Source organism: Peromyscus eremicus, chromosome 14 (assembly GCF_949786415.1).
Source record: "Peromyscus eremicus chromosome 14, PerEre_H2_v1, whole genome shotgun sequence".
Lineage (NCBI taxonomy): Eukaryota > Metazoa > Chordata > Mammalia > Rodentia > Cricetidae > Peromyscus > Peromyscus eremicus.
The window spans coordinates 16373929-16518107 of NC_081430.1; the positions used below are offsets into that span (position 1 = coordinate 16373929).

The 144179-nt window shown below is 38.9% G+C and overlaps 2 long non-coding RNA genes across 2 annotated transcripts; one reads left to right on the forward strand and one right to left on the reverse strand.

Moving 5' to 3' along the window:
• Positions 1-5844: 5844 nt before the first annotated feature.
• On the reverse strand, positions 5845-7170 carry LOC131924453 (uncharacterized). Its single transcript, XR_009382909.1, has 2 exons — positions 6566-7170; positions 5845-5990 (listed from the first exon to the last, which is right to left on the reverse strand). It is a non-coding gene; the product is annotated as an uncharacterized LOC131924453 (long non-coding RNA).
• Positions 7171-7230: 60 nt separating this feature from the next.
• LOC131924151 (uncharacterized) lies at positions 7231-60577 on the forward strand. The gene is made up of 3 exons (XR_009382801.1): positions 7231-7341; positions 59664-59776; positions 60216-60577. It is a non-coding gene; the product is annotated as an uncharacterized LOC131924151 (long non-coding RNA).
• The last annotated feature ends 83602 nt before the right edge of the window (positions 60578-144179 follow it).

Consider the following 144179-nt stretch of genomic DNA (forward strand, 5'->3'; position numbering starts at 1 on the left):
ATATTCCTGTGAGCAACCCCTCACTTACACTCTGTAAGGAAATCCAATGAAGTTATTGGTTTGCAGAATGAATAGTGGCAGAACTGTGCCTCCATTTATCATTGGAACCTTAGGAGAAGAAATAGATATTACTTGTCTTCCCTCAGGAAGGAATTTTAGCAATATGCTATCATAAGGATATCAATGCTTTCTAAGAAGAATTATATTCCATCCTACATGCATGTTGAGCCATCTTTTCTGTTGAAGCAACTTCATTTTTTTTTCCTTGGGAAGTTTCTCCGTTCTGAAGAAATGAGCACAGACCAGACATCTTCCCCAGTCCTCCTCTCTAACCTGAGATTTCATTCATTGGCTCTGATCTGTGGTTGGGCACACTTAATAAGCTAAGGTTAATTAGAGTGAAGTTTTTGAGCATCTTCCCCAAAGATCTTTAAATCTTCCCACTGTAGTAGAAATAAGTGATTAATTTCTGTTTTCTCTAGCTCACCATCTGGATGGCTTGCAACTTTTGGCTTGAATGTGAGTTTTAAAAAGAACATATGTGAGTGTCATCTTTTCCTTTTGTATGGTTTTGTTTTCGCTTATTTCCACTATAGATATTTCCAGTTTCTTTTATTGTCCCTGCCCTGTCTCTTCCTAATGTAGCAAATGATGAAAACTCTTACTAGGGTAATGCAGTTGGGATCATAGCTGGCCTGTCTTCTGCTATTAGAGACTGAATTTGGAATTGGTCAGTCCATATTCTTAGCTATATATGACACTTTGTAGGCAAAGCAAGTTAATGCAAGTGAGAAGGAGATTTTTTGAAGACCCCACTGTGCTAAGCCTTGTGAATCCATTTTATATGTGGCATTGTGCTTAGCTTTTGTAGAAACTCTTTGAATTGGCCGGGCGGTGGTGGCGCATGCCTTTAATCCCAGCACTCGGGAGGCAGAGCCAGGTGGATCTCCGTGAGTTCGAGGCCAGCCTGGGCTACCAAGTGAGTTCCAGGAAAGGCGCAAAGCTACACAGAGAAACCCTGTCTCGAAAAACCAAAAAAAAAAAAAAAAAAAAAAGAAAAAAGAAAAAAGAAACTCTTTGAATTAAGTAATCCTCACATATAAGTGCTGAGATTCATTCAAGATTATACTAATCAGTGTGATACCAAAGTCTGCAGCCTAGAACCATTATTGCATGTACTTAAAGGGGTTGTTACAAAAGTAATGGTCATATCCTCCCCAAACCCAAGTTACATCTTGAAGCCCTGACTCCTGGTGTGATAGAATTTGGAGAGACGTCAATAAAGTTAGATGTCTCCATGAAGATAGGAGCCTCATGCTAGAGTTAACTTCCTTATAGAATGTCCTAGTTACATTTTTATTGCTGTGAAGATAGACCATGAACAAGCCTGGCTTAAAGTTTCAGAGAGTTAGTCCATTATCATCCTGGTGGGGAAAACAATGCAGGCAGGCAGGCAGGCAAGAGTGGAACTGGAGCAGTAGCTGAGAGTTATATCTGATCCATACATTGAAGGCATAGAAAGAGAGACTGGGCATGGCATGAGCTTTTGAAACCTCAAAGCCCACCCCCAGTGACATACCTCTTCTAGCAAGGCCACAACGCCAACCCTTCCAAAATAGTCTACCATTTGGGAACCAGACATTCAAATCTATGACCTTGGGGGGTGGTGGTTATTCTCATTCAAACCATTATATAGGAATGCCAGAAATAATAATCTTAATATCTCTCTCTCTCTCTCTCTCTCTCTCTCTCTCTCTCTCTCTCTCTCTCTCTCTCTCTCTCTTTCTCTCTCTCTCTCCCCCTCCCTCCCTCCCTCCCTCTCTCTCTCCTCCCCTCTCTCCTCCCTCTCTCTCTCCCTCCTCCAACCCTACCACCCAACCCCAATGTCCAGAGTCATTTGAGGACAAAGTAAGAAGCCAGTTGTTTGCAACCTTAGGGCAGAACCTTCACTTGAAGTATATGCTATTGGCCTCCTAAACTGCCAACCTCCAGAATATGAGAAAGCATGTTTCTATTAAGTACCAAACTTTGTTACAGTGACCCACATAATCTAAGGCTGGGGCTTTCCCTGGAACTCTGCTGGAGTGAATCTGTAAGGCTGCAAATATAGATCTGAACATGTGGAGGCCAGTAGGACTTCTCTATAATTGTGGAGGAAGTCAATAGGACTTATCTGGAAATGTGAGGAATTACTTTATGTAATGCTTCTATATTCATTTGATGTCAAGAAATTAATAAAAATTCGCAGAGACCAGAAATCTATAAGGAAGAATATGCCAAGAAGTCAGTACACTGATCTGTCTTGGTCCACAGCATCTCCTGATCCTGAGATCGTTTCAGAGAAATAAAAATGCCCTGGTGTAAACTAGACTCTTCCGAAGAAGAAGGGCCAGAGACTAGAGACTCAGACTTTAAGGACTCAAAATCCTTTAGACATTGGATGGGATAATAGCTCAATCAGTAAAGTACTTGCTCCACAAGCATAAAGACCAGAGTTCAATCCTCAGCAGGTAGAAAAGTCTGGCAGAGTGGGGGTGCTTATAGTCCTAATACAAGGGGGTCATGGACTAGGTGGGACTTGCTGGACACACAGCAGCCTAGCCTACTTGTGATGTACATACATGCATGCACCACACAAAATCAATTTTAATTCCCACCTATACCACACACACACACACACACACACACACACACACACACACACACACACACAGTTGTATTTGTGAAGATCGTGAGGATGACTGTCTTTGTCTTCTCTCTGATTAAAGTGAGGAAAAACTTTTCTAAGAGTTCCTAAGCACAAACCTACCCTTGAATATAAGGAGTCCAAAAGTCTCATTACCTGTCTAGTCTTCACTTTCTGCTCCTAAAATTACACAACGAGAGACTAACTTTGAAAAATACAAGGGCACAAAGCTTTCTGGGAAGCAAGAGGAGGAAGAGGTGGAACAGAAGGAAAAGTTATTGATCTCAGCCATGGACCAGATGCAGCATATCCGCTGGTCCTCTTAATTCTCATTCCCAGCCATAAGATAGGGAATACCTCATCCGTTGTAAAGATTCAGAGAGTTAGCTAGTTAAAATACACACACCAAGGACATGATGGAGGAATAATCATAGTCTAGAAAGAAAGTCCATGAGAGCATCTATCCATTGAACTAACACTGAAGGAAGTATGTATATTTTGCATGGATAGCATTAAAATCTGAGTGGGCTTCTGTGTTTATTTGTTTATTTTACTTGCATAGTATGCCTTGGCAACACTAGAAGGATCTTTTAAAACTCTAGGTCCTCAGGAGGTCATTTTAGTGGTCCTGGACATTATAAAACTAATTATTGGAAATGGAGATTTAAAATTGTTTCTTGGCAGGAATCAAACAATCAAGTACAATGAATTTAATTGGTTACAAAAGAATGGTCCTTTGAGCTGGGACAGTGTCTGGTATTGGTCTATCAGTGGCTGAAGCTCTGAACTGATGTGTGGGCTTCTACCCATGTTAGGTCTTGCAGCTGGAAAAAGCTTCAGCAGAAAAAGCTGGAAAGCCTTTAAGCAATTGGAACTGTTTTTAAGGTGGCCTTCCCATTTACAGCAGTGAGGGTCCCCATAACCTCCCTACTTAGGCCTCCCTTTGCTCCATTTTCTTGATCCTTCACAATTTGATTCTCTTAGCAGGGGCCTGGTTATGATTATGGAGTACCCATCACTGTCACCCCCACCACTAATTCCATGAGCTTACTCAAGTATAACCCTCCTGTTTCACTGTCCTCCTTTCCAAACTTAATATCTTGTGAAACACATCCAGAAAAAAGACAGCTGATCAGTAAATATTAGCTCACACTACTGGAAGTTATAACAGGTCCCCAAACATTAGTAGGTTAGCACAAGTGATGCCATGATGGATGTGCCATTCAGGCCCTGAAACCCAGCCAGGAGGCAACAACATCTGCCAAAACAGCAATAAAGACCTAGTCCATCAAAGTCCATAGTTCTGGGAAAGTCCCTAAATGTACTAACCATGGTTTTTTGTTTTTGTTTTTTTTTTGTTTGTTTGTTTTGGTTTTTTTTTTTTTTTTTTTTTTTGCTTCTGTAGTTCTACTTCTGGCTAACTTATTCTTGCTAGCTTGCCAACCCAGGATGTGTGTGATTTTGTGGTTTTTGTTTCGGCTTTGGTGTGTGTGTGTGTGTGTGTGTGTGTGTGTGTGTGTGTGTGTGTGTTTGTGTGTGTGTATGTATACTTAAAAGCTCATCATAATAATGGCTCAGGGCTACCCTGGTGTCCCAAACAGCCAAAGTAGTCACTGACTGGCTAATAAAGACTTCCTATTGCCTTGAACCTTTGCCTACGTGACCTTCTCTGGTGGATAACTCACAACAAAGTAAAAACGTTAAAACTTCCAGGCTGTCACTGGAGAGATAAGACTTAACACTAATAACTGTTTGTGGACATCAGTATTGGACTTTGAGATTTATAGATGGTGAGAGGAATTACCAAAACTGAAGATGATTTAAAAAACAACAACAGAAATCAGAAAATGGATACTGGCCTGGAGGTGTGCATTTAGTCAAAGGCGAATAGTCATAGGAACTCAACACTTCTAGGCTCTTTTCATCTCATGCTCCAGACTGACCATGTTGAGACCTGGCTTTCTCTGGCAGTCTCCTATGATTACTTCCATAAACTATGTAGTTTAAGAGGAGAGTGAATTAATTGCCTTGTAGTTCTGAAGACTACAAGTCTGAAAAGTCAGGCCATGGAGGGGGTTAGTTCCCTTGCAGGGCTCCGAGAAGGATATCCTCTAGGCTTTTCTCATCAGATAGTACATGCCTGCCTTTATGTTGTAGCATCCAAGCTCAGGTGGCAAAAAAGCTTCACAGGAGGCCAGGAAGCTGAAGAAAATTTCAGGAGCCACTGGCAGATATGATGTGCTTCGTTCACTCTGAGCTAAGGCCATTAGGCGTTACTGGCAGAAACCCAGCGTACACAGGCCACACACAGGAGAGAGCACAGGCCCACACATAGACCACCAAACAGGCCTGCAGACAGACAGGCACAGGCATGCTGGTGAAATCAAAGGTTTGGGCCTCTGATCTCAATGTCATATTTACACAGAATCACACAAAAGTGTCACTCTGTGAAAAATAATTACATAACAAATTACATCACTGTTTACTTCTGGGGTCCTCAGACATCTGGTACTAACCATTTGGGGCTGACTCCTAACCCTCCAGGGTCCTGTATTAGCTATCTTGGCCCGTGCCAGATATCCAATATCAGCACCATGTTATCTAAACATAAACCTGTCCTTCTAGCCCTCTGTTCCCAGCACATGTCCACATGCTGTTCTCTATGTATCTCTAAATGCTCTTCTCACTGTGTGTGGTTATGTATCAAAATCCTTTCTTGTCATTAAAAAAAACCCTGCCATATTCAATCAGAACCAATTCTAATAACCTATTTTTTTTTGCTTTATTATTTCTGTTAAGATTACTTCCAAATAAGTTCAGAGTCTGAAGTCCTTAGGATGAAGAGTTCCACACATTAATTTGGAAGAGATGCAATTCATATGTTGTTCTCTATTTCCTGCCCATCCTAACATTCTCCAAAATTTAACTCACTGGAGCATCACCACTAAACCCAAAACCTCCGTATCATCAAACTCAGGTGTGAGCACTACTGGAGTGGAGATTCACCCTCTAGGAAAACCTCTCCAGCTGTGAGCCTGTGAGTGTAGACCACAGTCAGTGAGTGCTGTGTATTTAAAGATGTGTAGCAACAGCATCACTCATAGGGAAGTCATGCACTTTAATTTTCAGGTTATATTTTGAAGATAGTAATAAATATCTTGACTGCATACATATACATTTATTATAAAAAATTATAGATGCTGGAGACTGGGAAAATCATATTCTGAAAAGTCTGCTGTGGGTTTCTAAAGGGAACAAAATCATCCCTCAGTGTAGATCTTCAAGGAGAAATGAGTCATTGAATCTGGAAGATGAAATTCTAAAGGTTATTGGTGCACGGTATGTTTTTGCTTTAAGTAGAAAGAATGACAGTTTAGTTGTGAAACCCAAAAAAAAACCTCAAAATCAAACTCAGCAGTTCGGTCTGCACAACAAAATTTCTTACAAACAGCCCCGAACTACCTAATGCACAGTCTTGCCCATATAATCACCTGAATGCATTTATGTAATCAAAAGCAAACTCTGGGGATGGAAACTGGAACGTGGAGGCGAGATTCAAGAAAGATTTCATCGCTACACAAACAATTTCAAATTAAGCACTAATCAGAAGGGAAAATTAGGTTTATTCACAGGGGCCCCTCAAAATAACCCTCTTAATAATGTAGAAATTGGCTGTAGCTAAAGTCCCACAAGTCTAGACACAAATACATTTAACATCCAGCAAAACCAGTCAATATAAAATGTAGCAAATACACGAAGTCAATGTAAAATAGATTTCCCAAATATGAGGAACATGGTTCTAGGCCCATAAGAAAGTGGGTCAGGAAAAACAGAAATCTGTGATTTAGCAGACTACAGGTCTAGAGAAAACATACTTACTTTTACTGGTATGTTGGCCTTGAGATGTCTTTTCACATCTCCCTTAGGCTAATAGGAACAAATTCTGAGTCAAAAGTGGATGAACACTAGACTCAGAGGCTGTACTCTCTACTGAGAAAAGAAACATGGGCAGAAGGGCTCAAAAAAGCACCCGGTCTACTCCAGGGCTGCTTTAAACTCATGTGTAGTGGAAGTCAGACTTCCTTGAGGAAACCTAGAACTAAGCCCCGCCCCTTCCCTCACCTCCAGAACCTCGCACAAGCCTGAGAAACAAGCATCTGTAGCTGATTAAAAATTTGGTTAAGAGAGTGGTTGCCTGGACATTCAAAACCAGACAGAGGCAAAGCCGTGACAAAGATGTCACTCTCGAGTGTATTGTGACTCATTCTTCCTCCTGTTTTTTGTCCCTGCTGCTTCTTTTCATTCTTCCTGTCCCTCTTCTCTCCGTGTTTCTCCTGGATCAAGACCCCTGTACCAACGTTGTTTATTTCTGCAGATAGCCCAGGAGATTGCTGACCTCTGCCTTTGCGCATGTAATTTTCAAAGACACCTACACACAGGCCTTAGGAATGAGCCCCAGTCTGAACCACCCACCAGGGTGTCCTGAAATCTCTGGCGAAAGAATATCTAGTCTCCAGGCAACCAGGCAGGAACATTCTATCTTCAACAGCACTAAGTTCTCTCTTGCTCCTACCCTGAAAGCCCTGTTAAGTTGAGGGAAAGAATTAAGTAAAGGTTTAAGCCAAAGTTGTGGGCTGGATTAAGAATCCCTGCAGGTAAAGGCTATGGAACAGGGAGGGAGAGAAGGGAGGTGTCTGGGAGTGAAAATTACTAAAATTTATAAAGCTGTCAAACAGTAAAAATACAGAAAAAAAGGAGCTCCAGGAGTCCAATCGACTAGAGAGAGGAGGGATTATATGAGCAAGAGATATCGAGACCATGACTGGAAAAAGTACAGAGACAACTAGCCAAACTAGTGGAAACACATAAACTGTGGACCAATAGCTGAGGAGCCCCCGTGGTACTGGACTAGGCCCTCTGGATAAATGAAACAGTGTTTAGCTTGAACTGTTTAGGTGGCCCCCAGGCAGTGGGACCAGGACCTGTCCCTAGTGCATGAGCCGGGTTTTTGGAACCTAGTGCCTATGGTGGGACACTTTGCTCAGCCTTGGTGCAGGGAGGGGGGGCTTGGCCTGCCTCAACTGAATGTACCAGGCTCTGCTGACTCCCCAGGGGAGACCTTGCCTTGGAGGAGGTGGAAATGGGGGGGGGTGATGGGGGGGAAGGCTGGAGGGTGGGAGGAGGGAGAACAGGGGAATCTGTGGTTGATATGTGAAATGAATAGAAAATCTCTTAATTAAAAAAAGGAGAAAAATACAGAAAAAATAGGAAGCTTTGATACAAGGAGGACTTCAACTTTTAGTCATAAACATGTGAGTAATCGGTAATATTTGATATTAGAGATAGATAATTGATTTAAAGCTGTACTGATCAATTTGATACTTATTCACTATATATGGCCATTCAAATACATTTCCCCTGTACTTGTACTAGCCATATTTCCAGGTCTCAGGAGCCATTGGACAGTTCAAATATAGACAATTTGAAATTTCACAGCATTGGAACCTTCCCCTAGGTAGCTTTTTTGTCAACTCTAACACAAGTTAGATTTATCTAGGAAGAGGAACTCCAACTAAGAAAAATGCCCCCATTAGACTGCCTGTGGGAAATTTTAAGGACATTTTTTGTTGTTGTTTGTTTGTTTTTTTAGAGACAGGGTTTCTGTCTGTAGCTTTGGAGTCTTTCCTGGATCTTACTCTGTAGACCAGGCTGGCCTCAAACTCACAGACATCCGCCTGTCCCTGCCTCCCAAGTCCTGGGATTAAAAGCATGTGTAACCATAGCCAGCTAGAACATTTTCCTGATTAATGATTGATGTAGGAGGAACCAGGTCACTAGGAGTGGTGACAACCCTTGGCATGTGGCCCTGGGCACTATTAAAAAAAAAAAAAAGCAGGCTGTGCAGATTTGTAAGTAGTGGTCCTCTGTGGTCTGTGCTTTTAGTGCCCACCTCTAGGTTGCTGCTTTGGCTTCTCTTCATGAGAGACTATCAGCTATAAGCTGAAACAAATCCCTTTCTCCCCAAGTTGCTTTTTGTTAATCATAGTAATAGAAGGCAGGGGAGGGGAGGGAAAAAACAAGATAAAGTAAGAGACAGACAGGGGAAAGAGAGAAAGGAAGAGAAGCAGAAAAAGACAAAGAAATAAGAATAATTGAGAGAATATAAGAAAAGTCAGGATTTTTCCTGACTCGTTCTTCGCAGAGTCATAGGGTTAGCATTTTAAGAGACACGTTCTTCTCTAAGTACAAGACTAGAATAGGCCTCGAGTGCACATGAGGACAAGTTGTTAGAGTTTACGTGTGGGGGTGTGGGAGTGTGTGTGGATGTGTTTATACCAGGCTTTTTCCTTTGGGCCACCAACCAGCTCTCAAATCATGACACGGAGACTTACTAGTTTTGAATGCTCAGACTAGCTTAGGGTTGTTTCTGATTAGCTCTTTTACCTTAAATTAACCTGTCTATCCACCCTTGGCCTTGGGGCTTCTACTTCTCTTTACCCCTGCGTGTCTTACTTTCACTGCTTCTCGTGGCTGGCTGGCTGGCCACTGCCTGGCTTCTGGCCCCAGGCATGTCCCTCATTCTCTCCTCTCTTCTTTTCCTCTCATTCTTCCTCTCCTGAGCCTAGATTTCTCCTCCTCTTTATTCTCTCAGACTGTCAGCCCCACCTATCCTTTTTCCTAGTGATGGGCCGTTCAGCTCTTTATTAAACCAATCAAGTAACTCAGGAAGGCAAGATGAAACAAATGCAACACATTCTTACATAATTAAACACACATGCTTACATCATTAAACAAATGCAGCATAAACAAATGTAACACACCTTTACACAGTTAAAGTAATATTCAGCAGCATAAACAATTGTACCACATCTTTGCCTAGTTACAATAATATTCTATATCGTATGTGTGTATGTGTGTGTGTCTGTATCTGAGTGTTTGTGTGGGTGTATGTGTTTATGGTATTTTGCTTGTATATGTGTCTGTGCGCTGTGTGCTTGGTACTCAGGAAGGCCAGAAGAGGATATTTGATCTGCTGGGATTGGAGTTATAGATGACTGTGAGCTGCCGTGGGGTGTTGGGAACTGAACTGTGATCCTCTGGAAGTGCAGCCGATGTTCTTACCCACTGAGCTATCTCTCCACTGTCTGTCAGTTGTTCTGATTTGAATCTGTTCATTTTTATTTCTGTCTTTCCTTTACTGTTCTTTTTGCCCCCCCCCCTTATGCACCCCATGTAGCACCGAACCTCTGGGTTTGTTCTCTTTCCTTCTCACTCCTACTCTGAGTATCAGGAATGATGGTGACAGAGAGGCTGGAACAGTGTCACGCATGTTAGCAGCAAAGAACACTGTTGAGAATATAGGAGCTGTGCCTGCTTTGTAAGAACCCAAGAGACCTCAAGGAAAGTAATCAGAGTGAGTAGGGAAGGATACATAATGTGAAGTGTTCCCTCCAGGAACTTGACTTCAACAAGAACAGAAGTGTTTCCCTGAAGGACATAAGTAATGTCAAATATAACTCCTCACTATGCTTCTCCAAGGCACCAAATGGGCTTTTAAGCCATATATTCCTGGGGGCTTATTCATTGACTGAAAATAGAAACAGTAAATCCATTCCTTGTCTAAGTTTGCAATAAAATGCAGACATTGTTGAGTTGCTGTACAGCCTGACTGGTGCATATACTTATAATTCAATGATGGAGCTGGCATGTTGAAAAATAACAACAAAAGTTTAGTTACACCTCAGTTCAGGGGTTTGAGAATGTTGGCTTAACTTATGTGGGACCTTAAGGACTCAGTGAATACTCTGGAAAAATTTGCAGAAGATAGTGTGAAATAAGAGTAGACTTCATACAAAATCAACAAAACTAAAGACACAATTTTCATTTATAATCTCTTAGATTTGATGAGCCTGAGCAATAGCCATTTCCTTGTTGTAGGTCAGAGTATACACACCCAGTGAAGAAGAGACTACCCTACTGATTATGCTTATATGATGTTAAGAAAGATAACCTCAAACTCTTCTGCCCTCCACCTCTTCTTCCAAAACTTTCTGCATCAATCTCCCCTTTTCCATAATTTCTTGAAGAGGAGTCCCAAGAGTCACCAATAACCAAAGGAGCCTCTTGATATGGAAATGTTGCCTCCTACTATTACTTGTCAAATAATTTGACTATTTTCAGAAAATCCTAACAGGGCAGGTATCATCATGGAGAGATTATTTAGAATTTGGTCTATGCAGCTTTACTGTCTTGGTGTTGTTCCTTATATGGGTGACATTGAGGGAGTCATTTTATATCTCTGAACTTCAGGTTCTCTGTAAACTAAAGTTGTTAGAAGAGTCAATGAATTAATATATCTAAAACTTTAGAATAGTCACAAAGGTAGTATGTGGTTAGATAGATGAATGGTATGTAGGTAGAAAGTTGGGTGCATATGGATGGGTGGATGATAGCTGGATGGATAGATAGGTATTGAGGAGTAGAGTCAAAGTCTTGCATTTATCCTTCATTCATTTATCTCTTACATGAAAGATATTAAGGAATACAGATGGATAAGATATGTTTTAGGAAATTCAAAGCTTAATAGGAAACCAATATTTATAGTATGCCACAATACCTGTGATAAAATAAGATACTTAATTACTTTACTATTGCAGAGGAAGAAGTGAGTCATTCTCTTTAGAGGCTTAAGGAAAGATTCATGAATTAACTTCTGCTACCGTGCATTTTTATTACGCATTTAGAACCACCAGAATAAGATCAGGAGAAAGAATAATAAAGGCAAGAGAGGCCACGGCCATGACTGAAGTTCTTGTATAGTCCCCTCCTGGGTTATCCACACTCACATACCTTCTTAACTCAACAAATACTTAGATGTTTTTGCCAGAAACACTTAAAGATTTAAACCTGTCCTCCATATCCTTTGCTTTCAAAGCATCTTTCATTCCTGTGTTGAACAAAATGTAGTCATTAATATCACAAGGAAACATTTAGGCACCTGTGTTTACACGCCGGTACACATATACCAACATATGTATTAAATATAATTTGCATAGACTTCTTTTGTTTTAGTTTTTAAGGCATGATCTCAATCTGTACCATAGACTGGTTTTGAGCTGGTAGTATGGCTCTAATATCTGTGTGCTGAGTTCTGGGTTTACTCATGTGGTCTAATGCATATATGTAGGTATAATAACATTAATTAAATATGTATACTTATGTATTGAGCACCTATGTGGGTGGCTGTTTTATTAGGTTCAGGTGATAAAAATAATCAAGAGGCACTTACCTGTGGTTTATAATGTTGTGAAAGACACCACCTGACATAAATAGAATAGACTTCTGTTCAAAGGGTATGGGGAAGTTAGCTCTGTTATATTTTTAGCTCAAGCCATTGTCAAGAAAGTTGAGGAATATAGTATGACATCTTCCCACTATTCCCAAATATTAGCCCTCTTACCATCATGAAGCAAAGTGAGGTGTAAGTAGAAGGATAGCTGTCAGATACACCTCCTCAGATTATCAATTTCGATTTTATTTTTTAGTAAAAGGCAATTACTCCTGGATTTAGCACCACATCACACAGTCCTTTCTTCCCACTGTATCTATGGATATAGGGAAAAGTTTTCTCGTGAGAGATCATGAACACAAGAGAAGAGTCCTTGTTTGATGAATAAGAAATACACTCTATTTCAAGCATGGCTGGTACCTTTGGTCTGTCTCATGCCTGTCATGGTTGCATAAGCTCAGAGTGTGTTAGGAGCAATGATTCCCACTTAGGAAGAGTTAGAAATGGTGATGCCTACCGAGAGGGTCATTCAGTGTATGCCCCTAGGAGGGATTAGTGTAGCAATCAGAGTAGTTATCTGGTTTCTAGTTTTGCCATATGATCTCTTGTCTCACATATACTGCTATCATTGCGATGTGATCTACCATGGGGTACTTGCCAGTGCTTGTTCAGTACCTTTACATCTACAAAACTTTGAGCTAAGTAAACCACTTTTCTGTGTAACTTATCCAGGCCTAGGCATTGCATTTCCTTATGGCAAAAACAACAACAAAAATTTTAAAAAAACAAAAACCGACTAATATAATACCTTTTACTATATCTAAAAACAAATGGTTTTGAAGCAATAAAATGATTATCATTATTGATGCTATTTTTAAAGAATAAGGCAGTCATTCCTGGGTTTGGTACCCTATCACACAGCTTTTGCTTCTGTACTGTCCTTTTCCCAGAGGTGCCACTCATTTTTGTGACTTAGTAATTAAAACTATATAACCCCTTGGCAAGTCATCTTGGACTTCTAAATTTTGGCCAATTTAAAGCATTTCTCTTCCTACTTTTTAAAAAAATATTCTGGCAAGGAAATCACAAAAAGCAAAGCGCTTCTTCCATCAAGTCTTGGCAATATGTGGACAACATGAATTTTAGTTAAAGGGAATACAAAATAATGTCTATGCGACTGGTACATTACTGGGATAATTATAATACTCCACTGTGCAACTCCAGACTGTACATCTCAACTATCATTTACTCGTGTTTCCCTGTGCTGGGTAGACTAGATAAGTAGACAGCGTTTTTTTATTTTTAATATAGTATGAGGTTTTCTATAGGAATTTGTCCTTCCAGTAATATTAAATTCAACCTACAGGAGGTCTTTAATCTCTCTTGCACTATATTCAGTGCAGAGTTCCAGTAGGCAGCATGCTTGGAGTGATTGTTTTCGGGATCTTTGCATTATATCATCTCTCACCTCAAATCACCTATTAAAAATAAGTTTGACTCAGTTAGTACCCAATAGCTCTTTACACATTAAGTGATAGGAATAAAACAGTAGGTTTGGCTTATGTTAGTTTCTTTCTGTTAACCACAAAAAGTAACATCTAGAGTTTCATTCTTCAACTTGGCTCATGTCCATGCACTTCATCCCCAGAGAGAGAACTGTCTGGGTATATTCCTCAGGACATCCCTGGCATGACACCAGCCCTGATGGTGCTTTTGTAACCATTGGTTCTTTCTATGCTGTACTATACTAAATGATGAACTCATTATTAGCCAAAGCATTCTTTTTTCTTACCATCTAACAACACTGATCAGAATGTGTCAACCAATGGGCATTTTATCTATTTTAAACTAAGCTTTCAATGGCAGCAATCATGAACAAGGACTGCAATTGCTTTGATTCTCTGAGTACCTAGGGTGCTCTAGGGCTGGGCTTACTTGCTCTTCAAATACAATTTACTAAAAGATGAGTGACATTTTTTCTCATCTTGACCAAATTTTAGGTAGGCTTCTTCCTGCCTCTGAGTCCCTGACCTCCTTTTCCTTAGTGTAGTTACTTTAAACAGTTGGAAACTGTCAGTCCTTTCCCTATTCCTTTAAGATGCAAATATTTTTAAAGATTTCTTGCCAGCTTTATCACCAAGGAATGTCTTTCTCAAGTTCCTGTGGGGCAGTTTTTGAAATGTAAACCTCTGGGAAGACAGACTTTTTCAACCTCTTTCTGTAGGATGCTAGGGACCTAACTTTGATTGGTGCCTTTCTCCATATTGTCAAGTTATCACCAGTCTTGAAGACAAAATAAAGCTTAATTATTTCTTGGCTAAAGTAGCTAGCAGAGCTGACAGATGATATACCCTGACCCTAGCATTCCAATCTCTCCAGCTGTTGTCTTAGCAGAGTTTGATTGAGGTCTGTCTCATGTGTGGCAAGTTATGAATAATTTTGTTTAACATTGGACATGCAGTTTTTGTTTAATAGGATCTTTAATCTTTAAAATGTTATTGGTAGGCCATGTTATTATCTAGGAAACTAAGATTCACTGAGCCAACTAACTTTCCCAGGATCCTGTGAGTCATAAGTTCCAATCCAAGTTGGTGTAACTCTGTAGTTTATTTGCCATTTTGTCTCACCTACTTGGGCATGGAATCTATATTCTTGTGATGCTTTTGGCACTAAACTTGTGTCTTTCCAGTATTAAAATGATGGCTCTCATGAATGAAGGAAGCTGTCACTGTGGTACCTACATTATCATGTTTATCATAGAGACTGGTTCATGCTCTCAGAAATGCAAATTCTTTTAACCTAATGAGTGCTCCTATACTCTATTAGCCCTTGTGTTTCCCTAAATTTTCCAAATCATCATTTTAAAATCATATATTTTCTAAAAGAGAATTAGAACATCAAAACTCCAGTGCTGATCTTCCCTACCAAGTATCTTCTTATCATTTTATAATTATGTCCAATGCATCCATCAATTTGGACCAAGTCAGTTACCTCTGACTTGTCTGTACCTCACCTCCCACGTCTAATCTGGCCTTAGCCAATTCTGTTGTTTAATCTTCAAACATGTTTAGAAAACAGCTGTTCCTCCCCATCTGCATTGATTTGATTTTATTCTGAGCCACTAATTCTTTCACAGGGACTATTGCAGTAGTCCCATCCCTATAATCTCAACACATCAACCCAGACCAAAGGTGTTTTGAGATAGTTCAGGTGGGTCTACTCTCATTGTCTTCCTGCCCTGCTTGAGGCATAAGCTGAGGGTTTTACAAGCAGCAATGCCATACTGAATCTGACCCTGTGCTAATGTCCAAGTGATCTTATTTTCTTCTGCTCTCTTGATCACTCTGCTTTGACTACACAGGCCTCTTGGTGTTTTCTAAAACAGGCTAATACTCTCTCACTTTATAACACTTGTATAATTTACTATACCTCCTCCTTTTCCCCCTCTTGGCAGACTCCCTCTCTCTCTCTTGAGCAGTTATTCAGTGGTCACCTTCTAACATTATGTAACTTTGTGTTTGGGAAACAGAGTTCTGGGGCCTTATCCATGCTAGACGAATATGCTACCACTGAGCTACGTTTCCAGACACAACATGCAAGTCACAAGTCAAAGCTATGTTCATACTACAATTCCCTTTGTTAACATGTAAGATCCACATTGGTAGCGATTTTTGCCTGATTTGTTTACGATCCCAAACAATTAGAACAGTGCCTCATTCATAGGATGTGCATTGGGTTGAACTGTGTCCTCTCCTTACACAGAATCTTTAAAGAAGTGATTATGTTAAAATCACGTTATTAGGGTGAGCTCTAATCCAAAGAAACTGATGTCTTTCTCAAAAAATTAAAACGTCAGAGACCCTTGGGAGTGTTTGCACAGACCTGCAGCCTCTCAAAGAGGAACAAAGATGGCAGAAAACTCCAAGCCATCTTGGACCCAGAGTACAACCAGACCTATCCAAACTTGTACACTCCTAGCCTCCAGAACTTCCAGAAAAAAAAATCAATTAATTGCTATTGTTTAAGCTCTCCAATCCCATGGTGTCTTGTTATGACAGTTCTAGCAAACTGAGACAGCACATTCAGTGAATAAAAATAAATTAATATTTTCTGAACCACAGATTATTCAAGCAGCACAATTTAGTGTATTTTAAAATGTGATAAATTACCAAGAAGCTCAGGAGAAAAATAGTCAAATAAACGATTTCGGAATACGGAATGTTCTACCCACCCACTATTTGTATTTGAAATTATTTCCTTGTCTTTATATACATAAACACTACATCATCAACTCTAATGATCACTTTTGAGGAACCAAAAATATCTGAATTATGCCACCTCCATAGACACCTCCCAATAGTGTGAATTTTCTGTGATATGGAGACTGTTTGTTCTTTTAAGTTACTTTGAACTAAAGAAAAAATAGTATGTCAGAGGATGACCTGATGTAGGGCATTCTGAAATCGCCTAATGAGTATCATCTTCCAGGAGTACGTTTGGATCTGGTAAGCTTGGTTTAAGCAAGTTTCATACAGTTTTGACTTGATTGGTACTTCTGAGAGAAAAAGACTGCAAAGCTTCCTTCACATAGATTAGTCTTCCAGATGCCTGGAACCCCACCGCAAATACACAGCACACTACAGCTGGCATGGGGAGAGGGTTGTATTAATGGTATGGGGTACGGTTATCTCCTCCTATCTTGCACAATCTGTATGCCAAAATACAGGAGACTTATCACTGGCCCTTTCTTACACCTTATTCCCAATCAGAGTTCATGATTGATTTTGAATAACCTTGAATCAGCGTATCTGTATTTTCCCCCATAGAGGAAGCATTCATTTGCTTTCTCACAAATATGAGTTCACACTTGTCCATCACCATGTCTAGCTGTAAATCTGGACAGAACTTGCCTGTAGGCCTAAACAGTAGTTCATGCCAGAACTAATGTGCTAGCCAATTTGCTCATTGGTGAGGTGTGAACTCACCAGACTCTTCTCTAGGTCTCTCATTCACATGAATAAATAAGCAAACTGCTAAGGACAAATGGAGCTGTGTCTTATTCAAAATGTTTTCTGCATTTGCTAATGAAGAATTCTGGCAAAACCAGTCCTATTGGGGTTGTTGTTCTCTGATGTTAAAAATGGCAGAGCACTATGCCTGAGATGATGCAGCGTGGGACCTGCAGACTCTGAGCCCAAGGGATCAAATATAAAGTCAATGATGGCAAGCTCTTGAGTGTTAGCTGGGAGCCAGGTCTACAAGCATATGAGCATGGAGATTTTTAATTAATGTCAACAATTACTGAATCTAAATGTAGGGAGGAAATAAAGGTGAATTAAGTGATCTGTTCTCTGAAAGAAACCAAGTCCTGCAGCTGGTCTACGAGTGGCATGGGATTGTCAATAATCAAAGATGGAAATGCTTTCAGTGCAAAATCTCAGAATAAACAAGAACAGAGAGGATGGATAAAAGAAAACAAGCAGAAAAATAGATTAGTTCTATCTCCAAATGATTCATAAATGCAGCCTTACCTCTGAGGACTGACTACCCATGCCAACAAGAAAAAAGGAGGAATACAAAAAAAAATAACAATAACAACAAAACATCAAAGATTCTTTTGATTACATTTTCTAAAACATACTGCTCTTCTATAGTGTTCTCTTTGAAGTACCGGTGTTGAAGTGGGTCTGAGCAGATACCTGCAATCTGCTACATGCTTTTTAGTTATTCTGTGTTTTATTTCTGCTGCACTTGGCTGCACTGTTATCCCTCCCGGTTAATACCTCACTGTCAAGGATAGTGCCTCATAGGGAAGTTCAGCCACTTCTTTAGAAGCTCTTTCCCATCCTACCACTCACTGTCAAAAATTCTGGCATCTTCTATTGGTTTTTCATTCCCTTTTATGTATCGTCTTTTATTGTTTTTTTCTTCTTTCTTGGTTTTCCCTCTCTCCTCCTGCTGTTCTTATTATCTTTAGTCCCACAGGTTCTCAGCTGCAGTCTTCTTTGTCTTCTCTGTTTGACTGGCAGCTTCTTTGACTCCCTTTTGGTATCTCTAGGATTCTCTCTTTGCATTTGCTGTTCCTCTAATCAATGTCATTTTGATTTAAAGCTACAGTGCTCTTTGGTTTGTCCTGTCCGCTGTTTGCCTCCTTTGGGCTGGAAGGTTGAACTATCTTTTGCTTTAACACAGACCTAGGGTGCAGCCATCTATCTACTTGCTGATGATTTCATGTACTTAGGATGTCAGGGGACAGAAAGACACTAAGTTAACGATATTTATCTTAAAAGTCCAAATGAGATTGCTATCATTCTTTACAGATTGTCTATCGTCGCTGGTAATATCTGACAAGGGGGAAACTGAGATTAAATAAATCTTACTGTCATTGAAGTAAACTTTAAAGAATTCACAGGAAAAGTAGGTCTGCCATTTTTCCCAAAGTTCTAAAAAATAAAATATGTGTGCAAATAAATATACTTGTTACTTCCATAAACTAAGTGAGTTTCCACCCATATGTCTGTATGTAATTGGTATGACTGAGAATTCTGTACAAATGCACGAGTAGCATAAAAAAGTGACTTAATTCTCAAAACTATAAAACAGCACTATTTTGTTCTTTCATACTCAAATTGTTGAGATATTTTATTAATTTGGTCTTTCATTTAATTCTTTAGTGTTTTGATTTTTATGCTGTAATTTATTTCAGAATATCTGGGTTTTTTTTTTTTTTTTCAGTTGGTATTCACTCAAACTATAATTACTTACTTGTCATTAACCTATCTCTTACTCTTAACTTTTTAAATTCCCCCTCTGGCCCTGAAATGCTCAGGAGGCATTTCTTACTCACAGACCACAAAAGTAAGAGCAAACAGAATGGGAGACTTCCTGTGTGACTAGCCTTGGTGGTGAGGAAGGATCTCAATCTTGATCCAATTTAGGTCCTTCACTTCACTTGACTCCTCATAGTGGTCCTGGTCCATTTTCTTTTTTCTTTCTTTTTTTTTTTTTTTGGCATATGTCTGATAACCTAAAAAAAACTCTTATAAGCCAGAAGTATGGCTCCTCCATCTACTTCATCCCTACAAATTCGGAATGTCAAGAGTCAACCAAGATTCTCCTTTCTTCACTCTCTGAGCACAATACTCAGCACTCCTGCTGACCTCTTTGCAGGAGACCACAAGTAAACCTCTAGGTTTGAGACAAGAAACCCTGGTATCTATGTTTAAGTATCAAAGAGCCTCATGACACTGCCAGGACAAAATCAAAATGCAGGACTCAACTGATGAAAACCCATTCAGAAACCAGGAGGTGGTGGCGCACGCCTTTAATCCCAGCACTCAGGAGGCAGAGGCAGGCGAATCTCTATGAGTTCAGGGTTAGCCTGGGCTACAGAGTGAGTTATAGGACAAGCTCCAAAGCTACACTGAGAAACCCTGTCTGAAAAAACAACAACAAAAAAAAAAAAAGAAAAAAAAAAAAGAAAAAGAAAACTCATTCAGCACTTTATGACAACTACCACAAAGTGTTAAGCAACAATCAGGTATGCAGGGACCTGAATGGCTGCACAGGTCACACAAAGTGTTAAGCAACACTTACTAATGCAGAGCTCAACCTGGCCCCACCCACCTGGCCACACAGGTGATCATCCAATGCAGGTGGCATTGTTAGTTTTTTGGTTGGTGCGAGCCAGGTGTCTGCACATTCCAAAGGGTTAAAACAGTGGTCACTATTATGTTGATTTCCACAGAGAAAGGGGGTATAAAGAAGGCTTAAAATGGTTCAAGATAATTTGTCTCTGTACTTGCAGCATTCAAAACTTTCCCTAGCCATTCAAGTTCTTTTTTTTGTGTTTTTTTTTTTGTTTTGTTTTTGTTTTTGTTTTGGTTTTTGTTTTGGTTTTGGTTTTGGTTTTTTCGAGACAGGGTTTCTCTGTGTAGCTTTGCGCCTTTTCCTGGAACTCACTTGGTAGCCCAGGCTGGCCTCGAACTCACAGAGATCCGCCTGGCTCTGCCTCCCGAGTGCTGGGATTAAAGGCGTGCGCCTCCACCGCCCGGCGCCATTCAAGTTCTAATGAGGCCAGCCTTTCAGAAGCTTTACCAAAAGGTCTGCTCTCCCCAGGAACTTTCATCCAGTGTACCTGTATCAAATGTGACTCCTAGCTGAATAAATTTTAAAGTGGACCAAAAAGAACCGTCTATGTGTCCATTATAATTGTTGTATAGAAAAATCCTTAAGACAATCCTTGGTAGCGGGTGCTAGATTTCCAGGATAAGAGACACAAAAGGGGGACTAGAGAGATCACTTGGCAGTTAATAGCTCTCTCTGCTCTTCCAGAGGACCTGATTTGAATTCTCAGCACCTGTATCTGTTGACTCAGAGATTCTTGCAACTCCCATTGTAAGGAATCTGATAGTCTCTTCTGGCCTCATATGCATGGCATACATTCACATACACATAAATACACCTTTCAAAGAAAAAGGTAAAAGTGTATGAGTGGCCATAAAAGCATAGGAAAGTTTTCATCAGTGTGATGACCCTGACCAAGACAAGACCAAGAGTTATTCACCCTTAGATGTAGGGGAGGATGGCAGCAGTAATGTAGCACATATTATTAGGGCTTCCCTCTCAAAGTTGCATAAACCAATGCTTCATTTAAGGACCAGCACCAGATCAAGGACCTGACCTTTCCTAATTCTGCAACATTTTACAGGCTTCTTTCCACGAATTGAGAGTCTGCCATAAGGGAGAAAGGAATGACTATATCTCAGATACTTGTAAAGATTTTTTTTTCTGTTTTCCAAAAGCAGCACCTTGAAGTAGCCCTGCAAGTTAAATTTTAAATGAGATAAATATTTAAATGAGTAGAAAAATATTTAAATGAGCATAGAAGGATATATTTCCTAAGTACAGGTGTATTTGACTAAAAAACTCAGCATGTTTGGGTACCAAGATATGAGTGTTATAGCAGCAATAAATACCCATTAATAAAAAAAAATGGTCAAGAATATCTGGATGGAGATTCAACAGGTAACCAAGATCCATGATTTGACTATGGAACCACTTCTCAGGAAGGCAGTTTTACCTTAAAGCATTGTGCTGGTTAGTTTTGTTTGTTTGTTTGTTTGTTTTCCTGTCAATTTGACAAAAGCTAGAGTCTTCTGTGAAGAAAGAATATTAACTAGGAAAATGGTTCTACAAGCTTGGCCTACAGGCAAGTCTGTGGGGCGTTTTCTTATTTAACGATTGATGGGAGAGTGCCTAGCGCACTGTGCTTGGTACCTCCCTTGGGCAGGTGGTTCTGGGTGGTATAGGAAAGCAGGCTGAGCAGGCCATAGGGAGCAAGCCTTAAATGGCATTCCTCCACAGTCTCTGCATTACTTCCTGTCTCGAGTTCCTGCCCTGACTTCCTTTCATGGACTGTAATTTGTAAACTAAAATAATCCCTTTCTTCTCCAAGGTGCTTTTGGTCATAGTCTTTTTTTTTTTTTTATCACAGCAATAGTAAACAAACTAGAACAGTCATAATAAAGGAAGAATTAAGTAAAATAATTAGTCCTTAAATGAGATACTGCATTTTTCCTTCCCAGACTTCCCAACATCTAGTAATCACTAGATGCCAAGACACTATGAGGTCTGGCTTGGATGACTAATGATTTTTTCTTGCTGTTTGTTTGGTTTTCCCCTGGAGTGTTCATTCTGATGTGGGCAGGAACTTAAGTATGCTTTTTCTGGTACTTAGGTCTTCCTTATTCTCTCTTGGGGCTTCCTCCCTGTTGTGGGGCTGCCTGCTGCCATGTGACAGACTTTCACGCCAGTGACTCAAGAAGTGCATCTTTTTTCTTCCTTTGTTAGTCTTTTTGGGTATTCATCCATCCTGCTGAGAGTTACAACTTCATCTCCCCCATCCCTTTTTGTTTGTTTGTTATTTTAAACTTTAAAAAATTATCCTTAAGCTTCCATTTAAACCTGTTCTAAAATTATTTAATTTGCAAAATATTTTTATCAGAATACTTGTGAAAGGGATATCCCAAAGAGAGAAGAGCAAGTTCTAGGAGCCCTAAGATTGAAGAAATGACTGAAAGATAGTAAACATAAAATTAGATAAATCCAATAGGATCATAGACCATATGACAACATTGGATTTAATTCAAGTAAGAATGCAGAAAAGAGAGTATTCAGTCCATGTGGTGATGCAGGTTGACCTTAAATACTAGAGAATAAGCAAGTGAAGAAGCTGAGGAATTGTTTAGGGAAATACTGAGAAAATCCAAATGAGAGATTGTGGCAACCTGCACCAGTGGAGTCATGATGGAGGAACAAGAATTGTCACTTGAAACTTTTAAACTCAAGATCATACATTGAAGTAACCACAAATACAAAAGTCTGGAAACATCAGCTTACAGGTGGTCTTCAAAACTGTCAGAGTGCATGAATGCATCAAGGAAGTAAGTATAAAGAGAAAAAGAAAGCTCAGATTTGAGCCCTTGAAGAATTTTCCAGCAAAAGGCTTGGGATATAAAGAGAAAACAGAGAAGACATGAGCAAAGAGTCCGCGAAAGTGGGAAGCAAGTCAAGTGCTAGACAATGTCTTAGAAATCAGATTAAAATGAAGAGAACTCTATCAGAAGAGACCCTGTGGTGCTGAGAGATATTTAAAATAAACGACACTCTTGGTAAACTTATCAAGAATGGCTGGAGTTTTTAAGGCAAATGCCCAGGCTCCAGGGGATCCAAATGGTGGGGCTTTGGTCACTGATCCCCAATATGCCAATTAAAAAGAGAAGCAATGGTGAAAAGTAAAAACGAGGTGCATTCATTATGGCTATATTGGGAAGAGAAACACATAAAAGGTTCTAGTGATCTCAGGTCCACCTTCTGGTTACTAAATTGAGGTTTAGATTTAAATACAGGGCAAGGTGTGCCTAATTACAAATCCTGGCCAATGTGCATTGTTTGAACTCCACAGCAAATTACGATGTCCTGCTAATGTGATGATTTGATAAATTATTGGTCACTCGGGGGTTAGAGGACAGCCTTGCTCTCAGTGAGGGTCCTTATCTGAATGGTATTAAGCACTCAAAGGTGCTAAAATTCCTGGAATTTAAGGTGACCCAGGGAAAAAGGTTAAGGGCAATAAGTTAGTTACCTTATTGCTTCATCAATGTACAGATCCAAAATGAAGGCAGCGATGCCAGGCTTTCATCCTGCTTTCAGACCTTGTGTGTCTAAGTGAGAAGTCAATGCTTTTAGCAAAAGTGGCTTTCTAAGTGTCTGTTTCAAGATCAGTAGCACTGCAATGATGGGGGAGCCTGATTAGAGGGAATTCAGGAGGAATGCAGGAGGAGAGTTGGAAATGATGAGTATAAACTAGTGAAGATATTTTGTTACAAAGTACACAAAATATTCTACAGAAAATACAGAAATGAAGCAACGGTTAGATATCTGGAATTGAGAAAGATATTTATCTTCAAGATCAGAGAAATGGTAATATTAAGGATAATGAGATGGAAGATTTTATGAAATAATATTGTCTTCATTATGATTTCTATTACAGTGGTGAAACACTGTAACCAAAAGCAACTTGGGGAGGGAAGGGTTTACTTTAGTTTTAGTTACAAAATTCAAGTCACAGTCCAGTACTGAAGGAAGGCAGAAACTGAAGCAGATAGGGACACAAGAGACCCAAAAACCACATGTCTGTTTTCTGGGATGCAGTTTAAATGCTCTGTGGGAGTGGTCTTGAGCATCTCTGGGGGAGGAGCTGTATTTGGCCGGACTTTCTGAGGGGCAGGGTCTGAGCAGAGGAGGTGGGGCTTCCACCAGAACAGACAGAGCTAGTCAATGGTTGTTTGACCATTTCATGTTTAAGTCAGTGAGAAGTCAAGTTCTGACATGGCCAGTTTCCAATACTCCTGAGGTATAACAGAGATTGCATATGCCATCATTTTAGTCATCTTGTGAATAATCTTACATAGTGATTTGCAAAGGCCAAAGAGGATATTTAACGTAGCAGCTAAGAATACTGGAGTCAAAAATATGGGCTCAGTTCTCCCACAAGAAGCATAAGTTTTTTGATCTTCAAAAACTGATCGTTATAATTAAAAGAGAGATCAGTCTGTTAGAGCATCTAGCTAGCATCCTATGATGAATACTATCCGCAGGCTTCCATGTGTCACCTAGGTATGGTTGCAAATAAGAAGAATCTGTGAATGGATGTGCCCATACAGAGATGAGCAGATCTAAGGTCTAGTCTGCTTTGAATACAAGTCAGTTTCTTCGCTTCTTCCTTTTCATTCTTCCTCCTTCCAGGAGTGCACTGGAGTTTGAAGTCATGGAAGATGGCAGGCCCACCAGTTAGAAGGATGAATGCCTTTTAACTTAACCTGAGCCAGAAATAAGCTCTTATTACCTTCACCCACTAAAATTCTTGGCTTGTTCATTAGAGGCTGAAGAATTAATTCCCCCTAACTAATCCAGGATGCTTTTAATAAACGTTAAATATTACCATTAACGCACTTAGTGCCAGACAGCAAGTGAATTGAAGATGGAGTTCTGCAGACACACAGGTCTCTTCAGCCTTAGTTTAGTGGTTGTAGGAATGTTAGACTCTAGTTGCTGCACAGGCCACAGGAACTGTAGCAGCTTCTCCCATTTCAGAGGTACCAGTAGGCACCCTACTGAGATGTTGTCTGTGTGAGTCCCTAGCTGTCAGAAATTCCTGAGACAGGATCTCACACCTGGGAAGTGAGTTTAGATCAAAGCCACACACCCTGCTCCTAACCCACTTCCCTGCCTCCTGCCTGGGAATCATTGAGCTTGGTAGTAGACTTGCAATGTGAAACCTCCCCTATCCTCAGAAAGGTAGAATGAAAGGCTCCCAATTCTGCCATGTGCGTTCTGACTTCTCTCTTAGGAAACTCGGCTGTGCTGTCTCTGCTGCTGGACACTAGCCTCCCTTGCCATGCTGTCATCCATGTGTCTGTCTGTCCATGACATTCTATGAATCTTGTGGTCTCCAGGAGCAGTCTCTGTCTTAGTGTCTTCTATTTAGCCCAGACTTTTGGATGTTCTAACACAGCTGTTCATTTAGTCTCCGGCATAAGAAACCATCATCCCTTTCAGAACATAAAACCTACTGAGACAGAAAATGGAGAGTGGGGATAGATCTTGTCAGAAACTCAATCTATAAGCCATCTTAAACAGCCAACGATGTTGCTTTGACTCCTCTCTAAGTTTAAATGCAACTGCAAATAAATAATTGAGGATATGTATCACTGAATAAATCAGGTTATGAATATCTAATTTATTGATGCAGAGTATCTGCTACTCTGAGGTTTATATTGCAAGTAGGTCACAAATGAAAACAATCCCAGTTTCCACCTCTGTGTGGACAGACAGGGGTTGACATTTTTTTTCAATTAGCAATATTATAATTGCCATCCTAGAATTTGCTTAATTTCTCCAATTCAAAAGGAATCCAATTTTCTTTCTTAAACCTTTCTGCTTATTTAATTGGAGCTTAACATTAGGAAGAACTCTTTAATATTCAGGAAGCCTGTCTCAGATAGAATCATGTCATGAATATTCCCCACTGTAAAGTCATACTTCTTCTTTGACCTTGTTGTCATTGTTTTGTTACATAAATTATTCACCCCGGTATGTCTTATAGATTAAACACCCTGGAAACAAATTAAAAGCATCCCAGTGGCTTAAAAATGTCAAGTAAGTCTTCTTTTCTCCAAATACCTCCTGCAAAATGGGATGCTGAAAAATAGCCCCACAAAATAAGGCAAGATGATGTGTAGAGAGGCAATTGCCATGTGAAATAAGCACCTCTGCACTTCAAAAATTTCATATGACTCAGCTCTCATTGTTGAATTGAGACCAGCATATGCATTTTGCACATTGATATGTAAAGGAGAGAAATCAATACTCCTTCCCTTGCCCTTTGCTTGGGGCAGACTGTGCCAAGCTTCCTTCACCCAAGAACGGAGCGTCCAGGCCATAGTGCGCCTGTGCAGTTCAACAATGGAATGGGCCAACGTGCCCTGGCTACTACAATGGCTCCAGGTCATTCTCACCTAGAAGTTGGATGAACGCTCATTCTCAAAGTATAAAAGGATTCCACAAAGGAACAGGAGGCTCATTGGCTCATTCCTTCTCACTAACAAAAGGAAAAGAACAAACAAACTTCTATTAAGCAAGTAACCTGAGATGCTCTCTGAGAAGGCAATGATTTTTAAAATCCTTTGAAACTACTGACACTCTCATAATATTTTCTATACCTAGAGTTACTTTATATTTATAGATATTAATTCATTTCATTAAAAATAACCCATGAAGCTATTTTATCACATTTGAATTGCAAAAGACGAAACTGAAGCTCAGCGAGAAGAAACTTGGACATTATACACAGACAGCAAATGAGAAGGGTTTGAATGAAGGAGGTGTGACTCTGCTTTACACATTGCTGCCTCTGCCCTTAAAGCTCTGTGTCTCAGAGTCTGTCTGACCAAGGCATGATTATCATTTGATTTGGGCAAACTTATACCTCAGATTTGAATGTTTTTGTCGCATCTCAAGGACAGACTGTCTCTAACAAGGGGAGCACAAAGAGAATTGATTTTCAACATAGGCAATTTGTTCCAGATTTACAACATACTATTGTTAGATGAAATGGAGCCCAAAAAAGGCTGTCTACATGAACAAAGGATATCCAGCCTCCTCACCTCCTCATCAGGTATACTGATGTGCAAAGGTTGCTATGAACATTGACTAGTGCCAGTTAAGTAGGGTGTTTCCACGAAGTGCCAGGACCTTAGGATCAAAATAAAATAAGAACAACAACAACAAGCAATAGTAACAGATCATTGAAACTTTAAAAACTACCGTAACGATACAGTGCATTGACTTCAAAACCATTGTGGTGATATTGTTCAAATGTCTCCTCAGGTGCCCTATCAAACTGATTTTTCTAAAATCTAGTTGATTCTGAGGTTATCTACAGCATTATCTGTCTTCAGAAGGCAAAACTTCCAATTGGCCCAGCTCCTGTCTCTATCCATGGTATATTGTGTTCCACTGTGTCCACACACATGCCCACTAGTGACTCAGACGAAGACAGCTTTGCAGGATTAAATTCTTCAAAGAGTTGGCTCCTCCTTAAACATGGCTGCGTGTGGTTCTGGGGTAGAGACACAAACAATAGGTTTATTGGGCTTCTTGCTTCACCAATAACCTCTCCATTTAAGACTAATAATTACCATGGTAACCCTAGCAGCTTAGGAATCATTCAAGCATGCTGACTCTAGGGAGGAAAGAAAGAAAAACAACAACAACAACAAAAAAAAACCACAAGAATTTCAGAAATTTGTTTAACCCCTTCAAGATCTTGTGTATTTTTCTACAGCAGAGTCAATGTTTTACTGAGTTTTTGTCAAAAATGTGAAAAAAAAAGAACCTTTCATCGGAGTCAGGAAGGAGATAGGAATGAATAAATGAGAAATATCTCATTTAAAGAAGTACACACCACATGTCTTTGAAACTCCCTTTGCCTCAGACTCAGACAGGATTCCTTTGACACCTCTGCTCTCTGGAGAATTAGCGGAGTAATGAAAATACTGCCATGACAGTCGGTGGCATCTGTACCCCGAGATGCTCTTTTTCCTCGTGTAGCATAAAACCTAGATGATGTGGGACATAAGCAGTCTGGATAGCATAATTTGGCTGTGTCTGTACCCTAAAAGCAGAAGTCTGAGGGGGTACTTGTTATTTATTTGAGGCACTATTTACCGGGCGAGAGAGAACATGAGGTACAACGAAACCCACTACAAAAGTTTTATTAGGGGGTGGTGGTGGGGAAAGAGGGACTGTGCAATAGGCCTACTAGAAACAAGCAGTGGGGAAGAGAGGGCAGGAAATGTGTGGAATTTGCTTTTACATGCGTATGTGGGTTTACGTAGCTCTGCCACGCAAGCGCATGGATTACATAGGCCACAAGTCCCTGGGGTGGTTAAGCATGCTGCCTGACTGCTGGACAGTGCATGCGTGGTCATGTAGCTAGGGAGTGTCTACAAATCATAACAGTACTAGTTCCCATGACTGAGTTGTCTGCGTTCCTACTATGGTTTGCACATTGATATTTGCCCTTCAACACCAGATTTGAGAGCCAAATTAAAGGCTGAAGTATGCGCTGCACAAACAGTCCACTGAAAGCAAATACTCCTAGAAAAGACTTCGTAATGAATGAATATGGAATTGGGTTTGAACTGCCATATTAAAATAATGAAGTCTGAGGTTATAGACTCACACAAAATATTTAAAAATACCTGACATTACTAGCACCAATTATTACTGAGTAGAGAAGGAATTCTCTACTGTGTAGAGAAGGAATTCTCTACTGTGTAGAGAAGGAATTCTTATTTTGCATTCCTCTGATAACTGCATTCTGCTCATGCATTTAAAAAGTTTGTTAGAGCAATAACAAAAAGGAAATGGAAAACTATACCATTCATATACAGGTGTATTATTAATCTTGCCTCCAAAGAATCTAAGCTTGATTCGTGAGATTCCTAGACATTGCCTCAGAAAAAAAAAAAGTTGAATATTCATTTGTTTTATTCCATTGTCTACATCTTCATTAGATAATTTAAATTGCATTGTCTATGAACTATATAGCTCATCTGGTTAATTTATGCTTTCCATGAGATTACATTTTACTGTGTGTCTGTTAAATTTTGAATTAAAAGTTTCACCACTGAGTAAGAGTAAGACAGCATTATTTTTAGAGAATTATGTATTCCATATTTGTCGTAACAATACTCTAACAAAGACTTGGTATGGTGATTAATGTGATTACTAATATTACTTTCTGAGCACTTCCTTCCTATACTTATTCTCTTTAGAAGCAACAAAAAGAGGAAATATATCAAGGAGAGGGTCAGACAATTTTCACCCCACACCCCTTTATCTTCCCATCAAATCTTGATGCTCATACAGAGCAATGAGCCTTTGAAAATAATGGTTTGTGGCCTTGGTAACTGAAGGCAATAAGCAATATAGCCATGGCCAGATCTCATGATGGGAATGAAATAAACTCTGTCACTACTTTTTATCTTTTTTCCCAATTCTTTCACACCTTTGAATCATTCTTCATTTTCTAGCCGTTAGCATCGGTCTTCATTTTTTTTTTCAAAAGTGTTGCACTAAGGTCCACAGCCAGAGGAAGGGCTTTCAGGAGAATAAACACAATCCTTTTTCAAAATTGCTGGAGATGAGTGTTTTGAATTCTATTGGTTTGGATCTAGGACTTTAAATGAAGTTTTATTCATGACACAAAGCCCAGTTTTAATTTCCACAATGACATGAAATAACACCTCCTCCACGTGGCTCCAAAGCCTCTTTGCTTGGCACTCAGCCTTCCTCCTTGCAACCCTGTAGTTCTCCTCATCCCTTTTTGTCATGAACATAGTATGTCAAGAACATAGCAAACTAGTTCGTTTCTTCAACAATGTCAGAATTTATTGCATAATACTAAGTTCACAAGCTACATTGATTTCATTGGCAACAATTGGCTGAGGAGTCCTGATTTCCTGTGGTACTTGGTCAAGACAAACAAAGGTATCTGTTTGGTTTGTTTGTTTTTTGTTTGTTTGTGTTTTCTTTTTAATATTAGTATTTCAGGGTTGAATAACTTTCAAATCATACATTACACATTGCATAGTAAATCTCTGTACATGTATGTGCATATGCCTGTGCGTGCGTGCGTGCGTGCCTCTGTGCGTGTGTGTGTGTGTGTGTGTGTGTGTGTGTGTGTGTGTGTGTATAGGTTACTGAAAGTCTACAAAGGTTTAAAGAGGCCACAGAAGTCTGCTACAATTACAGCTGAGCTGAGCTATAGGCTCCACTTGAGCTACAGGATTGAGGGGAAGGACCTCAGATGTTATAGAGGATGGGACTGGGTCTAGATGGACAGTGGTCAGACTGACAGACTCCAGTAAGCCACATTAGCAGTGAGGACAGAGCCAAACTGGAGCCTCTGGAACAATAGAGAGTTCCTTCTATCTGGAGAAGTTGGACACATTTTTTTTGTGTTACCAGCAGATCTTCGAGAAGAGTGAACTCTCTCGGATCTCCTTACCTTCCCCCTGCCATAGCAACTATACCTCCAGTGTCCAAGGTCCAGCCTTAGGCAGGAGAATCTTTTTCATGAAAGTTTCCTCTCTTAAATGTAAGTTTTCTAGAGAAAAGGAATTAAGTGAGAGTCCACAAGAATTGCTGTATCTTAACTCATTTTCTTCCCCTGATGTTCTGCTTAAACAATATTGAGCAAATGGAATTTTAATATTGGAATAATTAGGAAGGCTGCTTTGGCTAGTTCACAGCATTGAACAATTCCAAGTGCAAGCATGGGTAGGTGAAAAATCTCCCTGATAACTAGAGGAGTTTGGAAAACAATGTCCATAAGCAAATAAGAAATGAAGACTAGAAAGTAGAAGCAGTTAGAAGAAAAGAATCTGACTTCCTTATCCTATTACCTGGGGACAGGCAGTGCTTGACATTCCACCCAGGGCTCAAGGAACATAACTGTGGTATGGGTTTGGTCCTGTGCCTTTCAAATTCTCTCACCTGGTCATCACATCTTTGCAGTGATTCCCAAACTATTAGAACCAAAGACTTCTTGCTAGTTCCCAGAGCCAATGCTTGATATAATAACTGCATCATCACACTACATACACTAGGTATATGTAATAACTGTACCACTGCACTGAACTTGTAGATATATGTAATAAATAATAACTGCATCATCATACTGCACATACTAGGTATATATAATAAGGAATAACTGCACCACCACAACGCACATGTAGGTACATCTAATAACTGGATCGTTGTATTGCACTTGTAGATACATGTAACAACTGTACTGCCACACTGCTATGTAATAACTATACCATTGAACTGTACATGTAGTTATATGTAATAACTGAACCATTGCCCTGCATTAGACATATGTAATAAGTAATAACTGTACCACCATACTGCACGTGTAGATATATGGGATAACTGTAAATGTAGATGTATGTAGTAACTGCACCATCATACTAAACACACTAGATATATTTAAAAACTGTACCATTGCACTGCACACACTAGATAACTAATTACTAGTAACTCTGAACGTGCTAGATTATGTAACAACTGCACCATAACTGTGACTTTACCTACATAACTGTGGCCTCTATGTTTAATCTAGTGGCTTGTTCTGTTCTCTGATCTTCAGGTGAACTTTATTGGGGTACACAATCTATCACCACATTTTCTACTTTTTGATTTGCTTCCACCAGTCTGGATTCCTTGAAGTTAGTCAATATTAGGTTATTCCAGAGCTTTCTGCAACCAAGAACCAAGTCAGGAGTCACATTCAGCCTCAGGAATGATAATTTCCAGGTCTGCGATAACATATCACTTTCATCAATGATGTATTGAAGGAATGACAATGGGACAGTTGAATAGTGAGACAACATTCCACTAAAACACACTTCCTTTTTCAAAATGGCTGCAGATGAGAATTCTCACAAAACAAATGGAGAAAAACACATTTAAAAGGAAAAATGTGGGCAACTGTTGAAGGACATGGGAAAATTCCTGTGCTGGCTTCACAATTTTTCTACAAATCTAAATACAGTCCAAATGAAAGGTTACATGAAACGTTAGAAAAATTGAAAAAGAAAACGGACCATGATATTAAGGGTAAAAATAAAAAAAGCCTTGGTAGTTAATAAGCTCCCCTTCTGGCTAGCACTGTACTAGGCCTCATAGCACTTGATTTGCTTATTAATTCTGAGAGCACTCTCAGAAAGTAGTTATCATTCCTACCTGAAGATGAAGAAGATTAAGAACATAGAGGATAAAAATGTGACAACATTGCAGTGATAGGAATCAACCGAGATAGAACTAACTCGGGTTTAGATTTCAAATTCTCTAGTATTTCCCTCTGCTACACTTTCACACGTTCTCCCTCCCTGTAGATTTCTGTCTGTCACACAATTCAACAGATACCTATCCCATCAAATCTCCATCGCATGCATTTGATCTAGGATTTTATGTTTTGGCACAAAATATGCTGCCCGTGTGAAGCATCCCTTTCAGTGTTTAACTTTGTAAGGCAATGAGTTCAAGGAAAACCCAGCAGAGGAATCTGGCCCTCAGTGCTGTGATAGTTGCATTTTATATCAAATAGTCCTTTAATATTCCCTTTGACAAGTAGAATCCACACTCCCTCATGTTAAATTCTTAATGGCTTCCCTGGTGGTTGGCTTTTCTGATTTCATCATAATTTAGGCTGCTCATTTCATGTCAGTAAAATTGTCTGGAAAAGTATCACAGCCCTTGGCTAGAGTGATGTGCCCAGGAAACAAAGGAGTGTGCTCCCTTAAGTAAATAACTCACTTTCTTCCTCTTTCTCTTTCTTAGGAACTGACCAAACCTTCTGCTTGTGATGTTTCCACCAGTCCTCAGTACACACTCCCAGTATGTCAATAACCAACCTTCTCATGCTCTTTATTCTTAGACATTCCAAAGGATACATCTATTCTCAAAATCCCCAGTTGTGGTTGAGTGACATACCTCATGACATGTTGGGGTCCCTGCAAGTGCCATCCAATTGAGGTGAAGAAGGAAACTCAAGTCAGCACCACTTTAGCAGATGCTGGGTCAAAAAATTCCAGAGTCTGACCCCCAAGTTTATTTTTCTCACACGTTTGAGCACAGCAAAACTTTGAGGGGAAAGTCTCCATGTGACCGTTATCACAACAAAGCTTCAAGGGTGACTCTATCTAAATTCCCTCATGGAAACACACCTCACCTCTAGAGCAAAGCAGCAGTGACAATCCCCATAAGAATGAGTTCTGTTGACTGACAAACAGTACTCAGGGTAAGGGTGCAGGGAGGAAGGATTTGTAAACATAAAGATGGGTTCTATTGATGGAGGATACGAAATGCATGGAACCTCTTTAACAAGAGTGAATTCTACTCACTTAGAGACAAAGCCCAGAATTATGGACTAAATACTGCTCAGGATGTTGGGCGATTCAGGTCAGGGTTGGCTCCATAGACAACAAAAGATCACCAGGTTGCCAGACAGCATCCACTCCAGTCTTCCAGGGGAACAGGCATCAATCATTTTCTTCCCTTGGGGGGGAAAAAGTCTGTGTGTTTAACAATTCTGTTTTTTCCAATGCTTTCTGTAAGCTGTGCCTCCTACAATGACAGCTTTGTGTGTCCTTGTCCTGAAACTGTGTCTAGATCTTTGGTTACAGGGAGAGAATGTTAATACAACACCTTTTGCTTCCGGCATTCGAAGCAGTTTGTATTTTAGTTTGCATATTGTTCAGATGATGGCCTTACTTCAATTTAAAATCATGAACTCCTCAATTTGTATAGCAAGCGTTCACCCTATCAAGTGAACTTCTCTAAAATCTAACACAAAGGTATGCACTTAAACACTGGATGGAAATATTTAAAAGGAATGATTTGATTATTCAACTGTCTTAGCTACTAAGACATTTAGCATTTAGATGCAGAAAACAAAAGCTCTTCCTCCAAATCAGTGGCTTAAAACCTGTGGGTCATGACCCCTTCAGGGTGTGGAATGACCCTTTCACAGGGGTCACCTAGCACTATAGAAAAAGCACATATTTACATTATGATTCTTAACAATAGCAAAATTACAGTTATGGAGTAGCAAAGAAAGTAATTTTATGGCTGGAGGTCACCACAACATGAGGAACTGTATTAAAGGGTTGCAGCATTAGGAAGGTTGAGAATCACTGCTCTAAGTCATAGACTAGCAATGCTTTTAACAGATCCAAATGGACACACCCTTAATACTGCCCAGAGACAACAGCAAAGTGGCACAGATGCACAAGGAAAGGAAAGGGAACATGCCCTTGCTTTTTCTAGCTATTGCTGGTGGTCAAACATACCTGGCCTGCAATTTCCCTCTTATCTGTGTCCCCACAGAAGCCCGTGCTCTGCAATGCTGTTTGATGGCAAGTCATGAAGAACATGGGACAAGGCACCAGTAGTCAATGCTGGAGGAAAGGAGACTGTGAGATAATCCTCCAAACCAGACATGGTGATAGTGAGACGAGTGGCTAGTTCCAATAGCTGCTAGGAAAATTAGTGCGTAGTAGAAGACCAAGTATCAATGTGGACAAGCGTCTCGGCAAGCTGAGCTATGCAGTCACAGTGCTGTCTTATATAGTGCATGTTTGTGTGTGATGGGGCCTCCCAACATAGCCTAGACTAGGCTCAAGCTTGTGATCCTCCTGTCTTAGCCTCCCTAGAGCTGGATATGGGTATTATATACAAATACGAGTTATTATGCCCAACTATCATAGTTATCAGTGTTCCCCCCTTTCACTCTCAAAGTGTACTCATGTAGAATAAGTGATTCTATTTTTATTTCTTAATCTTTTTCCACTTTACTGTAGTTGTTTTTTTTCTCTTAGGCTCTTCCTACTCTTCGTACTTTTGGCTCTTTGCTCTTTTGGGGGGCCTGCTACCCAGCTCTCAAATAAATCACATGGAGTCTTATTCTGTCTTATGAATGCCCAGTCTTAGCTTGTCTTATTTCTAGCCAGTTTTTCTTAAATTATCCCATCTACATTTTGCCTCTGAACTTTTACTTTTCTCTATTTCTGTATATCTTTTCTTTCCTTCTTATTCCATGTCTGGCTGTGTGGCTGGGTGGCTGGCCCTTTCTTTTCTCATTCCTCAATTCTGTTTTCCCAGATTTCTTCTCCTATTTATTCCCTCTGCCTGCCAGCCCCACCTATCTTTTCTCCTACCTTGGCCAGTCAGCTCTTTATTAGGCCAATCAGGTGTTTTAGACAGACAAAATAATACAGTTTCACAGAGTTAAGCAAATGCAATGTAAAGAATGCAACACATCTTTACATCATTAAACAAATGTTTCACAGCAGAAACAAGTGTAACACATCTTCAACTAATATTCCACAACACTTTACTCTTAAAAATTAACATAATCCAAAATATATTTTGTTTATGTGATTCATATCTATCAATATTTATATAAATTAAAGCTAAGACAATCATGTTGGTAGGACTTCAGCTGTGTAGCTTGTGCCATTCCTGGGAGGCACAATCTCACAGCGAACTTCCTATTACTCTGGCTCTTGAAATCTTTCTGTCTCCTCTTCAATGATCCCCCAGCCTTTGGTTCAAGGGTCCTGTACTCAGTGCACGAGTTGGCTGTTGAAACCAGGGGCTTATACCGGGACACTTGGCTCAGCCTGAGAGGAGGGGACTAGACCTGCCTGGACTGAATCTACCAGGTTGAACTCAATCCTCAGGGGAGTCTTTGCCCTGGAGAAGATGGGAATGGGGGGTTGGGTGAGGGGAAAGGGGGGTGAGAGGGGGGAGAACAAGGGAATCTGTGGCTAATATGTAAAATTAAATTAAATTATAAAATAATAAAAAAAGATTTACAACTGAAAAAAAAGTTGTACTGTAGGTGTATCCTTTGGAACTGGGGTCCACAACTCTGCATTTTGTATAGTTGTGGTTTACCTTAATAATCTTTATCTGTTGCAAAGAAGTTTCCTTGTAAGCTAAACAAGGAAAATACCAACTACTGAGAAATTTAAATTAATGATATGTCACACAAATTATTTTATAAATCCTGTTTTTAAACACCACTCAGTAAGAAGGGTGACATTGTTCCACACTTTTTGAGAAGACTGCTGAATTTTTGAGTGTACGTTAGGATTAAATGTCCAATGTCTTACCCGTTATGTATCTTCTGGAAAATTCTCATAAAAGTCAGTGAAAGAGAAGCAAATGCTATCTTGGTATGACTATGGAAGGATGTTTTTACTTTATTGACAATTTTATGGTGGCTCAAAAATAACAGGATTTTCAGCTCTCCTTCTTAGGGGTAGAAGGGTTTTTCAGCCATCCTAAACTGAAAATACCCTACATGCCTTTAAGAAATTATTTACTTTATTTTTCATAAAGATTCATTTATTGTATGTTTCGTATATGAGTGTCTTGCCTGCATGCATGCATATGCACCATGTGTATGAAGCACCCATGGAGGCCGAAAGAGTGGGTCGAATTCCCTGGAACTGAGGTTGCAGATAGTTGGGAGTGGCCACATGGATGCTGGGAATCAAACCTGGGTCCTCTGGAAGAATGGCCAGTGCTCTTAACTGCTGAGCACTGCCCCCCACTTGCCTTTTGTTGCTATTCTCTTCTTCTCCCCTTGGCCACTTTCTTTATATTTCTGTTTCTATGCTTGAGTGCACGTCTTTCTGTTTGGGAAGAACACTGTTTTCTTTATCTTAGCAGTCTAATGATGGCACTGACAGAAACATCTATCCTCCTCAAAGGCTGAATGGCTCATGCAGGTGATAACTGCATTTACCCTACTCCATACTGTACTCTCAGCAGTATACTGCTTGACTTAGAATAACTGATTAGCGAGTGTAAGATGCTCAGGTTACTTGATGAATAACAACTCACTGAATATGCCTACCCTACACATACTTAAAGCCAGAGCCAGAAAAGACACTTGTCTGTGACAGTGAAGCTAAAAGCCTGACATAAATCTCACAATTTTAGTCTAAGTTGCACTAAGCAATGAAGAAACAGATTTAACAATGAGAACAAGGTAAAGGCAGACAAACACTGGAAAGGTTACTTCTTGGGGGTATGCCTGAAACTTCCATCAGCAAAAAGCAGGATGATTATAGTATGCACATACTACTTACCTTTTTTTGAACAGTGAAGATCTCATCCTCAGTGAGCTTCTTCCATTTCTGAACTCCTGAACTGATGAGCATTTAGAAATATAGGGTGCTTTGCAGCACTGGTCACATATTATGTGTTCATCCTGCTTCATAAACTGCCATGCCCTTTACTACTGGATAGATTACAAAACTTGTGTTTTGCAGCTTATGACATCTCCTTTCCCCGTAAACCCTTCCTTTAACACAGCAGGTCCTGACAGGTGAGCATGTAACACAGAGATATGCATTGCTAGAATGTTACATTGTATCAAGTGTTTTAAAGCAACAATAGCAACAACAAAAGAAGCACACTAAAGTCTACACACACACACACACACACACACACACACACACTCTCTCTCTCTCTCTCTCTCTCCCTCTTTCTTCCTCTCTCCCTCTCTGGAACACAGCCATGTGTCCTTACTGAGACCTTTTGTGATGAATATCTAACCTAAAGCAACTTGGATGCCCAAGGGTATCTGTGAGGGAACAGAGCTCCAACTCCAAAGTCTATGCTCAGCCTCAGGGTTCAGCCCCATCTCATCCCCTTTGAGTTATGGGTCTCTGTTCTTTCACTCAGATTTATGAGTTCAGACAGTGTCATAGGAGGCAGGTACGGCACATAAATCAAATAACACAGGCACGCGGGACAAGCTGCTAAATTATCAGTGTCCCTTTTCACACCTCACAATGTCAAGTGAGGATATACACAATGGTCCAGAAGCCTGGAACAGTGAGTATAACTAAATGTCCAACATATTATGTAGCTTTCTTTTAGGCACAAACACAAAATCAAGATTCATCATTTCCTTTGCTCAGTGATTGATTTATAGTATAATTACATTATAAAAAATATGCTATTTCCTTTGTTAGAAAATGGTGCTGGAATAAATATTTTGGGGTTTATTTTGTGCTGACGTTTAATCAGATAATATTGTTTGTTTTTTTTTAAATACATAAAACTATGCAGTTATCATACACAATGTGCTATTTTGAAGCATATGTTCACTGGAGAATGACTAAATTCAGCTTAACATTTCCATTACTTCACATTTGTCATGTTGTAGGGAGAACACTTATTCAAAACTCTGCATTTTCCAAAAGTACACATGCTGATATTAACCATAGTCATAGCTGTATAATAGATCTACAAGATAATATTTAAAATGTTAATAATGTTAATAATGACCCGGATAATTATGGTAATGTTTTTAATGAGTGCATTAAAAATAATTTTCCCATCAAAAATAGCTTTGAATATTTCTCAATTACTTTCCCAAATATCAGCTGATCTCCACTATCCAGGATATAAACAGTGATAAGTGTTAGCAAATAAGCCATCCCCCTTATGCACATTTTGAAAGGCCTATGTCAAAACTGTTCTCATAAGGATAGCACAGATAAATGGCTTTTTACCACAAACTTCTGTTCTTCTCCATTGTTATAATTTCCCAGTGTTTAAATCCAAGTTTCTTTAGTATCTTGTGGGATCAGTAGCAATTAGGCATGGAAGCTACATACCACTTACAGAAGTTGCCCATATAAAACTTGTACATAACCTCTCTTTCTTGACTCTCAGAGCATCCTTCAAGCTTTTCAGTAACAGCAAGGTCTCCACCAGCCTGAATAACACATAGAGCACAGCTTCTGTCCTGCCTATCCTGTAAACAATTCATCCCGTCTGCATCACTAATGGCCAGAATTCAGAGGAGCAAGAAATATGCTACTTTATAAACCACAGACAGTTGAATTTATTTTCTGTGTAGAAGCTATTACTAATAAAGCCAGTACACTTGTAGTTATGCTGTTATTGTTTTACAAAGGAAACTGCAAAAGAAGCCATTATTTGATTTAGAATTTTATGTAGTTTTTTTTCTTTCCATAAATCTTGATATAGGTGAACACTTATAAAAAACAAAAGAATATTTTTGGCTTAAAATGTTTTATTTAATACACACATACAAACATATATATATAATATATATGATATGTTTTTTACCAAGCTGAAAATTTAATATTGACAAAGAATAAAACTATGTAGGAAGATGTTTTCTATAGTGTCTCTGATGATTCAGAGAGAGAGAGAGAGAGAGAGAGAGAGAGAGAGAGAGAGAGAGAGAGAGGAAATGCCCTAGCAGGTTCAAACACAGTAAGTCAGTATCATGTGCTTTGAAGTTCATATTTTGCCCCACGATAGTTCTGTAACTTCAATTAAAGCAACTGATTTTTAACATGATGATAAAAATGAAATGTGGGCTGAGAGCAGTGACATCCACCTTTAATCCCAGTACTGGGGGAGGCACATACAGGAAAATATGCATCTGAAGGGGTAATGGTCTATATAGGAAGTACTAGGATATCCAGGGCTGCGTAATGAGAGCCTCTTTCTAGAGGTTGGGAGTGAGAGAGGGAAAGAGAAAACTATCCATCTAGAGTAATATGTCTATTGTTATTTGTTTTCTCAGTAATGACCAATATTTATAATGTTTCATTTTTAGCTAAACTAAAAATTCCTACATATCAACAGATAAACATTGGCATCCCCACTTACCATGTGACCACTTGCATTAGGACCCTCTAGGTTTTCTTCTCTTCTACTAGCTAGTCTTCGACATATTTAATAACTCCATCAGTAGTTGGTGTGCAGACTGTCTGCTGTGTGTTACTTCCTGGGGAGATTTGAACAAATGTCTGTAGTTAGAAATTTTTCTGTGTCCCGCCTGTCCCAGAGCCGCTTGGACAAGTAAACACAGGGAGGCTTATATTACTTGCCTAATGGCTCAGGCTTCTTGCTAGCTAGCTCCTATACATTATCCTATTCCTACTAATCTCTAAATTGTCAGATGGCCGTGGCTTACAGGTACTTTCACATCTTGCTTCTCCTAGCAGTGACTGGCATCTCTTCTCTGCCTCTCCTTTCTTTTTCCTCTGTCTATCTCCTTGAATTTCCTGTCTGCCTCTAAGCTTCCTTGCTATAGGCCAATACAGCTTTATTTATCAACCAATTAGAGCAACACATATTCACAGCATACAGAAAGACATCCCACAGTAAATGCCTATTCATACCAAATTGGGCACCCATTACAGTTCAAAAAATGATTCTAACCATGTCTAGCTTAATGAAGAGCGAATTTGTTGAGTTTACTTACAGGAACATGAGTAACCCAAAGGCAGCTACTAACTGGTAAGCCTTCCCCAGCAAGAGTGACATTCATGAATACTGCCTGGAACTGTCAGGAAGCTTTGTCAATTGAGAGTCTCTTCTCCTTAGGAATTGTTCCTTTGTTATTTTGAGACAGGGTCTCATGTTCCCCAGGCCCACTTCAGACTCACTATCTCATCAATATTGTGCCTGAACTTCTGGTCCTAATGCATTGATCTCCAGAATACTAGGATTAAAGGCATATTTACTTATTTTATAACCTTGGGGAGGGAGCTTTCTAGACTTCTTCAATTTCATTAATTTCCTGGGCTCTTTAAGTTTCATTGGCTTCCTGAATCTCAAGATCCTCCCTCCTCTTTCCTTTCCCTAGAAGGGGACATGTTAATTTAGTTAATTCAGAGGAAGCAGCTAGGAAATACTGCCTGGTATTTTCACTCATATTTTTCTCAGCTATGACTCAGCTTCAGATTGGTAAAATTTCTAAAGGAAACTTTCTGAACACATAAGTGCTTCTCTCAGTATTCAACAACTCTAAATCATTGATATTTAATCCTTGAAGTTTAGTAGCTCTCTAACTGGATTGTTTACTATAGAATGGAATCAAGTATTGATCTTTCATCTGTGGTCATAAAAATGAACAGTCAACAGGCCATTGGGTGTTTTAGCCAAGTGGACATTATTCTGATGGCTTAGACTTCTTTGTCTGTATGTTTGTGCCCCTGGCTATATGTAGTTTTTAATCTCAGTTGTTCATATAATTTTAAACTTTCTGTTCATGTAAAAACTTTTGACAATCACTGCAATTCATTGATGGAATATTTTGAAGCCTGGGAATCAAATGGAAAAGAAATTCAAGTGATAGAGTTATGTTTAGAATGCAAAAAGGAGAGATCTTTTCAAACCACTCTCCTGCCCCTTGGTAGGGCTTTGCTAGCATGGTACTCTGAAGTGATCTTCCTCCAATATCTGTGGTCACATGGTGAACACATTATGTGTGCTCATTCCCACAGCTGTGCACACTTGGGCTTCTAGGGGCAAAGGTCAGAGATCCTCAGCTGCAGTGGTCTGCCGGCATTTCGTTTTTCTTGCTTTCATTCAGTTTTCACCAAATTTTTCTACTTCATATAGTTTACCCCAGTTCAGATAAGAACATTGTGAGAGGATGATGTTGTAAAATTTAATACATAGTATATAAGGAGAATTTAATGTCTTTCAGTTTGATGCCTTTCAAAGATTTTCCTGGGATCTCGACTTTCCCTTCATTGTGAAAGCTGTGTACTAAACAGAGACTTTTCAATGTTATGGCTTTCCGTTCTATTAGAACTGTATTATTCTCAAAGGCACGTTTTGATTCTGGCTTTGGTTTTACATTTCTCTTGGAGTCACTCTTCTCTACTAGACTATACACACTGAAAGCTTTTTTAGAATGTCAGGTAAAAGCTGAAACCCTCTCAGACTTTTGTAAAAAAAAAAAATTAATTCATAAAGGAAAAGGAACTCTGGAGCCTGTAGACACCATGGCTACAAGAAAAGTTTTACTTGTAGCTCCAGGCCATCATAAACACCTTTGGCCTTTGTGAGCTTAGTAATTTCAGATTTCATTACACCCTACTGGTGCTTACACACCTATTCTCACTTCTGTTGCCATCCTGCTCAAAAATAACAAAAGTACACATTGCTTTTCTCATTCTGCTCAGTATGTCAGATGGAAGAAGCTCTATTACAACAATCCACATTGAAACAAGAAGGAATTTTTCACATTCCTGTGTGAACAGGGTCTTAAAGAGTTTTAAGCACAGCAGTAATTTATTCGGTGATTTTATATTAGCTGTGAAGACAATATTAAAAATTTCTTTTCATTTCCCAAAACCAGACTGCTTCTGGGCCAGTGACGTATCTTAATTGAACACTGATAGAATTGATGGCTATAAAACCAAAAAAAGCAGTTCATTCAGTTCTAAAAAAATGGATGCAAGCCCCAATAGTTATGGGGTTAGATAGGAAATATAAGTGAGTAAAGTGGAAATGGTGGATCAGCTGTCAGCTGGGGCCTGATTCTCTGGCTGAGGAACTGCTGTGAGCTAGCCAGATGATGGAGCTCCTCAAAAGGCTGAGGAACTGCCATGAGCTAGCCAGATGATGGAGCTCCTCAAAACTTAGGTTTCTGATTCTGGCTCTTTCTTTTCTAAACACATACTAAAAATCTGAGATTCTATGTGAAACATTGTGTTTTTTGAATGTTGCCATGCAACTAAAAAATACATTAAAACATTAATAACACAAAAGAATTAAAAAGGAAAAGAAACACACTTCAGGATAGGTTGTACCTGGACATCATCATTTTTCTATCTCTGTACTGGGAAAATGGGTGTTTCTTTGGATGGGAATGTTCTTTAGATTTTTTTGTTGTTACCTATTTTCTTCTTCTTTTTTGTGTGCTTTCTAATGATGGTTGATATGCTGATATTAAAAGGAAAATTTATAAGTAAAGTTACTGAACTACATGTACATAAGGTCAGAGGGTTTGAGTGGAGGGGAAATGGGTCAAGCATTTCCTTGCTGAAATTTTCTGGAGGAAAAAAATTACCTAAATTTCTAAACAGTACTTACATGCAGGAGACAAATGGATGTGAAATTCAGCACACTCTATCATGTCATTAGCCAAGTTAGTTTCATTGGTACTTACTAGTTAACCCTTAGATACTGTTTTCCATAAACATTTTGTACAGTATAAACACAACTTTATATATCTAGTCAGCAGGTAATAAATTCATCATTAAATAAAGCATGAATACTGTTTCCCTATATTTTAAGTATTCACCTTGGCTAAACTTATAAAAATAATTACCTTCTAATACATACTCATGTTTCTATGTTTTAATTCTATCAGGTTTTGACCTTGGGCCTTTCTCTGTCATTTTCTCATGTGTTTGTGTGTATCCATGTTTGAATATGTGGGTGTACATGTGAAAGCCCTAAGTTGTCATTGAATATCTTTCTTAATTGACCATCACTTGTATATTGAGACAGCTTCTCTCAACTGAACCAAGAGCTTATCTCTACTGCTTACTCAGGAATCCCCTATCTCTCTACCTTTCCAGAACTAGAATTACAGGTGAGCCACCATGCCCATCCAGCATTATGTGATTCTAGGCATCCAAATTCTGGTCCTTGGGTTTGCACAGCAAGTGTTTTCACCACTGAACCATCTCTGAGACACTTTTTTCCTTAGTCTTTAGAATCATACTACTGATGAGTATTATAATTACTTTCTACTCTATTGCAGAATAATATGTATTAGCCATATACCAACTCTATACTGTCACTTGATTCAAATTGTATTTGTTCAATGATCAACACTTAAAGAAAACAAATATTTCTTTCCCTAAATTGGAATAGATTTGCAAGGAAAGCATTTCCAAATCATATACACTATAAAGGACCTGAATCCACAATGTGACACTATATTACACCACATAAAAAGCTCCCAAACTACGTTTGTGTGTGAAAGAGAGAGAGAGAGAGAGAGAGAGAGAGAGAGAGAGAGAGAGAGAGAGAGAGAGAGAATAAAAATGGCTAAAGATCTGAAGGGGACATTTGTCCAAACAGAATACTCAGATGCCCAATAATTGCATAGTGGAATGCCCAGTACCATTGGCCATTAATGAAATGTGAACAAAAGTTTACTGTGACTCCATTCCCCGCCCATTAATATAGTTATAATTTAAAAAGATACTGTGATGGCTATCCTTGGTTTGTCAACTTGACTTCATCTTGAATTAACTAAAATCCAAAACTTAAGAGCACACCTGTGAGGGATTGTAGCTTAATTGGAAGTAGGTAGATTCACTTCTAATCCAGATTTTTGAGGTACAAAGATACTCACTTTTAGGCCAGATCTTGAGGTGGGAAGATACACCTTTAATCTGGTCCACAACTTCTGCTGGAAGTCTATGTAAGGACATGGAAGAAAGAAGCTTTTGCTTTGCCTGCTTGCCCTAGCCTTGCTAGGAAGTTCATTCCTTCACTGGCATTAAAGCCAACTTCTACTCTTTGGGATTCCAGTGTATACTGTAGTCGAGACATCCGGTCTTGCAGATTGAGGAGCAACTGGATTCTTGGACTTCCCATTTCAGTCCGCCGTTGTTGGATTATCTGGACTGCAGCCTATTATAAGTCATTCTAATAAGGCCCTTTAATATGTATAAATGCATAAATTAAAAAATAGAAAGATTCATTCTAGAAATTTTGTTACTCTAGAGAACTCTGACTAATACAGATACTAACAGTGTTGTCAAACATGTAGAATGAATGGAAGTCTTATATATTAAAGGTGTGGGTACTTGAAAAAATGTATAGTATTGAAGAAACAATGCTAGTATCTCTAAGAATTCAAAACATATTTTCTATCCTACCCAACAATTCAACTGTTCACTAAAACCCAAGAAGAGTAAAAAATGTTCCAAAGTGTTAGGCAAAAAGCAATGCTTGAGAAGTATAAACAATCCAATGTTCCATCAGTTGATGAATAGGTAAATAAGATATGGTATCTATTCATACTGAACAAGAATTTGGTTTGTTTGGAGTTTTGTTGTGTTTCCCAGACTACTATGGTTTTGTTTTGTTTTTTTTTTTTTTGCTCAATCAATGTTCATGTTCCAATGTCCCTTTTGAGAAGCTCTGACTACAATTTTGTGTCAGCACATCCAGCATTGGATGTACAATTTAGATAGACTTGGTAAATCAAGCAGCCTATCATTTCCCGGTCACAGGTTAGTTATGGGTTAAGAATGTTATTAAATATTAAGTTTTCATATATGTTCTTTATTGAGTTAGAAAGTTTCTTTTACTCATAGTTTGTTGATCATTTTATCATTCAAAAGTATTTTCTGCTTTTATTAAAATATATGGTTTTGACCTTTGTAACTTAATATGGTGAACTACATTGATGAATTTCCAGGTATTAAGCAAACTTTGCCTTCCTGGGATAAATTCCATTTGGGTGTGGTGTATTTATCTTTCTGTAATATTGCTGAACTCATATTGTTAATAATTTGTTGGGAATTTTTTTCTATACTCCTACAAAAATTATTGTCTGTAATTTTTTCACTAAAGTCCTAGGTCTGGCTTGGTATTATGGAAATACTAAATTAAAACACTGAATGAGACAATGTTTCTCATATGTTTTAAAAGAGTTTGAAAAGTCTAGTAATAATTAGTTTTTGAATATTTGGTATAATTTATTAATAAAGCTCTCTGGGCCTGAGATTTTTCTTCTGAGATGTTTGAAATTTAATAATGCAATCTTTTCACATATTATACATCTTTCTAGGATTTCTATTCATTTTTCCATCAATTTCAATAAAAAACTTTATGCCTTTTTAGTATTTTGTTGATTCTCTTCAGATCACTGGAATACAGCTGTCTTTTCTGTTAGATAATTTTTATCTGTATGGTAATTCCTATTGAATTTACAAAAAGAACAAGGATTAACAATAGATTTTAGCAAGATTTGAGAATATAAGCACTGTACATGAAAATCAATAATAAATTAGAAACTTAAATGTTTTAAGCATTATTTACAACACCTCAAAATACTAACTAGCCAAGAAAAAAAAATAATGAAGGATTTGTCAGTCCTATACAATAACAATGACAAAACCCTGATTAAAAAAAAAAAAAAAAAACAGGAAAAGAGTTTCACAAATCAAGAATATCCATGCAAGTTACTAGAAAACTCACATTACTAAGTTAATCTTCCCCTGTTTAATAAAATGTAGATGCTGCTGTTTCTTGTTGTTGTTTTGCATTGGCCCAGCTATGTTGCTCAGGTTTGTCTCAAAACCCTGACTTCATATGCTTTTTCTACCTCAGCCTCCAAGTAGCTGGAACTACAGAGGTATGTCTCACACTTACCTAACTATCTCCTATTTGGCCAATAGACCTAACAGTCTTTTTTTTAGATATTTAGGAAACTATCTTGAAATTTACATATAAAAGAAAGGGACATAGAAAGGCCAAAACAACTATGAAAAGTTGATCAAGTGAGAGAATTTGTATTGACTCCATTAGGATGCAACCACAGTAGCTAAGACAGAGTAATATTGACATCAGTAAAGCAGGCAAAGGAACAAAGTCCAACAACAGATGACAATGTATATACTTAATTTTTAAAATCATATTTATTCAGTGTATATCTGTTTGTGTTTGTGTATGTACATAATATGTGTAAGTGCAGGTACTCCCATGCCACAATGCTGTGGAGGGAGAGCACACCTTTTAGGAGTCAGTTTTCTCCTTCCACTGTGAGAGATGGGAATGGAATTCAGGATGTCAGGCCTCAGTGGCAAGTGCCTTTGCATGCTGAGATATCTCAGTAGCCTAAGCAGTATATTTTAATTGAGTATTTTTCTTTGTTCTCAATATTTTTAGTAAGTCTTTAAAACTTCCATAAAATGCACTTTGATAATATTCAGTCCCCACTCTTCCCCCTAAATCTGTCCTCACTGCCCCTCAACTTTATGTCCTCTTTTATTTTTTGATTAATCCATTGACTCCAATTTGTGCATCTGGGGTATAGTTAACCCACCAGGGGCCATATTTTTAAAGAAAGCTAGCTGACTATCCCTCTGAAGCATCAATTGTCAACAGTTCCTCAGGGTAGGGACCTGTGATTCATTTCCCATCTGTGCTCAGATATTAACTGATGTCATGTTTTATAGGCCTTAATGCAGACAACCACAGCTACTGAGTTCATGAGTTCAGGGTTCCTGTCAGGAAGAGAAGACCCTCACCAACCTCTCCCTTTAATAATCTCTCTCTTCTCCTGTCCCATGATGGTCCGTGAGTCTTGGGGATCATGTGGAGAATGACGTAGGTGCCTGTTTGTGGTTGAGCACTCCACTGATACTGTCTGAACATTGACCAGTTGTGAGTTTCTGGCTTAGCCACCATCCATTGCACACAGAAACTTCTCTGATGCAGTCTAAGAGTCACACTAATCTCTAGGTAGAGAGATGAGAATTGAGAGTTTAGTTTGTTGCTGGATCTGTTGACAGAAAGAGAGTATTAAGTTCTCATCTGGCATTTGTGAACTCTCTAACCAGGGACTCTTGGTATGTTTACCTTTATAGGGTGGGCCTTAAATCCAACCAGGCAGTGGTTGCTTGCTCCCAATAGTGGTTTGAATGATAAATGCCCCACATAGTTTCAAGCAGTTGAACAACCAGTCGCCAGTTGTTGGTATTGTTTGTGGAGGTTTAGGAGGTGTGGACATGCTGTAGGAAATATGTCACCGGGAGGCAGGCTTTGAGATTCAAAACCTTGAGCCACTTTCAGTTGGCTCTCCCTATTTTGTGCTTTTCTTCAAGATGTGAGCTCTTAGGTGTAGCTGGAGTTTTCTCTCTGGGTCCCGCCGAGCCCCGGCAGTCTGACAGCCCACTTATAAAATAAACACACAGACACTTATATTATTTACAAACTGTGTGGCCGTGGCAGGCTTCTTGCTAACTGTCTGTTCTTATATCTTAAATTAACCCATTTCTATAAATCTATACCTTGCCATGTGGCTCGTGGCTTACCGGCATCTTCACATGCTGCTTGTCCTGGCAGCGGCTGGCAGAGTCTCCCTCTGCCTTCCTGTTCCCTCAATTCTCCAATCTGTTATTCCCGCCTATACTTCCTGTCTGGCTACTGGCCAATCAGTGTTTATTTATACAGAGCAATATCCACAGCACTTAGGTTCCTGCTCCTGAAGCCATGCCTGCTGCCTAGTACCATGCTGTCGCCGTCATTATGAATCTTACCCTCTAGAGCCTTAAGCCAAAATAAACTTTTTTTTTTTTCCTGTAAGTTGCTTTGGCCATATTGTTTATCACACCAACAGAAAAGTAACTAATACACCCCATTAGCATCCATGCCACTATGGCACCAGTGGGCATATCTTGCCATCCTGGTCATTATTGCAGCTCACAAAGTGATAAGACTGCTGGTGAATTTTAGTACCTACCAGTACTGTGAAAGCTAGCCAGTGGGAAGGGAGCTTTCTGTTCAGCACTTGATTCCTCAAAAGTCTTGTATCCAATGTGTGTATTCTCTTCAGTAACAGGAACATACCTTAAAGCTCTAGTGAAGAGCCAAAAGCAATGGGAATAGCTCTACTATTGCTGAGGGTCTCTGGGATACCCTTGACCAACCACTTGAGCGGACATATCCTACACCTGGTACTTAGTTTAGTTTTTTGTTTGAGAAGCATTCTCCCTTGTGTACAGTAACTCTATTCAAACTCATTTGTTTGTTATTACTTTTTTTTTTTTTTTTGAAAGAGAGAGGGTCTCACTGTGTGGATCTGCTGGCCTGGAACTTATATGAAGATCAGGCTAGGCTCAAACTCTCAGACATTCTCATGCTCTGCCTCAACAAATGCTGGGAATAAAGGTGTACTCCACCTCACCTGGTTAGTATGAATATGAATCCCCTTCTTATCAAACGGGGTTTTTAGAAAGCTCCAGAGGCACCCCAGTGAAGAGGGAGGAGGAATGACTATGAGCAGTTTCTGTGGCCTCTTTGCATGTCTTTTACTACTTTTCCTCTCTTTATATACTTTTCCCTAATTTTGTTGCTTACTTGCTTCAGACAGAGGTATGAAGATATCCAGGAGTGTTTTTCACTTATGTAAGTTCTTTTCTCAGTATTCGGTCTGGAAATATTTTTCCCAGTATAAGAATTCTTTCATTTTTTTTTTTCCGAAGTGTCTTTTGAAAGCGGAAATCCTTACTTTTGATGAAGTTTATTTTACTTGCTTTCCCTTTCTTGATGTTCAAAAGAATCTTTCCTCAACACAAGGTCACAAAATTTTGTTTCAATGTTTTATTTTAGAAATTTTACTTAGGTCTCACATGTATGGCTACAATCTGTTTTGAATTCAATGTTACATGTAGCCTGAAGAATTAGCCACGGTTTAGTCTTATATGAGGTCATACAAATATTGTAATGGCTATAAAAATTGTATTTACTTGTTGTGTGTACATTTGTGTGAGTGTATGCACACATGTGAGCACACACGCATTTGCTACAGCACAAATGTGGAAATCAGAAGACAGTTTGTGGAAATTGGTTCTCTCCCTCAGTCTCATGTGTCCTAGGGAGAGATCAGTTGTACTTGGGTTATCAAACTTTGCAAGATGCACCTTTACCCACAACTGTACATTATTTGATAAAAGACTATCTCTTCTTTTACACCTGACAATTGTGCTGCTTGGGTATTTTTGATCACGTATTTAGAATAGGTTTTTTTGTTTCCAAATGGCACTGGCTAATGTGCCCAGCCACTCAAACTTGGTATTGCAAAATATTTTATAGAAAGGACACAGGCACCTTATTCCAGGCAACGCTGGTATGGGTGTGGTTGTGTAACTCTCATCCATGGCACTGTGCCTTCAGGCACATGCTGTCACTGACATTCATCCTCATCCTAGGAGTAACCTTTACTCTACTGCAGCTTGGTAGCTGGAAAAAAAAATCAGTCTTTTGAACCTACTTTCCAGTAATCAAGTTCAAGATTTCTATTCTACAGCAGTAGATGTACTTTGTGCACATAATTTCTAATTTTACTCTCAGGATGGTGCATATCCCAGGGTGACATCTCATGATTATTTATAATCTGCACAGGCAAGAAGACTTGCTTTGCCTCAGGACCAAGACAACTATACAACCTTCTTCGATTACTTTTTTCTCTCTGAATTTAAGATGTTATGAAATTGATAAGTTTTTACTCTGTTAGGAATTTGTTGCAAAAGCTATTTATCATTCTGCAAAATATATGCTTTTGGTGAATCTCTGAACTTGTTGCTATCTAAGAAGTGCAAACAGAAAATTAAATAGCCTAGTTCCTACCCACTAAGAGATTACAATCAGCTACCAAGATGAGCACAGACACTAAACTCCAGCAGATTTGCAGTACCAAGGTGTACAGTATAGGTTATAAAGCTTCATCTGCCTTTTTTCTGGAAATAAAGTTCTAAAGTAATATTGGTAAGATATTGGTAGATGTTGGTACAAAGCCACCAATGATGTAGAAATAAAATGGGTTACTGCTTTTTTTCCTAGAATAGTTAAGAGACATTCGCTATTTAAAATAAAGCATGGAAGAAAATATGGTGTAAAAGCCAAAGACTCATGCAGGAAGATGTTTCAAAAGAGCTAGAATGATACTGCTTTTGCAATTAGCTACTTTTGAAGAACTAGGTATAGAGATTTGTTGAATCTTGAATTCTACACAATGATAATTAATATGGCAGAGAATGTTTTCATTCCTGCTCATATGTGAATTCCCAGCAAAACCTTTATTGTTTCGGAGCAGTGGCACTGATCATACTTTCAAATGAGCTGCATCGAAAGAGAGAAAAAAAACAAACAATGTTAACTGATTATGAATTATTAAAGCACATGCATAGCTCCGGTTAAACCACTTGTGTACTAACAATTTCAACTATGGGGTAAATCAGTTAGCAACATTTTGCATAGCTCCTCTCATATGTTACAGAAAATAGTTGTCAAGATGTCTAAGCTGTTAGAATAAACAGATTTGTAGTTCAAGGAGCCAGATTGAGAAGAGACGGATGGAGAGCCGATTACCATAGAGACCACTCTCCATGGGCAAATCCCCCAAGTTCAAAAACCTGGAGCTGGTTAGTCTTGTGGTGAGAAAATATAATGTTTCACCAAGCAGCTAGAAGCAGTGCATTTGGCTCCGAAAGTGAGAGACAAAGACCCACTTGCTGAACTTTGAAAAAAAAAATAGAAATTCATTTTCAAAGAGAGACAGACTTGAAGGGGTTTAAACTACTGAGTGAGAAAGAGGAAGAGAAAAAGCTGTGAGAGCAGAGAGACTTGGCAAGTGGAGGCGCAGTTGGCTGGGCTTTCTGAGCTCCTGCCTCCTGACTGAGCATCAGGAAGGCTTAAGGTTCAAGTGCAATTAATAGAAGGTGAGAAGGGAAAAGGAGAGCGGGTTCTCACACTCAGCTGAGAATTAGATTAAATTCCCAAGTTTATCAAGGAGAGTTGACAAAGTATATTTAAAATTTGCTAAACTCTTGAGAAGGTAAAAATCCTTTAAAATATTTTTTTTAAAAATTGGAAAGGTTCATCCCCTCTTCTTTCTCTCCTAAGAACAAGTTAAGTGTGGTTTCTAACCCTGAATTTGTTAAGGCTTCCTTCCCTTAATTCATATGGCAATAACTTGGCTTATAATTATGAACATGTTAGCATCAAGTTATAGACTGTATCAATCTTCAATACACTGGATGCCTTTGGACAGAGATTTACAACCTGAAAAATGTTTTTTTTTTCACAACAGTTTTTCATTTTCCTTTGAGACTAAGAACAGGAATTGGCAAAGTAAAGTATGGTAAAGTAAGGCTTTTCCATATATTCCATTCTGGCCTTGAATTCGAGAAACCCTTGCGTCAACCTTCCAAGTGCTAAAACTATCGGAATGAGTCACTTGGCAAGTGCTTCTGCTTTTAAAGTGTGTACATACATACATACATATATACATACATATGTACATTCCCATTTTATAGGATATTTTCATGCCTTTAATGTAGAGTAGTTAAAATAGAAATTACATCACTGGAAAAGACTGAAATATTTATTCTCTGTCTCTTTGAAGCAAAGGTTAACTGAGCCCACCTGTTCATTGGCTTTGTGCTGGAACTCCCTTTAAGTCAATTTTATTACTGGCATTTATTTTCAAATGGTATTTATAATTACATAAATTTTTAGATAATGTGGAGACAAGAGTTATGTTTGATTGTTTTTTTTTACTCAATGGAAAGTATTAAATATCAACAGACTAAATTATCTCACTTGATTCTCTATTTAAGAGAGGTCCTGTAAGAGTGTCATCCTCCTTCTTCAGCTCTGGAAATGAAGCAACATGAGGTCTGGGTTTCCTTATTCTAAAACAATACCTATGTTCAAAACGCTGTTCAAATACATTTTAAGGCAAACCACTTTACAGTTTTCAGATTTTATTGAATACAGTGTGTTCTTTATGGTAAGACAATTTGTTGATAATGTTGTACCTTGCATTTGCAACCAGAGCTTACAAAAATCAATGTGTAGTCAATATTTCATTACCTAGTATGGAAGTGGATAAGGTTTCTTAAGCTTATAGCTGCAATAATTGCTTCAGGTTTTCTCTGATTTAATCTACAACTGCACTGGTTAGGCTCCTTAGAATAAGCTTCTGGCATGGACAACCATAACTAACAAGGGTAGGCTGTACAAGTACCAACACAGAAGGCCTGAGCTACCAGTGAAGCTAATCTTCACACCTAGACTCCACTGTAAATAGGCTTTACACACAAGTCTCACTCTTGTCTCCGCTTCACATCTCACAGCTCTGCAGGCTCAGAACGAAGCACAACTATCAGAAAATTGCAAAAAAGACCAAGAACAATTCTGCATAATTCTTTTTTTCAGAAAATAAGAATAAGAATGCTTTTATCTTGTCACCTTAACAAAAACTCAGAAAATACATCATTAGAAAGGAAAATTATAATCTACTATTTCCCCTAGGCATGAATACTAATCTTCCCAAGGAAATGCTGCCTCAAACACCAAAATGAATAAAAATAAGGATATACTGCAACCAAATAAGATTTAATAGTGAAGCATAAATCTAGTTCAATATCTAAAAAATATATTACTGTTGTTTCACATGTCAATTGCTCAACAAAGAAAAATTAATTCTTTTTAAATTTAAAATATTAAAAAGGTTTCATATTAAAAAAGACAAAATTCAGCATACATAATAAATGATTTCAGAAAAATTAGGAGTTAAAGGAAATACATCAACATGAATAAACATATAGAAGAGCTAAAGACATTAAACTGAGTTGTGATAAATTAGATGATTTAGCAAAGAATAGGAAGAAGACAAGGATATTCTTTCTCGCTTCTCCATTTACCGTCACATTTAAGGGTCTACCTGCTATAGTAGGGGAAGAAAACAGTAAACACGTTATATCAAGGAAAAAGCATTTGTTCTTTGTTTATAGAAGATATGGCTGTCTATGTAGAAATGTGAAAAGAAATGGACAGAATCATGACATTAATAAGTCATTCTACCAAGGTAACAAGGTACAATGTCAAAAGTGGAAAACCAGATTTCTTTCCTATCTGCCATTAGTAAATGTTTAGAATTTAAATAAAAACCAAAAAATTATTTATAATAACATCTCCAAAATTAAAATGCACAGGTTTAAATTTTACAATATATACATATAGTTTATGTAAGGAAAAGCTTCAAATTTTATTTTATTTTTAAAGGACCAAATAAATAATTATGTTCACGGACAAAAAAAAATATATTGGATTCAATGGAAGCAAAATGTCTAACAAAATTCCAGAAAGTTATTTTTAGGTAGCAACATACAGACTTAAACATTTATATAAAAACCTTAAGACTCAGAGTTGTCTGTATGATACCTGAGAGGAGCATCAGAGACTGGTAGCAATCACCCTTGTCACTTAATATGAATTTATAATAAATAAGACAGGGTCATACTAGTGAAAACTTAGCAGATACATCCATTAAATAGCATAGAAAACCCAGGGACGAACTGCATAAATATCAAATCAATGTTCTTTGATTTTTGAAAATGATCAAAGGGAATTCAATGGAGAAGAATAGTCATTTTTCAATAGATGGTACTGAAGTAACTAGCCATGTACATGAAAAGACAGGAAAAAGTAATCTGCACAAAGATTTCAAAGCATTATTCCATCTTCTATGTGGATTATATAGTCAATAAACATAGAATTCAAAAATATGAAATTTCTGTAATGTAGTATATGGAAAAGCCTAGGTGGCTTGAAATTGGTGATGACTCTTTAGATGGATGCAATGCTATAAAATATAAACTTAATAAATTATATTTCACTAAATTCAAAACTATTGCTTTGTGAAAGGCATTGAATGAAAAGTCTTGGCCTGGGAGAAAATATGTGCAGTACACATATTTGGTGAATGCACAGCATCCAAACAATGCAAAAAACTCAACTATTAGAAAACAGATTGAAACAGAAGACAGGCAAAACACGCGAATGGATACTTCACCTGAGAAAAATATATACATATCTATCAAACTTAGGAAAATGTTTTTAACATCCCATGTTTTTAGAGAATTACATGCTATAGCAAAAATGTCTACTGTACACCTATTGACATGACCTAAAGCCACTGACTGAAAACATCAAGTGCTCATGAAAATTTAAAACAGTAGGAGTTCATTCATTAATGGCAGGAATGTAAGCTTGTGTAGTCACATTAGAAGATAGTTGTCAACTTTTACAATGTTGAACATAACTGTATCATAAAGGCAAGTCATCATACTTTTGACTATTCAAATAAGATGAAGAATTGCATTCACATAAAAGGCACATACATTATTTCGATCAGCTTTATGTGTAACAGCCAAAAGTTAAAAACCACCAAAGTGTTTTCAATAGGCAAAGAGACAAACTGTGATATACCTTTACAATGAAATGTTATTCAGAAATAAAATGAAATGAGCTATCAAGCTATAAAAAGTGCAAATCCATATTTCAAAGTGAAAGAAACCAACTTGAAGAAGCTACATATTTATGACTATATTTACAGATTTCTGCAAAACAAAGCCACAGAAACAGTAAACGATCTAAAAGATTGATGACTGCCAAGTGATGTTGGGAAACAGGTGAGATAAACAGGTCAGTAGAAACATTTATAGGACAGTGAACGAGAGCAGTGATACTGTATATAGAGGATACATGGCACTATGCACTTCTCAAACAGCATTTGCAAACAAAGAGTAAACTCTAACGTGGGCAATAGCCTTCAGTTCATAATATCAGTGAAGTGGCTAGTTATGGGCTTCCATAGCTATAATTACAGCACTTACCAAGTGGAGGCATGAGGACCACAAGTTCAAAACTAACTTGGGCTACTCAGTGAACACTGAGCCAGTGTGGGATACATGGTAAGATCCTCTTTCAAAACAACAACAAAAAATAATACAAATATTTGTTCATTATTTGTTTGTTTCATGTTAATAAAAGATGAATGATACTAATAGGAGAAAGAGTGATGAGGTTAGATATGACAAGTTTTTATATTTTCTTTGTAGTTTTCCTATAAACTTGATAAATATTTAAAAAAATAAAATTTATGTGAAAAGTAAGTTTCTTTCCTAAGTCCAAGGTGACTTGTACCAATAGATTTAGCCTCTGGATCTGACTTCCCCAGTTCTGCCTTTGACAACTTTGACCTTTTTTTTCTACATTGACTTCTACAGAAATAGATATTTTCCTTGATTGCCTTGAGGACTTTATAGCCCTTTCTTACCTGGCCAGGCATAAATCTTAGCTAAGGCTTTCCTTTTCAAACTAATCTTGTTGATGAATAGTCATGAACATCATGCTAGATTTCAAACTGATGACAAGGAAGTGACCTCTGCTTTTTGACCACAGATCAGGGGGCACCCAGATGTCCCTGTACTTGAGTAGTCAATGGCTACCGTGCAGGTGCTTGACCCACAAATAGCTAAGTCTATTTTTTTTCCTGCCTCTGGCTATAAGCAGGTTTCCTTTGGTTCTAGCAAATCTTGAGATTATTCTTAGCTTGCCTTGACCAAGTCATTCAGGAAGAATTGCCATGAATTATTTAAAGTAGTCAAGAGAAAGAATTCCCATGCTGGTTCTCAAAAAAACACCTCTCCACTTTCAACCACTTTACCTGGGCTTTCTTGAGTAAGCCATAACCTCTTATTATTTGAATCTACTGTCTTTTTCAACTATCATTCCCTTTCATCAAACAGCACTTAGGAATGGTATGTGTTTGCTCCTACACGTCCCCTTATTCTAGCTGGTTTTAGCATACTTTCTTTAATCACACTTGTCAACCAGCCTTTACACTGTCCATCCCAGGGGAAACCAGGCAAATGAGAGTCACACAGGGCTGATGTATGTCCCAGCACTGTCTTCTTGAAGAGCTTGCCTGAATACCAAGTGCTAAGTACGACTTTACTTTCTTTCTTTTTTTTTATAACTTTACTTTCAAAGCACATATATACTACATCCACTCAGAAGATGAAAATAGCTGATAAAACACAAAGGAAAGAATACAGAAACCTATCTAAAAAGAGAAACAAAAATGCCAGCAAGGAAGCTGTTGAGATCAGTTTTCCATGTCATATGAAACAGTGGCTTTTCAGGTTGTGCATGCTCCAATAGACTCCATTTTATGAAAGTAACTTCATTGTGGAGAGGGGATGAGTACAGCTCCTGGGTAGACCCAGAAACAGCTCCATCTGTCAGACATCATTCGTCCAGCACAGATTGGTAAATGACTTATTATTTGGGATAGAAAGGGAGGCACCTTATAAGTCTACTGGGGTGAATTGAAACTGTGGAAGTCCTTGAGAGTGTTAAAATCATATCAAGAAAACATCACCTGGCCTCCTTAAAGTAATGGACTCCACAAGTAGCATTGTCCCACACATGCTGCATGCATGAAGGACTGACACAGAGAGGGTGTGTTTCTGACATGGATTGGTATGCGGCCTATCTGTCTTTTTGTTCAGAGAATTATGTACAATAGCCAGAGAATATTGAACATAATATTTCTTGGGGAAACCAAAGGCTTTCTAGTCCCTAAATCTGAAAGTACTGTGTCATGTTGGGGTGCTGAATAGATGTAATGGAATATAGGTCATTTATAACACTCTCCATGCAGCTTCAAAGTAAATCCGAAAGTTATACCACTGTTTGTTTGTCCTTATATGTTAAAAGCTTAAAAGTACAGCTGTTTGTCATAGGGACATAGTTCAACAGATAAAAAACACTAGACATGCAGGCCTGATAATGCAAGTTTGATATCTGGAACCCATGAATACCAGACATTTTCACTTGCACATCAGGTCAACTTTCCCTGGAGAGATATGAACAAATGCCTATTCATCCCAGATCAGACCAAAGTACAATTATACCAAAGTCCAACTTGGTGAACCAATGCATCTATTGGACTTACGGTATACAACTGAGGTTTGAAGGGAGCATGGATGACCCTGTACCACAAATCCCACTATATTATAAATGATATTCTCATGGAGTCTGTGCCATAGTGTTCCACTTTCAATTAATCTTCCACTTCCTGTGTTGACTAGCACCTCCCAAGATCACTTAGAGCTGTGAGATGTAGTAATAGCTGAAATCTCCAGTGAGGGTCTATAACCCTCTCTTTCATCTACTAAGGAGTGTCTATGGCTCCATTATTGTGGTGATATTGTGTTCCTCAAAATATTGTGTACCCTAATAAACTTATCTGGGGTCAGAGAACAGAAAAGCCACTAGATACTTAGGATAGGCAGTGGTAGCACACGCCTTTAATCCTAGCATTCCAGAGGCAGAAATCTACCTGTTCAAGGATACATGGTGACTCACGCCTTTAATTCCAGAAAGCGAGCCTTTAATGCCAGGGAGTGGTGGTAGAAAGCAGAAAGGAATACAAGGTGTGAAGACCAGAAACTAGAAGCATTTGGCTGGTTAAGCTTTTAGGTTTTGAACAGCACAATTCAGCTGAGAGCCATTCGGATATGAGGACACAGAGGCTTCCAGTCTGAGGAAACAAGATTAGCTGAGAAGTTGGCCAGGTGAGGTTAGCTGTGGCTTGTTCTGGTTCTCTGATCTTCCAGTTCACCCCAATACCTGGTACAGATTTGATTTTATTAATAAGACCTTCTAAGATTCCTGCTACTTCTGGTGCTCAACGTTCGTGGTACAAATTCATGAAAAAGCTGCTTGCCTGTGGCCTTGTGGGCCTCAGCTCAGGCCCGAGCTACACTCGGCTGGTTGTGGTGGTGCACGCCAGTAGGATTTACTGAAGGAGGGAGAGGCTGGAGGATCCCGAGTTTGAGGCCAGCCTTCTAAGATTCCTGCTACACATTATCTTTACCAGGGACTTGGATACCAGTCTATGGTCTGTTCTAGTTGCTATGGCTACCAGGAACAAAGTCCAAGATGGCAATCACCTTCTCATGCCTAAGGAAAAATACTCCTGTACAATACCATCTATGTAATAGCAGCACTCCTACAGACAGATGGGAGACAGAAACAGGAACATTTTCCAGATGCTTTGAGCCAACTAGCTTGGAGCACACAGTGAAACAGAATAGACAAGAAAGACTGTATCTCAGTAAGAGAGACAGTGATAACTTTCAGAAATGCTGCCCACTAACCCACTCTTTCTAGGAATCCCCACCATAACTTTTTAAATCAATATCAGTCACTTTTACATTATGCAGAAGAGACTTCTGCAAGGAAACACACAATAAGATAGGTAAGTCTCCTTATAGAATCAGATTTATTTGTGATCAGCTATATAACTCAGTAATTTCTTAGACATTAATTTTTAGAATGTCTCCTGATTTCTTAGTGGACTGAAGATGACAACTTATAAGAAAAGAGAACAAAAGAGTCAGTCAAAGGACTATGCGTTTCAGCTAGATGTGTGAGGCTAGGGGGATCTTGACCTAGCCATGTCAGTGGCGGGATACACTAAGGAGAGAAAAACAGGCACTGGGAAATAATTTCTAAATCTGATGAAACTCCAGCACCATCTACTCCAGAAGCACTCAAATTTCTTCATTTGTATTGAGATAGAGACACCAATCACCTAGGTCCTATCAATTTCTAGTCTCTGCAAACCATGATGGGTCAATATTTGTAATCCCTTCCTTGTCCCTTAATACATCCTGAAAAAAGATGATAGGGGTGAGTAAGATGAAGGAGCTAATTTTTTAAATACAGAATGGTCTTCTTCCATAACCTGATAGCTTCCTTCCAACCATGTTTTCCTCCTACAGCAAAAGTCAAGGTGCTATGTGAAGAGCAGAGTAACACACACCCTGAGTTATGATTAACTTTTCCTTTAGCCCATAAGAGAAAAGTGAGCTCAGCTTGGTAAAAGGCCTTAACTCCTTTGTTATACATCAAGTAGCTACTGATGAATGTTCTAGTTTATGACCTTCAAGGGCAGTCATAAGTTCAAACGCTCTTCTAGACATGAACTTAGGCAATTCTGTAAAAGGCACAGAGTTTAGGGGGAATTTTTAGAATCCAATTCTCTACATCTGGAAATAACTACTTAAAACAAAAATATTAAAAGTTGAATGTGTTTCAAAATGCATAATAAGTATATCTCCCTGCTTTTCATTCTGAGCTACATTAGAAAAACCCAGCAAACTGGATAGAAGATTTTACAGCACAGATATGTGGAAATCTTCTTCCAAGGCAGGTTTGCAAAGGGCTGAGTCTAGTCTAGGAAGCTTACCAGTAAATGGCAGTGGTCAGAATGATGTTAGATGATTCATTCTAGCCTTGCAGACCTGACTTGCATCTTGGCTCTGATATACACTAACTGTGTGATCTTACACGCTTGTGATTGTGTTTGAGTCACAGGTGCCATAATCCCAGGATCTTAGAAATATTTTCAGTATTTATAAAGTATCTTGGATGCTTCTATCTCTTCTACGTTAAAAGATGAAATGCTCAGTCCTTTATTAGTTTCACAAATCCACCTCTGCTGTGGTGCACTTTTTCCTTCAGTAAAGCATAAAGGTCCTGGTTGTAGCAGCTGAGATGAGGTGACTGTATTTTGTCTTCCAGTAGGAACAATGTGGTTCTGGAATTTTCAACATTGGTAGACAAATAAATGAACAGACTGTGGAGGAGTCCCTACTATTAAATCTACACTGTGGGATTACTGATGTGTTAAACAGGTGAGCACAGAAGCGTTTACGGATGAAAGTGTGTGATTATTAGAATTGACTTTAAAGTAATCCTTGAAGAGAGATGTATCCAGAGCAAATAGGACTTGCCAGATTTTGACAAGAATTGATGGTTTTAGGGGGCCACATAGAAATACTACTTACTATTCTGTCTAGTTTTATTTGTTTTAAATTATTCGTAATAAAAAGATTTTTTAACTGTATCTTATGGATCTCACATCCACATCCTGGCTTTTTAAAATATATATATATATATATATATATATATATATATATATATATAAATAGATAGATATAGATATATATAGTTAACATTCAGATGTTAAGTCTTCAAATTTACTGCATGTTCCCATAATAGGTTTCAGTTCAAGGTGCTTAAGCGCTTATGCTGAGCCACACCAATCATGTTTGCTCTTTCGGTTTGTTCTAGGTGGAGAACACCTTCTAACAGCCCTGGACATACCACCCATTCGGAAATATGGTTTGTTAGTTAAAGACACTGGTTACTCTAACAGGCCGGATCCCACAGCCTGAAGAAATCAGATCATGGCCTCTACAGTTTTTTCCCAGGATAAAATTAAGCAGTCTTCCTGTGCTGCTGTTTTTACAGCTCCTACAGTCCCTACCCAGTACCTAACTCCTCCACACTCTAGCAGGTAGGCTATACTAACACGCTTTGGTGTGGAACTTCTAGCAATCCACTGAAAGGACATGAAAGTCGGATATTCATGATGACTACCTCTGTTACTCTTATTTTAAGCTATCCTTTGTAATAAAGCCCTCTCCAGGTTTTTGTTTTGGTTGTTGGGTGTTTTTTTTTTTTTTTTTTTTTTTTTTTGTGTGTGTGTGTGTGTGTGTGTGTGTGTGTGTATGTTGGTTTTTGGGGTTTTTTTGAGGGCAGTATCCCTTCCCTTTCAAGGGTCTGTTTGCTTCCTCTAATGTAATGTATTAGCTCTTTCTAATGCCCTCCCATCACATAGCCCAGTCATGGTGCTCATGGTCGAGGTCCTTTCTCCTAGTAAAGCTCTCTGAATAGAAATTACATTAGCATCTAGTTTCATGAAACAGTGGAACCACCAAGACCCTCCTCTTCTTCTTTTTAACATGGAGTAGGGTGATAACCAATTAAAAGATTTCTGTATTAAAGTAAAATGTGAATTTATCAGGCTTAATCCCTATAGTAGTGATATTATTGCTACTATGGTGATTATCTGTAAGCTCAGATAACAGAATAATGTTCTAACAGTCAGGTGAGACCCAGGTCACCTACTCAGATTCTCTTTTTCCCTCACACATATTATGTTTAAATTCTGGGGACAAATCTGGCTATGAGTAAAACGCCAGTCGGAATCTCACTGGCCAAATTCCCTGAGAGGCACAACTAAAATTCTTGTTCATGTAGAGTAACCTGTTTGCTAAGATGACAAAAGGCAGAATTTGGATGTTGCCTCTTTGTCACGGCGAAGTTCTTGTAGCAGGTGACTGTCCCCATGCTCCAAATATTAAGACTAATACCCCCATCAACGTCAAATCCATTTTCTTCCATTGAAGGAAACCCTGTCTTCCCCACCAAACAACACTGAAAATCTCAGCCTCCCTGAAAGTTTTTCATCCAGTCATTCCAAAAGCACTGAGACTTTATGCACAGAAACAGTCCTTACCTACAGACATGTACTAACAAACCATAGTAATTGCACAGTGCTCGATAAGTGCTTCAAAACAAGAAACAAAACCAGTAAACAAGCAAACAGGGTCTTATTACATAGTGCTGGCTCTCCTGAAACTCTCTGTGTAGACCAGGTTGGTTGGACTCACAGAGATCTATCTGACTCTGCCTCCTGAGTGCTTGGGTTTAAGGTGTGTGTCACCATGCCCAGCCCAATAAACACTTTTTGACTGAGTTAATATGAAAATTTTCCACTAAAGGTTTGAAAGTGTTATGAACATAATTTACCATGTAAAATTAGATCATAGACCTTCATCAAGTAACTGACTCTGCCTATATGTGAAGCATCTTAGTAGGCCAAGTATGGAAAGCAAAATGGACAAAAAGCTCTTCTCTAAGTGCTTACTCTCTGGAAGCTCAAGCAGATGTGCATACGGTGCTATCTAGGTTCCTGGGGTCTGACCATTACTTTACAACAATCATATATATATATATATACAGCCAGAAGTGTCTGGAAGAGTCCAGGCCAGAGAGAAAAAAGAAGCAGAGTGGACATAGTCAGAGCTAGGGAAGAAGAGAAGAGCAAAGAAGATCAGGAGAGAGAAGAGTAGGACACAGCGGACACACACATACCATGAATGGTATCTGGGAGCCTGAGAAGCATAGTGGGAGAGGAGCGAGGGAGCGCTGGCAGAGAGAAGGACCAGGATGCTAGTGTGGGCTTTGAGGTGTATAACAAGTACATGTGAATAGGGACTGAGGGACCCTAAGGCCAGCATGGGCTTGAGCTGGGCCATATGAACTGCCTGAACCCGAGCACTTTTTACCTCCTACTGCCCTCTTTCGCCCTCCCACTCCTGCACTGATGCCCCCGTCCAATGCCCTCCCTCCTTCCTTACCTTGTGTGTAGCCCACTGAATTTAATCACAGTAGCATGCTCGAGTGTGGGTGAGAGGTTATGTAGTGGAACAAGGGCACCTTCTCATTGGACCCATCACGGAAGATAGTGGCACCCTTCTCCCAACTAACATTGACTGTCAAAAGTACCGAGGAGAGGAGTAGGGCTTTCTGAGGGAAGGCTTTTTCCATGGGGGAAATAGAAAATTTCTTGATCCTAGCTTCCAACTCTGTTAATACTATCAGTGAGAAGGAAGTGATAAAATATGGTGTTGCTCTCCATCATTAGAAGGCTGGGAGGTCTGTGAGGATTGGAATTTCAGCGTTACCTGCTTGGAAGAGACTTGAGTCCTCATGTTTTATTCTGACAAGTCCTTACTAACTTGTAATGGTGAAGCACAGCTGCATGATCCCATTATACGAGTTTACAGTGTTCTCACAAAGTTCACAATAAAAAGTGGCAAGGTAAAGAAATCATCTGAATTTGTTTGCCAGGGAATCCAGTTCAAGTTTCAATTAACTGGTTAAGAAAATCTCTCTTATCTTCCACAAGAGGTGAATACTTGAAAGATAAATCCCTTAGCACAAGGTTTACTCAGAGCTGATCTCTGTCTCCTCCCATTACAGTTAATGGACTTGTAGCTTACTAGACTTTGGTGAGATCAGAATCTAAAAGAACATTGTATCCATTCTATAGCAGAAGAACAGTAAGCAACTGCTAGAAAGACAATAGAAAAAAAATAGACCTCATGCATGTATAATCTGTGCCCATTTCTAGGCATAAATTTATAAATGGAAGCCAAAGATACTTGAGAACATTAAATAAAAGAAAAAAATAGTGAATTCCATTAAGTCAGAATATAGAGACTTTAATTGTGAAATTTCCCACTAAAACTATTTCATATTTAAATATATTTACAGCACATAATTGTAAATTATAATTGCACACTAATGCATTTTAACAAAGACAATGAAGTTCTATTTTATTTTTCAAAAAATCCTAATATTATACAACTTCATGTTGTCATTTAGTATTTTCTCATACAAAGTGATCACAAATGTTATTTGTGTGTATGTGTGTGTGTATGTGTGTGTGTGTGTGTGTGTGTGTGTGAGAGAGAGAGAAAGAGAGAGAGAGAGAGAGAATTCTTTTATTGATACTTTATTCGACCTATAAAATGAAAGTTAGTTGTCAGTTTTCAGTATTTTGAGCAAAATAAGGACAGAGATTACAACTGAATAGTTAAAATCAAATGCTTTAGAATAGGATAGAGACTTTTGTCTATCTGTTGGATAATTTTTTTTGCAAACAAAGCCTAGAAGAGTATGGCCCCCATAGATACATGGCATAAAAGCTGGGCATGATACTGCATGTTGATAATCTCAGCACTGAAAATGAGGAGCTCAAGGCTAGCCTGGGATACAGCAGAGAATTTGAAACAAAACAAAGTAACAACAAAAGAAAGTAAGGAAGGGAAGGGAAGGGAAGGAAGGAAGGAAGGAAGGAAGGAAGGAAGGAAGGAAGGAAGGAAGGAAAACTCTTATTTCCTTTGTTCTGTTATTTTTATTCCTCCATCTTTGATGTGTCCACAGTGGATCCCGAGTATCCTAGTTTGCAATCTCCTGTAATTCCCCAAAGCCTCCTTCAAAAGACGTTAGATCTGAATTGCACACTTTAGTTTAACAATACTATGCACATAACCCTCTGAACACTCACAAAATTGGGATGTAACTAATGACCAGGAAAGGGACAGAGATAACGTAAATGTCACAGTAACTTTCATCTTCACTGATACCAAGAGGTCATGGACCTCAGTCTCACTCAGATAACAGTATTTCCTATTCCTCAGGTCAAAGAACCCTCCTGACCATGGACCTGGAAATGAGGTTAATTGCTGGGGAAGACGGCAGAGGGAGACTATCTAGATTCCTGGGGTCTGACCATTACTTTACAGCAGTCATAAAGAAGAAAACTACACTCATCCAGTACTGACAGAAGCCACATTTAGAAATACAGAATTATCCTCATGATTTAACAAGACATCCCAGGTTAACTTTAGCCCGTGTGATCTGACCCCACTGAATACCATTTGTTTCTAATATGGAAAGTGTGTGCTCTGAGTCCCCTTGGTGTGAGACCTGTCTCTATTCTTTCATTTCTCAGTACCCAGAAGCAATCTCCCCCATTGACTGTCAACAAACACAAAGTTTGGTGGTCTCTATGTCATGGGAACATCAAGCAAAACATTCACAGGACAAAACAGTATAAAAGAAGAACAACGTGGGCTGCCATGTGGTCCTCGGTGTATCCATGAGCTCAGAACAAAGTTGGACAAATCTCTCTACTAGGACATAACCTGTGATTATTACACTCCAGAAGGGCAGGGTTCAAGGTCTAGTGTCAGCTGGCTCAGGTTGGCTATGTGATATAAGAGGTCCTTCAAGATAGCCAAGGAGATGTCATTATTATAGAAACTGACCCTGATGAGCTGGAAGCATTGTCTTGGGGCAGGCAGAGGGACACTGAGGTGAAAATTCTACAGTGTTCTAATTCTAGGAAAAATATCTGAAAGGCACTGGGTAGAATCAGATAAAATGACACCTTTCCAACTCAGATGTTTAAATTGACAGCCTAAACTCCAACGGTAGGAGAAGTACTCCATGTCTGATTGGGAGAACTAGCAGAGAACAAGGGGAGATGGACTTCAAGGGGCTCTTCAGGCATCTGAACAACTGCTTTGTGTAGTCACTGAGAGATGCAGGAAAGACACAGATGCTGGAGACATTTGACTTTGGAGACCTGAGAAATGAACCTGGTGGCACGCTTCTCCATTTTTGTTGATACATTTATGAGTTTCAGGGTGTTCTTGCATATGCATGGTAGATGGAGTTTGTGAATATTCCTCATCTGCCTGAAGCAAGGAGAAAAACATGTAGGGTGAACAATCTCCCTCCTAAACTCCTCAGTACTCTGCCTTGAAGATTTTCAGACTTCCCAAGGAGTGGTGATAGGTAATGCCCAAATCTGCATTTTTTTATATTTAACATAATTTCTTTATTGAATCTTTGGGAATTTTATATCATGTACCCCAATTCTGCTTACCTCCCAGTCCCTCCATATCCTCCCCTCCCTCCTGCAGTGCCCACAAAATGAAAACTAAAAAAAAAAAAAAAATTCAAACCAAAACAAAACAAAACAACAAACACTTCCCCCTAAAAAAAAAAAAAAAAGCAAAACAAAAAACTCTTAGCTCCTCCATCTTTCTGCCTCTTCAACACCTCTTCATTCCTCCTGATGGCACTGGGAGCCAAGGTGTGTTGCAGAGTATGCCCTTTTGTCCAATCAGCTTTACTTGCAAATGTTCATTTTGATAAGTCACACTGGTCTGCTTCAAGGCCTCTGATTTCTGGTACACCATCATCACTGGATCCTCACCAAAACTCTGCTTGGGTATCTCTCGGCCACCCCGAGTCATGGAGATCCTGCGGGTATCGTTCCACAGGACCAGTCCCTTCATGAGCTCCAGCGGGTCCTAGATGGGATAGACGTTAGGATGGGCCGACCCCAGGCTCAGCTGTGGGCCTGGGTGGTAGTTGAGCTGCTTAGTCCAAACCACCGGGGCCATCTTCTCAGGTGAGGCACGTATCCAGTACCCTATCTCATGCCCCTGCCATCAGGGTCAGCTCTCTGCTGCCCATGGTGAGGAATGGGGCCATCTCTCCCAAGTCCTGGCGGGGGTGGGGAGGTGCTATTCCATGAGGGTCAGGGCCAGTTCTTTTGCAGCAGCATCCAGCAAGGGGCAGTGAAGGGGCAGCTATCCCAGGGCCAGTAAAGGGCAGGGCTGGCTCAACATGGCCCTCTGATTCCATCAAGTATGGTTCCCTTGTCCTCCTGACATTACACACAAGCCACAGACATCAACACAGAGCTTAGATGCAGCAGGAACACAGACCCAGATATGGTCGTTGGCAGCAGCTTGGGCCCAGAAGACATCCTGGCTCTGGGCATAAGCACAGGCCACTCAGATCAGGATAGTTCTGGTGGCACACAGCCCCCAGAAACTCACAAGGCCACAGGTTGCTGCCTCAACCCCAGGCTTCCATGTAACCTTTGATAACAACACAGACCCTAGCTGTAGTGGGACTATACTGGCTGGTTTTGTGTGTCAACTTGGCACAAGCTAAAGAAGAAGGAGATGTTGTAGCTGAAAGTATTCCTGTGCCCTGCCCAGTCCACAGCTGCTCAGACCCAAGTAAACACACAGAGGCTTATATTAATTAAAACTGTTCGGCTATTAGCTCAGGCTTTCTTTTCTTTTCTTTTTTTTTTTTTTTTTAAAAAGAGAGGTGCTGTGGGGTGTTCTGTATGCTGTGAATACGTGTTGCTCTTATTGGTTGATAAATAAAATGCTGATTGGCCAGTAGCCAGGCAGGAAGTATAGGCAGGATAAACAGACAAGGAGAATTCTGGAAAGAGGAAGGTTGAGTCAGGAGTTGCTAGCCAGACACAGAGGAAGCAAGATGTGAAGGCAGAACTGAGAAAAGGTACCAAGCCACATGGCTACACATAAATAAGAATTATAGGTTAATTTAAGTGTAAGAGCTAGTCAATAATAAGTCTGAGCTAATGGCCATCCAGTTCATAATTAATATAAGCCTCTGTGTGTTTACTTGGGTCTGAGCAGCAGCGGAACTGGTGGGTGAAAGAGATTTGTCCTGACATTGGAACAGGTGGGACCAGGAAAACTTCAGCTACAAGACTTATTTGAAGAAATGCCTTGATGAGATCCAGGTGTAAGGCATTTTCTTATTTAGTGATCATTGAGGGGGGGCCCAACCCATGGTGGGTAGTGCCATCCCTAGGCAGGTGGTTCTGGGTTCTATTAGAAGGTGAGCTGAGTAAGCCATTAAGCAGCTCCCCTCGATGGCCTTTGCATCAGCTTCTGCCTCTGGGATCTTGCCCTGTTTGAGTTTTTATCCTGACTTCCTTCAGTGATAAATACAATGCTGAAATGTAAGCCTAATAAGCCCTTATCTCCCCAACTCTCTTTTTGGTCTTGGTGTTTCGTTGTAGTAATAGAAACCCTGACTAAGACAGGAACCATGGACCCAGACATGGTCCTTGGCATCAGCCAGGTCTGTATGTCACCATTGTCCCAGGTGGCAGTGCAGGCCAATCAGATCAGCACAATAGCAGCGTGGCCCTTGGACACTAATATGGCCCCAGATCTCCAGCATATGGCCTTAGATGGACCCTCGGACATCAACACAGACCTGGCTGCAATAGAGCCACAGACTAAGATGTGGCCTTCAGCTGCAGCTCTGGCCTGGATGTTACCATGGCTTCAGGCAGCATTATAGGCCACCCAGATCTGTAGCATGTCCCTTGGCCACCAATGTGGAGTCAGGTGGCTACCCTAATCTGAGGCATCTTTATGGCCCTCATGGCAATAGGAGTGACAGGCATCAACACAAAATCTAGCTGCTATAGGGCCATGGACCCACACATGGCCCTTGGTAGTGGCTCTGGTTGGACCACAGCATGGCCCTGGGTGGTAGCACAGGCCACTCGGATCTGTATGGTCCAGGATGCAGCATGGCCCCCAGACTCCAACAAGGCAACAGGTTGCATCCCAGACCCCAGGGCCTTTACATGGGCCCTGGTGGCCACATGGACCACAGACTTCAACCCAGATCACAGCTGCAGTAGGACCACAAATCTAGACATGCTCTCAAGCTGCAGCCATGGCCTGGACATCATCATGGCACCAGAAAGCAGCAGTATGTGCCACTTAGATCTGTATGAACCTGGATGCAGCATGGCCCTGGGCACCAATGTGGGGGCCCCAGAAGCTCCCTAGTAAGGCCTTACTCAAGGTCAGAAAGTCTGAGCTTGCTTTATCCAGCAGGGCTGTGTAATAGGATGATTTGGCCAAAGGCATGGTTACCAGGTGTTTTGAAGGGTCTACACTTCTTGGTACTTTATACCTTGACTGTGAAAGGGGAAAGTATTTTGCCCCTATTCTTTCTGATGTATAAAAATCCCATTATGAAAGTCAAGGCAGCTGGGTATTGACCCAGGGCCCTCCTGAAGCTACCCTGTGTCTCTGTCTTTCTTGTCTAGGCCTATATTTCTATCTAATATTTCCTCATTCCTCTCTCCTTTCCCCCAAGAACCCTTCGACAGGTCGGAGCTTGTCTCCTATACACCAACATGGTCTCAGGTGGTCAATCAAATCCTGGGCAACTAAATGGCCCTCAGTTGCAATAGGAGCCACACACGTTGACTCGGACACGGCTGCTGTAGGGCCACAGATCCAAACATGGCCTGCAGCAGCAGCTCAGGCCTAGATGACACCATGGCCACAGGTGGGAGTGTAGGCCACCAAGATCAGCATGACTTCAGAGGTGGCACTCTTCTTGAATACCTACATGGCCACCAGTGGCAGCCCCAGACAATGGGCATCCTTGTATTCTTTGGTGGCAACATGGCCCATGTATGGCCACATGGCTCCCGGCTGTACCGAGACATGGCCCTTGTCAGCAGCCTGGGCCTGAATGTCACTATGGCCCTGGGTGACAAGAAGGTCTCCCACATCAGCTTACTCCTCACCACCCTCACTTCTTCCACTCTTCTTTCCACAGCACATGAACTGTTTCTCTTCTCTTTCCCATTTCTCCACCACATACTTGCTTAACATAATGGGATCCACCTGTCCAGCACTGCAAGGCAGCAGACAGACCCAAGATGTCTTCTCACCAGTCCAGGTCTTTGAACCCCAGCTGGCCTTTGGGTGGCCTCCCAAATCTGTATCTTTGAAGTGCACAGCTGTAGGGAACCTTTTTTCTCCTGAGCCCACTGAAAATAGCATGCTTGGTATTCATCCAGATTGGACCTGAGACAAATGTCAGTGACTATCTTCAATGTCTCCTCATTGTAAATCTAGGAAGGTCCTCACTATTTGTTTCTTCCGCTCAGCCTATGCTGAGTGATCTCCATCATCTGGTCTAGCTCACACATCTCAGAAGTCGTGATGCATATTTCTCAAGTCAAGTACTTGAAGTTTCCACTCCTAGGGTAAAACTTCTCTGTCCACACTATGTCTGTGCTATCCAGCACAGCCTGCAAAGTATCCGTGAGGTTCATCAGGGCCCCCAAGGGTGCAGGATAAGAGAAGGGCCAGACTGATACCATTGCTCTCAGAAGGTTACTCTGTCTTCCAGAGATGGCTTCCTTTAACAGTGGTGAGAAGAGTTCCATGGGCAGATCCTGCAGAGCAGAGATGGTCAAGGCCTCATTCTCATTGGTCATCATGATGGAGCTTCAGTCAGAAGAATCTGGGTCAGAGAATTGATAATAAGGAGCTTAATCCCAGCAGGACCACTCAAAGAGTCTAGGCTTCTGGATTCTGAGAATCTTCTCTGACTCCATTGAAGCCATCACCTGGATTCTTCCTTATTTGAACTATGTTGGGTCATAAGTGAAATTGTTTTGCTCTGGCTTTTCTGATGTTTATCAGAAGGTTGATAACGACAGATGCTAATATAAGGAGGATGAGATGAGTGAAAACATCTTATAAATTACATCATGGCTATAAGAAAATGTTCTTCCAGTGACATTTCCTTCTTTACACATTCTTTGTAAATAGAGAGGCTAAAGTAGGAACCATGACAATAGGCAAGACTTCTCTAGAATACTGAAGGAATGATGGGGTTTTCCAGGTTTTCTCTGTATGTGCTCTGGCTTGGCTGAGGTCTTGGTTTTAACCTTCAGCATTTCCCTGTGATAAATCCTGATTCTTTCACTCCACTGCAAGTTTTTGTCTTTGAAAGTACTTCCTAATAGATCACCACACATGATTCTCCATCTTAGAGTCCATTTCAGTTCTGTCTCCATCACCACAGCAACGGTTGCTACAGCTACAATAGAATCTCTACATCGACCAAACTCCAATAAACGGTAACCAATTGTGAAGATAGCTTTACCTGTGGAATTAAAATTTTCTAAAGCATACAGCTCTCTCTCTCTCTCTCTCTCTCTCTCTCTCTCTCTCTCTCTCTCTCTCTCCTCTCTCTCCTCTCTCTCCTCTCTCCTCTCTCTCTCTCTCTCTCTCTCTCTCTCTCTCTTCTCTTTCCTCTCCCTCTCTCCTATCTCTCCCTCCCTCCCTCTCCCTCCCTTTCTGTGGTGTATGTGTTCTTCCTTCCTTATTTATTTCTTTTTCCTTTCTTTCTATCTTCTTTTTATTTTCTTGACAGTACCATTCTGACTGAAATGGAGTCTCAATGTAGTTTTGATTTTGAGTTTATAATATAATTATATGATTTCCCCTTCTCTTTTCTCCCTCCAAGCCCTTCCAATGTAGTGCCTACTCTCTTTCAAATTCATGGCCTCCTTTCCTTTAGATTTGGTGCCAACACATGCATGTGCTTGCAAGTGTATGTGTGTGTATGTGTGTGCGTGTGTACGTGTGCGCGCACGCTTAAATATTTAAATATACCCGGCTCAGTCTGTATAATGTTGTCTGTAGACATGTCTTCAGGGTTCAGTCTGTATAATGTTGTCTGTAAACATGTCTTCAGGGTTCACCACTTGGTACTAGATAACAACTGGTGTTCTCTTCCCTGAGAAGACTATTTCTCCCACTCCCAGCAATTCTAAGTTGCCTCTAGCCTTTTGTGTAGAACTGAGGCTTCTCCTGAAATTTCCTCCATTTATGTTAGCATGTCTCCTGGTTTTAGAGCCCTCAGCATGTTACATGGACTTAGAGCATGCTCAACCAGAAGGAAATCATGCTAACGACCCAGGACTGGTGAAGTCATAGAGATTGAAGGAGAACCCACAGCCTCTACCTACTAAACCAGCATAATCCCTAACCACATTCTAAATATTTGTCCTCGTACTCACAGATAAATGATTTTCATTTCTTTAGCTGATAAGTCTTCCCATATTTTATGAGCACTCATTATTTGAAAAAAAACCTTCATTTTAATTTACCAACTTATTTATTGTATTTTTTTTTATTATTTAGGTTTTTTTTTGGTGTTTGTTAAGAAAAAGCCTACTTCTCTACATGTATCTATTTGTGTGCATGCATATGTGTGTATATACAACCATTCATACTTGCACATGTCATAGAGTGCCTGTGGAGGTCAGAGGACAATTTGTAGGTGTTGGCTTTCTCCTTCTGCCACATGGGTTCAGGGAACTGAACTCAGTTTAGCAGGTTGGAAAGGCAATACTGTTGTTGGGCCATTTTACTAGCTCTTTTAGATTGTGTTATTTCTTTGTTTTCTGTTTTTAAGGAAGCCTCCCCTTTTTAAACATTTTTTTAATGTATGCTTGTAATTTCTCACTAGGAATATTATCTGTAGATTGAAGAAATAATTTTCACATATTTCCATAATTTTATCAATGGGTTTTAGCAAATGTAGCATTAAACATTGAATGACCTTTGTTGGTAACTAAATAATATAAAGTTAGTGCTTGGCTCATATAACAACAAAACTGATATTAAAGGCAGGTGAAGACACCAAAAATTTCCATAAATTACTCCAAATTTATAACAGATGTAAATAGGTAAATATCTGCTGAGATTGAAACATGATAGCTCTATTGCTCCCAAATAAGCTTTTCTTTTCCATCTATTAAGTTTGTTCTTTGACAATTTCATTATACACACACACACACACACACACACACACACACACACACATTACATTATGATTATTTCACTCTACAATCTTTTTCCTACCCTTTACACCCTGCAACGCCACCCCCCCCACACCTCCACCCCCCAACCCCTCCACTCCCCCCCCCCCCCCCCCCCCCCCGCACTGTATGTCCCTTTTACACTTCATTGTCCTTTTGTTTGGCTTGTGAACTACTGAGTTTAACCAGAGCCATCTATGTACCCACTGTCCATCGGAGCCTGATGGCCTCACCAATGGATACACAACTGAAGACAGTAACTGTCTCTCCTCTAGAATCTAACCTATCCAATTGTTCACTAGGAAGGGATAAGAACACATGAGCCCCTCTCCCATCATGATTATTAACACGCCCTAAAACTTTAACTGTTCAAATACTGTCTTTATACATCCTCTCTCAAGTGTAGAACATGAGCTTACGGTCTTCATGGAGGCAGTCCTGAGTTCTTCTAGTTTTGTCTGGTGTGAGGGAGACAGGTCAATGCCAAAGTGAAACATCTACTTACCTGTTTGTCTGTCCACACCACTCTGTCCTGATGGCAGTTCATTCATTTCTGCACCACACTTTACTCCCTGAAGTGGAGCCATCATGTTGACTGCATTGTGGCTCTCATCTCTTCTTCATACTACTTTAGATCTGAAAGCACTCTGTTCCATTGTGTTTTAAGAAGCCCTCACATATTCTTTCTTGAGGACTGGTCTACCTTTGCAAACTGGGAATTTGTGTCTTCTCTGTAATTCTGTCCACAACTGTATAGACATCATTTCAAGCACATTTAGCATATTTGCTAGTAAAATATCCAGTAGTAGATAGAGAAGCAATTATCTGTAGAATGTTTTCACTTTTACCAGTTCTCTTTCTCATCTTGCTTTTTCTCTTTGCAACTAATAGAAATGCTAACTTGCAGCTAGCTCTCCTCTAGAATCTAACCTATCCAATTGTTCACTAGGAAGGGATAAGAACACATGAGCCCCTCTCCCATCATGATTATTAACACGCCCTAATAATTTCTCCATTTCTCCAGCGTGAGATCTCCCAGAAACATGTTTTGTCCTTTGTTATTAGTAATGCTCTGAATCTGTTATAACTGGGACCGCTAATGACAGAACAGAGCAAGTATGGGGAGCTCAAAGTAGAATGGGCATTGCACTATGTAACTGGACTAGCTAGAATCAAAAGCTAACAAGGAGTATACAGTGTCTATCCCGACCAAGTTAAGCTGGATTGTTTCTCCCTTTGGATGACAGCCGAACAATACTATGAATTGCAGCTTTGAGATTTGGATCTTCGTGGGGTCTATTGTAGAATGCTTTCTACCATCAAGCACTGAGAATGGCCCTCCCTCCTAGAATGCATCAGTCTAGAAGCACTCAGAGCTTTTAGCTTGTTAGTGTAAATCAACTTTTATTGCTTGTGTTTGAGAGGGAAGGACAGCAAAATCGTACATCCATACATTACTTTGGCTATTTTTAAAAGGTTAAAAAAGAAGAATGGAGGAGAACACAGCCATATTTTGTGAAGGCTTAAGAAATTACTTTGCAACTCACATTCACACACACAGACATCCCTGCCAGCTCCTAGTGGTGTCAGACAAACTGTACGTCAATGAAGTGATTTACCGTCAACATGCAATGATATTTGACATGCACCACTTTTATGTTTTCCCATTTCTTGCATGAAATTTGTGGAAGTTTTAAAGCTGTTTGACACTAGAAGCCTGCCTGCTGCTCTGGCCATGTGAACCCTGCAGACAGGAAGTGGCAAGGGGCGGTAAAGAATGGCCAATAAATTGGGAGTTGAGAAGCAAGAGTGATGAGTTAGGGAAGGTGTTGATATTGGAAACTTTGATTTGAGAGCTTATAAAGGTGACTGAATGTGACATCCAGTCATCTTGATTCTGAAAGAGGTGAGTGCAAGGATTACAGATGATAGCTTTTTGTGAAGGGCAGAATCTTTTAAATCTTTTATGGCTGAAGTCTCAAGGCAAAGTCAGAACTAGATCAGAAGATAATCAATACTCTGAAGCTGACAGGGAGGTTTGGAACATTTTTACTCAGATACTTAAGTTATGGAATGGCTTTCAAAAAAAACTCTCGTGTAAAACAAATAAAAGATGGTGGATCTGGGTAATAATAGATGGACATTATTATTGTTGTTGTTAATTTTTTTTTTGTTTTTTTTTTGGGGGGGACAAGTTTCTCTGTGTAGTCCTGGCTGTCCTGGAACTCGCTCTGTAGACCAGTGTTGACTGGAACTCAGAGATCTGCCTACCTCTGCCTTCCAAGTGCTGGGATTAAAGACATGTGCCATAATTCAGCCCCTGGCTGAATATTATTTTTAAAAAGACAAAATCACATGTTTAAGCATCTCATTTGTGCATATAAAATGTGGCTTCAATAGTAGCTTATGTATTATGACAACTCTGATATGTGTATACCCCAAACGTTCATTCAGTAAACTTACCTTCACCAGCTTTTCTTGTACACATAGGAGAATTAAAACCATTGAAAAATAGACAACAGAGATTGCTTTCTTCTTGTCCAAGGTTATGATGGCTTCTTGCAGCCATGGCTGGTAAATGGACAAGGGTAATTCTGAAAGTTAAGTATTTAGGAGGCTTTTCCTAAAGATGATGTTTAATTAAAACTACTATCTGAACAAAAAGAAAAGAACCCTCTTAGTTTTTCATCTGGAAGTAATTGTGAAAACATGAGTTCTCACATGTAAAACGTCATGTAATACTTTTCTCAACACGTATAATGCCTCCACCACCTATTAGGAACAGCTTTTTGGGTAAGTGCTTCCTAGAGCTTCCTACATCATGCTAGAAATTTCCCCTTCATCCTCAAAATCCCAGTCTCATGACTGCCCTACCTCTTAACTCATGATATTGCATCAAACCTAAATGATAAAATATGAATATCATTTTCCTCAACAAACATTGACACCTTTCGACGTCTGCATCCTGTTGATCTCATCTGTTGTTACTGTAAAACATCTTTTTATCAACCAAAGGTCAAAGACCTATCCTCAGCTTTCTATAATTAAAAAATAGTTACATTTATTTATTGTGTGTATGTGTATAAATGTGTATGTACATGTATACTAGGGCATACATGTGGAGCTCAATAGGACAACTTGTAGAAGTTAGTTATCTCCTTCTACTAGGTGGATTCTGGGTATCAAACTCAGTGATCAGACTTGGATATAAACACACCTACCCACTGAGCCATCTCTGGCTGCTCTCCTTTGCTTAGTTAGATAAAAAGGAAGGGACTAGGGAGGACACATGGGTCCCTGGAAGGGACAGATAGAGTGGATTTTATGGGTGGTCTGGGGGTGGGAGAGCAGGAATGGGAGAATCAGGGGCAGAGGTGGTAAGATAGATGTGGTTGAGGAAGGGAATGCAGAGAGAGAGAGAGAGAGAGAGAGAGAGAGAGAGAGAGAGAGAGAGAGAGAGAGAGAGCTAGAATTGAATGGCATCAGAGGGGTGGTATGGAATCCTAGTGCAGTGGAAACTTTTTAAATGGTATATTCTGGTGATCTTAATGATGTCTCCAAACAATGAGTGAGACAGAGCCCCAAATGGCTATCTCTTGTCCCCAAACAAAGCTTCCAGTACCAGCACCAGGTTAAATCCAAATTAATTGTTCATTAAAGGGGTCCCATGGAAGTCTTCAAACAACCCAGGCTATTGCCAAGACAATAGGTTGCTCTCCACAAACTGACAATAAGGCCCAATTGTTGAAGATAGCACCCACATGACTCACTGAACTGGAGAGGTGGAGTTAGTGCATTCACTCCTATGCTCTAGTGTCCTTGGTTTGAAAAGGTACTCTGCAGGCTACCAAAAGAGAAAAGTATAAAATAGTGATTTTCAGCCTTCCTAATGCTATGATCTTTTAATACAGTTCCTCACATTGTGGTGATCTCCAACCATAAAATTATTTCCATTGCTACTTCATAACAGTAATTTTGCTACTGTTGTGGATTGTAATGTAAATATCTGTGTCTTCCAATAGTCTTAGGTAACCCTTGTGAAAAGGTTATTCAACCTCCAACAGGTTCACGACCCACAGGTTGAGAAACATTGGTATAAAATTCAGCCAGAAATTGTTTCATCTACAATCTGTCCAGCCTGCAAAATATGCTAGGTCCATGGTGGCACAAGTCTTGTGGGAGTAACCAACCAATGTCTTATTTGACTTAAGGCACACTACATGAGATGGAACCAATGCCCAACACTGTTTGGGTGAAGAAGAACCAGAGACTAGATAGCCTGGAGACCTAGGCTAAACTCAAACACTACTGATATTGTGCTATATTCAGAGATCAGTGCTTTATTTTGTCATCATCAGAGAAGCTTCCTCCTGAAGCAGATGGGAACAAATGCAGAGACCCATATACCAGACATTGTGCAGAGAGAGAGAGAGAGAGAGAGAGAGAGAGAGAGAGAGAGAGAGACCTTGGAATACACAGCTCTAAATGGGATGTCTTTATAAAGTCCCTCCCCTTAGAACTCAGGGAACCCCATGGAAGAGGAGGCAGAAAGAGTGTAAGTGCAATAGGCAATGAAGGATACCAACAGAACAAGGCTCTCTGGATCAACTGAGCAGGGCTCATAGGAGCTCACAGAGACTGAAGCAGCAAGCACAGGGCTGACACAGGTCTGCACCAGGTCCTCTGTGTTAAGATGTCAGCTTAGTATTTTTGGGGGGACTCCTGAGTATGTGAACCAGTAGGTGTCTGATTCTCATCCCTGCTCTTGGGGCTCTTTTCCTTCTGTTGGGTTGCCTGATCCAGACTAAATGTGATTATTTTTGTTTCATCTTATTATATTTTATTTTGTCATATTTGGCAGTTTAGCTCTTAGAAATCTGTTCTTTTCTAATGAGAGACAGAAAGGGAGTGGATCAGGATGAGAGGGGAGGTGAGGAGGAATGGGAAGGTGTAAAGGGAGGAGAAAGTGTAACAGGATATATTGTATGAGAAAATAACCTATTTTTAATAAAAAGGGAAGAAGAGAGAAAATATACAATAGGGTGGGTATCTAGGAGAAGGATCTAGGCGGAGTTGGGGGAGGGGAATGACAAAAGCACATTGTATGAAATTTCTAAAAATAATAAATAAAAGCATTATTAACAAAAAACAATAAGCATGTATAACAATTTAGTGGGTTTTGAAATAACTCTCTTCAAAAGGTTTTCATATAAAGGTTAATGAGATCACATTTTGTTTCTCAGGGACACCTGACCATAATACAGTTGATAAGAGCACCAGTAAGGTAGAAGGTAGACTAACTTCACTAAGAGTACAATCAGAACTGTCTTCTTCGAGATTCCTAGAAAATGTCTGAGAAAAGAAATAGACCATACTTGACATCATATACATTTAGTCTTTATCCATGATTCATTGTTATTTTACCATAAAACATGAAATGAATATTATGTCTGTGTCAGCAACCTTTCCATAAAACGTCAATTGTGCTCCAATTCTCGTTTCTCAGCTGGGTAAAGAAAGTTTCAAGCTGATTCTAGAATAAGGCACTCCTTCCTCTTCTTGTCTCCCCATAATTTCCCCTGTCTTTCTGCTCTGTGATCCGTGCATACTACCAGTTGGCCATTCAAGGTGTAGCCACAAATGGAATAGTGACAAGTCTGTTACGGGATTAACCAACTACAGTGTGTTTGCAGTTGAGTCCCACCCCATAGGAGGAAATTCATTCAGAGTACTACAAAGCTGGTCAAAAGCACATGGCTGGTGATAGGTCCAAGTAGAGAAAATGCTACTGTTATTTGTCTAACTGGATTTGATATGCATATCCAATAATCTTTCAAATATGTCTATTTATACCTGTAGATCAGTGTTACTTCCAGCTTTGATTAGGGAGCTGAGGGGGACCCTGCAGGTGTCCATGCAGGGAACAAACCTGCGAAGAGATAAAAATGAAAACTCAATTCAGATTGATCTCATCAACCTGGATCAGACCTGAAGGAATTGAATGCCAGGCAGTTCATTGGCAGCACATTAAAACACATTACAAGCCGGGCGGTGGTGGCGCACGCCTTTAATCCCAGCACTTGGGAGGCAGAGCCAGGTGGATCTCTGTGAGTTCGAGGCCAGCCTGGGCTACGAAGTGAGTTCCAGGAAAGGCGTAAAGCTACACAGAGAAACCCTGTCTCGAAAAACAAAAAAAACAACAAAAAAAAAAAAAAATTTACAATTTGAGAAAGATTTCCAGACAACAACCGTTCTTATTCTAGCTTCCCAGGCAACAATCATTCCAGTTCCAGGTGTGAAATAGAGCTGAAGGTGTGATTGCTTTGAAACTCCTTTGCAAAGTACATGTGACCTTGAGGGTGGGTTCTCATGTAAGGTTTCAGGCACAGTGACTTTTCCTGGGAAGGCATGAATAAGTGTCTATTCATCTCTGACAGGTAACTTGAGTCCATGTAAGGTTTCAGGCACAGTGACATCTTGCCAGTGGAATACCACAAATCACACCATGCAATGACCTTCATACAAAAGGTTTTTTGGGGAGAGACATAGAATGGTTCCTGCCTCTGAATGGGAAGATGAAAAGGGACCTAGAATCTGGTTTAGTCCCTGACCAAGATAGCATGGAGTTCAGCAGGCTATAATGTACATCTGGAACCTTCCCTGAGGATGGGTTCTATTAACTGAAGCTAGAGAGGTAGAGTTGGGAATAAACACTCTAGGAGATTGGGGTAAGGTCTGCCCAAAAGCAAAAGGTGGACGAGTATGCCACCACAGATAACAAAAAGATCACCAGGTCATTAACAATATCCAATCTCAGCCTTCTGTGTGGGAAAACAGGTATTTTATCTCCTCCATTGAGGATATGCTTGGTTCCCAAGTGCTTTGTGAACCCAAGGACCTTTGTGCTACCAACTGGGGGTAGGGGATGGAAGGGGAAGACTTATTTTTGTAGTGAGCACCAGTTGCTACAGAGACTCATGAGTGGTCAAAGTGCTGACAAAAATTGGCTGGTGAAAACTGAACTCTGAATGGAACCTGTATTTCATCTTTTCTTTAGAGGAGGGGGCACTGCAGAAAATGGGACAGGAAGAATGTAAGAGACAGAGAAAAGAGTGCAATGCTATGGAACACTTTTTTCAGGGAGTGAGGTAGAGACTGCATTCTTGAACTGTCAGGAACTGTGATTACCAGCACAAACCTACACAAAATTAGGCCTCTCAAAAGCTTCAAATGTTATTAAAGAAAATGGCTCACACTAAAGCAAACAACAAAGAAAGAAAGAGAAAAGAAGGGAGGAAAGAGGAACTTGACAGTGTAAGGGGACTGGTTGGGAAAAAGAGGATCAGCAAGTGTGAGGTGGGTCACCAAGAGTATGGAGCTACATATTGTCAAAATACATAACATACACACGTGTACGAAAGTATCACAATGAAACCAACTATGGTGGAAAAATTATAAAACGTATATCAAGTTATTGTTTCGCAATTTCCTCCAACAGAAACATTCCCTCCTGGAGGGGGGACAAAGGGCTTGTTAAGTTTCAGGAAGTAGATGAAATTCCCAAGGCTCAGGGTACCAACAAAATTCACAAGTCAGTCTCAGGAGGTGCCAAAACCTTACAAGTTTCACAAGGCCCCTGCCTGGGGTGCTATAAGCAATCACAACTTCTGAGAAGAGACTCTCCCATCTGTTCTTTTACTTGAAAGCCACGCAGAGAGCTCCGGGGAGCTGTCTTCTTGAGTTTCTTGGAGTTGTCTCTGTTTTTGAATTTCGTGTTCCTATAAGTAATTCTCCACCCAAACTCCTTATAAGCAATCCTAACAAGCTCATTCATTCACTAAGCTGGACTGGGTTGGACTGTAGTATAAAGGGCCAGTGGAAAACACCCTGCCCCTGGCTTGACCCAGAGCTCCTAGACTTGGAAGTCCCCACCCCAGTGACTCAGGCTTAATGGCCAATGTTTCAGAATTAATGGCCAAGCACAGTACTTTTCCACTAGTTCATTAGGTGTGCTCAAAAGATCCCATAAAAGCTCATCCCTATACCCAGTCCACTGCTGTCTCCTCTTCCCATTCAGAGGCAGCCACCATTCTATGTCTCTCCCCAATAAATCTCTTGTATGAAGTTCATTGCACGGTGTGACTTTGTGGTATTTCTTGGATCTTGACTGGCAAGATGTCATTGTGCCTGAAACCTTACATGGACTCAAGTTACCTGTCAGGGATGAATAGACACTTGTTCATGACTTTCCAGGAAAGGTCATACAACATATGCTAATAAAAAATGTACTTGACAGCTTAATTTCATACAGCACAATTGATACCCAAACAGGGACCAATAGGAGCAAAGATAAGCTGAGGGGGGCTGGAGAGATGATTTGGCTAAAGGACCCCTGCTACGATCCAAAATGTCAAAACTCATGAGAAGAATCCGACAGTGAAATGGATAAAACAGTAGAAATGATAGAAGATAGTGCTCATGTCTGACCTTTAATAGTGAACAAGGGAAAATACATGCTTCGAGATACAGACAGAGGTCTTAATATTAGCCCAATAAAAGAAACTACAACAATAGGAAATTCTCAGCACCAGGATTGTTTGAATTGAGAAAAAGTTAAAGGAGTGAGAAAGCCTCTCTCTCATAACCTAGCACATGAGCCTGTGGGGAATTAACGTGGAGACAGATAGGATTAGTCTGAGCACCGTGGGAGGCAAATAAACTGAGTAACTACTTATCCCTGTATAAGAGTGTGGTGGTTTGAAAGGAAATGGCCCCCAAAGGGAGTGGCACTATTAGGAGATCTGGCCTTGTTAGAGAAAGTGTGTCACTGTGGAGGCAGGCTTTGAGGTCTCCTATTCTCAAGCTATGTCCCAGTGTGGACACAGACTCCTTCTGTGGCCTGTAAATCCAGATTTAGAACTTTCAGATCCTTCTCCAGCACCATGTCTGCCAGCACACCACCATGTCCCACCATGATGACAATGGACTACACCTCTGAAACTGTAAGCCATCTCCAATTAATTTTTCCCTTCAAAAGAGTTGCCATGGTCAAGGTGTCTCTTCACAGAAATAGAAACCCTAACTAAGATCCAAAGAAAGGTGCATAACCTGAGCCAATATGACAGGAATCACCCCTTGATGAACTGACTTGAAAAAGTCATTTAGGTATACGCAGTATTTTCTGAGTACCTTGTGAGTCGGGATCTGGAAGACATAGAGGAAGAACGGCACTACTAAGCAACTGGGGCCTGAGAGCCAGCATTTGATGCTGAATTGTGGGACAGATAGGACTGTGTCCACAGGTGAATTACGAAAGAAGTTTGACTCAGCATGGGCTTTGGAATCAGTACAGGGCTGTATTAGCTTTGCTGAACTCTGTGGTGGGGCATAATCTTAACAAGGCAGTAGGGTATTTGACAAGTCTCCAAGACTTTGACATGCATGTATCTAGGGTTGCAAAGTGAGAAAGCTATCGAGGATAAGAGAAGGCCAAAGAAGACAAAAGAAGGCCAAAGAAGACAAAAGAGTTGGTCTGAGCAATTTGAAGGCAAACCTTGCAAGATGTATTGTTGAGCCTGATTCTAAAGAAAAAATTAACTGAAAACCAAATGCTGTATTAGAGAGCCTTTACAATGTTTTAAAACCTGAACAATATATTTAACAGAAGGCTTGAGTGATAAAACAAACAAACAAAAATCTCTGGATCTCTCTGCACAACTTTCAGGTAGCTAGGTAGGTCAGGGGATCTTTTTTCTCCATAGATTTATTGCTTATATAACCAAGGGGACTTTGCAAAAAAGATCAAGCTTAACTTAGAGGTAAGCAATTAAGATCATTCATTTAACTCAGGGCCCCTTCAGCACCCAGATGAGTCCAAAGGAAAGGAAAAGACTATGATATCTCAGAGGCTCCGAGAAATGAGAATTCGGTTTCAGTGGCAGGCTCAGCAGGCTAGAGCGTGTCCTTGTGCCTAAACCAGATCAAGCATTGCATGCAAGCCCCATTGAAGCTTGGGCAATACACAGGGTTCCCAAAGAAGCAGCAGCAGCTCCCCAACATGAGGAGGCCAGATGACTAATGACTTCTGTGAACTATGAAGGGCCTGATAGGAGGAAGTTTCTCCTGTCTCGACAGCTGTATCTAGTATTGCTCTTTGATGAAACAATTGATAGAAGTCATAATTGTTTCATACTGTATTTGATCTTGGTAACATTTCATTTTTAGCATCCCCTTAACTGCCCAAGACCAACTGGAACTGATGTTAAATGAATAACAGTGGGTCTTCAACGAGCATGCTTAACGTCAGTAAAAATGTGTCACAACATATTCCTACTTATTGAATGTCTTATAGATTTGTAAAATATTTGGAAAAGATAGGAATTAAGAACTTTAAACAAAAGCATTCAGCATATGTGGGAAAAAGTTGTAAAGTTATTAGGTGAAATCCTAGTGTCAGGATTAGCCTACTTCCCTGTGTGTCATTAGATAAGAAAGCCCCCCAAAACTCTACTCAGCACAAAGGTCATAGGTACTAATATTAGTTGCATGCTAGAACTATTGCTGAGGACATCATATATTTTGATTGTAGGATGAATTAGAAGCTGCCCTCCTGGCTAAACTATATAGTATCAGAAGACACTGTGAGAGTTATTAGGAGAGACTTATCAGCCATAGTCCTGCTCAGCCAAGGCCTCTGCATGCTACCATGCCATGTCAGGCAGGATGTGTCTACTTGTGCAACAGTTGTTTGACTATTCTTATCAAACAACTGCTTTCTGATTGGATTTAAGAATTACTCTACTGAAGGAAATTTTTGTCTAGGACCATAAGCCAAGGCAAAAGCTCATGTTAGGGATGTAACAGGCCCCAGTTGGGAAGGGACTACTATTGTTTTGTTGATTGGATATAATGTTCCTATTAAATTGCCATCTAAACATTTGTATTTATCCCCATAGGTCATGTTTGCTATTGGCTTCAATAGGTCATGGAAGGGAACTTTTTCATATCATGAGAGGTATACTACAGAGACTTACAGTTTGCCAGTCTCCCAAGAACAACTTACTGTTGCTGTGACACAGTGGTCTAACACTTAGCCATAGTTGGGGGAAAAACAATCACTCCCTCAAAATCTCATGGGACATTGTAGAAGAAATGGTAGAAAGATATTAGAGAGAGAAGAAGAGGTGGAGTGTTGTGTATTTGTTTTCTAGTCTTGAAACATTCCCTTTTGGAGGCAGAGAAGGAAGTCTCTTAAGACTCAGATGTAAAGAAAACTTAACAGGGCTGAGGAAGCTCCTGTAACTTAGTAGATTCACAAGACCCTCTTCATGGTCATATAAGCAGTAATAACTACTGGAGACATGAGAGTCTCTGAACTGACTAGCTGTCTAAAATTTGTGCAGAGACCCAGGGATGTAACTTCTGTGAACCATCACCCAATAAAGTATACTTGTCCAAGCTTCTGCAAGTATCTCTTCACACATACTCTATAAGCAATCCCAAGAAATTCACTGATTGAATAAACTAGGTGGGTAGAATCACTGCGGTTTTAGTTATCTCTTCAGGGTAAATAGGCACTTGTTCACACCATCCCCCAAAAGACATATAACATGTGCTAATTAAAAAATCTCTTACAGACTGATTTTATTCATTTTAATATATATTCATTCATAAAATTACTAAATCATATAGAACCTCCAGTTTTTAACTTTTTAGTAATTTACATATTGTTTTTCATTCTGACTGTACTGGTTTTCATTGCTATTGACAACATTCTAGGGTTTTCTTTTCTCATATATAGTTTTAGAAGCTCTCAGGCTACAAGAGGCATTTCCCAGAAAAATTATTCCCATGGTCCTCTCTGCTTGTTCTATTTTTTTCAAAGGAGCATGTTGATCAAAGTGGTCACTGGCAGTGTTTTGGTTAGGGTAGAATTCCATGTTGTCTCTTGCAGTAACTTATCCCAAGTGGTGGAATTATTGACATGCAGTTGAAATTCAGGAGAGAGTCCTTCTTCTGATTTAAGTTGTTGTTTTCTGATGACAATTCATGGTATGGCTTTACCTGTCATGTTGGAATCCAGAGAGGACCTGTAGGAGAAATCATAGCTATGGAGCCTTAGATTGAAGGAATTAGGGAAATAAGGCCCAGCCATTAGTTGATAAAACTCCATGATTCTTAGGATGTCTTTCTGCAAGTGTTGGGGGTGGGAAGGACAGTTTTCAAAAATTTAAAGTCTAAGTTACCTGAGGCTAATCCATTATTCCTATGTTTTTGCTTAGATATTTTATTTTTGAGTAATTAATGAGATTGTCCAATGACGGATTATCATGTGGAGTTACTGAGAATTTCCTGAGTACATGAACTTCCTAGGTTTACAAAAACATAAATTAAAGTTTTAGATAGATTTTTTTTTTGCCCCAAGAAATAGAAAACATTGGAGCAGATTTGTGTGTTTGAACAGTAACAAAGATAAAGGCTGAAAAAGTATCAACACGAACATGAAAAAAATTAAAACAACTGAAGAGATCTTTGTGAGTTACATCCACTGACCAAAAATCATTGGAGTGAGTGCTGTAGGGGCTGACCCCCCTTTGGATGATGGGACTCAACAACTGGCAATAGGAACAGACCAAATAGTTTGATTAGCTTGCATCTGTTATAATTGAAATTGTTTTTGTAAAGGTTTAGTTTCTTGATGAAGGAAGAAATAGCCTATTGAGAAAGAGACATAACTATGTGGCCAGTATGGCGATGGCTTTCTGTGAGGGGTAATTTTGTATGGGAATCTAAAATGGATAAGTTCCTCTATGTGTAGGGCTTTGGATGGAGTTAAACACTAGTAACAAGAAGGAATCTGAAGTGTGAGTCAAGGTGGCTTCCAATAGGAGTATTGGGATGACTTGGGCCACACAGTGAGAATCAGTTAGTGAGCTGAAGAGCTGATCAGGGAATTGTCTTAAAGCAGAATGGTCAAGTCAATGTATTGCCTGCTGGGTGGTTGTTGTTTCAAGGGTTACAAGAGAATGTCATGTGTTGATATCATGATGGCATACAGTGACTCTTTTACCTGATTTGATGACTTCATCTAAAAAAAAATGAATAGTAGATGAGAAATGAGAAGTGTACTTATGGGAGAAAAGACTTGAGTAAGAAGTAATGGAATTCCAAAGAAACCCTGTCTCGAAAAAACAAACAAACAAAAAGTAGTAATGGAATTCTGCATGGAATCTTTATAGGAGGGAAATGAAAGGATCTTCCCTCCCCCACAAACAAATAAACAAAAACAAACAAAACCAAGAACTGTCTGTCATTCTATTGAGATCTGTAAAAGAAAGTTGAAGTTGTCTTGTTATCTGGAAGGATAAATAATATAAAGATCTTGTTTAGTAAATTGGAAGGTTCTGGTATTAGCCCTGCTGAATAAGATTCATTTTTGTTCAATTTGGGTAAAAAAATGTTTAGGTTAATTGGGAAGAAATGACTATTCTAAAATGGCTACAAAGGGAGTTCATTATCCAATAGTTGCAATAAAGGGAAAAAACTATTAAAAACAATGTATTTGAAATTTCAAAAATTGAAAATAACAACGTGCTTTTTTTAAAATAAAAAGAGGAGTAAATGTAAGCAGCTATGAGAATCTTGTCTTTGCTCTAAAGCTCAAGCTACTGGATACAATATAACTGCTGTAATGTAAGAGGAGTTAGAGTGCAAGGTGAATTTGAGTTGGCATCTCCTTTAAAAGACATAAAAGGTAAGAAAGAACAGCACTGGGAAGTCCAAAGAGAGGCCAAAGCCTCTTTGTATTTCCTAAAAGCTATTGAAAAGAATTTAGTATTATTTTGTTTGGAAGAGATGATTGTAATTGATGAGATTTAATGGAAGAATGGGTGTTGATCTATTGTCAGTCTTTTAAAACAATTAGATTTCTACCTGTAGTAGAGGAGGCTCATAAGCTATCATCCATACAGTGAAATAAATAAGCCGTAGGAAGATTCTGTCTGCCAGAGTGCATTTTTTTTATTATCCACCATAGGCAGAGGATGGGGCTACTGATCGTACCCTAGGGGAAACATAGGTACTTGATTATTGAGAGAAGGCACTGACAAAACAAACAAACAAATAAACAAAAAACCCTTCTTAGCATCAGTGCATAAAGGATAGTGAAAAAATTAATCATTTTTAATGGATAACAATAGCATGGCAGTTTTGAGGTAATATGGTATTCTCCAGATTTAGACACTCCAAGCTGCAATAGAACCCTGACAGCCAAATGGTGCCGATTATCACAATGGTGTCATGACCACTATGTGGGTGACCAAAGGACTTCTGATGGAATTTCAGGCCACTTCGTAAGAAGAATTTATGTACCTTGTACTTTAGAGTTGGTCAAAGGCAATGTCTAAGAAGGCCATAGGCACTAGGGGTGAACCTACTACTTTTATTTTGAAACATGAGCATGTTGTTAACTGCCTCTTAATATTGATTTTTATATCCATAATGTACTGTTGTCTATAGTCTTGACCAAAGTAGCTTCTCTTTGCAGTGAATGGTGTTACTTCAAAGATTCATAAATGGCCAAGGTTCTGAGAACAATTGAAGGCTGAGTGGTCCTCATTCATCAGGATAGCCACGTCATACCCTCCAAGGTTGGGGAAACTTCTTGGCAGAAGCGGCATGTTAGAGCCTAACAATGAGGATCAGTGTCATTAGTGGACACGACACTTTCGCTCTCCTTTCCAAAACAAGTGGCCCTGGTTAAACTCAGTGAGATGTAAAGCAAAAACAGGAAGAGAAATCAGACACGGAGCCATGTGATGAAGTCATGGTGGGAGGATGATGAGGGAGCCTGGAAGATGAGGGTGCCCAGAATGTCCTCTACACAAGTATGAAATTATCCAAGAATAAATTAATTAAAACAGAAAGGCAAGGAGGGAAATTTCTAGAAAATGTACTATGATTTGTCTAAATCACTCAGTCTTTGAATTGAGGGTCTCAGAAAGTCATTTGTCCCATGCCCCCCCTTCACAGGAGGAAGAATAGAAGACATTTAATTTCCCTTGTGTTTTGGTCTGTAGTTCCTGCACTTAGAAAACCAGACACCTTATAAGTCTATTACCTTTAGACCCATTTAATAAGCTTAATTTATCAAAATAATCACCGAATTACCTTCCTTAAAGTAAGCCTAAATTCTACATGCAATTTTAGCTTCAAGAAAAGTTTAAGCACTGTATTATACTTATTTTTAAAAGTAGCCTTCACTTAGATGAATCTTTTACTTTGTTCAGTTTTAAGAGCTCATCAAATGTTAAACATGACAATGAAACTATAGCAAATTCTACCATTTTCATGGATTCTCTCCTTCCTGAAGGGGTGAATTATTTATATTATGCACTTACTGATGATATATAGTCTGAAAGTGACTGTGCAGTCCCACACATTTTTCAGACAAGTTAACAGTCTGTCTCTTTGGGCAACTGAAAATTATCGGATGTTAGAAGTATTCCGTATTAAATAAACAGGTAAAAGTTCTCAGATGAGGGTTAGATTTCAGAGTGTGATACTCGTTTACCTGGCACAGCCTGAAATGAAGGCCTGGAAGCCAAAACAAGCTAGCATTGGCTTAATCAAGATGGGGGGCAGGGGCTCATAGAATTTGAGTCCTTTGCCCTTTTAACCACCACTTTGCCCTTTTAACTTGGATTTCTGATGATCAGAAATTTGTATTGATTCGTGATTACTCTTAATTAAATCAGAAGTTTCTCTTACTGTGATTTCAGCGGTTAATAGATTTGATCATTTGTATTGGACACGCAATGTGACCATATGACAGAAAAGTCACTCTGATTTATTTCTGAATATTGTGTTTTGGTATAAAACCTGGCTTAAATTGCTTTAGTTTTTGCAAACATTCTACTTACTCAGTATACTTATGTGAGAAAAATAGAATTCTTTGTCAGAAAACTATGTATGCCTTAATGAGTAAGGCAGAGAATAATAATAGATATGCGTGTAGAAGTTTGCCTGCTGCAAAGCCCATTTCTCTTCATCACAACCTTCAGCTTCTCACCCTGATTGGCTACAACATTGTTGCTAGCTGTAAAATAGTTGCTTCTCACTTCCACTCTTTTTATTACAAGGTTTGTTCTCCCAACCATATTGACAATCAGCTTATACATATTACTTAACCTGGCCGATAATTTGTAAACCAATGCAATATGTGCCTCTATCCACGAGAAATGTTAAAAAAAAAAAAAAACTGCACATGATAAAAACCTGCACATCATTCTACCACTGCTATTTTGCTTTGAGAGTTAGACCCAGTCTGAATGACAAGAGTCATTCCCTAGGCCTAAAATATAAATGAATATAGATACATAAAAGAGTTGCAACCCATCTTCAAAAATTATATAATATGCAAAGATAATCAATTTTTATTGTTAAAGCAATCAGGATTATGGTTGTTTCTTGTCATGGGGGTAAAGTTTTTGTAAGCTGACTGATATAAGCTGTGTCTGTGCTGCCCACTACCATATCCACAAACCACGGCAGACCTTCCAGTGCAATCTGTTGGACAAACGAAAGAATCAGAAAAAGAGATATGGCAGTGCTTCTGCTTAATTACAATTTTATTCATTTACTAGCCACGGTGATATCATGTATTCAGGTCACTATGACAAAGTGCAGATCTATTTTAAGAGTAAGCTGCACTACCCTGGTATGCCAGCAGCAATTTCAATACTTAGAGATTTGAGATATTAAAGTTTTAAGTATAACAGAATGTTCAAGTGCATAAGAGTTGTCAGTACGGCTGAATAAAGATCCCAGTTCTTGCAGATTAAATGGTAATCTCTATCTCTTAGTTTTTTTTCTGCCTGGGGAGCTTTGATAAAAATAAGAGATTCTAGGCTGCTTATGCTTATCAAGCATGACCACACACTTCCTCCTCCTGCAGGGGGGTTAGATTCATTTTACTCTTAATTAGTCCTGTGATTAATTTAGGTAAAGTTCTGTAGGATCTTTATTTTTCCTCAGTTTGAATAGTTAAATGATTAGTGTTTCACAGTCTGCCATGAGCTTTCTCCAGAGGAAATGTTTTGTCCATGACCTTTCATATCCCTGACAGTGATTTCTGGCCTTTGCTGATTTAACATATGTGTCCATGGGGAGGAATTATGTACTCCAACCACGTATGATGCACAAGTTTCAGTGTGGACTAAAACAGCAAAAGATAAGGAAGAAATCTGACATGATGCAATGAAGTTCATTTGCATGTATAAATACATGTGAACATGCCTTAGAAGACTAACAGTTGCAAGCTTTATTCTTTGCTGTAGTTTGGTCCTCATGGAGACTTAAGAATAGTCCCAGACATCCATCAACAAGATGAACTTTCTGTCCTCCTGTAAGAGAAATCTGTCATTATATTCAAGTATGGCTTTTCACAGAGTAAGAAATCTACATTTTTGCTATCTCCAAAAGCTTGGTCAGGACCCAAGAAAACACAAGGAAACATTTCTCTCCACTCCTGATTTTCATCTTCAATGGAACTCTGTAGGAATGGAAGTTAGTCTGAGCCAATACAAAGATGGATACGCCTCTCCAGCTTTGTAGTAACATGAGTTTCTATCTGGATAGGAATGTTTGCCTCCAGCTCTTACTGTGTTAAAAAAGGAAAAAAAATGATACAAGAAAAGGAAAAGTACCACTGTGATTTCAGATAATTCTGAAGATTATGTGTTGTGTTACCAAATAATCATCTGAACGCAAAGAATATCATTTGGGAAGTTTGAAAGCATGGAGGCCTACCACTCTGCTTTTTGTCTTTCAGCGATGGCAATGGATACGTTCGGTGCTTTCCCTTTCACTGTATCCCTCCCATGATTGAAGGCAAGTCATTTATAATGAATGATGCCTTCAAGGTAGACTGAGATCACTGCCTGCCATCCAGCTGGTAATGGGAAAGCTGCAGACATGGTAGGTAACAAGTTACCTCATTAATTTTCTCAGACACATTCCAGACAATAAACACCCGATTTGAACCTTTGGGTACAGAGAAACACCTTGGCCTTCGGTGAACATTTCTATTCCCAAAATGCCCAGACTCTTGATACATTTCCTATTTTTCTCCTAGTGAATTAAGATATTCTGAATATGGTTTTTCCCTTCTATGGGATAATGTATATGTGCCACTTTGCCTTGTCCTCATCATGGAATTGCATATAATGAGAAAAATGCATCTGTGTGCTTTGTGAATGGAGCACAAAGGTAATTTGGGTGCATTTGTCTGTAATTGGAGGGCCCCTGCCTATGAAGCCACAAAGACTGGGTGACCCTGCACACTCTTATTTTGACAAAGTAACTAAAGTGCTTACATTCAGCCACTGTTGATATACGGAGGTTTGCTCTGCTGGATGACACAGAGAATAGTAATAATGATGATAATCACCAAGAAGATAATGGGAGAGGGAGCATATTTAGAAAACAATGTCCTGTCTTACTGAACACCAACAAAACAGGGCACCCAGGGAGCCTACTCAACACAGCAGCCACACACAGAGTGTTGCCATTTCTCATGCCCTTTGCAGCCAACACAGCTACTGTGCCTGAGCTCTGAGAAACAGTCTCAACACCATGGAGCCCAAAATCTTATCAAAAATGAAACAAAGCCATGAAGCACTTTACCATCAGCCATTATCCTGGGTGGTTGGTTTCCCACCTCGAGATAATTACCCTTAGAAAGTTCTTTCCCTGAGATCCGGAGGGTACCAGAAGCCTTCTTTTCTCTTCAGGGTTATTACCTTCATAGGCATGTATGTTACTGAGAGAGCAAATTTGAAATTCACAGGTCGTAATGATGTATTCTCAGATGCAATGTGGGATCTGAAGTAAAAACCTGGACTTCAAACTTTGGGAGCAAGAGATCACCTTTACAGTCTCAAATTCAGATAGGAAGAGGCATTATAGCACAAATAAGCAGAAGAAATCTTTAGAGCAATCTTTCTCCATCTTTAGAAGTTGTAGTCTTCTGATGTTATGCTATGTTTGCTAGGAAAAATTGTGCTCTGAGTAAGACTCAGAGTAAGGTGATGGAATCCAGGATGGCAGTTGATTGATATAGCCATTTTAATAAGGATTCTAGCTCTGAAACTGGACAATTCAACCAAGAGAAGCCTAGAACATTCTCCTGATGTCAGAGGCAGTAGCCTTCTTCTTCCTTTTCGTGTGTGTGTGTGTGTGTGTGTGTGTGTGTGTGTGTGTGTGTGCATGTGTTTACATGTTTGTCATATATATATTTGTAGGCAAATTTGCCATTAATCAATCATTCCATTCAACAGCTGCTCCCCTAGAGCTGCCATTTTAGCACTAAATATTATAAGACTGTGCTGCTCATGTTTTCATTACTTTACTTGTATGATGGAGTGTGTGCTCCCACCCCTCAAACAAACAAACAAACAAACAAAACAAGCAAGGAGTTCAAGTGACTGAGAGTTTCTTAGAATGAACTGGATGTTGCCATTGCAGGAGAGTAAAGAACCAAAGAGTGTGAGTACAATGTAAGAGAGGACAGTGTTATAGAGAAAGGTTCTGGGAAGAAAGCAGAGGCTTGGGTAGCATGCGGGTGGGAGGACAGTAGGAAGGAGTGTGATAGCAAACTGACTGACCCAGTCCCATAGGGTAGTGCACTCCAATGGAAAGGAAAGGCTTGGACACAAAGTCGCTGGAGTGAAGTTGAAATGTGTGTGTGGTAAATAAACTTCAGTTTCAAGTCATGAGACACACTGCATTTCCACTTCCAGTGCATTGAGAAAAGGAGAGAGGGAAGGAGGAAAGAAGGGGAAGAAAAGAAAACTATCTGGCCAGTTTAATGAGGAAACTGTCAGTCAAGCCAAGTGTGCAAGATGTCCTTGTCACTGGGCATCCGTGTATGTGGCAGGTTCCCGAGAAGAGAGAATGTCCAGCATTGCCCAAGATACCTTCTCTGAGCATAATATTCCAGGTAGAAATTGTGCTGTCCCTGTTCCCTCACCAGACCCTGAGAAACCCAGGTCTTCAGGGACCAACAATGTGCTCAAGGCCTGCCAACTGTTAACAGAGCCTAGCTCCCAATCTGGGGAATTACGTTCTCCCACGATGTCATATTACAAGTGCAGGTTCCCTTCTGTGTGAAGCGCCATGGCAGAGGGGACAAAGGAAAAGGAAAATGTCAATGGCAGGTGCACGGGGATAGGAAATCTGAAGAGGCAGAAATGGTGAGAGAGGAGCCATCCTCCATCCTGTGTCTGCTTGCATGACTTCCTGACAGGTCTTTGGTGTCAAGACTGTGAAAACCCCCTGCTTTCACCTTGCTCTGGTCCTGAGGTCTCCATAAGACTGTGGTGGGCTCAGGTTTCGGGAAGCAGACACCTGGCCGGATTCAGAGCAGAGTCCTGTGGTTGAAAACCAGCTATGTATGTGGGTTCTCCCCGTATCCCATTGAAGAATCAAAGATGGGAGTGCAACCCCGTGGTTGACTTGGAGGAATGTCCTCTAAGGTTTACCTCCTGTGCCTCTGTCCTTTAATAAAAGCTTGACTGTTCTGTAGTGTAATCAAATCCAAACTGTCATCGTGGAGTTTCAACAAAATCATCTACTGATTTATAGCATTAGATTCTCATAACCGTATATATTCAAGTTGTGTTTAACTTTAACTTAATATCGTATATAAAAATTATATGCCTCTCTGGAGTTTTATTTATTTACATTCTTAAAGATTTTAAGAAACGTGAACAAGAATGATGGCTTTGAAGGATTGCTGAAGAGATGTACAGAACAAAATGCTAAAAAATGTTTGCATCAATTGTGACGACAAATGCAGGTTTACACAACCAAGAGAGAATTTTGATCAAGAAAGAAACTGCTGAAGAGGGAAGGGGCCTATCTGGTGTGACAATAACTGACTGTATCCAGTAAATGAAAACACCTGCAGCAGCCATGTTGGTGAGTGTCATTGAAAAGACTCACTGTACTAAGTCTTTCTCAGTCCTGACTCTCACATTTCTAGGAGGTTCTAGAATATAAAGTTCTAAGCTGCTTCTAGCTATGTATCACAACAGCCACCTTCCCTGTCACTCTATACTATCTGGGCATCTGTAGGAATACACAAGGCTTGCCAACCTTTCCTCTCTTCTCTCTGATTATTGCTCCTCTACATAGTAGAAGAGACTTTTCAGGCTAGGCCTTGGGTGTCCCTTTATCACAAAGGGATCAGTGTTGCTTGCTATTTGTTCAAGGTACATCCCCATGGAGCTGTGTTTTAAATCCAAATAATTATCTATATAGTAAGGGATGAGATGTCAATGCCTTCAAATGATGAAACTTCATGAGGAAGAATTCACCCGAAGCATAACATTAGGTATCAAGCCAATTCATTACCCCAAAACAGAATGAATAAAAATGCTTTTTTTTTTTTTTTTTTTTTTTTTTTGGTTTTTCGAGACAGGGTTTCTCTGTGTAGCTTTGCGCCTTTCCTGGAACTCACTTTGGAGACCAGGCTGGCCTCGAACTCACAGAGATCCGCCTGCCTCTGCTTTAATTTTCTATTCAGTTCTTGGGATGGTTAATTTTGGTTATCAACCAAATTAGACGTAAAATTAATTGAGCATTGCTCTAAGAGGGCCAATCAGGCATTTCTAGGAAGGATTAACTGAGAGGGGTGAATAAGTTCCTCAGGAACATGTTGTACTTTTCAGTCATATGGAAATCTGAGGGAAAGCTGTTGCTTTGTGCCTCCTTACCTTTTCCTGTTAACTGGTGAGCACATCGACCACTGCTGCCATGCTTTCTTGATGTCAGAAACCCAGCTTTATTAGTCTTCTAACAGGAGCTGAAAACCACTGCTTCTCCAGGAGACTCCAGGCCTTAAGTGCCAGATAGTAAGTGCTGAGATATCCAGCCCTGTGACTGAGCAGCTCTTGACCTTTCAGGGATTCCAGCTTGCAAATCCTTTGTTAGGATGGCCAGCACATACCAGGTAAGTTAATCTAATGAATTCCCTCCTTAATATATGCTCGCTCTATTGTTTCTGCTGTTCTAGAAAACCATGGGTGATACAGTTGTCTAGACAGAAGCTAGAGAAGAAAGGAAAGCAGACTTTTTCAAAGACATCTGTCCCTCTTCTTCATGTAACAAACTAAGCACTGATTTTAGTTTAAATGATAGACCTTAGATCATCCACAGCACTACACCCTAACCTGGGACAATGATAAACTTTCCAAGTGTTCCATGGACTGTTCGTACAGTATCCCAAAAGAACACTTTTTCATAACTTCCTGGGTGATGCCTCCCAGCAAGGCTCAACCTATCCATAAATTACTTGGGAATGACTAGGACAGATTCTGAGGACAGTAACTCTACACAGAATTTTTTTTTGTACACTGTAAGTGAACCTGATATGATTTTAATTATGAGTGGCATGTCTAAGAAGTTTGATGTTGTAATTTTGACAACAATTAACACGGATGTGAAACTGACCAAATGAGGGCGACTTCTGTGTCCTAACGACCAAGGCTGTAGCCCATTTGTGTAGAAGACACAGAGAAGTAAATTGATAATAGGGTGTTGCTATTTTCTTTCTTTTTCATGATTTCCTCATTCCTTTCCTTACATTTTGCCTCTCTTGATTTCTCATTTTCCCCTTCCTTCACTACATTCCTTTCCTTCTCTTCCTGCCTTTCCAATGTCTTCCTTCATTCCTGACATATTTACTTTCTAGATTAATATGAAACACTGAAGATTCCTTAAGAATGATGCTGGTCCCAGACAAGTCAGAATAGAAGCTAGGAGATGATACATCACCAATAATGATTTGCAAAGCAGTCTGCAGTCTTCACATAGCCCAGACACATCAGAAAATGGACTCTTCACCTAGCTAAGCTATCTGGTCTAAGCAACATCCCAGCCTACCCTGCTTTCTGTCTATCACAGGAACTTCAAGGTAAGGATGTGGGTGGATTTTCCCACATTGTTACAAGCTAATTAAAAGCTTATTTTGTTTTCTATAACTCAATAAAAGAAAGAACTAAAGAGGTTAACTCCCACTAATTTATATTTTTCAGATTTTCAAACGCTATAAAACTAGTTAAAGTACTTTAATGTTTGTATTTGTAAAATCCATATGAATCTTTTAATTGGCAATAATCTACCTAAGATTTAGCATTAATCACATTGCCTATGAATCCACTTGGACTTGTGGAGTCAGTGTGTACATCATTTAAGCCATTTAACCAAATGCTTCTTGGGAAGGCTCAAGGTCTATTAAGGCATTATTTCTCATTCACCACAAACTTTGAAAGCTGTGCTTTTGAAATATTCCTCCTAGGGTATGGAGAAAAGCAATGAAAGAAAATGTCTTTGTTTAAAAAGGACTGTACTGTTGGGTGGAATTTAAAACACGGTTTGAATTTGGTTGGTGACCTCAAGATATAAAAAAAGTCTAGTGTTAGCTTCTAATCAGTACATAATTCACACTTCAGACACCTTCTTAGCGATCCCTGGTGGACTGGACATCTTTGAACAAAGATTCCTAAGGACTCGTTAGACCTTCGTCTTTCTGAAAGTGGAACTGTTTCCCAGATGGGAGAGAAGGCACAGGAGCACTGGAGAGTATGTGCTTAGCAAGCCAGTCTACCGTTCTATGAACGACTTAAGCTGACGAGAATACAGAAAAATGAACTACATGCTTAGATAAACCTGCAATATTAGATAAGTGAGGACCATGTATGACACAGAGTGTACTAGGTCAGAATGCTGTAATGAAATACAAAACAGAAATAAAAGAGGACAGATTTATTTTGCTCACAGTGTCAAAGGGTTTAGCCAGCATTGCTCTCAGGATGCAGAGGCACAGCTCCTATTGTAGGCCTGGAAGCAGAGAGAGAAGTCTTGTCTGGCTGGCTTGCTCCCCACTACTGCATCCAGACACCCAGCCTGGAAGTGGTTCTGCCTGCCTTAGTTAAGCTTTCTGGAAATGCCCTCACACACATATGCTGCTGGTGCGTGCTTATTAATTCAATCAGTTTGATCATCAAATTAACCAAATTCAAATAATACTAGAGCTATTTGGGGTTCTTTTTTCTCCATATAATCTCAGTTGACACTATCAGGAAATGTAATAGGAAAAGAATAGACTTTTCATTGTTATTGACAATATATCAAGGTACCCACTGGATAGCAAAGCTGCCTTGATGTTTTTAAACAGGGGCAAAAATTTTATCTTTTGAGAATTAGGGTTATGAAATTTCTGTGACTATCCATGTTTATATTCATATGTGCATACTTGCTTGCATCTATGTATGTATCCACATGTGTATTCTTGTGTACATCCATGCACAGAACCACAGGTGTGTCCATGTGTATACTCATGGGTGTATTCTTGTGTCTATCCATGTATGCATCCATATGTCTTCACATGTGTATCGATGTGTGAATTCATATGTAGTATATATCCATGTACAGTATATATCCATGTGTGCATCTATGTGTGAACTCATGTATATATCTATGTGTGAATCCATGTGCATATCTTGTGTGTATCCATGTATATATCCATGTGTATTTCCATGTGTGAAACTTTGTGTATATCTGTGTGTGTATCTATGCTTGGATCTGTGTGTATATATGTGTATATCTATATTTGCCTCAATGGGTATATCCATGTGTGCATCTATATGTACATTCATGATTCATGTGTGTATCCATACATGCATCCACATATATATCCATGTGTATATTCATGTGGAGTGATGGATACGTGTCACCTTTTCTACAGATACAACTCTGATAAGAGAGTTTGTAGATGAGTAGAATCCATCATGTCTGCCACCAGGGCCTCATGAGGAACAGTTCATTTCACCAACAAAACATGAGAGAATACTATGGGCCTCACAAAATTTTCTATATTCTTGGATTAGGTGTTGTTCCTGATGAAACCTGACAGGAAGCATTTCTTGAGTGTTTTATTTCTGTACACAAGGCAATAACTTCTTAAACAGAATCCTGATTTCTGAAAAGCCACTCATAGTTCTTAAAATAGTCTATGCAAGGCATATTTCTCAGACCTTGCCAAATCCGAGAATTTCCAAGTATGTGTAGTATGTCACATAACAGATTTCTTTTTCTTTCTTGAGTATGGGGAGAGAGAATGGGGATGTATGTGAGAGGGATTTGACTAATCATGTCTGTCTCCAAGAAACATTCTAGTTCAATGAAGCAGAAGGAAAGGGAAAATCAGAGGCTAAATTGAATACATCTTATGCTGTTTGAAAACTGTAGTAGATAATAAACAAAGCCCTTAGCATCACATTTGTTGTAGGAGACAAGAACAATGAGAGCTTCCTGTTCGGTTTTCCCTTTCTAAACAGGTTTCAAAAATGGAACCACAACAAGAAGATCCAGCTCTGGAAAATATGTAAAAATTCTGAAATATAAACTTTTTAGCAAAGTTATATTCTCACAGAGGACAACTTGTTAGACAACAATTAAAATCTAGGGGAAATGGTGCAGTGGATAAAGTGTTTGCCCACAAGTTTGAGTACTTGAGTTCAGATCCCAAAACCCACATAAAGCCAGATATGGTGGTGTGCATTTGGAATCCCAGGGCTGCTCTTGTAAAATGCAAAGCAGAGATGGGAAAATACCCAAAAGCTGTGGGCAGCAGCCCTGGCATGTATAACGGCAAACAATACAAGACCTTTTTACAACAAGGTAGAACACCAGAGGCTTTCCTCTGACGTACACTCAAACTCTCCCCCCTCCCTCCCCCCTCTCTCTCTCATACACACACACACACACACACACACACACACACACACACAAACACACATTTTAAAGAAAATCTATACAGGGTGCTATTTTATTTGACAAGGAAAGTAAACCAGTTTTGTTTGAAAGATGTAGAAGTGACAAATTACTTATGAGTCCATTATAATGAGCAGATACCACTAACATAAGTGGTACATTGGACTTATAAGGAGTTCAACAGGGTGCAGGTATGTGATTTGGGGTTTGGAAGACTTAGAAAATTTGCTAATGTCTCTGAATTTTACTTGAATAAAATAAGTATCTTCCTTAGAGTTTCTATTGCTATGACAAAACACCGTGACCAACAAGCAAGTTGGAAATGAAAGGGTTTATTCAGCTTACACTTCAACATCACTGTTTATCACAGAAGGAAGTCAGGACAGGAACTCAAACAGGGCAGGACCCTGGAGGCAGGAGCTGATGCAGAGGTCATAGAGGAGGAGTATGGCTCACTGGCTTGCTTCAGCTGGCTTGCTCAGCCTGCTTTCTTATAGAAACCAGGACCACTAGCCCTGGGATATCACTACTCACCATGGAATAGGCCCTCCCCGCACTGATCACTAATTGAAAAAATGCCTACAGCATATGGAGGCTTTTCCTCAACTGAGGCTCCTTCCTGTCTGATGACTCTAGCTTGTGTCAAGTTGACACACAAAACCAGCCAGTACAATAAGACATGCAATTTTCAAAGTCATTCTAAAGGTTAATTGGCACACTACTGGGGAAAGCTGGGTAGTTTTTGAAGACATAAAAATTATCAATTCTATCAATTTACTTTCCTTTCAGCTTACACAAATACAGTTCAGAACAGCTGGAAGAAAAATTAATATGACACCCTGAGAGAGACATAAGGATCCACCCAATGAAGTATCATTTTTCCTACTTCTCAGTCCTCACTCCTTACCAACATTGTTAAAGCTTCAATGCCTTTATCTTTTTATTGAAGAAACTTTTCAAACAACACATTTTGATCATGATTTCCCCTCACTTCACTCCTCCCAGAACTTCCCCACCTCCCAACTCACCGTACCCCATGCCCTTTCTTTCTCTCTCTTCAGAAAACAAACTTCTTATTGTTTGTTTTCTGAACACGTTTCTCTTTTGTTAAGTCTTCTGTTACAATGGTTCCCCAAAGTTATCTTCAGTAACAAGACTCACAGCTCTGTGCACTAAAGTATCTGAGAATGTCCATATACTTTGCTATTCATAGATGGCGGAGGATGCATCGTTTTCTTCCCACTGTTAACCACAGGCAGTGTTTCTTCCTCCTCTGCCATTTCTTGATGCAATTACACTCAAAGCCACAAAATAGCAAAAAAAAAAAAAAAAAAAAAGCCATAAAATAGCCATGTTCTGCGGAGGTGTGTGGGAAGAGGAAGTGCTTTAAGACAGAGCTGGTATCCTACATCAGTTCAAATTAAAAATGAAGTTGGCACTAACTTTAAGAGAAAAGAAACTTTAGTAGTTAACAGCATTTAATACTGTGGAATTCTGGGATATTTTGGGATCTTTAAGCAAAATATTGAAATGTGTGGCCCGAGGTTGGTATATCACATGGGCAGGCTAAAATGTTTTTTAGAAGCAATCTGATATTTTTAAGCATATTTATTGGTATTTAATAATATTTAATAATACTTGTCGATTATTAGGATGAGAAATGAACAAAAATTCTAGTTTCTCAAAGGTGGTAAAGGAGTACAGTGCAGGGAGAAATGAATTAGGAACGTCTGCACCAACATCGTTCTCAGTACTGTGAGGACCAGGAAGCTCTGCTGCTGCTGCTGAAGCTGACTTGATGAACTGAATTTCTTCTTTACTCAGTAATTGTTCCTGTGCCCGCTGCATTTTTGTTTGACTTCATGCAGACAATCCAGTCTCCTTCAATCTACAGTGCCACAAAATAATAATAATTGTAACAATAACAATTTAATTAATATTAATTAAATTTTAGAAAGGCCCAAATAATAACCTTAAGTGAAATCAATGTTATTTCTTTATAGGAAATATTTCTAATTTTTTAAAGTTTTATTTCTTTGTTGAAAATAAATGGAATAGCAGATAATTCATTGTAATCCTGGGTTCTATATTGCTTCATATTTTTTTTAAGATAATAACAGATCTTTTTTTTCTGGAGCTACATTTATATGGCCGGGGCCGTAGAAGACAGACTTAGGGTACCTCAAATTCCATGTTCCAAAGTGGAAGCTGTTTCATGAAGTTGTATAGTTTTCTAGGAAAAAGAAGGCCACAAAGCAAAGCAAGTTTTAATATACATTGGTGTGTACATCAAAGAAGCAGTTACATCAAGATGAGGGGAGCTTTCCTATAACCTCACATGCTCTCTGATGACAATCTTAGTTTTTGGGTAGGTAGAAGCTAAGGGTGTGCTAGGTTAATAAAGTCTAAAAGGTTTTCATATATTAGTCACAAGTTGTTAGTTAGTTCCCACAGACACGTGGGAAAGGAATGACTATTTGGGAGGCTAAAGCTGGCTGGGGTAAGGTAATTAGCTTCTGGACCTGCCACATTCCAACCTTCAAAATCACAGAAGTTCTTTTCAGCCACTCAGTCTCTGGAGACAGCTTCTTTCCAGGAATGCCTGTTGACAGTACCCCCTGTTGACCAAACATCACAGTTTGTGCATGAGGGGGCCATATATTATTTATTAAATATGTATCCTCATAGCCGGGAAGCTCCTTCTGAGCAGCTGATGTAGATGAGGCTGGGTAGTGGGCAGGGCAGCAGTCTTCTGGAGAGGGAGATTGCTAGTAAAGGCTATTAAGAAACAACCTCCTGGACAATATTGAAACTATTAGCCATTATGATCTGTATCTGACTTGTTTTCCTTTACTTCCTCTGAATCAGATGAAACATTTACATGTGGCAAATCATAAGATTACCATATCTAAACATTTGTATGTGACATGTATAGGATTATCATACCTAAAATCAAAATAAACAAGAATGCAGTTTGGTTTACTGTTTTGGAGATAATACATGGAGGGAATATGTATTTTAAATAACCAAAAATTGCATATTAAAAATGGATTGACTATATGTTTCCCACTGTATTTATAGTTATTTGTACTGTATGAAATATCTTACTTATGTTAAATGACTAGATTAGGGACATTAGAAGGAGCCATTGTAGTATTTTTATTAGCAAACTTCAACTATTGTTTAATTAACCTTTTTAATTCCAGCTAATTGTACTATAAGACATTTTAGACACTAATCAAGAAACATTAGTACTTCCGGTATTAGACATCATGAATGTTGTTATTAGATATTGATGTCTTCTACATATTTGGATAAGAAGAGTTAACTCAGTTCTTTGAATAATTCTAGTTGGAGTAAAGGGAGTAAAGGTTTAATTTAAAAACTAGAATTTTTATTGAACTTAATCCAAGATATAGTGAATAATGAAGAAATTATATATTTGATAAGGTCAGTGAAAATATTTGAATATTTTAAACATAAAAACTAGTTTTGAAAAAGGAAGAAGTTTAAGGTGCAAAAAACATGATTAAATGAAGAGACATAGTATCTTCATTTGTAACTTCACTAAAACCAAGATCAATATTGTTAGAAATATGCCAGATGGGATATTAAACATGACAAGCAATTTTTTTAAATCTCAAATATAAAATATATCTAAAAACATAAAAAAAGAAATGTTTAGTTACTCGAGGTATTCAATTTTCACTAGCATTGAAGATGAGTATCATGCAGCATCTTTAAAGTCCCCATGAGTGACCTCTCAGATGATGTGAAGCATCTGAGAGGAGCTTTGTACTCCAGGGGTGAGTTAGAAGTTCCCGAATACAGCCTGAGCTTCTTGTCAGAATGGAGTCCTTGGTGTGCTTGTCTTCTCTTTGAGTTGATGAAATCATCTGGGTTTTTTGTATTTTTATAATTTGAGGAATATTTTGTAGGATTTTATTTATCATGATTAAAAGTCCTCTGTGTTACTATACTATCTGTTAATAATCAAATGTCTAGATTTAAGTATTTGCACATTAAAACAAATTTCAGAATCACTATGTAATTTAGTAGGAACATTCTAAATAGGAATAACTTTCTATTAAAAATGCTCTATGGTTAAAGCAATGACAAACTATACAAAAAATAAAGGCTTTGTCCAATGGGAAAACTTATAAAACTAAAATCTGACCATGAGTGTTAAATGGCCATGTACATCTGGACTATGTCCTGTGTCAGGATATTTCCAGTCATCTCCTCTGAACCTCAGTACTATTTGCCCGGTCAGCCTAGAGTCTGAAATTCTGGAAGTCACTGCTGAGTGAAGCCACGGGGAGGAGCCATTGAATTCCCTCAGTTAATGATCTTACTGCCCTAACCTCTGGAGGCTTTTGGTATTGTTCTTCTATATTAACGTTTAATTCTTTGATGAAATACTATGTCACACAAATCTCTATGAAAATTTATGTGTGCTCATATGCATTCATACTCACATTTAAGTACATACAAATATTTCCACCACAAATTATTCTGAAATCATTTCTCAAAGCAGACAGAGGTAACATTTTTCATTTGCCTGGCCTTTAGTAACTTAGAAATTGGATTAGTAAAAATGGAAGTTAGATATGAAGTAGCAAAAATGTAAGCAAACTAAACATGATAAATCAGGTAGTCTGTGCAAGAACAAAAGGCTGGCCCCTTTGTTTCTCAAAAATACCAGAACTGCACTGTGGTTAATAATCATTGAAAATGTTAGTTGATACAGATACATTATAATCAATGTACTTTCAATTTTTTTTAATTTATTTTGTCTGTGTACAGTCGTGTGTGTGTGTGTGTGTGTGTGTGTGTGTGTGTGTGTGTGTGTTCATTTGGAGGTCAGAGGATAATTCTTAGGAGTCCTTTCATTCCTTCTATCCTGTGGATCCCAGGGATTGAATGCAGATGTTAAGGCTTGGCAACAAACACCTTATCCACTGAGTCATTTTACCAGTTTTGTCTGTTTGTTTTGCCTGCTGGTAAATAAGTATTACAGTATTTCTTTTTTCTTCTTAAAAATAATAATAAAAAAAAAAACGAGCAAAGAAAATGCTACTCTATTGGTAGATGATTTAAAAGTTGTCTGCACATGTGGAAGAGTGGTGTATCATCGTAAGTGGTTTTTCTTTCTCTGAGCATGTTGACATAATTTACAAATAGCTAATACAGAGACTATAATAACCCATAGATGTTCCATGGAGAGGAAGTACTACAGATGTGGGTCTTTAATTACCCGGTCATCCAGCATCTGAAAAAAATTGTGTTATTGAGAAATACTGGAGAGATGAAAAGTCAAAGCAGCAAAGAACTCTGGTATTATCTTCACACTCCAGCAGCTTTACCTCTCTTTTCAGCAGCTGGATACCACTGACCTATAGTATCCACCCAAAGTAGCAGGTGAGTGCAAAATGAACTGGATGATGCTCTAATGGTTAAATAGTAATATTATCACAGCCTGGCAAATAAGATGACATAACATTTAAGTGGGGGCAGGTATGACCTGGCTATTGTGAAGTTTATGTGGTTTATTCCAATACTGTATATCAAGAGTTCATATTATATTTTAAAACGTTGTTTGAAAGTGCTAAACACCAAAGTAATTCTGTGTAATACCATGGAGTGCATGCTCTCGGTGTAGTTTATACAAGAGTAAAGCTAATGGATCATGAAGTTCCACTCATCAGAAATATTTCCAGAACAAACACAGCAATGCAAAATAAGTATGTCTGTCTGATAAAGTACCTGGAACAAATTTGAAGATTGAGATGCATCAAAGTGAAACTCATCTCTTGATGACAGGTATGACTGTGCACGCACTAGTGAAACGTCTTCAATTACTGATGATTCGTTATGCATGGGCTGCTTTTGTTAGTAGAATAGATTCCTCCTGGATACCCTTGTCAGACATGTACATTTTGGAAATCACAGATAGGCAGACATAAAGCTTTGTAAGTGAACTTTATTTTTATTATTATGTACAACAAGAAGATGGTGAAACAAAGAGGCATCTTTTAGCAGTCTAGTCACAATTAGGAAGGTAGGAGCCTGCAGCCTTGCTTTTTATAGATCTTCAAACATAAATAAGTTCTGAGAATAAATTGTTTTCAAGTCTACAACCATATCACCCTGAAGGTACCTTATCACATCTAAGTTATGATTTCAGTACTTGGCATGCTAACACAGAATGTCCAGAACATTAGTCTCCTCTTCTGTATTTTGTGCTTTATCCAAGTTCTTTCTTTTGCCTCACCTAATCCTGAATGCATCTGATGTGAGGCAGAATCTGTTCCTAATGTATTTCAAAGCCAGAAATACATATCTGTTATCTAAAGCGCATCACAGTATCCTCTGAGCCCCTTAATGCCTCTGAGTTCTCTTCTGAAATCATTACCAAATATTCCTTCCATCTCTTGGCTCTTGAGCTCCAATTTCAGTTCTGTTAATTTCATCCCAAGACAGAAACGTCATATGATCTAGTAGGGAGAGCACAAGGTGTGGCAGAAGCTCATCTCATGTCTGTGCTCCCTGGTGGAGATTGATTCACTATGTGGCCTTGAGTGAGTTCCTTAGCCTCCATCGCCCCACATGAACCATGTCTTAATAATACCTACCACACCAGGGGTTATGAGAATTCATTAATAAACTATCATTATCGGTCTTCATTATGCACCTGTGTGCAGCCCAAAACAATCCCTCTTGTTCTAATTGAGCAGTATAGTGTGGGTTTTACTTTTTATGTGTGAGGAGGGACCTTCTATGTTCTCTCTACTCCTGCTCAAGTCAGCTATTCGGACCAGACTACTTTATCTGAGTAATTTGGCTTAGTGGAATGTTTTATCTTGTACAACCTTCCAGATGTTGACACTGAGAAATTGAAGTGATGATTATTAGTCCAGCTTCCCAGCCATTGCAAAGTGGCAGGCTCATTTTTCTCTCTTCAGAACTGCCAGTGAGCTGGCCCCTTTGCTTCTCAAAGCAGCAAAGTTTGAAAGAACCAAGGAACATTACCCAAGCCACAGTGCAGTAACTCTAATAAACTGCACCTGTGGATGGCTCTCTGGTTTATTTATATACTGTATCACAGGTCATTAACAGAAAATAACCCACTGAGATACAACATTCTTGTTTACAGTGAGGTTCTGGTGGTGACAGCAGGAATATAAAACACAAAATCAACAGGGAACACTGAACTAATAAAAAGACAAGGGTCTATAAAACATGGAAAAAAACAAAGCCAACTGTGCAGACAAAATAAAATAAAATAAACTTCCACCATAAAACAATCAAAAGCTATGGTATATTTATAGAGACCGGGGAACCCAAAGACCCACTGAGCGAGAATATTTATGGGTGTCAGCTTGAGACTCAGGAAATCTGTGTGCTGTCGGGATGAAGACCTGAGTCCTAGGACACATCCTTAGGAAAACAGGTTTACCTAGTATACTAGTTCTCTACATTTGTGCCTAAGAACAATGACAGCTTGCTTTACCAATGGCTCCTCACTAGTAGGTCCTATAATTTTATGTTTCATGAAAGCCATTGCTTCAGCAGAATTTTCCTATATGTGAATCACAGATTTTGAAATTCTGTGCTTCAACAATATACTAACTTTGTATCAGTCCCCACACAGCTCTCAGATGCTAATCTTTTAAGATGAGTAGTACACGGCTTACAGTGAATGTTCTGAGAAGATGATTCTGGAAGGAAGAAATGGAGAAAGAGGGGTAGGCACATGAAATGGAGTGTGGTAAGTTAGGCGTTTTGAAACTCAATACTTCCTAGGCCCAGATTTTACTATGTGGGTACACCAACAGTAATATGAAATCTGATAAGGCAGTATGGCAATTCTTATTCTACTCCAGAATACACTTGAAGTTCATTCTGTCATTTCAGGGTTCTACATTTTTGCCCCTTTAACACAAGCTTCTCACTATTTTGAAATTTTATTTTGTATTGCCTGGAAAACCAACTAAAAACAAAAGAATCAAACTGGTCTAGAATTTCAAGAACTTGTCATCAATGCAGAAGCTAACACTTTAAAGCTGGCACTCTTCTCACAGTCCTGGTCTAAAGGCAAGTATTCCATTCTGCTCTCTGCTCCACCTCTAGCACTTAGAATAATACTAGATAAATGACAATATTCAATGAATATGTTAAATTAAACAATGAATGAGTGAATGAATGAATATAGCATAGCATAGCATTATGTATATAGGCAGACATATCATCACAGAGAAATGTATACATAGAAGGAATTCATGCATAGACATGTATACATGAATGCATAGTGTCTGTCACATATAACTGCTCAATAAATAGCACCTATTTGCTTTTTAAAAGGGGATACTGATATATTGGGGAAATATTAGTGGCTGGGCAGAGTGGCACTGGCATCTAACCACAGCATTTGGAAGGTGAGGCAGGAGGATGAGGATTTCAAGGTCATCTTCAGCTATACAATGAGATTTAGGCCAGCCTGGGCTACATGAAACTCTATCTCAAAAAAACAAACAAAACAAAAAAGAAAAGAACAGGAAGAAATGTCTATGCCAGAGTCAGCAAAATTTCTGATAGATAAAGTTTAAGGCAGATAAGGACTTTCCAAGGGCAGCAATGAATTAGTGAAAAATCATATTATCTGAGGAACTAAGAAGTTACAATTGTATAGTTTTCTACACAGGTAAATTTTGTCAACATCCACAAATTGGTCACTGCTCAGCCCATTTGCAATCATGGAAGCTGTTAGAAAAATGACATTTTTAAGAAGATACAGAAATTGCTGGGTGTGGTAGGTGGATCTCTGAGTTTGAGAGTTCGAGGTCCACCTGATCCACAGACTAAGTTCCAGGATAGCCAGGGATACACAGAGGAACCCTGTCTGAGAAATAAGAACAAAACAACAACAACAAAAAAGATACAGAAATGTTACCTAAAAATAAAAGTGTAAACACTAAAAATAGGCCAAGCCTTATAAATAAATTAGTTATTCATATGTACCCCAGCTATAATTAATCCAAGTTGGCTCAAACTTAGAAAAATTAGAAGTGTGGTGCCTCCTGACCTGAACCAATCTCTTCATCTTGTTAAAGTGATAAACCAGAGATATGTCAATCAAAACAAACAAATGAAAAGCTCTAAAACCTACCTTAGTGAACAAGGTCACAGGTCAATGAGTTAATTGGCCAGTAGATCTGTTGTGCAATATTTAACTATGGAAAGATGTGTTACATTTGTTTATGCTCTGGAATATTATTTTAACTGTGTAAAAGTGTGTTACATTTGTTTAGGCTGCATTTGTTTAATGATGGAAAGATGGTTGCATTTTTTCACCTTGTCTGCCTAAGGCACCTGATTGGCCTGCTCAAAATCTGAATGTCCAATAGCTAGGCAGGGAAAGGATAGGCAGGGCTGGCAGGCAGAGAGAATAAATTGGAGGAGAAATCTAGGCTCGAGAGGAATGAGAGGAAAAGAAGAAGAAAGAAGAGAGTGAGGAAAGAGAAAGGGACGGGTCCTGGGCCAGCCAGGCAGACTCCAGTCAGCCAGACAAAAGAAGCAGTGAAAGTAACATATACAGAAGAAAGAAAGGTTGAAAGCCCCAAGGCAAAAGATAGATAAAGAGAAACAGGTTAATTTAAATTAAAAGAGCTAACTAGAAACAAGCCTAAGGTAGGCAAAGCATTCTTAACAAATAAGACATCTACGTGTCATGATGTAGGAGCTGGTTGGTGGCCCAGAAGAAAAAGCCTGGTACATAGATCCTTAGAGTCATCACAATGTGAGGGAAGACAAATGACAATTCCTCCATACCTGTTTTAGGATGTTTGTGCTCCTACATCAGAACACCTGGGAACAGGCATTCTTAGTTCACAATCCTGGAAACTAGAATTTCTGGAAAAAAGCATTAGCAGGTTTGTTGTCTGGCATGCATCCTCCAAGACAGACAGAGGCCATGCTCTAAAATAAGAGAAAAGCACAAGGAGTAGATAGCCAAACACAGCATGAAACCTTTTTAAAGGGCAATCTGTCCATCTATCTATCTATCTGTCTGTCTGTCTGTCTGTCTATCTATCTATCCATCCATCTACCTTAATTTTTTTTTTCAGAAAGAATGTCTCATTCTGTAGGTCAAGCTGGCCTGGAATTCACTATGTAGTCAGGATGACCTCAAGTCCATGACAACCTTCCAGCCTCAGCCTCACAAGTGCTGAGATTTGAAGTGTAATCCACCAACCCCTGCTCCTCATAGCCTCTGAGTGGTCTCCTTGGCTAATACCATCTCTTTGACAGCACCTGGATCTTGAGGGGATATAAGTATCATAACACCCTCTGAGACTCCTATAACAAACATATTATTAAGAGAACAATCAAGAACATTTATTAACATATATATTAACACACATATTACATATATGTGCTCCTCAGGGAAGGAGAATTTCTCTAAGGGTAGCTTAAAATCTGCAAAGGATTTTCAAAGAAGTTACAGGACAAAGTAAAAGGACGTTGAGTCTCTAGAGACAGGAAGTTGCAGGAAGATCAATACAGAAAGAGCTTCATGGTAAATAAAGATTAGGTGGTAAAGTTCATTAGTAGATTCCTTGGGCATCACCTCCAGAGTGAGCAAGTTCCAAGGCATCTTCAGGTATCAGCTCTGCCCTTCATCATAGGCAATGGAGTTTCACCTTTGTGAACTGAATTTCTACCCTGTTTTTAGGCAACAGTGGAAAAGGAAATACACACACACACACACACACACACACACACACACACACACACGTATTATATGCTGCTTTTCTATTGCCTTTAGCTTCAAAATAGTCTCTATGGCAATGTTTCATATTTGGGGATTCTATATTCAGCTTCCCTTCAGCAGTAACAGGCAAATTGTCAGCATACAATAGCTTTGAATACATGACAGAGAAATTGGTTCAGACTACTTTCTTCTACACGGGCAGAAACTGAAGCTCTCGGAGCTCATATAGTTTGCTCAGAGCTACACAGCTTTTTAGTGGTAACCAGGAACACTATTTGGATGTTGTTGGTCTGCAACTCTGTGTGTTTTAGTTTGGAGTCACACCACTGAAGGTAGTCATACCACCCCGTCCTTGCCTTTTGGATATCTTCCTGACTTGAGTCTTCAGCCACAAACATACATCTCTATTCCTATTTGCAGCAAGAGATGAACTGACATTGTGTGCTTGTTTCTGAGGAGGAAATCATTTTGTGTTGAAACCCAGCCAGACTGAGGAAGTCCTGCTGAGACTGAAGGAAGCTCACTCATCCTTTGCAAATGCTCTGGGAGAAAGAAAAACATAAGAATTCTTGTCTGTGCGGTTTTAGCTAGCAGATATTGGACAACAACCCACTGGATTATTTCCTATGCACCTGTATGTAAATAATCCGAATGGAACTCATTAACATTTAAATTCTAAGTTACTAAAGTATCCAAGGGAAAACTGATTAGATTGACTTGATTTGGTGCCAATACAGTAAATGACTTAATCTTTTAAACAAATCGAGACAGTAATCTTCCATAATTTTGAAACACCAGACTTTTCTAAAAAAAAAAAAAAAAAAAAAAATCATCATTTTGAAATGTGAAAGAAAGTACCTTATCTGAAACAGCTTCTTTTCCTGTATCAAATAAATGTTAATGTTTATTTTTAGAGTCATGGAGATACTAGCCATGAGTTTCCATTGTATTCCTCTAGTGAATACTTTCTAACCCAAATGGCTTTTATTTTCCTTTGAAGAACCCAAATGCCTTTGGGGCTCAATATACTTGGAAAATATGTAAATGACGGCTTTCCCCTGTCAATCTGCAAGGGAGGATTCAGTAAGCCCTTCACCCACATCATCTGTAGCATAATAGCATTTTAATTTAGAGTGAACCTTTTTGCTTAGCCCATATGTATCTTGTATATTTTAAGGAAAACTATTTACAGAGACTGGTACAAGTCTCCCGAGATGCAACATCTCATTTTCAATTCTGTTGGCAGGAATACTAATTACATTATCACATATTCAGCAGCATTCAGCAGAGTTAGTTTTCATTCATCCTTAAGACCTGGCATGCCCACCAGGTCAGTTTCAATAAGCACTACCTTGAGAATCTCTGCTGATGGCACACACAGATAATTAGGTGTAGTGTTACAAGAAATCTCACCCCCCAAAAGCTCAGCCTTGGAGATTTGCTCCATTTCTCTTTCTTTGAGGGAGAGGAAAAAAATCCAATAGTTGCTAGAAATGAGAGAACATTTATCACCCAACCCTCTCACCCCCACAGGTTAGGTTTTTAATTGAAGTTTGGCTTTGGTTCTTAGGAGTAGCAAGCAGGACTGCTGACAGTTAATAATGAAGTCTAGGTGAATGTTCTTCTCAGACTTTGGTTCTCAAGAAGCTGCGAATGCACAGAATCACATTTGCAGTGACTTTCTCCTGTAGATCCTACTGAATGAACGCTCCCTGTTTTGTACTACACCCCTTCACCTTTGAGAAATTTTTAATAAGCATTGGGGAGATTAATGACTAACACTGCTCACCATCTACCCACCTTGCTCTATGAAGACATTAGAGGAACTAGAAAATTCATTATATGTATTCTGTTTTCTACGACATGTTTTGGTAGTATCAAGTCAGAGCTGCTGAGAAAAAATATGTTTTTGGCAATATGGAGACCTTAGAAGAACAGAGTTTGGTTTAAAAAAAAAAAAAAGAAGAAGAAGAACACAATCCAGAAGTTGTTTGATTTCATAAAGGAAATAGTAGCTTTGCTGTCATACCAAGATTATAGCAAAACTCCTTTCTCATCTTTGTTACTCAAAATGAAAAAGAGAAGTCATCATGGACCACATAGCACATTCCTATGGGGTCACTGCTTCATAACTTGCTTTTGTGTTTGATTTGGAATGTCTACTCTTTTCTCCTCAAGGGAATTGTCAGTGACCTTGGTGTAGATATGATACTTGAGCTACAGCTTGTCTTCTTACCCTGTCCTTTCACGTAAGAAAATTCCACCAGCTGCACCAGCAAAAGATACAGTGGAAATTCGGATGTAGAAGGGGTTTTGTGTTCAAGGCATCACATCACATTCAGTGCAGAAAATCATCCAGAAGCACTGTAAAAAAATACCACTCTTTGAACATCTTTGATGTCATTTTTCTTAGCAATAGAAGATAAAAATGAATGCATGAAACAAATCCATGAAGAAATATTTCTAAGATCTAACTGCTACAGAAAGAGTAACGTTGGAAATGTATTCCTTAGAGATTTTAAGTTCTTAGTAGAGAACTCAGATGCCAGTGCTGTCCTGGTAACAGTGGATAATGATGGAAATAAATGTTCTACATCCTTATGTCTCTTTCTTAATCATCACTTTCTTTACAACAGATAATGATATTTGGGTCAAACAATCAGCCTGCTATACTGGTTTGCATATACAATATTATGTAGTAATACAAGAAAAAGGCCAAGAGAGTTTTACTTAGGCAATGAATGTAATCAACCCCTCCTTCTAGATAGTCTTAACTTATGTAATGGCTTGTTTTTCTGGTTTCCTTTGTTATATTCTCTTGTGAATGCTATAGCAACCCATACATACTAGCTATGAGGTGAGTGAATTGTGTTCTTCCCAGCTGTAGAGCCAGATAGATATTTAACGCAGTTGTCCAGTTCCCACTCTGTGGGGATGGTTCTTTTCTGGCTAATAGGCTAGAATGTAATGTCTTTCCAATCCTCCTGTGTGGCCAAGAGCACATCCACAGAAGCAGCATGAATGCTTCCCTGCAGGGGGAAACACAGAAGGCCATGCAATCAGACATGCCTCCTGTGACAGTAAGGATGGACTCAGTTTTGGGTTTTTTTTTTTTTTTTTTTTTGTTTTTTTTTTTTTAGAACAAATAAAACTCTTTAGTAAAATCATCAATAGATGCTTAATACATACATTTAACTTTCAGTGGCTGGAAATGAATGTCAAAAACGTGCAAAGAGTAGCGATGATCTCAATAGTTAGAAATGATCCCTTATTAGTGCAAGCGCCGACTGTTGGCACAAGAAACACGGTGGAGACAGGTTGAAGGTGTTCCGCAACGTGTACCGACAAACATTGGGTATCCAGTCTGACACATACTGAGGTCATTTTCTAGGGCCAAGCCACTCTGATCTTTTCAGTTGTTTACTGAAAAATGGCATAAAGCATACACATCGTTTGCGATATGTTATGTGTAATTGTGGTTAGTGATGTGATGATTATTGAAAGATGGTTCTGTAAGGTGGAGTGGACCTTTCCAATGAATGTTTACAGTGGTTTCATAAAAAGTCCTGCAGCGGGGATTCCAGATCACTGCCACACAGGGGTGGGTATTAGAATTTTTCAAGTAAGGAAATAGTTTATGATTCACAGGACTTAATTCTGCCTATTTCAATTTATTTTAGTCTATCATGCCAGCCAGAGTGACTAATGGAGCTCACATGAAATTGATTCCTTTGTTCAAAGCTCTCTGTGCAAGAGTCATGACACATGAAAGTTTAATTTGAGGAGATTAGAACACTTCTTTTTCAGCAATCAATCTCCTGAGTATATGTTACTTTCAAGCTTTTAAAATTAATTTTAACATATTGTCTATGCACATTTAGAGAAAGAATAAGTTAGGATGTGATATGCATGTTTATGTTTTCAGTGTTGGGGGAGGGAGAGAGAAATGATAATATAAAGTAAATGAAGTCCATAGATGATCATTCTGGGAGAAGTTTAAGTACAAAGATTGTGCCTTTATCTTGATTTGCTATTTGTTCAGTAGAGTATAAATAGCAACAGGAGCTATATTCAATGGTCATAAGTATGAACTATGAACTAAGTATTTTGGAATGGCGTTCACCTAATCACCTAATTCTGTTTTCAGAACTTGTTTCTGGACAGCATAGTTTAACACACAGGATGGAGCACAGTCAGTGGCTACTGGGCAGAATTTGGGTTCCAACGTGAAAATGACCTTTAAAAGTAGTATCAGTCATGCACGTGATGTTCAACCCTCTCCCTAAGTCAAACTGCATTAGATTTTTTCACCAATAAGACAATAGACTACTATTTCCCATTTGGCATCAGATGAAGTAATTTATACGATATTTAAGGGGCCACAATGCAGAGCATGTGCAGCTTTCGTCCTAAGAAGCAGGTTCATAAATGATTCTTCAATGTGTTATGGAAACTGTTGTGTTAATCATATGGGTGCATTCTCTCAGCACATAGGAATTCAAATATGTGTTATTGTAAATGTGTGTATTTGTGTGCGAGCACGCGTGCACGTGCGTGCGTGCGTGCGTGTGTGTGTGTGTGTGTGTGTGTGTGTGTGATTTCCTTCATCTTGGCATGTAAGGAAAATACACTCTGTGACAGCAGCCCCAATACAATCACCAGTTTGAATAATTTTAAGGGTACTCTTTAAAAGGGTACCTTTTAAAAATCTGCTGTTTATTTCTCAACCACACAGGCATAACTAATGTTTGTTCAAATTCATCAGGCCAAAGACTATTCTTCAAACTTTCCTCGGGAAGCCCCACTGTTCTCCTTGCTGAGAATCAAACCAACACTGTGTCTTCAGAACATTTCTGTTGCTGTTCAGTTAGATGTGTCCTTGGGGACCCTAGGAATAGCAGCAACCCAGGAAACTCCATCAGTGTTGTTGCTACCTGCCTGAGCTTTGGTAAATCTTCTAGAACTTGGAGCCGAGGTGGAGAGTGTGGGTGGTAACATGCCTGAAAGTTTAAATTGGTAGAGATCTGAATCTTTCTTTTCTTCACTGTCTTACCGGTAAAGCTCTCAGCTTGGTGCACTTTCAAATATCCCCTCTTGTTCACAGTAAGATCCTGACAGTGCTGTCTACAGAGAATACTTTTTCATGTCCCAGAGAGTATCACTTTAAAAATGAAAGAAAGAAAAGACCACCAGGCATGAATCCACTTGAACTGTTTAAAAACAATTACAGAGCCTTTTATCTAAGCAAATGTTTTCAAGTGTCTATTAAATCTTATCATTAGTGGCCTTGATGGTAACTGTCGAGGCTCAAGCTTCTGACTCAGAATAGGTTCATTTTCTAAACAGGCCCTTGTGAGAAATTGTTCTTTCATGACTGATGACTGATAGGATTCAGTGAACTAGACCTTAACATGAGTGTTCTTGCTTCTTTGTGGCATAATCTGATGGTGTGTGCTACAGGGCTTCTGAAAGTGACGCTAAGAGATGTCACTCATTTATATTAAAAATAAAAATGGTAATTTTTCATTTTTAGGTTTTCTGAGTGACTGCAAAACTAACAGCCACATTTGCATTTGACCTGAGCAGTGATTATATAAAGAATGTTCTGTGAAATTTGATAGCCTTTAGAAGTTAATAGACTTTAAATTATACACAAATAAAAAAAATGAAGGCAGCACATAGCTTCTGAAACACTGCCAGAAACAAGCTTAAACTGGACACATTGATTCTTACACACTTTAGCTCCTTAGTCACAATGAAGTGATGAGGGGTAAAGTGAGAGAAGGAGAGGGATGGAAAAGGGAAGGTGAAGGACGAAGAGGAGGAGAAAGAGAAAGAAGAGGAGGGAGAAGAGAAGATGGGATGTACTTAAATCTGTGTTTAAACCAGTGACTCTCTCTGCCTGCTATCCAACAACTGGTCAGTTTCTAGGGAAAAAAATATTTTTGATAAGCGTCTCTTGGTGTCTGAAAGAGTTAACACAGACTCTTACCCATGTAGTAACAGCAGAATGGTGATATTCAGTTGACTATGACAAAGAATCTGATCTCTGCTCATTTGTAGCGCCAAAGTGGCATTGCATAAGCTGTCAGGTTCCAAGTACCAGAAGCCCATCACCAAATATTCATTTACCTGCCATGTGCATCTAATAACTGACAGCTCTGAATCTCATATCATTTTTGGTGGCCTTCCCACTGACATGTTCTTTGATTAAGAAAATAGTCAGCCAGAAAGCCAGTGTGTCCCTAATGTGCCCACCTCAGTTTAACCTCCTTATTATGCTGGAATATTTTCCCTAAATTAGATTTCCTGTCCTCACAGTGGCAGTTTACAAGAATTTAATACATTATAAAATGTGCAGTCCCCTTGAGATTCTGTGATAGATTGTGGTATTTGAAACTCATATTTCCATGGGAAATAAAAGTCTAGGCCATGACCAAATATGTTATCAGCTTAGCATTATCTTGAGATAATGGCACTATCAATGCTTGTCACCCCTGTCTGCTTCTGAGAGCTGATGTTGCCTCTTTTGTGGTTCCTGAACAAAGTGCAGAAAGTTCCAGAGCTTTGTGAGCCACCAGCAACAGCCAGCCTAGCTAGTCCCCTTTGTTCCATGTCATGTGGCACAAATCACACACAATGGTCCCCTCTACTCTTTTCCCTTACAGATACTGCATTGTACGAGCAATTATGCTGCATGGATAGGACTTCGCAGTTACGTTGGAATCTGGGATGCAGCATCAATGCATGGTGGTACTCTGTGAACTCTTACTGTAGCATATCTAGAAGAAAAGAATACAGTGAAAAAAAGGTAGAAAATAGAAGCCTAAAAAGTCAGTCAAATGAAACCTAAAGCCTCAGGCACAGGCTCAGGCTCATCAATTTACTAGCTAGGAGATATCAGATGCTTCTGGGTTAAGTGGGAAAAAGGAGAGAGAGGTAAAGTGGGTTTTCTTCTGCATATAACTTCATGGAGAAAAAGCAAAGTAAGAATTAGTGAGACACAGTCGCTTGCATTGACCCTCTTGCCCACGTGTGTCTTCACCTCTGTCTTTACTCTATTTCAGTTGCTTGTCCAGAATTTGAGTTCCTGTAGGTGAAAGGTCATTTCTGATTTCGTAATGATATCAGGCTCTTTTTTTCTCCTCCCATTTTTTTCCCAAGATAAATCTGTGTCTGGGCCAAGGGTTCATTGTTTCCTAACAGAATCAGAAAGCAATTTCTCACTGCACATTTGTGCTTTGTCCTTCTTTTGAAATGCCTTCACAATCACCACTAAATTGCATCAGTAGGAGGTCATCTATATGGTTACTGGGAACTACACATTGGCTTCTCCATTTTCAGTGTGATTTTCACCTTGGATAAGACAGTCACTGTGTCTACACATGCATGGCAGGATTGAGATCCACAATGCTTTTTTGATTAGGCCGAACCATCATCTGGTCAGATTTTGACATTTAAAAGGCATGGATAAGGTGAATTCAAAGAAATGTTGAATTCACAAGCAATGACTGGGGAGTCTCAAATTCTTTGAAATGGAATCATATTCCTATTTCTTCAGAAATTATGCTCAAAAATATTGTCTGAGATTTAATGCCAACAGTCTTCAATGGAATAGGAAGTACACTCATGGGCCTGTTAATCAGAATCGGGTTACAGGCACATCTATGTCCTATACCAAACATACTACTGTGCCTGTGAGTCTTGATTCCTGTTCTGTAAATGCAATACCATCTGTATTAGTCAGGGTTCTCTATTTTGAGTGGCAGAATTTATAAACTGAATCTAGATAGTTTGATAGATGGATAGATAGATAGATAGATAGATCAAGATAGAGCTATATCTATCTAGATATACTGATAGATATAGATTGATATGGATATGGATATGGATTTACTAGAAATACTTACAGGCTGTGGCCCAACTAACCCAACAATGGCTGGCTATGAATGGAAAGTCTAAGAATACAGAAGTTGCTCAGTCCACGAGATATCCATGAGGTTAGCTATCTCAGCTGGTCTTCAGTAGAAACTGGAATGCCAAAGAAGTAGGCTCTAACACCAGTGAAAGAATGGACTTACTAATAAGGTGAGAGCCAGCATGCAAAGAGCAAAAGCTTCTGTCTCCCTTGTCCTTATATAGGGTTCCAGCAGATGGTGTGGCTTAGATTAAAGGTGTATCTTCCTGCTTCGAGATCTAGATCAAGCATGTGTCTTCCTACCTCAAAGGTCTAGACTAGAAGTGAATCTACACATGTTAAACTAAACAAACCAACCAAAACTTCCCTCATAGGTATGCCCTCCATTTGGGGGTTTTCGTTTCAGATGCAGACAAGTGGACAACCAAGAATAGCCACGACAACCAAGAAGACACCATCTTCATTATAGTTTGTCAAAGCAGAATGTATATATCAAAGTAATAGAAAAGTTTGCAGGGCTGAGTAGATGACTTTGCCAGGAAAGGACTTACCATGCTCAGTGATTTAGTTCAGATGCCCAGCACCAACATAAAAGTCAGGTATGACAGCATGAATCTGTAATTTTAGTATCACTGGGGATGGGGTTCAGGGAGATCCCTGGAGCTCACTGGCCATCCATCCTAGCTAAATCTGTAAAAGATCCTGTCTCAAAACAAAGACAAAGTGACTGACAGTGTCTTCCTCTGACCTCCACTGCATGCATGTGCATGTGCTATTCACATATTGATTCAACATACACACTAACGTAAATAAGAAAAATAAAAAATATTCCACAATTTTAAGTTTATTTTCCAGTAAATTATACTTAATGGAATAGAAATAACTTCCACTCTGCCCTTGGCTGTGGGCAAGAGTGGATAATAGTTATATCGTTTCTGTCAATTGAAGGGCATTGTTTTACTGATGACAAAGCCTGATCTATGCTGTTCAGATTAAGAATTTATTTTATTTGGAATTGAAAATAAATGGTAACAAAAGGCAGTCCTCACAACCTCGTTACTATTAATTTACTACTAATAATAGCTTTACTATTAATTGAGGCTGTCTAATTTCTTTAAAGGAATGATAATAAAATGCGTGAGTAACACCGGGGAACTTGTTTTCTGACAACCATTGAGATTATAACATTACATAGGTCCAAACCATCTCTTCTAGAAGCAGACTCTGAAGTAGAGAAGTAATTTATGGAGGGGAGAGCATGAGCTAAGCATGAGTGAGTCAGGGTTAATGTGAAGAGAGCAGGGATATGTAGTGGGGAATGTTGACTTGTAATATAGTCCCAGCCTTAGCAATATTGTCAACATCTCCAGAGCTGGGGTGCTTCAACAGTGGAACAAGAGGCTCGTCCTTTGTGTTCTCACATGAAGCAGCCTGTAAATGTGACTGTTCTGGAAAGGGACATGACCAGTGAGAACGCTTTCTTCAGCTAGGATTTGTTTCATTGACCACCAATTTTAGCTCATGGGTCTCAGTCCTGGAAAAGAATCTGAGTGACACATCACAGCATCCACTATGACATGTGTGTGATGACAGGGTACAAACACAGATTTGGAAACAGATGAGCTTTGGGTTCAAAATGTCCCAAGTTTGGAGACTAGACATGGCGATGACAAGTTATGACACCCTAGTCCAGTTACTTCCAATGTAAATCTGTGTTCAACTGGAAATAATAATAAGAATATTTCCCCCTCTGCTGTTGAGATCACTAATTAGAGTACACATAGTGCACAGATAGATGGAGAACCAGTTTTCTTCAGGATGAACCCTTTCATTGATTTTCTAATCCAGACTAAACACATAACGATAAGAGCAACACTGAAAGGACTCAGCAGGCTGTAGTGTGCGTGTGCGTGCTCATGTGTGTGCTCATGTGCGTGCTCATGTGCGTGCTCATGTGAGCTCATGTGTGTGTAACAATAATGAAGAGGAAGAGGCCACGAACTTGAGATGAAATAGAAAAGGACACAGAAGGAATAGGATGGGGAGAGGAAGAGGTGGAAAAGGTGCAAATACAATATTCATGTATAAAATCCTTAAAAATATATAAACTAAAAAAACACCAAATACATTGTTTTTATTTACTATCCAATAGATATTTTGAAGTTCACCATGCCATTCTTCCCTGTCCCTTCTCCCTGCTTGTCTTTTCTACTAGGAAATAATTTTAACAAAAGTTCTCCAAAGTAGAAAAAAGGAACATGCATAATACAGCAACATCATTGTGCCTGTCACACAACAGATGTGTAAATGTTGGCCCCATGTTCCTTACCACTTCTCACATACAAAATATAATCAGTGAACTAATAAATCTTTTCTGAGTATCTACTCACTTCTGAGTGCCAAGGATAAGAGTAAATAAAAAAGTGGTCCCTGTTTTAAAGAGAATACTTAGCCACAACATAGAATAAGGACACACACACACACAGAGAGAGAGAGAGACAGAGAGAGAGAGAGAGAGAGAGAGAGAGAGAGAGAGAGAGAGAGAGAGAGAAAGAGACAGAGACAGAGAGACAGAGACAGACAGAGACAAAGAGACAGAGAAAGAAGCAAATAATTACATTAGAAAATCAATCAATGTTATACAAACTATATGGTTATAGGATAAGATTAGTAATAGCCAGAGTAACTAGGACAATTAGCAAAAAAAAAAAGTTTCACGGAAGTAGCAATTTTTGAATGAACGGGTTTGAAAGTACAGGTCAAGTGTAAATGTTTGGCAGGTAAAGTAAGGATTCTGAATGAGGGATTCCTCACTGAGACACTGAGAAGGAGAAGGCCTTTCTCTGATTTGAGCGTCGCTGTGTATGTGTATTTGAATAGGCATTCATAAACTGTCACCCTGAAGCCCAGTCTAAACTTTCCAAGGCTACTGCAAAGCTGACTCTCTTTAGCCTATTAATATAATACAGCGTTAGTGAAAATAGATTCTGTCTGTGTGTGAGATGGTCACATATTGATTCCTGATTTCTATTGACTTTCATATTACTCCTTGCTTCCCCTCAGAAAAGCCACTGGCTGGCTAAATCTAGTTTATGAAAAGACTAAACCTAGTTTTTGAAAAGACTGAAATACTAAGTCAGCAAATGAAAATACTGCTGTTTTTGATACACAGAATATAAATAAACCAGAGAGCAAGGTAACTGGATTATACTGGGCAGCTGCATATTGTCACTTATTTTATTCCTTCCATCAACTAAGAATTAAAATGGACTCCAATGAGACTAAATTCCTCTAAAAGAAGAGCCATATCCAAATCAGGTGAGGCTGCGATTGCAAAGACAGCCTTCAACAGAGGCTCCTGTAACTAATTATTTGGTACTTTGTGTATCTGAAACCATCAGGTTTCAATCTCTGCTATCTTTTGTCCTTGCTCAAGTACAGAATCATATAGTTATAAACTAAAAATCTGTATTCTCTTATCTATCACGCTCAGTGCTTTTTTCCCCCACTACAGAAATTTCACATTGTCACCCAACAGTGTTCAGACTAGGTGTCTCTGTACGTAGTTCAAACACTTTCATTCTCCTTAACATCCCTTATACTACATCTTAATTGTTACTTATTTGCATTTATCCCACAGAAGACTGTCTACAAGATCAGAGAGCAGTTAACAAAACTGTTAATGAATATTTGTTTGGCGAGAAAATAAATTAACAATGAATAAAGTTCTTAATAAAGCAATCGATACTTATATCAATAAAGTTCTAACAAAGCATAGAAAAATATTATGAAATTAGAAAAACTTTGAAAGAGTTAATTCTCAAAGAAAATGAGTTGTGGTGATTTGCAGAGGACATGGGAAAAGGGTAAAGAGACATCACAGGATCTTGAAACTCTTACCCCAAGACTTGATGCTCTGCACAGACGCAAAGCAAGAGGAGGAGAATGGTCCTTAGAACCTAGAGAGAAAGCAGTTCAATGGTCACCTGGTCAAGAGCAGGGTGGCATTTTTCAGCACTAATGCCAGCTGGTGACCACTCTTTATGGAAGGAAGCAATGTACTAAGTGACGTGGTAATTTTTTCAGCTCCCTTGGCTATTTCCTGGAGTTTCATCACACTGGAGCCTACAGGAGCCACAAGGCACTAGAACATTCTGATGGCATCCATTTAGACTAACTTCTGGGATAGGGATCAGAATACAAAAGACCCGAGAATGTCACACGGGGGAGATTGCTCAGATCTGGGACTTTCTAACAATATTGTGTAGCAATCACTTTAGTGAATGATATTTCTCAAATTATTTTTCAGGCATTCAGCTAGGAATACCTTTGTCTTCTTTCACAAAATAAATTGAATTAATTCTTTAAGGCCCAAGTGAGAAATGCTTCTCCTAATGATTTCTTTAGTCTTGTTCAAGATGGCATTAATTTAATATATATATACATATATATATATATTCAACTATATATAACTATAACACACACATATAAATCTATTTTCTAGAGTAATTGTTAGAGTGGTAAAGTGGAATTAGTCACAGTAGCTACTTACATTACAAAGAATGCACTCTGCACTTAGCACTATTTTCACATTAGATATGTATGTACTTATCAAGTATCCTTTCTTCTCAACAACTCATTCAGGCAAAGGAACTGAAGATCAGACTTTTATTTATCTGTGCCATATCCCATATAGATGACACAGGATATAATCAAAATGAGCATTCCTGTCTTTTCCCAAACCCTTGCCTTTAAACATTCCACAATACCAACTTGAGTTTTCTGTGATACTCAGCTTACCAGGTCCACGTGAAGAGACCATGTCCTAATCACCTTAAAATGCAGCTACTTGCTTAATGTCTACACCATAACAGACATCCATAAATGTTCCTAGAAAAATGAAAATAATGCAGAAAAAATAAAACACTTGTAGATGGAAGCCACACCAGCCAACATACATGATAAAAATTCTATAAAATATAGAACAAAGAAAAGTCAGAATGTGTTGTGGTTTGAATGAGAATGACCCCATACCCTCATATATTTGAATGCTTATTCTGAACTTGGTGAAACTGGAAAGGAATAAGAGAGGTGTGGCCTTCTTAGAGGAGGTGTGTCACTGGGGGTGGGGTGGGGTTGAGGTTTCAAAAGCTCATACCATCTCATTCCCTTTTAGTTTTCTCTCCCTTAGCCTTTTGCTTGTGGATCAAATTTAAGTTCTCAGCTACTGCTCCAGCACTATGCTTATCTTCTGATGATGGTTGCAGACTAACTCCCTGGAACCATACGCCCCGAATTAAAGGCTTTCTTTTATAAGTTACCTTGGTCATGGTGTTTATCATGGCAGTAGAAAAGTAACTAAGACAGAAGTTTAAGTCTAAACCATTGTTTCTTTTTCCTAGATACACAGCAGATTACTTAGATCCTTTTGCAGGGACTCTGGCTAGTCCCAGCCTGGCTAACATGGCTCTGGCAGGCCTTGCCCTTCTCTCCCATTCCCTCTGCCTTGGTAAACCATTAGATTACATTCCTAAAGCTAGTTACCAAGGTCACTTCCCTTATTTGGACACCTTTTTTTTTTTTTTTTTTTTTTTAATACCAGACTCATTCCTGAAGATGAGTACCAATGTCCAGCAATCAAAAGTCCCCTTTAGTTCACCTAATTAACATGCCCAACCAAAGAATACCACCACATCCTAGCTAGCCCATTCTAACACAGACCATCCCTTTTTCTCTTGAAAATCACAACTGCAAGGTCATTTGCTACTTTTTCCCCCTGAATCAGAAAGCAGCCACTTTAACTTTTCTCTCCATCTCTGTGAAAACAGGTGTTTAGGTGTGGTTTGTGCCTAACCAGAGTCCAGGAGGGAACTCCCTCTGTGCAGGGGTCCCCATCAACTTTTGTCTCAAGTAAAAGCAGGTTAATATTGTTTTTCTTCTTACAATTTTGCTGAGTCACAAGATTCTTTTTTTTTTTTCATTTGTTTTTTTTTTTTGTTTTTTTTGTTTTTTTTGTTTTTTTTTTTTTAACAGCCATCCTCCCTTTCCTTGGAAAAATCTTCTCTAGAAGCAAAAACTCTGTCTTTTAGAGCAAACTTTCTTCCCAGGATCCCTGCTTGCTGGTGCCATTACTCTTTCTCATCACTGGAACCTTTCTGAAGATGTTAACATTCTCCCTTTGTCGTCACGAGGACCTTGTTCCAGAAGTCTCCAAAATTCTATTTCTTTGTCTCAGCTCCTTCAATAAAACCTTACGGCAAAAAGTTAGTTGACTACGTAAACAGGTTGCTCTTCAAAGGCAAGGTTATTGTGATACAGGTCTAATATCTAACATAAACAGCAAATCCATTTCCTATATAAACAGAACAACTTTCTGAGCAATGTAAATGTAAGATTAATCTTTAGTCATAAGCAGATAATGAATCCAGTAATTATGAACTTAAGGGTTGGGAAAAATATAAGTATATTTAGACCAACTCCCTACCTATTAAAAAAAAATCTCTCTAATAATAAACTAGAGTTAGTCACACAGAATGGAACCTTTTCCTACATTAAAAAAAGTCTTGTTCTGTGTTTGTTTACTCTGTTAACAAAACTGGCTTTATACAAAATCTGCTTTTCTGGAAATTTTATGCTTCATGTTTTTAAATAACATTTACTGACTCTGCTCAATCCATAGACATTGAACTAGATTGCAGGGTTTCTAGTTATTATATGGAAACCAGGTACCATATGCTACCCAATTGCCTATGTCATGAGTTGAGTGCTCTGGAAATGCATTCAAAAGAAAGGGGGTGCCGAGCCCTTGGGGAAAGGAATTGAATACAATATCACAACATGGAAGGAGAAGATGAGCTTCAGTGTGGTTTCCATATGATAGAAATTGACAGACATTACAAGTCCAAATAGTCAGGATGAAAAAGAATTTGTGAGTGAGTAACACAGCTTGGGTTGAGTGTGAATTCAATGGTGAGAAGCAAATATATAAGAAAGACAAACTTACCTAGGAGTTAGAGATGAACCACTAGAGTACAATGTAAGATACTGAAATGGAAACAAGGTAGATCTCTGAACATAAACATAGATCAGGAAATAGAAGCTTTTCCTAACCTTTGTCCGCCCCTTTTACATATAACTATTTTTCATGTTTGCTAGGGTTAGGTGGACAGAAGAAGGTCTCTGTCACTCTTCCATTCCTCATTGCCATCAGAAACATCCTGTTCATATTTGTGGAATCTGAAAGTAACAGAGTCAGCTGGTTATAGAATACTGCACTGTCAGCCACTATGGAGCTACTCAACATCCCTCTTTCTTCTCATTACAGAAATAGAGAAAATTTCCTTATTGCCACCAAGTAGGAGTGACCTCAGTAGATAGCAATTGCTGCTTTTAAAGATTTATTTTATTTTTATTTAGGTATGTGTGTGTGTGTGTGTGTGTGTGTGTGTGCATGTGTGTGTGCACACACAAATGTGTGTGCATGTGCATGAGTGCCCATGGACAATAGAAACAGTGTTGGACCCATGTTCTTCAAAGCATCGAGAACTTCTAGCTGCTGAGCCATCTGTCCAGTCCTACTACATTTTTATTTATTCTTTGAAAATTGCATACAAGCATTTAATGCATTTTTGTCATATACCCCATTTCCATACCCCAGTTCAGCCCAATCCTCTGTGTACCCCTTCCAATTTCGTGTCTTCTTTTTCTACTATTCTTTACAAGCCACTGAATCCAATTAATGGCATGCATATACTTCGAGTTCTGTGAGCTCAATGGAGCATGGTGAAGGCACCTGAGAGCATATGCCTAAAAGAAACTGCTTCTCCCTCCCCTAGCAGCCATCAGCTCTCAGTAGTACCTCAGCTTGGTCTGGAGGCATGTGCCTCTCCCCTTCCATTATGGAATGCTAACTGACTTGATCATGTACAAGTCTTGTGCAGACAACAGTGGCTGCTTTGAGTTCATGTGTGCAGTGGTTCTGTCATGTACATGTGACACTGTTTTATCCCAGTCCTCCTCAACTTGCTCTGTTTATCATTTTTCTGCTCCCTCTTTCATGATGTTCCCTGAGCCTTGCAGGAAAGCAGTGTAATATTTATATTCCATTTATGGCTGAATATTCCATAGATAGTTGCTCTTAACATCTGGCTAGTTGTGAGCCTATATTAGCCACTATCCACTGCACAAAGATGCTTCTCTGATGAGAACTGATTGATGAGCTAATCTGAGTATGGAGCTAGGCATCTAGAAAGAAGAGAGACATTAAGTCTGTTTAGTAAAGTAGTAGTAGTACATTTATCCTTACAACCTAAGAGCTCTCTAGACACAGGTGTCTTGGCCAGATTTAAGGTACCTGGGGTGAGTTTCCTCTTTGTAGCACCATTTTAAATAGCCAAAAATTAAAAGCACCACAATGCCGATCAGCAGGAGTGAAATAAAATGTAGCAACACAAAACAGAGGAAGGAAAAATAGAAAACTGTGTTTACACATCTACGTGGAATGGTGTCCAATATGTAGTGTTTCAAACTGTTCATAAGGCCACGTGCATTTATGTGGGACTAAAATCTAATTGGAAAACAGTTTCTTACCTCCATATCATTCATGCTGCTGTTGTACACACATGCCAGTCATTATTTCAGTTCCCAGGTTTCACAGCTGGATAGCACTGTTGTTGACTTTTTTCCTCCAGCAGCTGCATAGCATCTTCCACTGCTGTGAAAGCTAGCTACCCGAGGGAAAGTTTCTTGGTCAGTTCCAGCTTGATTTCTCCAAGCTTGGTGACCAAAATGTATATAGTATCTTTAGCAATACAGTTTTACCATCAAGTTCTGCTAGACAACCATGAACAGTGGCAATAGTCTGCATTAGATAACTATCACTTTTATGTGGCTCATATCAATAAATAGAAAATTACAATCAAATATTTAAAACTCATGCCATTGTTTTTAATAACTACCTTCTCAGACTTAAAAAAAATTGACAATATAGATATCGCATGATGTCAACTGTCATGAAAACCTATTTGAGTACTATCTTTCTTTAAATGTTATCCTTATTTAGCTTAGTATATATCTACTTATTACACATATTAAAAGATTTCTTTATTGCTCCATCTAAAACTCCAAGCACAAATTTATTCAAATATGACTGTATTTCTGTAATTAGTTTATTACTTTCTCTCTGTCACTCCCTAATTTCTCTCAACCTATTAACTCAAGATGCTACCATGAATCATTTTCATTGATTCAAGAGCAACACAGATGAATAATCCTTGCTTTTCTTAAATTAGTTTCTATTGTAATAAATACTTCAATGGCTACAGTTTGTCCACTTTAAAATGAAGCTTGAAATCTGATCGGCTTCTCAGTCATGTTGGAATATGAGACAGTCCCAGGAGCTGGTACTGAGCTGTAAGGTAGAACTATTGTGAAAGGTTAATGGTTTGCAGGACAGAAAGGACTAGTTCTTCTGAAAATTTTGCCCTCTTTTCTCTTCCGTACTCACTGTATTTGTTTTCAGTTGTGATGAAATACCATGACCAAAAGCGACTTAAGGAAGGAAGCATTTGTTTTATGGATGGCTCCAGACAAAGAGTCCATAATGGCTGGGAAGGAATGACAGAGCAGAAAGCAAAGAGATCCCATGTTATGCAAACACAGGAAGCAAAGAGACACAGCAGGAAGTGGGTGTGGCTACAATCCTCACAGCACTCTCTCAGTGATAGACTTTTCCTAAAGGTTCTGCAGCACCTCCCACAAAGCGTCCCCAGCTGAGAACTGAATGTCCAGTTCCATGAGCCTGTGGGACATTTCTCACCCAGGCCACAACACCCCTTTCACTTTTCTTTCCAGTTAAAGTGAAGAAGCAGGAAGCTCTCTCAAGACTCAGCCCTCTGACTTTGAACTTCCTAGAAGAGGATCCATAAGCCAAATGAGCTTCTTTTTGTCAAAAATAGCCCAGACTCAGTTATTCTGTTATGGAAAAAAAAACAAACAAAAAACAGAGTAAGACAAGTACTTATGACATAATGTCAATTATATGCATATATGAAAAATGTATCTTTTATTCTGTACAATCAGTATGTGGTAATAGTTTTTAAATAAAAAAGAAAAAGGGTTTTCTTCTTTTTAATATAACAAAATGGTATAAAATGAAATGCATACTTTACCTATAATACTTTGATCCACATCTCCCCAGAGTAAATTACTATTCAGTATTTTTAGTCAAACACCTCATGATATTTATCAGACACATGAAAATTTATTTTACATTTTTCTTCAAGCACCAGCCTATACTCTGGTGTTCCTTTACTTTTCACACACTGTATGTTCCATTGAAATGTTCATGTCCTTCCAGAATTTACATGTTTAAATACGATTCACAGAGATGTATTGTTAGGAAAATGACCTTTTGGAGATGATTAGGTTCTGAAGGCAAAGAATCTGGATAAAGAACCATCACCCTTCCCACCAAGCACATAGGGAGATGGTACTGTGTGTGATCCAGGAGGCATGAACAGCCAGATGTGAAATCTTCCTTCACTTCAAGTTTTTATTTGTTAGTAGCTAAGTATCTAAGTGGTGTGTATGGCATTCTAGACTAATGATTTATCAATGAGTTATAGCCTCTGGTGCTGTAGTGCCCAGATCGCAACCCCCAGAGAGACCACCAAAGATGAGCATGCCAGAATGCAAAAGCAAAGTTTAATTCAGGATATCCAAAAGAGCAATACAAGTCTAGGCAGGGACTTTATCCAGCAGATCCAACGCAGTGAAGGCTGGAGGAAGTACCCACCTCTCTGCAAGCTCAGTTTTTAAAGGCAAAAGCCACATAAAAAGGTTACATAATTTAGAGGTGTTAGTATGGGTACAATTCTGATTGCCTCGCTTCTAGGGGCTTTCTAGAAACCATGGTTTAATCTTACTTCTAAGGGGGTGGTTGCCTGCCACCATATCTCATTGGCTGCCCTCAGGTGGGGACATTTCTGTGGTCGGTTATCCTGGAAACCAGGGTTGGAACATTCTTTGGTACTGTTACCAAAGAATGTTACCAAGCAGTTACCTAGGGAACCAGGGAGAGGACATTCCATAGTGTGGCAGTCATTACCTCGTGACTACCTTGTGACTCTGTACTTTTATATTTCCTGGTTTCTGGAATCTGGACTGACTGGTTTTAGTAACTCATGGCCTATTCCAGTAACTCATGGCTTGTACCTAAAAGGAGAAATCTTAGGCCTTAGTTTTAGGGTGAAAGCATTTTGGTCTTATTTCTAAGATGGCTCATTGTGGTCTCACACCATAAAGCATCTTAAATATAAAATCTGCTAACTTCTTACTGATTATATGCCTAAACATTTAATACTATTTATAATAAAAGGTGTTCTCTTTTGTGTTTTCTAATTTTATTTTGTAAATCTAAATTGGCTACTAGTTTTATACATTAACTCCATGATACAAAACCCAAGAATTGAATGGCTTTAAGAATGTTATACCTATTTTGGTCATTTTCTCTTTTGTTATGAGCGTGAAAGTATATTACAAGTTAGAAATGATAATTTTATGTCTTTTGTAGTTTGCATACTTCTCACTCTGACCTTGATATGATTTTTCCTGTCCTACACTCATGTTGAGGTTTATTTCTCCAATGTTAGAGTACCCAGGTGTGAAATACTTTAAGGGCAATAATTAAATCATACATGCACCACCCTCTGAAATAATATCAGTATTGCGGGTGAGAAGTCAGTCTCATGGGAATGGATCAATTACCGTGGGAAATGGGTTATTATAAAGCAAGGACATCCCATATACGTAGCTTCTACGAATGTACCACTCACTACTCCCACATCTGCTCCTGCCTTGTTATGCTAACCCTGCTGAGGCTTTGACTAGAAATCAGTGCTTTCAGAATTATTTAAACAAGTATTTTTATGCATAAGTTACCTTGTCTCAAGTATTTTCTTATAGCAACACAAAATAGATTAAGACATATCTATTTTCCTCTGATGGTTGTATTTACTGTATTTACAAGTATTTTCTTATAGCAACACAAAATAGATTAAGACATATCTATTTTCCTCTGATGGTTGTATTTAATGCTAAATAACAGTAGTGATGGTGAACTTTCTCACCATTTTACAAAAAAATGCAAATCTAATATTTTAGCATCATGAAAATCATCATGTTGTTATGTGTTTTATTATGTTAAGAAATCATTATGCTTCCTTTGTTATTGAGTTTATATCAAGAATTTTAGGGGCTAGAGAGATGGCTCATTGTTTAAAAAGTATTTTGGGCTTACATAGGACCTGACTGAGAGCCAGTTCCAGAAGATCTGATGCCCTCTCTGACCTCTGTAGGTGGGAGGCACAAACGCATACACACATACAGGCAAAATGCTCATACACATAAAATGAAAATAGATACATTTCTGAAATACCTTTACAAAACTGTATTTAAGGAGATGGAACTGTTAGGTACCCCAAATTGACTATTCTGCATTGTAAACACATGTAACCTAATGATCACATTATGCTCCATACACATGCACAGGTAAAATAATGATCCCAAAAATAAGATGAAGGTTATGTGGAATTTTACTAAATTGATTTTTTTGTTTGTTTGTTTTTTGAGACAGGGTTTCTCTGTGTAGCTTTGTGCCTTTCCAGGAACTCACTCTGTAACCCAGGTGGGCCTTGAACTCACTGAGATCGGCCTGCTTCTGCCTTCCCAGTGCTGGGATTAAAGGCGTGCACCACCACTGCCCAGCTCTAAATTGATTTTTAATAGCTAAGATCTCATGCCATTTGCAAATATTATGTGTTAAAATGCTTTAGATTTCTCATATGGCTACTTCCTGCTGTCCTAGTATCATTTTATACTATATCAGTGTTGGTTCTTTCGCTTTGCAAAGCTCTGCTTAGGAGGGCGTTAGCAGTGTTGCAAACTGGTTGAAGACTTGCCTAGCATGTGTGAGGCCTGAGGGTCTATCTTTAGCATAACTAAGAATGGAATGTGGTATTCCTGGGAGATTTTTCACCCCACATTTTAAAAACCATGTTCAGGCTTTTATTCCCAGAAATATTCAAGAGTCAAGCATTGCACAAAATTTGTTGAAGAACTAGTTAAAAATCTAAAAGTACTTCATAATACTGGTCAACCAGGATGCATCTACAAAACAAGCCATGAAATCCTCACGGGCTGAGTGTTGAGAAAGCGCGAGTCTAGAAAGCAGTGGAAACTGCTCTGTGGATAGTGCCTGTGACTCTGCTTCCTCTGGCAACTCTCAAGGCTATACATTTTGGTACTAAAAGAAGTGATATTCCTTTTCCCTGTATTTAATATAATAACCATATGGTTTATCAGACCTACACACTTACATAATTACATGCTATGACTATTCCCCACCTGCTCCCCTCTTTCCTTCACCGCAGTTTTCGCAGTTTATAATGTCTTTCTTATTATTTGAGCCTTTATTTATACATAGCTCTCTCTCTCTCTCTCTCTCTCTCTCTCTCTCTCTCTCTCTCTCTCTCTCTCTCGCTGTGTGTGTGTATGTGTGTGTGTGTGTGTGTGTGTGTGTGTGTTTTATACTAGCTTTTGGTGGGCATTTTATCCCATGGATAGAAATTACAAAAAAAAACCCAAAAACCAAGCATAGTTATTCTTTCTAGTTTGTTTTACAAATCTCTCTTCCTTCTGAACCTGCATTATGTGATTTGTTGATGGTCAGGACTCTGGTAGACACTCTGTTCTGCACTACAGCATGACTGTCCTTTGCTCCTGGTCTTTCCATCCAACGCTTCCAATCTTCTGGTTAGCCTAACAAAGATCACCATCCTCATACCATTCCCACCATCCAAATCTCTTCTCTAGAATGCTCATTGTACTTCCCTATTGTTTCTTGATGTCAGCTTCTAGCAGCATCTTCAAGAAGGCTTTTGCATGTTCAAAACAGTTGGTTCCCTTAATCTTAGAAAATGGATGTTTCTCTGTGAGCTTTGCGTATTTCATGTAACACGGAGACATGTACTTATGATGTCAACAATTAGAAAATTACAAAATGATTTAGATCCTATTTTTTTTAGTAGTTAATTGCATACACATGTGTTTGGGAATAGAAACACCCTGTAGGACTGTCTGCAGCTGCTACCACTGAAACATTTGCTCTTATAACAAGCTTCAGTGGAAATTGTCAGACATTAGATATACAATTCACCATCCCCAAAACAGATGCTAAGTAATGGATACTGAGGATCGAATCTTTAAACAAAACCAAAACAAACAAAGGAAGTCCCCAGGAGGTTAAGGTGATAGCTCAGTGGATAAACCGCTTGCTGTGCCAGCATGATGACTGAGTTCAGATCCCCAGGGCCTTGTAAAAAACCAATTACAGTAGCACATACCTGCAATTCCAGACCTGGAGCAAGGTGGAGTGGAGGCAGGCAAGGGCTTGCTAGCTGGTCTAAGTTGTACTGAAACAGAGTTCTAGATTCAGTGAGAGACCCAGTTTCAGTAAGAAAGGTTAGAGACCAATGGGGAAGACACCCAAAGTTGACTTCTAGCATGCATGTGCATGTCCAACACACATATCACACACACACACACACACACACACACACACACACACACACACACACACACACAGACACGCCTGAAAAGCAAGCAAACAAACTACAACAGCAAATATAAAAAACAAAGCAATTCCTTTCTTCCTAGAGTTGCCACTGATAAGCTAAAGGACATGAGACGGGTAGTCCTATGCAAGGCTCTCACATCAGCCACTCATACAGGGAGCTTGAACCAAGACAAACAATGGTTTACTTGGTCGGGTCTGAGGCTGTGGGACTGGCAGGTGATAGAGATTTGTCCTGACTGTGGGCCAGGCAGGAAAACTTAAGCTACAAAAGAAAAGAAAAATGTAAATACTTTACATTGGATTGGATTGTTTTATATTGTATACAAATTATATATATTGAAATTGATATTGTTAGAAAATGCTATATGTATATTTCTAATTGTACCATTCATTTAACAATGTAATGCAATTTTCTAATCCTTGAATGTTGTTATTACCAACTATTAGGATATAAAGAAATGAAAGTTAGTAGTTAGACATTATAATAGAACTTGTAGTTATATTAGGTATGTTTTCAAGATTGAGTAGATATATTTTAGATAGACAGGTTATCTTCAAACCCTTCAGAGATCTACAGAATATGGCATTTAAAATGTTTTAATAACTTAGAAAATTTTTCTTTTTTGTTATGACTATGAGACATGTTGGCTCCTGACAGTACCAATCTACTTCAGAGAAAATATGGGCATTGAAAAACCTGCAATTGGAGTTAACTGTCATTGTAGCAAAAGTTAGCCACTGAACAACAAAGTATCCTCAAATCAACTGCTGACAAACAGGACAGACAGGACAGGAAACAAAGGACTACTGATTCTTGTCAAAACAAGTGTGGTTATGGCTTTATCAAAAGGCATCTTCTGAGGCCAGGACAATATGGCACCATCCCTGAAGTGGCCTTCGCAATCCGGGAAAGGTACAGTGCCCTTTTCTTCGAAGGCAGCTGAACAGGCAGTGGGCCGATGGCTTCTGATGTGCAATGGGGAGGTAGCTGAAACAGTTATTCTTGAAGAGTAATTAAGCTCACACCTCTCAACAGAAGAATGGCATTGAATAGAGGGATGTGGAGAAGAACGGGATGCTGAAATGAAGCCACATACACACATAGCCAAGAAGAATGGACAGCTGAATTAAAAAAACATCAACAATTTCCAGAATTTAAAATCCTGAATCATGACATGACACTAGTGGAATTCAGGTATTTCTGGTATATAGACTGCTCTCACCCAATGTGAAGTTGAACTGTTGACCTTGTGTACATTCTACTTCACAAATGAGTCTGTCAGACACGTTAAGCCTATAAGCTGAAAATGATGCCCCAACACTGTGGAGAAACCTCAGATGATTGTCCAGGCAGCTGGCTGTTTCTGTCAACTCACAATTTTTTGGAAGTTGCTTGCATATACTCCCTGTTTTTATTTTTTTGTTAGCTAATACTATTTCCTTCTTGGGTCTCTGAGGGAGTTGAAGATTAGTTAGTTATAGTTGATGATTAATTAGGATAGAAAGTGAATTAGATACAATAGAATAGATAATGGAATTATTTTCTCTGAATTTGTCAAATACAAATGAACTAGACATTGTTTAGGTATTTATTACTTGTATATATTGTATATAGTTATTGTACTTTTGTATATAGTTTTTCTTATGTTAGTTATAAGCTTTTTCTTTTTTCCTTTTTATTAAAATAGAAAAGGGGAAATATGGTGATATTTTATTTGTATTAAAATGTTATTTGTATGTTAATAAATAAACTTGCCCGGGGGTCAGAGCTATTAGCAAGCCATAGGAAAGCAGGGCAGTGGTGGCGTACACTTGTAATCCCAGCACTTGGTAGGCAGAGCTGGGTAAGTCTCTGTGTGTTCAGGGATACAGCCATTATTGGACACACATGCCTTTAATCTCAATACCAAGCAAGGAAAACCTGGAGGCCTATACAGACAGGCTGTGACGAGGCGGTCATGTGGTTGGGTTTACAACCAATGAGAAGGCAGAACAGGAACACTCTATAAAGACTTTAACACAAGGGTAGCTAGTTCAGAGAGGTAGGACCACTGCAGGAGGAAGGGTAAGGTTTTAGCTCTTAGCTCTGACCTCTTGGCTTTCTTCTTTGCATTGGTTCTGTGTTTCTTATTTAATAAGAAGGTTGGTTACATCTACAGGCTCCACTTTAAGGCACAGAATATTTTTCTTCCACTGAAAATCAAGGTTGGTTCAACATTCCTAACATGTATCAACTTTATTTCCTTCTCTAAATCACATGAGGCACCACTCTGTTGCAGTGAGCCAATAGAAATCTTCCTTTTCATTGCTGAGGAAACTGCTTTGTCTTCTAGCATCTGTGTAAACCATTCTGGCAATGGCTGTGGACTCCAGATTACTGCCCACCCACCTAGTGTTCTCAGATGGGAAGCCAGTCAACCATAAACTCTTTAGTTAAAAGTTTGGGCAATTTGTGTTAGCTAATTTTACTGAGTGTTAAGTATTTAGCATATGTTACTATTGAATGGTTTCACATATTCAGTCCCAATAACAAAAAGAGGGTAGATGTGGTCAATACTCCCATTTTAAAGAAGTGAAAATTAAGTCCCAGAAAGAGTAAGTAACTCTCTTGAGTTGCCACAATTGTGGAGTGCATGGTCATGATCTAAAGCCAGCCCTTCCAATTCCAATCATTATGACTTCTTTACTACAGCAGCTGGGGTTATCCAAAGTGATGTTTTGACTTATCATGGTCCAAATCAGTCTGTCTTAAAACCAGGGAGCCTGCATGGTACTGACCAAGGCTCTCTGCATAAACGATATAGTGTGTAGCTTGGTCTTCTTGTGTAACTTCTAATAGTGAGATCAGGGCCTGTCTCTGACTCTTTTGTTGGGTCCCTTTCCCTCATAGTGGGTTGCCTTATCCACCCTTCAACTTGGTACTCCATGTTTCGTTGATATCATGGGAGGCCTGCCATTTTCTGAATAGAGGAGGAGTGAATGGGAGCAATCAGAGGGGAAGAATGGGGGCTGGGAGGAGAGGAAGGAGGGGAAACAAGCAGTCCGGCTGTAAAAAATAAATAAAAAAAATAATAAAAAAGTTACTAGTGTTATAAAACAAATACCACTGGGTTAAAAGTTATTAAGTGTCTGAATTTTTAATGGTGGTATCCACTATCCAATCTATTATTTTTCCATAATATTAGTATCTTTAGAGAAGCATTTAAGAAATAAAAGATAGATACAACACATTCTCTCTCACACACAGACACGAAACATTTTTAAAAATATGTTTTAAAAAAAAATAAACACACAAATTCCAGATATGTGCCATGTTCTTCTTGTGCTTCTGTTTTGTAGAACACAGGCTGTGTGCCACACAGCTGCTGCTTTGTCTTACTCTCCGGCTCTTTGGGAAGCTATAGCAACAGTATTCTTACGTTCTCTTGCCCAGGACATAATAGAGTCGCGGGGACTGCAATTTCTTTGGAGAGAGTAAATAAAATGCAGTCTCTTCTTCAGCAATTTGCAAAAAGTGAGTGAAAGCAAAACAAGAATGTAAAGAAAACGAGGGGGTTGATCTGAAGAATATTCGCAAATAGAAGACATTGAAAACACTGCTATCAGTTGAAGGATAATGTGTTTGGATAAATATTTATATGTTTCCGTAGTGTGCTCACTTATGCTCCCTCATGTATCTTGCAGACAGTTAGAGAAACAACTACAAATCATAAATAAGAAACAAAATGAACTCCCCCAAAGTCTCTGATTACTCCATTACTGAAATCCAGCTTAGTAATCACTTCTTTTCTTTCCCACTGTATTTTGATAAACGAAGCAAAACAAATCTGTAGGATTCATAGACTGTTTCTCCTATAAATGAAAGGACCCAACACAGAACTAGCAAGAAATTAACTCATATTTCCTTCAAGAAAAGTGTGCTGTGAAAACAACATACTCCTAAGGAGAAACAGCACCAAAACATCTAAAACAACTTGAGATAAAGGGCATCAGCATCTCCACGGACTATGAGGCAAACCAGTTGTTCATGGACTATGCATTTCAATTTTGGTTTCTGCCACCATTTCTTGTATAAACCTTGGGATTTGATTTTATCCTGGTTGCTTCCACAGTAGAGACTAAATGATCCTGAGCCAGACCAACTCAAGGAAGAACAAAAATAAATCTACCAGAAACAATAAGAGTGTGGTTTGGTCCCAGAAAGATATTTTTAAAATAATCTGTCAGAGATACTGAAGTTCCATGTCCTCAACAACCACCAGCGTGCATGCAATTGAACCACCTTTTTACTCTGTCTACGCTGCTGTCAGCCAACACAATGAGCACATTTTCTGTTTCCTACTGTAACAGATGAAATATGGGTCCCATATGGAGGAGACCCTTCAAGACATTTTACCTCTATACAAGTCTGTGATAAACTATACATATGTCTTATCCTTTATAGAAATTCACTATCTAATTTTATACAAGAGTAAAATGCTACAAATCAGAACTGCGGATTACACTCTTAAAACACCTTAATCTGGCATTAATTAAAGAATAGATGTAATTTCAGCATATTCAAAATATGTAAGAACAACTGCTAATCCAAGATGATTCTCCAGCTCCTCACTGTAAAAATAGAATTTCAAATAAATCCCAGTTATTGTCAAAATTGATTTTGAAAGTAGCTGTATATTGCCTCTCTGTTTGAAAAAAATAAGTTGAGTCAGTTCTCAGCAAGGTGGAAGCTAATATCTCTTTTTTTCAAATGTGTTGGTCAAGGTCTCCAGAAATGACGTTAAAGGCTAAAATGAGACATTGTAATAAAGCATAAGATGACACTGTTTCATGCTGTCACTAGTTGATGGAATTCAGTGTTTTTTATGAAGTAGAAATATTCAAATAACACTTCTTTGTCTGTCTCTTTGATGATAAACAACCAATTTCACAGATTTAACATATTTTATAATTGGCTGTTTGGACATAATACAGACACAGTTCTCAATGTATTTATTATGACAATCAAATACAAGGAGATACATATATATGTTTTTTGTTAATATGCCATACATGTACTTTCCAACTGCATCTATCAATTTTATACATAAGAATTTATGAATAGCTCTTTAATTAAAAACAAGTTTAAGTTATGCTCAATTAGTCAAAATCACTATAGAAACTTAGAAATTTTCAAATGAATGAGGCAGCTTTAATTTATTATACAATAGAGACCAGAGTGTACAGTAAAGACCAATTCTGAAATTCTACCAAATAGCTGAGTTAAGATGACCAGTTAGTGACTATTGAAGAAACTGTTACTATTAAAGCTCTTTGGAGATTTTTTTAAGTAATAAAAACACATTTACCTGCTGAAATTATTAACAGTCTTATCTAACAAAACAATAGTGTTGTGTGCCATGCTTCTTATTGTATGTTAGTTAAAATTATAGTAGTATTTAATTAATGATAGAACACTGTAAATCCATCTTATTTACAAAACCCTCATGGTCTACAGAGTTTTTGCAAGGATATTATATCTCATAGAAACAAGTTTAGTAACTGAAATAAATCACATGCTTATTGTTATCTTTCAAGTCTATACAATCATTACTCTATTTAATAAAATACAAGTCCAAACCCCTTATAGACATACATGCCCACAATCCCAGTACTCAGGAGAACAAATCGGAGTTCACTGAAGGCCAGCATGAGTTATATAGGATACTCTATATAAAAAATAAGTAAATCAGTAAGTAAATATTTAGAGCTAGAGACTATAGTTCTGCAAAGTGCCTGCCAAGCATGTACTAAGCTCTGAATTCAATTCTCAGTGATACAAAAAATTAAAAATATAAATTTATTAAATATGACTTTCAGTATCAATGTCCACCTCTGTTCCTTATTCCTTTAGAATCTTTGGCTTCTACTGCAGATGGGCCAATGACCTGTGCAAATTAACTGTAGGAGGAAATGCCATGAGTCACTCCAAAGGTCAAAGCAGGTAGGACCTTGATACCTGCTCTATTTCTCTTTTCCCCTCGTATAATGATCTTGTGGCCATTCTAAATTGCATGTCATAGGTACGATTACATAAGTACCAATGTACATATTTCCAGCTAGTCTGTGGCAGAACTTGCAGTTAATTATCCAACAAGAAAAGGTAACGAAGTTATATTTTCCCATGAATTTTCTAAGTTTATAAATTAGTAAAACCACACATACTATAATGTAGAGATTAGGTGAAAAGAAAAAGAGGACTATACATTGTAAAAACCATAAAGCACTGAGCAACAATCATAAAGAATATTAAGCATATATACGTGACCTACAAATGTTAAATCCAGAAGTAGTACCACACAACTTAAGGACCTTAAGCGATCGCTGTACATTAATATTTATACCAGCATTGTTCACTGAAGCCAAAAGAGGGAAGCAACCCAATTTTCTGTCAATAGATGAAGAGATAAACAAAATGTCATGTAAGAATGCAGTGGTTGCTGCAGGTGGATGGACACTGAAGATACAGGAAGTGAAATAGGCCAGTAACCACAATTCAAATATGCTTAAGTAAAGGAGCATGAGTAGTCAAATTCATGAAGACAGAAAGCCATAGAGTGGCTGATAAGGCTGCTAACCTGTGAGAATACCAATTGCTTTGTTCTTCCTTTCCTTCAAGGCACAATGGACTGAGAATTCTGTGAGGTCAAACACATATTTCCTATCTTATGTCACTCTGTCAGGGATGGTGGCCACTGAGATACCAAAGAAATGGATATGAATTGTACTGTAGCATCTGTAATTATGCCTAGAAAAGCAACAAACTGCTCTCCTTCATGCTTAGGTAATCTATCATCATGGGAGTCGCATATACACATGAACACATAGCAGACAAAGACTTGAGGATTCCATTCCGCACTTATGAAATGGAAGCCATGTTAATGGTGATAGCTCATTTAATCATCACAACAAACCTATGAGAATGTATTAATACTGAGGTTATCTGGATTTTGATGATGAGGGAATGGAGCCCAGGATCATATGATTAGCAAATGCCTAAATTTAAACCAGAGTGGAGAGATACCAGCACTGAACTCTGTGCCATCATCACACATTCTGTAGGGAACTAAAACCAACATGTCACAATGGAAAAACACAAACATACAGTGAAAACAAATTCTACAACCTTAAAAGAAATACATGAGCTTTCAGATTTCTAGAAACTAAACTCTGTCTTTGGAACGTTTGAAGCTTAGCTCAAACCCTGAGTTAGAAATAAAATGGTGAAGTCTTTTGTTTAAATTCCATTTATAATTTAAGGTATGAAGTCTCAGAGTATTAGGTTAAAAACCGAGAAAAGAATTGAGAGATACCAGTTTCTTCATGCTTCAGTCTCCTTATTTGAGGGTTTTGGAAAGGTCTGGGCTAGCTGATCCCAAGAACCTCTCCTATCCAGACTTACTGCTATTTTATAAATATGGTCTGAGGAGGATAAGCAGCCAAGAGACAATCTCTTTAACACAGTGGGGAAAGTGTCTCCTGTCCATCAACACACATGACTTCTGCTCTGGGGTGAGTCTCCCTCCATGATGCTTTCATTTCATTTTAATAAAAAATCCATATGTGTTGTGTGATATTTTGTTTGTGTTCTGACAAATAAAGCTTGCCTGGAGATCTGAGGGTGGAACTAGTCACTAACCATAGAGGCCAGGTGGTGGTGGCTCACACCTTTAATCCCAGCACTTAGGAGGCTCATGCCTTTAATTCCAGCATAATTGGGAGGTGGAGATGGGAATATAAGACAGGTGGAGACAGGATTGGACTGAGGATTAAGAGAGGTAGGAACTCTCTTGTGGCTGCTGCTCTGCTTCTCTGATCTTACAGCTTTTTCCCCGATATTTGACCCCTGGTGTTTATTTATAAGACTAAATAGGATTATGCTTCACAAATGCACAAGGGACTTCAGGGGGTGGGCAGCTCTCTGAGGCAAATCTGGCATAATTCAGGTGAAGATTTTTGCTTTTCTATGTGCCCTAGAATTAGCTTGGAATGAGGCCCTTCTGCATCCAGAACACATGCCTGGCACTAGAAATATAGCCAAGAACCCACAGTTGGGGAGCTTACAAGCCCTAGGGGTAAACCAAATATGATTCCTATCACAGTGGACATAGTATCAAAACGCCTTCTAAACTGATACCTCTCTATGTATGCATAGGTGGTGAAGTTCTCAGACCTCCTCAGAGAAGGGTTTTGGCCCATTGATGGTGGTCTATGCAGAAATTCACAATGGTGAAAGCTCAGAATAAGCATCAGTAGAATGCTCTGCAGAATGCTATGGGACACCCATATCATATCCCCTCCGAGGTTCAAGTACCATCTCAGAAAGATTTTAAGAGCCATAAGTCAGAGGACGAGAGCCCAACAGTATCTTCTAGACATGACAGAGTGGGTGAACTCATGAATTCATGGCAACTGTGGTTACCTTCACAGGACCTACATGAGATCAAGCTAGCTAAGATTCCAACATTGGGGGAGGAGAGAAATCACAAGCCTCTACCCCTAATTGAGGAGCTATTAACAGCTGATGGCTTCTAAGGATGGGAGAATCAGTTTTTCTTAAGGATGTGTTTCCTGGTAAGTTGACTATGGCCCAGTGATGGCCCCATACCATGAGTATGTGGGCAACACAAATTGGACTTGACAGGTTATTTAAAGAGAAAAAAAAAGACATAAAGTTGGGAGATGGTGGTAAGGTAGGCCCTTGAGAAGATACAGGGGAGGTGCTGAAAGTGAATATAATCAAAACACATTGTACAAAATTCTTAACAAATTAGTAAAAAATAACATTGAAAAATGTTTCTTATTATACCATGCTATGCTTGGCTTGAGGATGCGGCTTAGTGAGTAAAATGCTTTTTGCAAAACTATTGCTCTGAGGATGTGAGATTGCATCTGTAGAAACCATGTAAAATGCTGGACATGGCAGTGTTCATCTGTAACCCCAGAACAGAGACAGGATGGAGATGATGTATCCCAGGGACTTGTCGAAAAGTCAGTCTAGCCAAAATGGTGATTTCCAGATTCAGTGAGATGCTCAGTCTCAAAAAAGAAAAAAGAAAAAAGTCAGATGGAGAGTAACAAAAGAAGACATCAGCCATCAGCTTCAGCCTCTGTATCTACAGGCAAGGGCACACACACCCTCACACATGCATGCTTACCACACATGCATGCAGGCCAAAAAATAAGAATAAACATGGAACAAAGGAAGAATTTTCAATACCTATATTATGTTCTTGACAAACATAACTGAATAATTTTAAAAGTTCATATAAGAATTAACTCACTCTCTTATTTACGTTTTGAGTTTTGCTAATCTTTGTTAAAGGTCCCTCAGGAATTGTGTAGGATTAGGACTATAACTTTTGGCATAAGATAACTAGAAGAGAAAACAGACCTCAACTCCTTATTCACGTACATATGCTGTTTTTTTCAATACTTCCATTTTTTTTTTTCCAGAGCTGAGGACCGAACCCAGGGCCTTGCGCTTGCTAGGCAAGCGCTCTACCACTGAGCTAAATCCCCAACCCCCAATACTTCCATTTTTAGGGTTTATTTTTCCAAGTATTAAGTCTGATTAATGGCATGAGAATATCAGTGTAATTTTTATGTAGTAAGAGCGCAATAAACATATATTTTTACTTTGGTTTATTTGCTCATTTTCGCTTGTCATTAATTCACTTAGTAATGACGTGTCTTATCTCAACAGTTAAAAAGCTTTAAAGATGTTAATTCTTAGCCTATATGTCTTTGATTTTCCTCATAGTAACAGGCTTTTTCATTTGTCCAAAGAATTGAGAGAGAAGCTTTTATTCTTCTGAGATATGCTATTGGAATGCCAGGAAGCTGCCATGAGATTTCCACAATAGGAAGCATGGAGCATGAAACCCTAAATGCCAAAGAAAATTATTAACATCATCTTAGGGTTTTCATGTTAGAGACAACACAATGCAGAAAACAGAGGGCCACTTGGGAATAACTCTGGATGAATTTAAATCTTAGCCTCACCATGAGATGTGCAGCCTATGCAAGTCAGCTGCACTTATTTCCACACAGGTAAATGTAGAAGGCAACTACATCTCATGGTTTCACACACACACACACACACACACACACACACACACACACACACACACACAGTTAGATACTGGCTGTAATGGTAGTAGGCTCTAGTGAAATAGCACAGACTTAATAGAAGTCCATAAAGAATGGCTGTAGCCCTATCCTCCCTCTGAAATAAAAAGCCAGGCATCTCTGTCCCCTGGGTAATAAACACATTTGAAGCTACTGGGAGGAAAGGTTTAGTTGTCTTTATGAAGATGTTTTAAAAGGAACAAAAATTAAAAAGCATAAAGTAAACAGACAAATCGCAAAATTTCGATGAAAAGAACAGTTAAGATGAAAAACAAAGAAAGGCTACTAGAGTTGCTACTTTTACTTTGCCATCAAGACATCTGCCAGCACATAGCTGACTACAAACAAGAAACATTGGTCAGAAATAAGGAGTACCAATTCCTAGATATAAAAGTCCAAATGCTCTTAGCCTGGCCCCAAAAGACCGAAAAATCCAAAATTAGCTGTGTAACTCTGAGTATCTACAGAATGTGTTTGTTTCAATCATAAAATGCCTAACTACAAGACAGTAAAGGGACTCAAAATAGTTAAACAGTTCCAAGCAGAAAACTTGCTTCTCAAATTGATTCCCATCGACTCAGTAACAGCAAGAGATCTGCCTAAAGAGACCGGAAGACACAACTTGAGAATTTTGGAAATGTCCCACAAAGTAAGGAATAATTGCACACAGAGAATGTGGAGTTCCATTAAGCCCACCAGTATAAATGTAATGGGAATACCAGTTTGCTCTTTCTTCTGTTCAGATTTACTGTTGTGTCTTTAGGGTGAAGTTTTCAAATCTTGCTGGTTTCTGGTAAACACATGTTGATGTGCCTAGTAGTATCTCTGTAAGGTTTTAGCTATTTCTGTTTATTCTTTTTACTTGAATATTTCATTTGTCTGTTTGGATGCAACTGTAAGAGAGTCTTTCTGGATATCTCCATAGTAGAGTTCACTGAATGTATAATAATGCTAAAAGATCGTTTAGGCTAACAATTTTTTTGAGTATAGCCTTTTGGGGTTTGTATGCATAAAATCAAATCCTCTGCAAACAAAATTTATCATGCTGCTTTTAATTTGGATGTTCCCATGCTTTCCTGTGAAATTGCTCTGGCTAGTGCATCTGCGCCCGTGTTAAATCGAAGCAGCCACTGTGGGCCTGGTCTTGTTTCTGATCTTGGAGGAAACACTTTGAACTTCAGAGTGTGATGTTAGTTGCATGTTTGTCATGAATGGTCCTTATTGTGTTGAGATATGGATGTTTAAGCCTAATCTGTTGCAGATTTTTATTACGAACAGGTGTTGATTCTATTTTGATATTTTTCTGTCCCTCGTTCAATGATCATACAATTTTTACTGCTTCTCCTGTTAATGTTTTGGTTTACATTTATTCATTTGACTCTTTAGAAGTCTCTTTGCACTCCAGGGATAAATCCCACTAGGCGGTGGGGAATGAGTCTTTTACCATTCTGCCGAATTCAGGATGGGAGTAGTTTTTGAGTGAATATGTTTATATCCATTGGGACACTGATTGTACGTTTTCCTTTTAAAATTCTATTCTCTGACTCTCTCTCTCTGCGTGTTTTTTTTCTAGTTTTAATATTAGGATAGCATTGGTTTCACCATGTGAATTTAGAAATATTCCTTCTTCTTTGGTTTCTAGAAGCATTTGAGACTGACTGATGTTAATCCTTTTATAAATGTTTGATCAAATTCATCAGTGAAATTATGAAGTCTTGGATTTTTCTTTGATGGATTTGTTTTTGTTATAAATTTAATCTCCTATTGATTATTGGTCTGTTCAGATTTTCCATTTTTATAATCTTGGTAGGTCATAACTTTCTAGGAATTTAATAATTTATTCTGCATTATATTAGCTATTTATAAGTATCTGCTGAGCCCAACATTTGGTTCTTTGCCAATATAGTTTTTCATTTAATTTAATTTTTTATTGTTTGCTTTCCATTCATATATGGTTTATATGTTGTGTTTTATTCAATGTTTTGTGATGTTTTCACTGAATATTCTATACAATATATTGCATCAATTCTAAATATTTGTCCCTTTCTGAGATTTGCTATCTGCTGGCTTGCTGGTTTACCTTCTAAGTGATACGACTAGAATAGTTTATTGAGGCTACTTTCCATTAACTATACACCATCTAACAGCACTCTTCAGAGAAACCAGGCTTAAGGAAACTCCATGGTCAGGGACATTTGTGGCTTTAGAAAGCCTCACTCACTATTTATTCCCTTGCCCTCTAGTTAATTTTCAAAATGGCCAATCTTTACTAGCATCATACAAAGCCTTCACTGTGACTAGCTGACAGTGTAATGTAAATTGTCCATAAATAGCCACATGCAATTGAGTTAGTCTCTTTGGCAAGGTGAAGCTATTACCAGTGTCCAAACCTTGGTGTACCTTCTTAGGAAATACCTCTCATATTTAAAATACACAGCTCTGATGAGTGAGAGGTACCCATGAATCCCCAACAATTCAGGGTCTGGTAAGGGTTCATTTCTTTGTTCTTGGAGAAGAAGGCCCTCTTCTCCCTGTGTTCTCATAGGATATAAAGAATGAAGTGCTCTAGTCGGTTTTTTTATAAGAACATGGATACTTGTATAAGTATTCACCTTCATATCTCAATTCTTTCACCTCTGGGCATCATGATAATGGGAATTATGTTTATAATGTACACATAATTATGTGTATATGCATATAGGAATTGTATATATGTATAGGAACTGTGAGAGGATACAGCCATGCCTTTTTGTAAGCATCATTTTGAAGTTATAATATATATAAATGTA